The sequence below is a fragment of the Semicossyphus pulcher genome, unplaced genomic scaffold (assembly GCF_022749685.1).
Source record: "Semicossyphus pulcher isolate SPU_LCO1_2020_fin unplaced genomic scaffold, fSemPul1.0.p SCAF_23, whole genome shotgun sequence".
NCBI lineage: Eukaryota > Metazoa > Chordata > Actinopteri > Labriformes > Labridae > Semicossyphus > Semicossyphus pulcher.
The window spans coordinates 13,191,722-13,335,900 of NW_027211697.1; the positions used below are offsets into that span (position 1 = coordinate 13,191,722).

The following is a 144,179-nucleotide window of genomic DNA, read 5'->3' on the forward strand; positions in this document are numbered from 1 at the left end:
TTTCCTCTTTTCTCTCTCTGCCTATTAGTATGTGCCCTCACCTCATCTCCCTTCCCTCTGCATGAGCATCAAAGCCACAGACATCAAAAGTGTAACATGGACACTCATTTAAATGCAATTACCTCTTCGTCCATGCTAGCAAGACTACGTGACCTCATACACAAGCATGCATGCGCACATCTTCTACTGAGGACATTTGTTATATCACCAACCTATGGACTGATTAACTTGTAAGCTGTCATAAGATTACATCTGATCACACACAAACCATTCAGATTCACACTCTCTCTCTTTTGAAGATGAGACCTGAACAAATCTATTCCCAGTCAAACACAATTCATTATTATGTTATCAGCCGACCCGTCCCTGTTGCATAATTTAAACCTTATAAAAGAGGCAAACAGGCATTCAACAAACAGAAAACTGAATGAGTGCACTGTGCATTTAATTGAGTATAAATCATTGAGCAGTACTGACAGTTTAAGGGTTGTTATTCGGCTAAAATGATTTACTTTACCGATGACACGCTCGAGCTTGGTTAGAGTCAATTTTACAGGCTGCACAAATTTACTTTTTCAAACCCGGCTGAATATAAAAGTAGAGATTTGCAGTCTTTTAAGCACGTCTCAAAACAATATTCAGGTGCTATTAGCAACCAACAAAGAGGTTTTGCTTTTTGGGTCACCATTCGCCCTTTTCACACGGTTGCTGCAAAACTCACAAGGACAGGAAACATCCTTTCTCGTGGCAGCGTTTGGTCCGGTTGTTCAAGGATTCTGGAAACATGGCGGTAGACATGATGGACCCAGTCCCTCAGAGATAAAGGGCTCATTTTAAGGTAACAAAAACATGATTCTTCTTATTGAAAGTATGAAAGCGAAACTCTGATGTTGTTCTGCATAAAAATGCATGCAAAATTTACCATGAATCTTCAGCAGTTAGAGTTAGTCAAATGATCTGCCAAGGTTACTCTCTGCTTCTTTTAAAATTCTCTCTTTGTTTTTCCGCGCTGAGCTGCAGGGATGGGATGGCAACACAAAGACACATGATGATTTATGTATTGTGGAAATGTTAAGTCCATATGTAATTAGGCCTCAATGGTTTGTAACCTGCACTCTCTTCTAGCTATCTCTCATTTCTCCCTCCTAATTCTCTCCTCTGTGCCTGATTATATCTCTCACTGTGGCTCGGCTCTCGTCTCCTCTCGGCCTACACATATTTTCCTGCTCCGTTTCTCTCTCAGGTCTTCTCCTCTTTGCTTTCCTCCCCTCCCCCTTTCTTTACCCTCCACACCTCTAACTCTCACCCCTTTTTGGTCAGTGCAAGCAGGGCAGAGTGCTATTTCAATATGGTAACATCCTGTGCATGAAGTGGTGGCTTCACTTTCACTTCCTGAGCTCCTGTGGATGCAGAGCATATGCTCAAAGGCTAAATATGGATAGTTTTTCATCGTTGGAGTCTGTAGTATAGCAATGCGACACAGTTTTTCTTTTCCTGTCTCACTGATGTTTTCTTAAATGTTGTTGGCAACTTTCTCCTGTGCTTTCTCCATTTTGTTTTAACCTCATTCATCTTCTACCTGCTTTTCTGCATTCTTTGTTCGCAGAGTTGTCTCTCTGCCTCTGTCTCCCTCTGTCTCCCTACTTCCATGTCTTTCTCTTGCTCTCTGAGCTCAGTCTGTCTGTCAGTGATATTGTCACTGTATATGAGTACAGACACAGACACAGCAAGGACAAAAGGCAACATTTGCTACAAAGGAAGCCCTGGTGGCTTCTTGATACAGGCTGACACAAAAAGGCAGGGGCACTTGACAATCTACGGAAGCTCAATACTGCATTTGCTGCAAAGGAGGCAATATCGCCTTTTATTCCTGTCTCTCTCTCTCTCTCTCTCTCTCTCTCTCTCTCTTACACACACGTGCACACACACAGCAGGCTTTTAGGTAAACAGGGCAGACAGGCTCTCCAGTGGAGGAGAGATGCTTGCCCAGTGTGCCTACACGCTCAGCAGAGCGCCTAATTGCAGTGATAAATATGAGATTGTGGAGATAGGAGAGAAAAGCTCATAGGAACTCTCCTCGCATGAACCTTTGGGAGGGTGGTGGCTGGTTAATGGGCTTAACACAGAAACACATAAATGGGATGTATGCACACACACACTGGAGAATAAGTGCTGGAGTTATCCACAGAGGTACTGATGCACACAGGCTGGAAATACATAATATACTCTACTGCAGTATGATGCAAGGACCACTTTCATCTCAGTTAGTTCATAACATCCAAAGTCTGCATCTTTGCTTGAGCCGATGACAGTGAATGCAACAAAAGGAACATTGAATAGCTTGTTAGTTTGTTCATGTAGATCAGGTAGGAGAAAATTATGTCTCGCCGTTATCATATAAACCGTCTATAGGCCACTTTCTTTCCAAACTAATGGGCTTAATTTAAAACTGATACGCTCACAGTGACATGATTTCAGTAGTCAATGTAACATTGTTCTGGTTTTTATGTGTTTGTCTCTCTCTCTGTTACCTACTGAAGAGTGTAAAATTGCTGTATCACTGTAAAATGATCAGTTGAAGACCCATAAACAGGTTTTGCAACCTTAATGTGGAAGGAGGTAAACAGTCGACTGTCCAGTCCAGGCGTCTCAATTTCTTGTGATATATTTTTTAAAACTGGTTCTGACTGATTTTGGTGTTTGGAGAACGAAGACAAGACAGCCAAGAAGAGCTGATGCATTTGATGTGTCTGCAGTAGTGGAAGTATTCCAACTGCTTTAGTAAAGGTTAAAAAAAACATGGTGTGAAAATACACTATTTCAAGATAAAGTCCTGAATTGAAAATGTTTCTTTGGTATAAAAAAAAAACATCATAAAAAAAAAAACCCTTAAGAATAAAAGATCTCGGCAGAAAAATGTTCCCTGTGAATGTGTTACACAATTACTACTGATGTGTTAAAAAGGCAGAATTTTGTTGATGAAGTTTGTTGAGGTGGACTTTATTTTGAAGCATAAACGTTTGATGTCTAATTTCATTAATGATTTATTTTATTCCATTTTTGTTCTGTTCTGTTGTTCTGTTTTTTTAATCACTAATTGTTTTATTGTTGTTTTTATTCCTCAATAATTTAAAGTTGTAATCTCATAGATCTCAGTTTCGTCTCTTTGGCGACACCTATGGTGATAAATGGTAATTGCGGGTAATTGATTTTCCTGGCAGACGGTCGCTTTACTTTTCAGACTGTTTGCTTCATCTGAGCGTCGAGTTTGTTTCTTTTTCTTTGGATTTTCACTTATTGTTGAAGTTGTATCTGTAGTCATCCATCTTTTCTGTGTTTGTTCAGCCATAGTAGATTACTGTTTAGTCACAACACTTGCAGAGAGCGGAAAAGCAGCCGCTTAGCTCCGCCTACCCTCTCTGGCAGACCAACCACTGCTGGCTGATGGAAACGCGTCACTAACTGGGCGCCGCTTGTGATTTTATTCCTCGAAAGTCGCCACAAACACCCAGTCTGTAATACTGCAAATGCAAAGGCTTTCATCAGTGGGCCATAGGCTCAATCACCATTGTATTACCTCATTCGGATAGATAGATAGAGACTTAAAAGAAATGTATTTACGTGAAAATCTTCGAGATTATTACTTTAATCTTTGCCTAAGTAAAGTACTTTGATAGACTTACATGACCCAACATGCAAATCTGCAAAGCTGTCATCAAGTTAAGAGTTTAGCCTGTATATGTTCAACAGTTTGAGGGAACGATGGAAAAAAGCAGAATAGCATAGAGTAGATTAACTCCAGCAATGATACAGATATAACACATGAAAGTATAACAGTATTAGTATATTCTAATACATAATTGACCCTTCTTTAATTGGCCATGTGGCTAGAAGGTCAGTGTGAATACTGGTGATATTCAGTTAATGCCAAAGCTTCATAATTATCGTCATGAACCCTCTCTGTGGTCTAACAAGGATTTGAGGGCAAGTTAATTTCATGTTTTTGAACTGCAGCTCTGATTCTGATTAAATTTCTGACACATGAAGAAGAATTCATTCTATTAAAGATACGATACATTCAGGCATCTTTAAACTCTTTGAAATTCATGAGTGTCCTCGTAGTTTGCCCTTCCCTACAACCTTGTGCCATGCATAATGTGAATTTCAGCATGTTTCTGAGTTTGAGCTGATGTTGTGCCTCTTATCCTCACTCTCACCAGGCTCACAGCGCAGCATGCATCAGAGGCTATAGCCAAAAGCTCTTAACACCAAGACCCGTATGAGGATGCAGAGCTTTTCAAGATCCAACATGCACCAAAAGTTACCATTAAAATCCACTCAGCACCTCTGATATGTTTAATATATCTTGACTCAGTTTCACTAATTTTACCAGACAGGGTCATATTGATTCAACCCTCTCAGATAAATATACTCTTCGGTTTTAAATATTTTCAGCACCAACATGCTGAGGGAAGCAAGAGCCTGCAAAGCTGAAAACAAGACCTCCCTGTTTGTGCTGCACATTAACTTTCATGAACAATTGCTTTGAAGTGCATTGTGATTTTACAAGGTTACTATAATTAAAGGTCCAACTAAATATCACATAAATAAATTGCATGAATAAAAAACTGCTGCCGTTGTAGCTCTGGATGCTCTTTATTTGGAAGACCGAAGATAAACCTAATTCCATAATTTCACAGCAGAAAAAACTTTATTACAAATTCAGCAAAGTTGCAAAAGAGAGTGTCTGGTAACCCCATGTAACTTTTCCTTGGAGGGCAGGTTTGTTTCTTTCTTCTGCTACTTAAATTTCTGCTTTGTAAACAATAGTGAATATTTAGAGGTGCTGTGTTTCTGCGAGCTGTGCTGCGGCGGGGTAATTCAATCTGAGCTGTGTTCTGCACAATCATTAAGAGGCTTTATTCAGATGATTCAGATTGTTAGGCCCTGGTGGCAGGTTACTTTCTGACTTCCTCTCGCTTACGGAGAAGGTGTAAGTCAAGCATGGGAAGAGATAATGAACCACGTCAAAGCATTGCACCTAAAGAATGTAACGTTTAATTAACAAACTCATGAAAGAAAAGAATAATGCCTCAGTCAGCTGACCTGGGAGGAATCTTATCTCTCAAGCATCAAACCTGCAGTTCCTCCAGTGGTCAATTCAGGCTCTAAAAAAGAGACAATCCACCCAGAGCCCCAAAAAGAAAGAAAAAAAGTTTATAGTAGGGATGCACCATATTATCGGAACGTTATCGGTATCTGCAGATATGTAATTTTTCTGCCGATATTTTCCGTCGATAAAACAACGCTATAATTATGCCTAAATGCTCGACAAAATCAGCTATCGACAAAACAAGTTAAAAATAATATATCGGCATATCGGATATCTGCAAAAAATCCAATATCGTGCATTCGTAGTTTACAGCCAGGTACAAAACAAAAATGAGTTCTGTAGAGCTCGGCTTCACATGGCAGCTGTATGTGGATGAATTTATTAATGTTTTAGTTTGTTTTGTTGACCTCCCGCTCCCTCAAGCAAGCAGCTATAGCAAGCCAGGTTCCACACACACACACAGATATATATATTTGATATTTTGATCACTCCTTCTGCTCCATACTCTTTTCCATACATATGGATGTTTCAAAACATCGAGGTTGCTAAATCCATTCCCAGTCTATGATTTAAACTACAGTAACAGACTTTTCGGCCACTTAAAGACAGCAGAAACAAGTGTTAAACACAACACTGACATGTTATAAGCTTATATGGTGATGGTATGAGAGCGGTGAGAGTGAACCAAAGCAGTAAACTTGCTAAACAATCTGCTGACTAACTCACACTAACCCCACAAAGCCGAGGGGAGCTGCAGATTTGGGCAACATTTCTCAGTTGGTTCTTCACTACAAGCCCCCTTTCACATTATCACACTGTTTACAGATCGTCACTTGATGCTCTGATATTTAAAAAAAAAGGATCTTGGCTGCTTTGAGCTCTTGGTTTTTTATCGTTTTGCAGGTGAAGTAGAGGTCACCAGCTTGTTCCAGATGCTCTCAATCATTGACTGCTCTGCTGTAAATGTAATAAGAGGATTCCTTTGAATTACTGAAGCAGTTTTGCCAGCCTTCAAAATTTGTTTTCATGTTTGGGGAAAATGCAGAGTTTAAAATTCAAACAAGGCAGAGATGTGTCAGCTTGAACTGGGATTTCAAATCCGAGTTGAAAACACACAGCCCTGCATAAGTCTGAACCGCCGGAGCTCAAATAAATCTTTCACAGCATTAAGCGCTCGCTCAACATTGTTACTGTATTATTTCTCACTATTATCTTACAGAACAGCGGGCCAGGTGTTTGGAAAAACCAGTCAATCATCCACAGTGATGAAAAAGCAGCGGGCCTGAAACTAGCAGTGTCAGCACAGCTCCCAATCTCACGGTTTCAGCTGTCACAGCTTCTCTTTCTCCGCTAATGGCTTAATGTTGCAGAGGTAAAGCAGAAGAAACTCAAAGAAGAGGGAGAGAAGGGAAATGTAGTTTGTGACGGGATAAGCTTCAGCTATTAGCACTTATCCTCTGACACGCACCCTCCCTTGCAGACTCACGTTGGGTGCTAGAGGGAGATGGATGGGATATGTATGCCTTGGTGGGTATATGTCTACATATGTGCATTTACAACACTGATATGCAAATGATGTGAAAGTTCATGAAGGCCACACAGCTCCCCCTTTGAACTAGTGCAGAGAGAGAAGTGTGCATACTCTACTTTCCTAATTCATCCTCTGAAATGAGATAAAGTGGAGTTTCAGACGGGATAGAGAGAAAGAAAGGCTGCACCATGATGGCATGGTAATGGGATAAAGAAGAGAGAGACGGGGACACTCAACAAAGAGACACTTAAATGAGAAAAAATTCCTTTGTAGTAGTCGAGATTTCAGAGAGTTTTAATATCGTCTGGAGATTGACAGTCATTTCATCTGATCTTATACAGTCAGCTCATTTCACGGGGACCTCATTCATCCTTTTGTTGTGCCACCTTCACAACCTGCCTTTATCCGACTCCCTCCCTGGAGCCCGTGATACAATCAATAGGCCCGGACAACTCCCTGGGCAGTTACCCTTGACGGCTGACAGGAGCTGGTTTCCATACCTTGATGTATGCGTGTTGGTCAGGAAGGATTTGCAGAGTGATGTGATTAAATAAACGAGGCAGAGTGAGGGGAAACTGTTGCTCCCAGGCAAAATGTTAACACGTTCATTCTTTCAATTATAGTCCCATAAAACTGCATTAGCAAACAGAACACCACTCATTTATCTTCATTTTTCAACCCTTCAAAGTCAAGCAAAATCTCCCAGCAGTGTTTCTCCGTAGAATTGCCCATTACGCTCACCGGCCCTCCAGTTTGTCCTCTCTAAACGTGTTTTATTTAAATGATACAAGCTTGATATAACCGTTTCATGGCCCTGGTAACCTGCTTCAGGTAGCACTCAGGTCACCTCTCCGCACATCAAAGGCACTGTGCCTGCTTAAGCAACTCATTAGGTGCAACAAGGCACTAAAAAACCTCCTTATTTACTTACCGTTTGAATAAAAAGCTTCCCACCTCCCCTAGGAAATGAAAAAACGTGTGAAAAACGTGGTGGATGTTTCCAGTTCCTCCCTCTCGTGCCCAGGGACAAACGCATTAATGAGACACATCTGTTTGGACCTTGTTTATCACACTCATGTTTGACAACATTTTAGGGGTAGGGATTCATTTTCAAGTATTTCTCTTGATTTTCCAACTCTTCACCCAAAAGGAAAAGAAGGCTGTGTTGATCCACTTTAAGTTAATTCATGATTCTTGATTGATGCATTGGGATTGTTTGTTTCCAATTTCAGTTCTGTATAAAGTTAGGCTGAAATATGTGTTTGCAGCGATAAAACTGAATCCTTTGTCATGTTGTACAGAAGCACTATAAAGGTTACAGCTGAGACAAAACCAGTGTTTCCAGGTGAGATGAAAAATATTCTTGTACCCAAGGGACTTTGATCCCTCAGGGTTATTTGTGTGTTGCCATGGGAAGAAATCAATCAAATCAGCAGACAAATCCCAGGAGGCTTATTGGATGCTGACCTTTGAGATTTATGTTGCAAGAGGTCTGTTGTTCTCTTCAGGTGATTGAAGGAAAGCAGTCAACGCCCCAAATTTTAGAGGACAGGACACTTCATTCAAAGACCTTGCAGATAACTGAAGCAATGACATATTCAGTTTTTCCAAAAGCACTCACACTCTCAGCGAGATATGCAAACTTACTCACCACACACACACCCCCACCCAGCTGCAGTGACATTTGAAGGACAGGGGGCCTGCAGGGAGAGCTGGTTTTGAGAGGTTAGACGAGGTGGAGGGCTGGCTGGTTGGGGGTGTGAGGTAAACAACACCTCGGAGTTCAGCGTGCATGCCTAATGTGCTCTCTCGCACTGGCGGCTCCGCTGGGCAAGGCTGTCGATGACAAGCTGTCTAGAGAAGTCTCCTGGTCCTGCAGCATCTGCACTACCTCTGCGTCTCACACTGTTTGTACGCTTTACTCTGTCCAGATGTCAACGACAACACTTCCTGCTTTTGTGTCCCGGTCCTGTCACTGGCTTTCTCTCCTGCTTTGTCCTGACTCAACTTCTTTCCCCGTCCTTTTTCACTTAATAATTAACGAGTGTAAAGATGGAGACCGAACAGCAGCTTTTACTACGCAAAAATGTACTTTTTCTTTAATTTATCATGTGAACAATGTTATGAAATTATTTCATTTTCTGGCTCTGACTTATTTTTTAGTGGTTTCATAGCAGCAGTCAAAAAACAGTGGGGCATTCCCTTTAACTTTGTACAATTTTATGAAATGCATACTAATGATATAACCATGGTCACTGGCAGCAATGCACACATGCAGATCAAAATACAAAGATATGTACAAATGTGACTTGTACACTCTTAAGTTGTGTTTAGACTGAACGCAAAGCAAATTCTAGAGGCGGCGTGATTGCATACAAATTCAACATACCGAAGAGGACACAGGTTTGTTCAAGGCAGCATGAATTTAAGCAAAATTGTTTGCACAAGTGGAAAATGTACAAACTTTAGCGAGAAAATGTGTGCTTATCTCAAGCTACTGTACCTCACTTTATGAACAATAGGGAGACACGAGGAAAAATAACAGAGACCACTTGAGATCCGGTTTCAAAACCGGTCTGAGCCAGAGTTTTAGCAAACACAAACTGTACAAAGGCACACTCCGCTTACACACACAGGTGGTGAATTGTTAGGTAGTTACAGCTAACATCTGGACTGCAGGTGCATTGGCTGTTTAACCAGCAGTCAAATTTGTGCGAATAAAGCAAGCTGAAAATTTGCTCCGAGTTCAGTCTGTGCACAACTTTACAGCTATCTTTAAAATTTTACTAGTGGTTTTTACCCCCCGACCTGAGTTCAATAACCTCATTTGTACATGTCGTCCAATTGCAGCCCATCTCTCTACTGATTGGTCTCTGAGAGGGCAGAGGTGTGATCTGATTGGCTGTTGGTTCAGACAAGTAGATGCAAAAACTGACAGTAATGGATACTGTTGTATTTGAGGAGATAAAAATCACATTGACATCATTTACTCAGGGCATACACATAGAACATTTATTGCTGCGAAGTCAGGCTGTAACCTTTGATGCCATATTCATTGTTACAAGGATTTGTCTCAGAAAGATAGGAGGACATATCTTTGAAGCTAAAACAGCCCTTGGTTGCTTCTTGTTTTCTCTCTTCAACCTTTAATCTCAGGTATCCTCGCTGACGAACAGGACACTTCAGGAAAAGGCAATCACTTCACCTGAAGTCATAAACGCACACACACACACACACACACACACGCACACACGCTTTCTCACACACTCACACAACTGTCTTTGCTATCACTCATTAATACCCAACACCATGTGATTGGACATAGTCATCAAAGTGATTTTGCATGATAAAAAAGGTCAAACCCTCGGATGTTCGCTCATCACCTCATTCTTTTTGAGAAATTAAAAAAAGCAAGGTAATGATCAAAACACTGGGGATACAACAGTCTACCTCTAGAAATCAGGCTTAAGGATGAACATCTCCTTTGTGGAGGGAGGAATCAATCAAGTGGCACAAGCCAAAATGAGTTTGCATGAAAAATGCAAAAGTTTTATCATTGTGTCAACTTTTGATATCAAACCATGGTGTGAGAGGGTTGCTACAACAAACTGAATGTGTGAGGAGACGGGGAAGAGAAGATGAGTGCATTTCAAGAATAAGCATACTGTATTGCAATCCCAGAATCATGCTTGAGGAACACTAATGTGTCCGTAATCGATATGTTGTGGTAGAACTCTCAAATTAAAGCTTTCATAGAGATGGTTTACACTATTTGTGGTTTTAGCATAGGAGGCTAAAAGCAAACACATGTTCCTGTTTGCAGCCAGAAATGTCTGTGAGCTAGAACGATCCTCGTGTGCTGAGTGAATATGGCTGTTCCCATCTCTGGTCGTCCTCTGGGACTCCAACATTTGGAAAAAAATAAAATAAAATAAAATAAAAAAGGAACCAGTGTCCCCAAAGAGAAATGTGCTGGAGGGAACAAACACTTCAGCGCACAAAGTTCATTTGAAATTTTTTGCTTCTTTGTTTTATACAATGTCCACACCTTAAAAAATGTTATAAAACTGGAAGCCACTGGCAGACAAAAAGTCCTAGACAACAAGTCAAAGAGTCTGTGAGGGTTAAATGAAACAGGGACAAAGTAACGGCAACACTTGCACGTGCCTATTCTCTTTTCTACAAAAATAGTGGAATAGAAATCACATGGTTATCACCCAACATTGACATCTTGAGACACTTCTGTATATAGATAAAAATCTTGGTTAAATGCAATCCATCATGCAGTCAAGGTCCATCGCAACGTTTGTGGGTTTGTCCGTTCATCTCAAATCCTAAAGCTTTGTGAGAGGAAGGGGTGTCAAAAAGAGTGTGCTTAGAGTTCCACTTTATTAAGTAGCTGTGAAACATTTTTTGGTGCACACAAGGCTGCCCCAGACACGCATTATTGTTTCTTGTGATGGGGTTTGTTGAGTTCCATCCAACCAGGTTCTCTTTCATACTCATTTCTCCATTTTTGAGAGAGTGAGAGATGCTGGAGAAATAAAAATAACCAATTTCACGAATCACTCCATGCACGGTTGTACCTCTGCAATCTGTCATTTTCTTTTCATTTTCCTCTGCCACTCAAGAACAAGTTGACAGGGGCGCGCTGTTTTGATCAGTCAATACATTTCTCCTGTTCCACAAAGTACAGAGGTATGATGAAGTGGTGAGAATGACTTAATTCATGCCTTGGATACCTGAGGCAGTGCTCTCACACACAAAAAACACACAACGAGCACACACTCTTGAACTCTCCTCCACCTCACATTTCCCTCTGAACTCAGCAGAAGGTCCTGTGGCAGAGTGAGTGGGACCTGTTGTTTCCGTCTGCCAGAACAGATGGACATTAGATCCGCTTTCTGCCCGCCCAGCCAAACAAATCACCTGCCTTTTCCTTCCCCAGCCTTCCTTCCGCCTTGATATGTTCTGCCATCTCTGAACCTCCTCCCATTTGCTTTCTGCACTGCCTCTGAGTGAAAAACGCATCAAAACAGTCTCTGTTGGTATGAATAGCTATTTCAGTTTGGTACTTCTATTTTTGCACTTCAACCCGAGCCAACACAGAGCAAAGGAAACTACCGCTGAGCAACCTCTTTCTTGCTTCTTTGAGGTTAAGCTCTTTTGTTTCTGTTCCAATTGACTCCCTGATATGAATGGCGCTCATTCTCTTCTAATATGAGCAGAACCTTCCATTGCCTTCTCCTCAGGTACCGCCCCTAAGAGGGTATAAGGACCTTTTTTCAGCCCTTGGGCCTTAACTCTGCAGGCCACTTCCTCACCAGCAGGCTAAAACCGAAACCACTCCCCTAGGTAGCGCAAAATAGGACATGGGCTTGTCACAAATGTATAGAAAGGGGTTGAGGGGGCAAGATGAGGGTTTGGTTCTGGATTAGAGACATCATGTGTCATCAAGCCTCTCTCTCACGACGGGAGCAGAGAGAGTGAGAGGGACAGCAATGGGTTTAGATCCAAGGTATGGAGAGACAGAAATAGCAAATAGCAGGTTTCATCTGTTTTTTCGACAAGGCCCTACTGTTGTTTGGCTTGAGCTCTTTCCTTTCAGCCCTGGCTCACCATCTCCCAGTTCCCCTCTTCCTTCTCCTCTTCTTGTATCAACTAATACCCCTGTCCAGGGGTTGGCCAAGAAGCCTTGAGGGTCCATAAGCTCCAGGCCCAGAATCTCCCTGCGGCCCTCCCTGCATCGGGACGACAGCAGCATGCCCCCTTGGTCCAGGCTGCCTGTGCTGTTACACTTCTTAACTGCTCCTCCCGGGTACACCAGGGAGCTGGGAGATAGCAGTGATGTCAGTGACAAGCTGCTCAGTGTCTCTGACAAGTGTTCACTGTTCCCGGCTTGGCTGGAACCACAACCGCCAATTGACGAGCCAATTCCTATGCCCAGGTCCTCGTCTGAGGGGTCAATGGAGTCATCCCGGGTGTAGCCCGGGCTGGTGCTACCTCGCCCACTGCTCTGGCTCCGCTGGTGGCCCCTGGTGGCCTGAAGGGTGAGGGCTGATGAGGGGCTCGGCCTTGGTCTCAGGGTCTGGACCGGGGAGGAAATGTCGGTGCTGTCTTCAGGCAGCGGGAGGGGGCACACAAGTGGTAGCGGAGCCGTCGGCAAAGGCAACTCCAAGTTCTGTGGTGGCGAGATGCTGAAGCTCAGTCCTTCTTCGAGGGTGGTCTGAAGGCTGCCCTCAGAGCTGCCTGTAGCAAGGGATGAGTCACTGTGGGAGGGGTACTGGCGACAGAAGGAAGGGAGAGAAGGAAGTGGAGAGAGAAAATGAACCCAAATCTTTTTTTTGGATTAAGAATGTAACATGTAACTTTACGTAATATGTACGTTTCATCACTCAGACTACACACATATGCATTCACTGCTTCTCAAATGCGGATCTCAAACCAGTTTTAATAATGTCACTTATAAATCATCTGTTGTTCTGCTGTGACTAAAATTGAGGCTATTTCTCATCCAGATAAGCACTGAAATGATCTTTCTTTGCTCCACCATGAACATCAATCTAATGACTTGCTCAAGCTGTGCCTGAATAAAACCTCACAACCAGCTCCGTCTATTTGACTTGTGGTCTAAACTTCTTGACTGTGTTTTGCCCCTCTCCTCCCCTCTCCTTACCTGAGTACAGAGCATCTTGCTGTGGACTCCTGGGGAGCGGAGCGAAGCCCAGGAAGCTGGGGAGGTCAACCTCAGGCCCCTTGTCAACCGTAGGCTCCTACTGCGGGGAGGTGCTGGGATGGCTGCTGCTGCAGGGTGGAAGAACTCTGCAGGCAGATGGAAGAGAGGAGAAATGCCACTGGCACCTCTGTCTCCTTCTTTGTTTCTTCCCTTGTTGCTGCTGTTGGAAACGCCACCTTGAGGAGGGAATACACTCTTTCCATTTCTATCTTAGTGTCAATTCATGTATTGTTTCCATGAGAGGTAAATGTATATACATGTTTTTCTAAATTTTTAGGAAACATTAGCAATTTAATGAGTCAAGCACAAAACTCCAAATGCTTCCTTCTGATGGTGCTGTGCAGTTATGATGGGTTAAAGCACCAGCTGTTTGAGTGAGTCTGACAGATATATGTTTAATGTGGGCCTGGGTAAATGCTTTGTGATGCCACTTAGTGTCAAAGTTGAGACAAAGTTTAATCAACTGAATTAAACTAAACAAATCTTAATACTTTGCAGCAGCTTCACATCTACACGTTTATGATGCAAATCATTTTTGATGATTCATCTCAAAGGTTCTTTCTCATTGCTGAGAGTTACATGTCTGAGATCTTTATTCACGTATGCAAAACCTCTTTTTGTAAAAACAAGTTTTTGGTAAACCAGTTTTGTCTTGTCCATACTGTGTCAATATTAACACCATTATACTTATATATCGTGTATCAGTAAGACATGAAATCCTAATTTAACTTGTCTGCTGGTTCAGATACTCACCTGGGCTGCACTGCGGGGAGCACATATGTGGTTGATGTATTTGCATCTCCATCTCCTGTAGTGAAGTCTCCATCTCAATGCCGGCACTGAGGGCCAAGCAGGGATGGCCCAGCCCCTGCACCTGACTCTGCACCACGGTCTGCGTCTGGTAGCCTCCTGCATGACTTCCTCCACCTCCAGCCTCCTCAGAGCTGCGGGAATCACTGCTGCACCGCCCCTGGAAGAGACAGTTTTTTCTAATAAATATCCTGGATTGATTAATAAAGTGTTGATTCTTCCCAAACTCAATTTAAAAAAGCAGATGAATGAGACATGAAGGGATAGGTTGGATATAAAAAAGAGATCAATTATGTGCTGGAAATAGCGGGGGCTTATGTGCTGAAAAGGCTTATAATCATTTACATAGCTTTACAGCCTAAACCTCTTATTTCTTCTGCAAAGGGACAAATTAAGTTTAGGATTAGCATTATATTTTGTGACAATTCCTGGACGGAGCCCCATAAGGAAGTCACCACAGAAAAAAGCAGCCCCTCTGGGACATTGCATATATCAAACATGGCCTCTGATTCACATCGGCCCTCAGGCTTTTCATTGAAGTGCTAGTGAAGGGTCGAGAACTGATTATGAGCTGAGAGAGCCTGTTATTGTCATGTTAATGTTAAATATCGTAACAATAACCATTTGATTATACATTTGTGAGAGTACGTGATGACTGCAGCAGCTGGAAGCAGGAGTTCAACTTCGCAAGCTCTTACCTTGTATATTCTAATTACCTTCGTGTAGGGACTGCAGAATCATTTATGCGTGTTCGTGCACACGTGTGTGTATGTGTGGGTGTGTGGGTAAGCCTTTGTGATTCCATTAGTGTATTGTACCTCTGAGTCATTCAGTACTAGCCCCTGAACAGCCCCCTTTCAAACATGCAGCCACCCACATGCAAACTGCGCACAGCCTTGGCACACATACTTAATGCCACCCTCACACACAAACACACATTTCTTTTCCAAACAATGCTTGACAAATAATATCCCTAACCTTCGATCCATTCTCACCTTCTGTCTCTCCCTCTTTCTCTTTCCCCCCTCTATATTTCCCCTCCTCTAATGAGCTGTGGTTCACAGCCATGCTTGGTGGTTGCAGGCTTATCTCTGGCTATCCAGAAGCAAGGAGCATTACCCCATTACAGAGGAGGATATCTAGGAAGGACAGATGATAAGGGATGGAGATAGAGGGGCTAGAGGGAGGTGCAGAGAAGGTGTGCAATTACCAGAGGAGTAGCACTGAGAAAGGAGAATCATGAAAGATAAAGCCTAACAGGGGAGAGTGGGTGCAAGAGAGGGAAGAATGAGAGCCACCCAGGACAGCAGCAAGGGACTAGTTTTATTCATGAGAAGGTCAGTGGTGGATAGAGACGCTGGATTCTTCAAAGACAAGATAGTTACTACTGATACACAGAGAGAAAGGGGCCTTAAGAGCCTGGGGTTCATATCTGTAATTCACAAGAGCCTACTGCAAAGGCTCTTTTTATGATGGTCATTTGTTTTGAGCTTCCTGGAATGAATATAAAAAATCATCAGTGAGCCTCGGCCATTGTTTGTGCTTATTCTCTCCGGAGAGTTGGACAAATTACCACTTACTGTCCATGTCAAGTACAAATTAGTGGGCATACTAGAAGTTTTACCACTGTGAATTAGTGTTGCACTCGCTATTGTAGTGGTCAGTTCATTTATATCCTCCCTGTTCAAAGAAAGATTGTTATACTTGGATGAAGCTAGGTCTACTCAGGCTTTAAATTCTGTGTAAGGATGACGAGAGGTATTCAGCCCAACTAGTCTTACAAAATACGAATTTCCACTTTCATTTTAGCATCATAGAAACCAGTCCTGTTTGGGATACTGCATTGGTACAGGACAGCTGAAGAGAGACAGGAAATGTGGGAAGCAGAGAGTGGGGGATGACATGCACCAAATGGATCGGCAGACCGGGAGTCGAACCTGCGATCAGTGCGACGAGGACTGCAGCCTCTATACATGGGGCGCCTGCTCTACCAACCGAGCCAAACCAGCGCCCCTATATATTTAAAGACTTTTAAAGAGCTGTATTTCTACCCTTCCTTCTCTGTTCATACCCACCTTGCATTCACGAGTCAGCAGCTGGTAAGCAGTATGTTCGTCCAGGCTGAGGTCGTCTGGCAGGGCTGGTGATGAGGACTTGTCTGAAAGTTGCTCTGACTTCAGCGAAGCCTGCTCAATCTCTGCCATCCTGATCTGCTACAAAAATGTACCTCTGTTATTCATGCCTCACTATAGGAGGGGAGAGGGGACAGGATCAGTTAAAGACTTCTTAGAATGAATTAATACAGCAAGGTCTCATCAGTGCTTAATACTATGTGTGGTTTATTCTAGGATCTTACATCTTTGTGTACATAGATATAACATTTAAAGGATGAGCGACAATGTTCACGATGAATCTCTCACGACTCCTTCCTATCTCTTATAGGCCAATGAGAGCTAAACAGACATGATAGGCAAAACCTCCGCCTTGTTTCGATATGCTTCACCAGATGTTGACATTTCAAAGTGCAAATCCAAAATGCCGTGGCACCTGTCTGTGAAGAGAGCAGGGTGAGAGATTTCACAAAGTAATAACAGTGCTTTGTCATCATCAACGGAACAAATATTTCCCAGTGCTAGAATAAGATGTGACGAGAGAGGCGAGAGGCAGAAATCCAAGCAGTGCTTGATTGCATATGTGTGTGCACCTGCAGCGTCTGCGAGGATAAGCATGAGTGAGGCGACATTTTCTTTTTTTCATCAGGAGCGGCTCCAGAACCTCATAATTCTGCCCCACTGGCATGTTTTCAGGCATGACTGTACATTTAAGTGTTGCTGTATGTCTGGTAATCGTGTCTCTTTTTGTAATCTCACAACCTTCCTTCAACACCAAAGAGACAACATTACCAAGCACAGAATAATTGGGAGTTTATTCCAACTGTTACTACCACTCTCTCTCTCTCATTTGTTCCAACGTTGGCTCCAGTTTGTTTCATCAGGACTGCAGGTAACTCAGCCCGTATGGCTCTTGAATTGGTCTTAAATTATCCCTGCATGAGCCTCCTCTGTGAGCTCAATCCTCGAGGCTGACACTCTTCTTTATCCTTCCCCCTTGCAACACTTTTTGTGCACAGTTTCAAAACAGTGAGTTGGAGAGGAATTTCTGGGTTCTGGGGATGCTGCGATGCGCTCAAGCAGTGTTTCTTTAAAGAGATAGAGCAATAAATAGCCAACAAGAAGCATTAAAAAGGGTTCTCAAAAAAGGCCAAGTGAAATCCAATCGAATCGGGCCTGTTAGTCATATATGAACTTGTGCCCCTAGGTGAGAGAGACAAAGAGGTTCATAGAGAAAGATTCACAGCTGATATGCTCTGTAGTTCACCATTTCCCAAGCCACAAAGGAAAGAGAGAGAGAGAGAAGAGCACAGAGAAACAGAGAGGGAAAAAGGTGGGATGAGGCAAGGCAGAAGCACAGCAATGCAACTCATTAATTTAAGCAAATCTTTGTAGTGTTTCTGTTTTATCTCTGTAAAACAGCCGATACTAATGCTTCAATGTGACAACACCAGATTTGCAGACTTGCTCTGTGTCTCAGATTTGGACTGCAAATAGCTTCAAAAGGTCCCTGCAATTCACCAGTTGGTACATTTATTGGCAAGTATTGGAAACTACTGCCTTATCTCTTCCTGTATTCTGGGCTGTCCCTTCAGGGACAATGAAAAAGGCATAATGGGTACGAGAAGAGTTTCTACACAGTTGCTTCCAAGGTAACTGCAGATATATCGAAGGACTCACTAGCAAGATAAGGGACCCAGGCAAGAAGCAGCTGAGAGTGTGAACCGCAGCCTGAGTGCAGTGAGGCAAGGCATTGTTTTATTCAGCGCCGCTGAGAGGCATGGAGAGGAGAGGATTGTGTAACTGGGAAGGAAAATAAGCAGGACTAATATCTTATGGCAACATCAAATGACTCAGATCATGATACGCATATGTAATATCAAACAGGTGCAGAAGTATTCGGATGATCATTTTCCACAACAAATGTGCAGAAACAAGCTGCTTCTCCTCCTTCTTTTACTACAAATTGTTTAAAACCCCTTGGAGTCAAAAAAGCCAGAAAAATAGCACATAGGTGCTTTAGCTGATTACCACAGATACATCACTACTGCTCACTGACTTACACTGATTTAACAGTTTAAACTCTGCCTCTTCAAAACAGCTTCTAAAACTCTGGTGCACCATTTTAAAATTGTAGTCGGAGAAAGGATGCCATGGAAGACTTGTGTGCACTGGAGAAGTGCCTGTTTATGCTAGCAACTCAATAAATAGCAAAGGCCTTCCCTGCTTCACTGAACTGTTCCCTGCAGACTCAACTGCAGTCAGTCTCAAGCTGTGTTAGAACTCAAGTCTTTATTAGGCAGTTCCTTGATGAATATTTCTGCTGTCACGTACACTGCACCCATGTGTCCTGCTGTGCCTTCCTGTCCCCTTAAACACAATAACATTGTTCATAACTCTCAGCAGTGGAAGACTCATCTGTCTGAAAATGGCACACACCCACACTAGCACTCTCACACACAAACAAACAATATTCAACCCGATGTTTGAAGAATATGAGAACTGAAGGAGAGCAGTGCAGCATCAGATACAGTAGATAGAGGGATAGACGGAGACAGATGGAAATAGTAAAAATGTAAAAGAGGGAGGAAAAAATTGATGGTTTGACAGCATCTGCGGGCAGGCAGAAAGCAGGACTGACAGGTGGGAAGGTGTAGAGACCGGTTATTACTTCTTCTGAGCTGACCTGCTGCACTTTGTCATTGTGATGGACAACACTGGCACAGGACAGTACGTTTGTAAGTATGTGTTTTATGCAGGATCTACTGTGAACAAAATACCCCATGATGCAGGCAAAAGTAAAGGAGTGTTGTTGTGTGCATGCATGCATGCATATCAGGATGGTTGCATGTGTGTAAGCGTGCAATGGGCCTCATTAATCCACATTTCTGCACGTATGGAAATGTAATGTTATCTGGTGCTGACATAGTGTTTAATTAAGGGCTGAAATCCCCTGTTATACTGCACTATAATAGCACATGCAGTAGCTGACAGGCTTTATAAAGCATGAACTTTAACAACACTACCCATTAAAACTGCTTTGTGGGATGAATGAAGCCCAGGGTGTGTGTGTGTGTGTGTTGTGTGTGTGTGTGTGTGTGTGTGTGTGTGTGTGTGTGTGTGTGTGTGTGTGTGTGTGTGTGTGTATGTGTGTGTGTATATCTCCATGGACGTGCATGCAAATGCATTTTCCTGTGTGTGTCCCTGTTGCAAATCTGCATGCATCCTATCTAGTCCAAGACATGATGGTTTTGTATGTGTGTACCTGTGTGAATGAATGTCTGTCTCTTGTATTTGTTAATGTGTATTTGTAATTTATATGTGTGTGTAATCAGTTATGAAATGTAATAAGTAAGCAACACTAGTCACTAAAAGCCATCGTGTTTGTTGGAGTAAAGTGTCACCTGAATAGTTCTACATCTGTATGCTAAGGAAGGTAGATGTTTTTCAGTCTCATGTTTCTACCTTCAAACTATTCAGGGCATGGATCTAGTCCGAACTAATTTAAACTGTCTCTTGAGTTTATTTTCACACAACACCTGGGGCCCTATTTACCTGGTATTTCAGAGCAAGGAATCAGTCCTAACTGGCCCAGGCTTTTCAGTATTATCCTCATTTGGTCCTACTTTCTTGTGTAGGAGCAAAAGTATTTTAGAAATCAAGATCATCCTAACCCTCCAAGAATGATGAGAGATACAGAGCTACCCTGGACTGCTTTATAAAGCATACAGTAGATTTGTATAACTGCTATGCTTGCAAAATTGTGCACTTTACAGATAACAAATCTTTACATGTATTTACAACAAGAACCTGTGGGTTAACAGTAATGTAACGCATCTCACATCTGTCACTGCATTAAGGCAGATCCTGGCTTCAAAGCTGACCTTCTCCACAACTTAACATGATCATGAAACAAGACCAGGTCAGACCAGTTACAGATAGATATTGTAGATATTGTTAAGAGGTCCTGAATGACCACAGCAACAAAAGCATGACATTTTCAAATACACTTTGGATACCCTGCAATAAGTTTATATTTCAGTCAGGCTGCTGTGTGGTTGACTGAACGCCCTGTCGCCCCTTTTCTCACTCGCTGAACGCAACTGTCAAAGAACTCAGCAACAGGGATCAAAGATTATATTGTGACTTTTTTCAAGGAGAATTATGTTGTTCGGGAAAAATGTCACACGATTTTTTTCTGGGCTCATTATTTTTAAACAACAGGGGTCAAAAAATGACCGGATCTAGAAACATTTAGAGACACATTTAAATAATATGGACCTCCAGGTTGGCCCTGTAAAGCTCAGTGGGTTGGAGCCTTTAATGATGCACACAATGCTCATGTTGAAAGTGTATGCATCTAAGATGAGAGAACGTTACTGTGCAGTGGTTTGGATAGTTGTGTCTGCCAAATGTTGAATGTGGTTGTAGTCTGAGTTTGAGTGTTTGTGCGTGTGTTTGTTTATTTCATGCATCATTGCATTCATGCGTTTTGAGGGTGGTACCTCTTGTGGGTGGCCCTTGCAGTCTTTGCAGATGGGTGGAGGAGAGGAGTAGTGGTGGAAGACCGAACCGGAGAGGTTGTCGATCATCAGCATCTCCCCCTCCAACGTATCCTTGATGAGGAGAGATACACTGTCCAGCCACTGGCTCTCCTGGAACACATATACACATACACACACGAACACATACACACGGGACGCAGGCCGCAGACCAGTATTGCACGCAGGCGCAAACATGTGCACATGCGGACATGCGAGGACAAAGAACACGCAGGGAAATGCATACACCAGAGTAAGGTTATAAAAATGTCTGTGTGCACACGCAGGTATGCTTTTACACTTTCTTATGTACTGAAACACAAAGGCACACTATTACATATAGTCACCCTAACACAGATTTCACAGGCTGATCCTTCATTTCTAAACATCCTAAATACCTTCTCTGTCTCACAGATCAAGTACAAATAAACCACAACAGATCCCTCTCTCATGCTTTGTTGGCCTTTAGTGCCAAACACTATTCTCCTCTGGAATAAAGGCTTCTCAATATTATGACTCCAAACCCTCATTAGCCAAGTAACACATAATTTTACTATCAAAGCCTTGAGCACTGAGAGCGCTGCAATTACATTTGATATATCACCTCAATTAAGCTGTTCAATACCTTGTTGAAACAATTTAAGATTTAAGCATTTGCTTTGTGCTCTGGGTATTATTAGGTTTAAAGCAATTTAGACTGAATCAGTCAGGGCTGTTTCTGCGACTTAAATGATCCCTCCTTGCTTGACTCTCATCTGCCAGATTGGTTTTCCCTGAAACCAATCTGGCAGAAAAAACTACCGACAGAAAAAATAAAACTACTTTAAAGATGATTTCTGTGTTTGTGAGAGGGACGCTGTATTTCACAATGAATTGGATGCATTGTGCCTGTAGCAGTTTCACAACAACTAGAATAACTATTACATCAGCAGATGTATCCAAAAAGATACTGTGAAACAAGGTCACTCCTCTTCAATCCCCACACAAGCCTATTTTGATAACAAATTTCTACAACAGCGCTTATAGGACTATACTTAGGTCTGTTATGCAAACACATTTCTGACTCACGCTGTTATATTACGATCACTCATGGCTCATGTTTTGAAAATGAGGGGGCTACAAATTCAAGAGACAGGTTACTGTACTTCCAGAATTATAAATATCCCTACCTCATGTTGGTTTATGAAACGCTGCTGTGGTTCTACATTTTGGCTTAAAGACAAACAGGCTGCGAGGCCGACTCGGCCATATCGAGCCCTTTTAATGCATGTTTATAAAACCCATTCCTTCTTTTTCTCTCTCTCACAGACAGTCCCGAGATAGTTCATTCTGTGTAGGTGGGGAGCTTGATAAAATATAACGTTTGATTGACCGTGGTGGCCTATGTGCTGGCCTCCATTAATAACTGTATTAGTAGACAACAATAGTGCCCGTCTGCAGGGAATGAGAGTAGAGAGAGAGAGAGAGAGGAGCGAGCTGAAATTAATTACTGTGTCTATCTGACTGTCACTGGCTCAGCTATTATCTCTCCTCTCTTCTTCCCTTCTTCTCTCCTCTGTGTGTTGACTTCCTACAGTGCCCCCTCTAGTCCCTTTGCAATATATCAGCTGTGTTTCACCAAGGAGTCAAAAATGACATTTTCACTGTTTATTATGGAACATTATGGAATTCACACGAGTTGTAGCTGCGAATGTTTAAGCTAATGGAGCCCATTAAATCCTATCAAATCTATCTAGTCTTATTAAACCTATAGGTGTATATGCTGCACTGCATCAATCATTTGTATTTGTCAGAGAAGCTACTGTTAAAAAACACATGTGGAAATTCACCACAAAGCCAGATGCCACAAGTTTGTACACTTTCTCACATGAGCCTTTTTCAATTGCACATACACACACACACAAACGCACACACACTAACCCCAAGGACCTGTGCACTGAATAAATTGCATCGGTCTGCCAGATCCCTTATTGAATCACTTGAGAGACAGACAATGAGAGAGGGGGAAATCAAGATAGAGAGAGAGAGACAGGGAGAGAGGAAGGGGAGGATGCTGCCAGTGTGTTCTCCAAGGTCTGCATTAAACGCCTTTGTCAGCCAACGCTGTGCTAAAACACTGAGCTAAAAATGGCTCCACGCAGCCAACTTTAGCTCTGCAAAGGTGAGACACTTGATGGCCGATGATGAGTCATCTTCATGTGTGTTTCTGCGTGGATATCTCAGACTAAAAATAGCGGTTTCATAATGGAAACGTGAGGCTCTGCTGTCAGACTGTGATGCAGTAATGACATAAAATGATCATTTAAAAAATGCTACCAACGTGTCTGCAAACTCATGTGGTCTGATGTGAGTGCTAAAAGGTTATAAAGCTTAAATTACAAAGAGGAAAATTATTGAAATTGGTTTTCTCTCCTTGCTGACAACATGTGTCGCTATGACTTAAGTGAAGAAAGACAAAAACACACTTTCAAAGGGTGAAATGAAGATATAAGAGAAGGCCTGGATCCTTTTACATCCACGTTAATCGGCTTCTTTTGCACAATGCAACATGCTATCCAGGCAAAGCTCAGTGTCGCCCTTCTCCTTTCTTTATAAATGTTCAACCTTCTTTGCCCTTTAAAGGAAAAGGATCAAAGTACCACCAAATTTTACAAAGAGATGTTAAATAACTGAGTGTAATCATGCAATGTGGCTGTCACTTTCCTAATCTCTCCGATGTCAGCACCATTCAAACAATATACAGAAATTACTGCCATATTGTTTACCTCTTTATTCTTCCAGCTTGTGAACTGAATATGTAATTTTCTCTGCGTGACCTAATGCATCGATACTGTGTGAAGAGAAGCAAACTGACAGGCAGCCAGAGAAACAGAAAAGAATACTTAAAGTAGGGATGTCTCTATTATGCTTTTTGCCCCACACGCTGATCTGAATTGTTTATAATTGATGATAATGTGTCCCATCCAAAGTGCACATGTCCCTGCTGCCGGGGCACACTACGCTTACATTAACATTTTCATCCTAAAGCACCTTTAAGCAGAAACTGCTGGTCACTATTAATGTGACTACTTGCTTACAGTGTGTTACATAACACAATGGCTGCACTGTTTCAAAGGACCACAGTGAAGCATTAAATCAGAGCTACAGCGTGGTTATGTCTGGGAAAAAATACAAAGATCACAAATGATCAAAATCAATAAGTATTTTTATACAGTCGAAATGAATTCGTAATAAAACCTGGATATGCCAGATCCAGCAGAAGGGTTCGAGACATCCCTACTTACACACCTACACATAGAAAAAACATCTTTCACACTAGAAGGAAGCAAACATAAGAAAACTTGCAAACTCACACACGAACAGATAAACACACTCACTTGTGCTGGTGAGTACAGGGTCCGGCTGGAGTCCCGGGGGTTGTACGCTCCTGGGTGGGCAGTGGCTGCTGCATGTCGCATCTTCCTCACTCCTTCTCCCAAATCTCCTCTGGAACCTCCTCTCTCCTTCCCCCCTGTTGGTCCTCCAGGCCCTGATCCAGGAGCGACCAGTCCTTTCTCCATCTTCGCACCCCCGCATCCGGGGGCGCCCATGCAACAGAGGGTGCCCTGGGCCAGCTCCAGCTCAATTTCTGCATCCATCTCCGCCTCCTCTGCGGCCTCCTTGTTGGAGTCGTCCAGGTGCTTCATCAGCACGGCCACCACCACATTGATGAGCACGAACTGGGCGGTGAGCACGAAGGAGACAAAGTACATGGGCGAGATAAACTGAAGGCTAGGATTGCAGGCGTAGTCCACATCGGTGCCATGGTCTGGTGGGCACTCCCGCAATGTGTCCTGGTGTCACAGAGGCAGGAGAGGAGGGAAAAGGTCAGGGCAGGAAAAGAGGAAGGAGAGCAGTGTGAAACAAACACACAAAGTACAGCTGCACAACAAACACTAACTTTGTAACATTCAGCTTTTTGTAAAAAGTTAGAATCAGTGCAAGAGCTCTGAAACGCTAAAAGTACATTTTAGGTAATAACAGACTGCAGCTAGCTCATGTAAACAAGCCTCTTTGTATTCATGGTGACTTTCATAATCATCATTCATGTCATTATTTTCCTTTCACGCAAAACAACACAAGGAGTTTCTGTCTATTGGAGTTGTCTTCCACTCTGACAAACAGCAGACAGTGGAGTCAGTCGGAGCAGAACCGAAGTGACAAGTGTTTTCTGGAGGAAGTTCACATATCTCACCCGGGCTGCACACTGTTGTCCCTCACACATCTTCCCTTTTTCTGACTTTATTTCATTCATCTAAGGTCTTACATATTTGGGTTCCTCCCCTTTTCAAACTGCTCTCACCCTCGCTCAGGCTGCTCTACCTCCCTCTATTATCATTTTACTTTTTCCTCTGAAGGGGAGAAAGCATCATCCCTGCACAGTTTTTCTAACCCCCCTCCGATCCTCTCATCCTCCCTCTTATTACAGTTCACTGGTGCCTCCTTTTCCTCCCAGTGCCCCATCACCTATCTGCCTCTCCCTCATTATTTTCTCTCTTGCCTTGCCTACTGTATCGTCACGGCACGACTAATTACTACTCCGCCTCACCTGTGTCTTACTGATCCAAAGCAGGTCTACCTCCCTTACAGCCCAGGTACTAATTTGACGGCTAAAATGAGCTAGATTTACTTGGCGTGGTAGCATCTGTGGCCCGCTGCTTTACTTCATGGCCCGCTACGATCCACATTGCCTGTATCCAGTGTGTGTTTAATGGTCCACGCCCGACACGCTCCAGCATAATCTCTTTTCCCCTCGCAGCCTAGGTGTGCGGAGGAGTGGTGATAGCTGCTGCTGGCAGTAGATGTGCGTTCAGGGGAAATTGGTGTTTTGTGTGTCTGCATTTGTGCAATGAGGCACAGTCACTCCCTTGCCCATCAGCAGGGAAAACTGTGCTTCCAATGCTGAGCAAGCTTTTCCTTTCGTCAGGGAGCATGACAAGAGGAGAGGTAATGCTTTTTAATGTAACTTTGTACCTTCATAATGCCATTCCAGTTGTCGCCCGTGGAGACTTGAAACAAAGTGAGGAAGGCCATGCCAAAGTTTTCAAAGGTAGCGTGACGACTCATACCCTCACATGGGTAGTCTTCATTGCAAACTGAGGAATGAAAGCATGACGTATGGAGGTGGATGGAGGAGGAGAAGTTATCAGGTCACAGATAAAAAGGAGGTGAGAGGATAGACAGACAGAGAAAATGGAGCAGGGAGGAAGCAGGGGTAACAATAGAAAAAGAGACTTGAGAATTTGACTCAACACTTAACACGTCATCACTCCCCAAAACTGCAGAAGCTCCAACATTTCTGCCGCTAAGCTGGATGACTGTCCAAACAAGCTAACACAGTGTAGACACAGTCTGTTCTCAAATCAGTAGCAATGTGACCAAACACTATTTGTCTTTGAGCTTATATCCCAAGATAATCTCTGGAATGGCCTCAAGAAAGAGACACTTGCTTTTTTCCACTAATCCTTCCTCCTGCAAAGCTCCAATAGTAAGCAGTGTTGCCACTGGCTGCAGCAGCAGCACACAAGGGAAATGTGACAGTTTGGAAGATATATCTACCAACTTCAATGCGGATATTTTAGGACAGTGCTTATGTATCAGAATAGTGGCGAGTGGGCTGATTCCCTAATGGTTGTCTGACTGCAGCAGAGAGAACTGATGAAAAGGAATAAAGGATGCAGAGGAAATCAGGAGATTTTCATAATCAAGTCAATATATGTCCTTAAGCTTTATTTTGCACAAGCTAAGTTTACGATCAGGGCACGAAAACAGACACTGACATATGCTGGTATATAATCGCCTTACAGCAACAGTGAGAATCTGTGGACAATTTGCTCTTTTACAAGCTGGAATAATCACTTCATCTCAACTTTACTACACACACATGAGATCAAAGGATGAATCCAACTAGTGGAAGAGCATATTGTCCACACATCACAACTATAGGTGCCCATTTACAGTATATATAATGGTTCACATATCATAACGTTCTAAAAAAGTTAAGCATGCTCTCACCAAGTTCTCCAAAAAGCTCTACTCCTAAGGCGGCGTAGATGAAAAACAGCAGCATGAAGAGCAGGCCCAGGTTACCCACCTGCAACATGCACACAAAGATATGAACAGACTTTTGTTACACACTTTACATATAATGCATTTATGATTTGTTCTGTTTTACAGAAAATAAATACAATTCCTTAAATGTGTCCAAGTTTGAGAAAATGTCTTAAATCAAATAAAGGACTCATTGCAGATGAGACCCGACACTTTCAACTATAACTCGAACAGTCATTTTAAAACCTGAAGATCTGAAGCTAGAATGTCACTAGATTTAGAAAAAAAACACTGTATTGCTTTCAGGTTGTGAATGCATCGTGCATATTGTTCAACTCTGCTCCTGAACAAGGCAGCGTATCAAATACACGGTGTAAGCTGTGTGCGTCCAAATGTCAAGTAGGACTCTGACTTGTTTCTGGAAGCTGTTTGGGATTTTTGAGTTCGGGGGTTTTGGGACTTGGCTCAGTTCCACCACAACACGCCGCGTCTGCACTGAACTTAATGGTGATGATGATGTTGCACAGTAAACACTCAGGGCAAAATCTAATCCCATTAGAGGTTTACACAACCCAGTGTTATATCCACTGTCTTTAACACTCTGCTAACAAAACTGCTCTACCAGGAGTGAGGAAATGCTCTGACAACTTAAAATATACTGTTCACGCTCTATAGACAAAGGTTTAGATAACAAGGAAAAGATACTTGATGTTTGCTTTTCGCTGAGTTTATTCTAGGAAAGAAATCAGCAATAAGTCAATGCCAGACATTACACATAGCCTGTAAAGCAAATAAAGTTCATAAAACAGAGATGTGGAGATACTTGAGGCAGAGGCTTGTTGTCTGTTTACAGCAGGTTTTGGCTGGGTTATAATGATGCCTGGCTGTAGACGAAGAATCCTGTATGTTTTGTTGATATCGCCTCGTTTGGAGGAAAATCTCTCAGTAAATAGAAGCCGAGTCAAACAACTGTGATTGTGATTGAATTTAGGCACCGTAAGATTGGACTACAATGAGATTTCAGAGCAAAGCCATTTCTAGCAAAAGAAAAAATACATCCATTAGAACCAACTCTTTTATTCTCCAGATATGTTTGTCTGTGTCTTCTTATCTCCTTTAAAATCCACCATAATTATAACTGATAGGAGAAAGTCAGCAAAAACCCTGTACGAATATTCAATTATTAAATGTTAATGCTGCCAAAGGCTGCAACACAAATGGCTCGAGATGATTCGCCTGGTTAGTCTCCCTCATGTTAAGCAGGTCAACTGTACACACAATGAAAGAGCTGCAGGAGGTGGTGAAAAAGGTAGAAACTATCTAAGTGCAGGGCCAGCATTATAAAATATTAAAGTTTACTTTTCATGTAGATAAATACGCCTCATTACATCCAGAAAAGTCTGATGAGTCTCTTTCGTATGGAGTGCTGCAATAATTCTACATGTGACTGTCCCGGGGTTTGCTTCAAGTGCACGGCTACGTTAGTGCAACCCTGCCTGGTGTACTTAACAATCTGTGCTTCTTAATGGTCTGAGTCTTTGTGGGATCCAGGATGAGGATAAATGCACTTTTGAGAAATACAAATTTAATTAGGAACATGATATTGTACAGTACGCACATAACAAGAACTATCCTCTGTAAATGGATGAAAAGAAGCATGAGCTTGACTTTTAGTTTGGACTAGTTTTATTTTGTTCTCTTTTATTAATTCAATGATTTTATGAAAAAGCAATACAAGCAGCACCATTATACATTTTCTCAAAAGCTAAATACAGATAGTTACACAGGGGACGGCTGTGACACCTTACCAAGCAGAAATGGCGTTTCATGCAGTGTCCACATCTGCTTAATGTCATTTTGCAGGTTTCTTAGTCATTCCCAGGGAAGAGATTAAACAACTGGCTGGCCTTTAGTGCCAACATGAAATTGGCTATTAGTGTTAGTGAGCGGCATGTTGCACCCATTCTGTATCAGTCGGGGAGGAGAGGATAATGGAGGACGCTTGTAGGTATAATGACTTTGTCTTACGGCGTCAAGACAAGCTATGAAAATGCATTTCTCTTAACACATTATAAGCCTGTCGCCCATTTAATGTAAGTGCATAGATTATTATATCTATATATACAGCCTTTAAAGTATATACAATACTCTTGGAAAAGAACCCTAACCCTAACCCTTCTCATCATGTTTAAGCTTATGAATATTATTCAAGCAGACGTCCCTGTGTGCCATGATGGTATTATCCCGACTCCTTTTCTTCTTACAGTGTGTTCTTTGTTCATCTGTATCCTCAAGCCTTTGTTAAAATGTCAATACAGTCCTCAGTATCCTCTGTGATGTAATGAAGAAACGTCGGCAGCTTGCCATTTTATTTTCACAGTGAAATAAAGCGTAATATCACCTGAGGTTATTCTCTCGCCAGGTGTAAGACTTTCAGTCTAACTCTTTTCTGCAGTACGCTCACACACCCGTACACACGGAGAGTGAGACCTCCTGGAACTGTTTAATTAGCCCTGGTTTTAATTACCTCCCCTGGTGCCCTTGGGATAGTGCAAAGGGCTCAGTGTTAATGAGAGGGGGATCAATAGAAAAGAAAGACAAGGAATCTGTTCTCTCTCACCTCTGCTTGCCCTGCTCTCACCACACCAGCTGCTTCCATGTTTGCTTCATCTTACTGTTGATGGTCAATGGGTCAGACTGTGTGAAGGCTGCCTGTGTATCCATGAAGGAGGCTATATAACCTGACAGCTGTCTGTCTTTGATACCTTTTGGGAGACATATGTATTCTCTTTCTTGGTCTACATGGTATAACGTGTTAAGTAGTGAGTTTTATAGGTGTCACTGTTCACATTTTGTAACCTTTAGACAGAGCTAGTCTGACGGTGTTCTCCTTCTTTCCAGTCTTGATGCTAAGCTAGCTAGCCCACTGCTGGCTCCAGCTACATTACCGTTCGGATATGAGATTAGTATGAATCTTTGTGTTATGAAGCCAACAAAATAGTAAATGCTTCCAAAATTCTTTTAACAGGTAAAGTAATGAGGATGTCAAGCTATGTAAGACAGACATCAGGGTCCAGTAAAGAAAGCTTTAGGCAGTAGTCAGAGACACTGATGAAGACATGATTCTCAGGCAGCATATTTAAATATTACATACCCTTATCAAGACTTTTCCTGTGTGCCACTGCCTCCCATTTTATTCTTTATTTAGGATTATGCCAAGATGCATGCTGGGAATTTTGTAGGGCGTTGAACCTTCAGTGATCAGGAATGATATTGACATTGGGACGGCCTAGAAGCTGTCTGACTCTGTGGACATTTCATCTCCAAATGAACTATGGACTGGTTTAAGAATCCCCACCGTGTCTAGCACACTGTGGTCGCAGTGGGAGTCTGGGTGCTCTCCATGGTGCTGAAAGTGAAAACAAGACAAAGCCTGTTGTGCGTGTCTGTTTTGTGTGCACGTGTATGTGCCAGTCTACCAGTGTGTGGCATTAATGACTCATCTATTAGAGTTGCCCAGAGGCCAAAAGAGGAAGAAGGGGGGTGGGGTGGGGTGGGGTGGGGCACCATTCTGGCTTTTGACTGAGACTGGCCAACTCTTTCGATAGGTGAGTCGAGTAAGTGCCTATGAGGAAAAAAGATAGAGAGTGACAGTGTGTGTGTATATATATGTGTGTGTGTCCATGTGTGTGTGCATACCTGAGGCAGGGCTTGAACAACTGTATCCAACAGGGCTCTCATTCCTGTCGCCATCTTCAGCAGCTTCAGCACTGTGTGTGTGTTTGTGTGTGTGTGTGTGTGTGTGTGTGTGAGAGAGAGAGACAGAGAGAGATTTTAAGTGTGGACATTTAGGAGAAAATCCCTCAGGTTCAATTATACACTAAATGGGAAACATTAAACTGTGGAAAGGTCAGTTCTTATTTTAAAACCTGTGTAACACACGCATGTACACACCCACAAACACACACACACCCACACACACACACACACATGCATGTGTGTAAAGACAAACAGTCCTTGCACTTTAGCTACTATGCTACGGCTCACTGACCTGTAAAAGTTGTTACCAGTTTCAAGACTTGTTTTTTAAAACATCAGCAAGGAGGCTTAAAGGAAGTGCAGCTGGGACCTGTGTGTGTGTGTGTGTGTGTGTGTGTGTTACACATCTTGTATTCTGTCTGTACCTCGTGCTATCCGAAGTACTCTCATGATCCTGATGATAGTGGGGTTGATGGGCAGGGCAGCACTGATCTCAATCTCCTCCAGGATGATGCCCATCAGTGACAGAAGCACAATAGCCAGGTCCAACTGGTTCCACCTAGCGCAAGCATACACACACATACACACACACTTATGTGATGGAGGAAGGTGCACAAAGGCATTGCACCAGACACTCACACAGAGCAAATACAAATACAAATGTACTGGCAGGTCTGTTTGCAATCATGTTTAGAGAAAGATGAAGTTGTAAAATAAAGCTGTTCACATGTTGGCTCCTACCGCAAGTTGTACACTCATTGCTGTCTGAAAAGTTCTATATGTATCTGAATTTATGCACTGAGGTATACCTCATTAACTTAACTGTAATGAAACACATATATATGTGGTTTACTCTCCCTTCAGATCTTCATGTTCCTGCAGGCAAAGCTATTATACCTCAGCCCCCAAAACCCTTAATAAATCCATCTTTCACAGCAAAATGCCTGTCAGACATTTCTTTATAAGGCTTCGGGACAGATGGGAAACAGATGTTGCCAAATCAGAAGAATATTGTAGGGAATTAAAGCATTTACAGCTTCCATATTCATCATAACGTCACGCTTAAATACAGCTGTTTTAAGCTAATCTAAATGTATCACTGAGGTTTATCTTTATCACCTCATGTAGTTGCAAGAGGAGGTATTACAGTCGTTCTTCATCTTTGGAGGACAGTCAACAAATAAACATCTTTTGTGAAATCATCTAAGTGGTCTTAAAACTGTGAGTTTTTATTGCGGATGGTAAATCAGGTGCACATCCAGTCTACATAGCAAAGCACCCAGAGTGCTTAAACATTTGGCACTGCCTATTCATTTGTCATGCTTGCCAAACTCTCTCATTTAAAATTCCAATGACAACAGTGTATCAAGCGCCTCCACTGACTCATTATCATTATGCACATTATTATGTTTCCCTCTGTTCGGGGCCTGTCTGACTGTGCTACTACTTCTCTTCTTCACATTGATATTCTGCTCTTACCCACTGTTTCAAATTGGCAAATGTTAATGCATCAACCTCCCCTCCTTTGTTCAAATAAACAAAACAGTGTTCCTTCATCACTCAAACAAATCAACTCCATAAACACAAGTGAGCTCACCTGGTAAATCGTCTGCAGGTGTACAACATACACATTGCAAAAACATATCCCTGCAAACACACAGTATTCTGTAGCATATATGGCAGTGTGTTTGTGTGTTACTCACTACTCCATTGACCCAGTTCTGACGCTGGCCTGATATTCACCCCAGCTTATAAATCAAACTATGCACAATAACTGCTCCCGGCTGTTGCTGACTGTACATAAAAGAGACAAAGTGCCAGCTGATAACCGTGTGATAAATTCTCTCTACATCCGTCTTTCTCTTCCTCATTTCATCTCCTTTTTGTCTTTGATCAGCCCAACTTCCCCTCCTATTATCCATCCCTTCCCCATCCTCTCTCTCTCTCCTCTCTCTCTTCTAAAATAAAATAGGTCAGTGACATTAAACTACCACAAGTGCAATATAAGCCTCCACATCTGTTTCTGACTTGAACCACATATTCCTGAAAAGAATAAGACGTCTGAGCGTCGGGCACATTTGGGTGATTGACAAATCAATTAGTCTGGGCTCTGACTGAATGAATGTGGGAGTGAACGGAGCGGAGCTGAGGTGTGCTTCTCAGAAAGGTCAGGCAAAGGTGAGCACAGTGTGCTGGAGAAACCCAATAAATTCTTCCTCATTAAAGGATTATCACATTAATTTAAAAAGCTTTATCAATTGCACACAAAAGATAGTTTTTACTCACATAATGATGTAAACTGAGGAAATGAAATACAGATTTGATGGTGACAAAAGAAAACTGAATCGTGTAAAGACTGTACTGAAACACGTTCCAGCGGGTTGTGTTTGACAGAAGTGATCATGTGTGATTTTTGTCATTAAATCCTATTTGCTGCACTGTATGGATTAGTCAAGTTAATAACAGAATGCCTGAGAGCCAGCTCAAATATCTCATAATCCTCTATATCGTCAGAGCTGTGCTTCCCCTTTCCGTTTATAATGATCAAAGCAAACGGCAGATTTGTACAGCCATTACACTTTGAACTAAATAAGTGTTTATTGTTGCACTATTTTTATTATACGTTAACTCAGGGATTATGGCATATGCCTCCAGCCCAGATGGCTTTAATGTTTAATTTTCACATCAAATAAAGGATAAGTGGCTGTATGGACACTCGGTGACATTAAATCTACAGCTGTTTGAAACATGGAGCTCATTTAGCAGTTTCTAATCCTGAACTCATTTGTGTTTTCAGGCTCAACAATCGTCATGCTGCTTCCCTTCAGGTACAGTAAAGTCTTCCTTGTCAGCAGAATAAAAATTCCACAGTGGACAGATGAGATTTGCAATGACACGCTGTCTTTTTTGGGAGTTAGAATTCGCACATGGATATTACATGCAGGCAGAAAGGAAAACACTCTCCAGCATAATCACACTGCAAACACACAAAAGGAATGAACACACACCGTACCTCTCCTTGAAGAAGCGGCGAAAGCCGAAGGCGATGAGTTTGAGGACTGATTCCAGCACAAAAGTGGAGGTGAAGAAATAGTTGCAGTACTTCAGGGCGAGATCCAGGGACTGGAAAGAGAGAGTAAAAAAGGGGCATGTGTGTGCATGTGTGTGTGCGTGTGCATGTGCAATGGAGCGTCAGCGACATCGGCAGGGAGCGACTGCAGAACTGGAAGTGTTCCTGATGTTTGTAGAGCAAAATCAAGCATGCCAGAGGCAAACACGGAACGAATTCCCATTCACAGCAGCACAAACACTCATGCATACATTATGGCCCATAACAAACACACATTTTTAAGAGAAATTATAATTGCAGGGTATTCAAATATTCCAGAGGCAAGCATTTTCTTAGGTATCCAGTTCAGCTTCATGTGGCTGCAGAGACTGCAGAGTTTATTTTGCCGTTTTCTCCTCTCATAAATAAATAGAGTTGTAGCCTCTCAGAAGCAGACGGCTGCCAAATGTCAGAACCAACAGCTGACAAACACAGCCAGGACCTGTGATATTTATCTGATGCTCGGGCAGTTTGAGGAATCTTGCTCTATTTCAAAGGTCAAACAGGCATCTTATCTCAAGGATAATCATTTCTCTCCCTCACAAAAACACTATCAGGCTTTTGAACCTCCATTCATCACACATGAATGGACAGATACCCGTACTGTACAGTTCACACCGCTCTGACAGCAGCTCCCATCAAATCAGCAGTGCAATCACAGGTCCTTTGTGTGAACTAGAGCTCCGCACAACAAACGCTACAGAGCCTGGACACACTTTCATGGTGGTTGACCAGTCAGTGATTTCACTGTGTCTTTAAAGACGCTGCTGCTTGGAAAGAGAAAGAGCAGCAGGTATGACCGACACAACATAACTGCATGAAAATAACAGCAAAAGATATTTCCACTGAGATGGAAATTAAGAGGAAAAGGCCTTTTGAAGTCACAGCTAGGCAGCAAAAGTCTCTAATAATTTACATAAATGCAACAATGCCAGGTGCTTCCCTCATTCATCACCTATTTTGCAGCCACAGACACAGCAAAGCACTTTGCTCTCACACTCTTAAACAACCATCTAACACACGTCTGTACACACAAAGCTGAACATTTCTTCTTACGTGAGGTTGATTGTAGTGCTCTAAGGACATGGTGATGACGTTGATGCAGATGATGAAGGTGATGATGAGGTCCAGGTAGTGGTTTGTGCACAGTGTGTGGATCCACAGGCGCACTTGGCCATAGCTGGAATAGTAGGGCAGCTTTTGGGCTTCTGTTGGGAGAAAAATATATTAATGAAGAATACATTATATCAGCATTTGTGTCTGATGACGGGTAGTTGTGGTTAAGTCTGAAAAAAATGTCCCATAGTTAAAGAAGGAACGATGTGTTGTCATGATATACAGTGATCATCCCTCCATAAAACCAAATCGTGACAAAATTCTTCGGTTGCTACTTGAAACATACAACAGATCATCTTTTGTCTTCCAAAAACAAAAGACCTCCTGAGCTCTTCAATTTCTAAAATCTTTTGATCAAGTTGGAATCACTTTCAACAGAATAAAAGTTTCAAATTGCAGAGCAAATAAGCAATTGTGAGACTGACTGTGTTTGTGTCATGATTTTCAGTCTCTCTCTTTTTTCACCGCGCAGTGTGTCACAGTAACGCCCTTGTTGTCAGGCACTTTGTGTTTGCTTCCTGCTTTTGGCCTATTCCAGACTCCTTCTATTCAGCCAAATCAAAACAAAATGCTCCCCCAGGAGAGGGAGAGCAAAGAGGGCGTAGAAAAAGCCCCATCTCTGCTGTCATTCCATTCTCTTACTTCTCCTCTTCTTTTCCATGCGCCGCTGTCGCTTCTCCTCGCGCCGTTTGGCTTCCTCCACCTCCTGATGCTGACGGCACTTGTGGAAGTTCTCCACCACAACGCCAACAAACATGTTGAGGACGAAGAAGCTAACAATAAGGAGGAAGGAGATGAAATACAGCAACATCCATGGGTTGTTGTTGGTCACCGGCTGTGTGTTGAAAAGGTGTCAGTGTGAAAAAAGGGAGAAAAAGGTTTAGACAGATAGAAGATTTTGCCCAAAGGATTTTTCTTATGAAAGTGATTCTTTAGCTTGTACGCAGCTACCTGCTGGTCCACAGCCACAGCATCCAGGCCATGATACATGATGTTGACCCACCCGTCCTTGGAGGCGAGTACAAACAGGGACATCAGAGCCTGGAAAACAGAGCGAAGAGAAACTCCATTTAAATGTTAAATTATGCTCTGATTCACATTCACACAGAAACCACACCAGCAGACCAGATAATCCTGATAACGGACATGTGACACGTACCTGTCCCAGGTTGTCAAAGTTGTACTTATGGTGGACCCACTTGTAGTTGGCTTGCAGACAGTCAGACTTGTTGGTGATGTTTTTGACATCAGGCCCAAAGCAGTAGAAGAACTTGCCTTTAAACAGCTGTCAGTGAAGGAACAATTAGACCAAGCTTTTCATACTGTCTCACTACTTATATAAAATAAGCCTTTGTAGGCCCCTTTGAGTGGAATAATGAGGTGGTAAAGATCCCACCAGCTGAAATGTTGTGCAGCGATGACAGAAGACAATAAGAGTTTACTTAAAAAATGAATGTATACACACGTGTGCTTCAAAGTCATTTAAATAATCATTATAATGTGTACAAAACAAAAGCACACACATGTAGAAATGGTTAATTATAGACGTAGGTGCATGCAAGGCAATATGTAGCATTAAAACATCTGTTCCCTTCTTACCTGCACTCCAAGAATGCCAAAAATGATGAAGAATGCACAACAGATGAGGACAATGTTGCCAATAGGTTTGAGGGAGGTGATGAGGGTCTCCACGACCAGCTTCAGACCTGGAGCTCTGCTGATCACCCTGGAGGGAGGAGGAGGAGAAGGATTGGAAACATAATTAAGTGCAAAGGTGACAGAGAGAGTATAACGGCCAGACAGACAGAATGCGTTTTAGCAGCTGGGGGTTTTCAATGCGAGCTGCTCTTTTTTAAACCATAGGCTTCAACAAAAAAGCTCTGTCTGATCGGGCCCTAAAAGACGAGTTTTAAAGACTTGGCCGGAAGTCATGTTTAATACTGAATGTATTCCTTATAATGATCATTCACTGTCTGTGCATCATGTGCAACACCTTTCCTGTTCATCTTTGAACTCCACCCATCGGCTCAAAGACTGAATCATTCATGGATGTTTATTGTAGAGGATATGATCAATTATTAGGGTTACACTTTTGTAGGAGGTCATTTTGTTTACAACAAAACTTGTGAAGGAAAACTGTCGAGGTAAGGCACAGAGCTGCCGTACATATCATGAAAATCAGTACATGCAAATGACCTTAAATAACATTAAAATGAAAAAGAAGCAAAGCTTTGTCCGTACCTAAGAGGACGGAGTGTTCGGAGAAGCCTGAGAACTCTTAGCACGCCAAGGATCTTGGCTCCTCCCGCCATGGACACGACAATGTCAATTAAAGACACAAAAACCAGGAAGCCATCCAGGATGTTCCAGCTGCTCCGCAGATAAGCATGTTCACCAATATAAAAACCCATCGAGACCACCTGAAGATGAGAGGAAAGAGGAGCAGCAGCAGGTAAAAAAACTGACACGGAAACTTTACCACAGTCACAGGACATTTGTATACTGTCAGTTTTTGAGCCAGCACTGAAAAAAAATTGAAAATTACAAATGCACACAAAAAAGAAAAAACTGAATAAAAATAAGAGAGTAATACTGTCCCAATGACTTTATCTCTGCTTGCAAAGACTGTAGTGTGTAACCGTGTGACACATGATGCTACTTTACTCCTCTGTGACTTCAACAGTGAGAGATCGATGTTTTACAGGAATTATAAAACATGTGTACACAGCTGGATTCTGTGTTCAGCCGAGCAGCAGCAGCAGGAGCATCCCGCCTGCTCTGCAAAAAATTTGCAACTGACATTTGAAGCTGTTTGCCGAGTATTCCGTGAAGCTTCAGAGGGACTGTGGGGGTTAGCGTGCAAACATATCGTGATGGTTGAAAGATCAGCGCCTGGCAAACATCTTGGGTTTAAATGCCAAAATGTAAACTGACTGCAAAGCCAAAAAGTAAACAGGATGTACAAAACTTTTAAGTACAGATTGAGTTCTGAATATACACTTAATCTAAAACTTTATGTGAAAATATTAATACAACTAAAACCATTACGACTACTTTGGAGAGTGCAACATTGGGTTACAAGCTGCCTCATAACACTTAAAAAGTTAAGCAACATGCTGACCACTTCCTCAACCCCGCTGTGCAGTGCTGTTTGTGTAGTTGCATCTTGTAAAAGCACTACACTCAGTGGTGGAGTCCTACAGAGAGATTAATGCTACACAAGCAAACACACATTACAGAGACACACAAGGCTCGGATAGACAGAAACACGGGGGGAGACGTGTACGGCTCGGCCAGGGGGCTGACAAGTCTGCGGCTCCTTGACGGGCTGGGATTGGTTAATAATTGATTGTGGAAGTGCATAATTGATGGCCCACTTGTGCCAAAGCCTTTTGCAGAGAATACACAGACAGTGGCGAAAGGAGGAAGAGAAGAAAAGGAGGGGGAGAGCTCGAGAGTCTGAATAAACAGGCTGATGAAAACAAAGGGACCATAAGGAAGTAGGGACACAAAGTTAAAACAGGAGCAGTCTACATCAGAGGGGACAGGAGGAAGAAGAGAATGAGGGGGAGTGCTGAAGATGGATCATACCATAAAAGAAGTATAGCCACTAATTAATGACATTGCTTAATTGCTCTGTTCTTCAAAGGAACATGAGAATTGGCAAGAATGAAGGAGGAAGGAGTTGGGCTGTTGGTGCACCGAGGCAAAGTTTATTCAGGGAGAGAGATAGACACGGGAGGAGACAGACATAAAAGACGCCTTGGTGTAGTGCCTGCAAACACTACACTCAGGCACTCATTGGTGGTAATAGAGGGACGGGTCATAAAATGTTACCTTGAGTGTCATCTCGCCCACAAATATGGCAGTAAAGATGTAGTTGGAGATGGTGAGAAAGACTCTTTCCTGGTCAGACAAACAGGAGGAGGGAGAGAGAGGTTGACAGTTAGAAAGAGGGGCCAAGGCAATGAGGGGTAAAAACATAACTCAGTGTCTTTAGGATAATACCAGTGTTTCCCATTAATTACCTAGACTGAGGCAGCCATAGTCTAATTTGTCCCGCCGCAGTCAACCAAAATATTTTTACTCTTCAGTTCTGAAGTGCGCATGTGCAAGAGTCACATCGCAGGACGTGCGATTGTGAGGCAAATGAAGTGGAACGTGTAAAGCTGCTACTTTATTGCCAGTTTCTCATTTTCCATCACTAATCTACAACAAAAGTCCGTCTGATATCACATTAGTGCAGTTCTTCATCAGAGCACAGAGTGAACTGACCGCTGAGCTGCAGAGTCTGTGACGCTGCTGCCGATGATCAGGCTTGCTTTTGGGGCAGGCTTTTAGTTACGTGTGGCGGCTCTGGAGTGCGTGCCGTTATCAGCGGCACCTCGTACCGGTGCTCATTAAGACTGTGGCTATAGATACAGGCTGGTAACAGAGTGGATGTGCCGCAGAGTGTTTGCATTAGTGGCTACACCTGCAGCGCACATAAGGATGCGTGTGTCGACAGGAAGTCGGAGACGACATTAACGCAACTGCAGCCCACGAGTTGTTTGTATTTATTTTATAAAGGAACGTGTTGCTCCACCTGAACTCTCTCTACTTTTTATAAAGGTGGCTGAACCAAATGTGATAAAAGTAGGGGATGATTTAAAAGTCCCCATCACCATTCATATCAACCAATTTGTTTACAAGAGCATTAATAATTTTGCTCTCACAGTGCATCAGATTGTTGCTTTTAACTTAAAAATGTACAAAATATTCTCCCGGGAGATCATGCCCCCGGACCCCCCTAGAGGATTCGCAGTCAACCCGCCATAGTCTCACACAATCTTGTGGGAAACACTAAATACCAAGAGCTACCACAGGCTTCAGACACACACGTGCACATACAAAGATTGCAGAACGATTTACCAAGCTGCCCTGTAGTATCTTGGGCCTCTCCAGAGCTACTGTGATGCAGTTGGAGAAGATGAAAGCCAGAACCACATAGTCGAACAGTTTATGGGCAATGATGGACTGGCACATCTGTCGAAACCTGGAGGAGGAAAAGAAAAAATGAAGAAAGGAAGGCAGAAAGAACAAGAGAAGTTTTACAACAAGAGGCAACAAAACAGCAGAAATAACACATAAAGGTAAGGCCACACTCAGACCAAACACCTCCTCCATCCAATCAGAACGGGAGCCAAGTTTCCTGACAGTGCACGGGAGCTCCTTCACATCTTAGTGAGTAAATAGCCTCATTCAGCCCCTGTTTACATCACTCCTAATTCAACACAAATTACACCAACAACACTCTCAGAAGCGTAACACTCCTGAGTACAGTGCTCTGCTGGGAGAACAGATAGAGGGATAAGGAAGAGAGGAAGAAAGAGATGGGACATATAATTACTGAGCATGCATTTCAAAACTTAGCATGTGACACAGTGTACTGCCAAAAAGCAATTAAATATCGTTGCTGCAGTGTTTATTGGAACTCGTGAAAAGGAGCAGACTGAATTGAACAGGGTGGAAGAGGGGGGTTGTTGTGTTGATTCTGTGAGTATTTTGGAAGAAGCACGAGATTTAAATGCCTTCTATTAAAAAAAGAATCAACAGTGTCTATTCTAACTCTTCTTCTACAGATTGTAACACAACATTTACACCTGTTAATGCAGAATTCATTGAATTGCCGATGGTATTAAATGTACCCCCTGAGGCCTGCTCCTTGCCATCTTACAGGGGGGCAGAAAATATCCCTTTGTTTCTTGGAAGGTGGGCAATAATGGGTGCATGATGGGATGCTGGCTACAAAGGGCCCACAACTAATTAGGTAAACACACTTTTCATGAACACAATCACTCAATCACTAAATGCACTGTAAACAAAAGATTTGACTGAAAGGGGAAAAGAGGAAGCAGGGGATAAAGGTGACTCACTTGTTCTCGGGGGAGAACAGGAACACAGACCAGTCCTCTCTGCTCTCACACCAGTCTGGTTTGTACGCCTCTAACATCTTCTGGATGCGGAAGCACAAGCTCTGCAACACACACAGACACATATGATGGCACTCACACACACACACAGACAAGGCTCATAGAGAATGCACAATTCAATCTTGCAGCAAACACACAAAGACACACAGAATCTAAAATAGAAACTGCCTGTTTATACCCCCTATATAAATTATTTACTTCTATAGCAACAGCTCGGAGCATCTTCCAACATTACCATCTGTATAGCTCTCTGTCCCGCTGTCTAAATAGTCCTTTCTAATTAACCTTGTTTCTCTCGTACACAGACTTGTTTACAATGAAAACAATGGGACTCCCATGAGGCCCAGGTGATAGGGAGTGCAGGCTTTCTACAAAGAATCGGAAAATCCTACACAAGAGAGCAGATTATGATTATTGCTTGTGTAAAATCTTGCTGTTAAACACAAAAAGCTAATGGTTAGGTTATTAAGAATCACAAGGCTACATTCTGTTTCTTTGTTCTCTGAGGATGCTGTTAGATTCTGCCAAATGGATGCTTATCTGCAGCTGTGGAATTGGACTGCGTAAAGCAGGAAAGTCGTGTGATTGCATAAGCTTAATGCACCTACTCACCGGGCTTTTCCTAATGCTTTTAGGGTTTAATTCCCTCCCTCCCATGCACACTAGATGGTAACTTACATATTCAATGTCATCATCTAGGTCCTCCCTGTCCTTGCTACGGGTGTTCACTTGTGGGAAGACTTCGGCCATCAGCTGGCTCTGGGGGTTTGCCCCTCCAGCCTGCTCAGTCTGGTTTCTAGGAGGGGGCTGGAGAAGCGTAGACAAAGGAGTCTTCCCATTACAGTCTTGGTGCACCCCTGCTAAGCCACCCAGACTGTCGAGCCCACCACCTCCACTGATTACCAACCCCCCAGAGAAGCTCTTCTTCCTGTGAGGAGCATGGAGCGTCACAGGGGGCAGTGGGTGGTGTGGAGGCGGTGGAGGGTGCAGCGATCCTGGGACCTGCAGCAGGTGAGGCAGCTCTAGTGAAAGAGCTCTGCGGTCCCTCCTGGGTACGAAGGGACCTGGAAGCATAGGATGGGGAATGTGAAGAGAGCGAGGAGCCACAGCAGGAGGAGAGAGCAGAGACTCCTCCTCATCTGGGTCGACATGCCGGAGGTGGCGTCGTGGGGATGAAGAAGCACGGGGACCACGGATACGCAGACTTCCTCCAACCACGCCGCCAAGACCCCCCAGGCCGTAGCCATAGAAGGGCCTTGCAGGGGTGGGAGTAAAGGCCGGACTAGCTGTGGGAGATGAGGAGGAGCAGGGCCGGCATCCTCCCAGGCTGTTCCAGCTGGAACGACGGGCCCACAAGGCCTGAGGCTGGGGAGGCAGCGGGCGGCCCCAGTTGTGATAACCACGACCTGGAAACTGACAGAGAGAGAGAAAGGCTTCTTCTATCTACTGTGATTCCACAATTACAAACACAGTGCACAGAGCTGAAGCAATGACCAGGCATTAGTATCACACAGTTCCACTGTCTATATCTGCAGAATATTTCACAGACATGGAAACATTAAACATTTTTATCTCAAAACTTCCTGTATTAGTTTCAGATTTCTGTCCAAAGTAGGGGTTACGCAACAGCACTGCAGCCGAAAGGTTGCCTGTGTGGACACCGTTACATTGCGAGCCGCAGCAGTTCAGCGAGGCAGCCGTCACACGCTGCTTAGATGGGCATTGTGTCCCATGAGTCCTTTCTACTTACCACAGCCCGTTCCAGGTTGGCCCTGCCAAGAGAAATAACGCTGTTTTTCCTGGAACCAAGAGTATAGGTCATCCTTTCTCCTGAGAAGAGACTGGGCGGCAGTGGGGGAAGGTCCAGGTGTCCATTTGGGGTTAGAGTACAGATCTTTGGGTCTGTAGGACAGAGAGAGTGGTGAGAAAAGCATGGTAGAAAAGGAACAAGTGGTGAGGAGCAGAGAAATTATTTAATTATTCATTTATTTCCTCCTCTCGTAATGGTAAAAGACAGAAGTATCTGCCAGGGTTTTGTCCATTCTCATATCTTTTGGTGGAATAGGTCTCAAGGACCCATTAAAATTCCAAATGTGATTTCTCTTTCAGGTAAGCTGCCATTTAAAAGGCACATTTGGGCTCAGGAGAATGGTGATCAGACATCACAAAAGGCCTCCCTAATGTGCTGCTTGATGCTACTCTATGCTGCATGGTGCTTTGCCTGGTTCTAGTTGAGTTCACTTTTGCTGCCTGGAGGGAAAGAAGGGGTGAGGAGTGGAAGGAGAAGTGGCATCAGGCATGCATTATTGAACTTAGAGCAGCTTACATTGGAAAAAAAGATGCTTAGCAAGGTTTGTTGTGAAAATCGGACGTAAGGCAGTGACAATGTTGATGCCCATGGCAGAACAAAACACAAGGTATTTTAGAGGATGATTGCACTTCGACCTGACAGCACACATGTGATGGTGCATATTTTGCCACTCAGACTGAAGAAGGCAGAAGTGTGAGAATCATTCTGGGAGCAGTTTTGCATGTTTACAATTCAGTTATAATCCAGACAAACAAGCCAGACTGTTCAGAAATCAGAGAAGAACTGAAGTTAAATTCAGTTAAATATTGAAGCATCTCATTGTAAATGACTGTGATTGTAGATTTGTAAACACACATTAACAGTCTGCATGCACTAGCCTGCATTTAGGGGGGAAAATTCAGAAGTGAAAATCTTTAATTAACATAATGTGCTGTTAAGCTCCTGAGGGCATTTAATACCTGAGAGATGCAGAGAGTCTTTCTGCTTATCATTCTCCTCAAAATTACAGGAAGACCTGTCGTCGTCAGAGTAGGAGCGATTTGCATCACCCTGTATTAGGTACAGTGGGAGAGTGAGGGAAAATAAATTGGTAAGAGAGAAGGAAAGAAACGGGGAAAGGAGGAGGGGGAAGATGAGGGAGGAGGAGCAGAAAGAGGGAGAAATTGTAAAAACTGTAGAAATAACGATCAATCACAAGGTAATTTAGATAAGCCGCAAATCATTTGTCTTCCTCTTATTATCTGAGGTGTCATTTTGTCCCAAGCCAGCTCTTCTATAGCTAACACACCCATTTCTAATGTTCAGTTGCAAGAGATGTGGACTCATGGTGACTTGGACTTGAGTCGACTCGAGTCACTGTTTCGATGACTTGTGACTTGACAAAAAAGAAATGACTTGAGACTTGACTTGACTTGAGGCATGATGACTCGGATGACGTGTGTGTTCATAAGTTTGAATGTTAGCTGTTAAATGTAAAATGATATCATTCAATGTTTCTGTCTCACTATCAAGTCTATATGCAGCGCAAACCGGGAATCATGATTGGACGACTCAAAAAGCTCCCCGTATGTGATTGTCATGATTGCATTACTGGCTGTCAGTCAAACTCCTCGCTATGGAAACACGAAATATCAAAGCCCCCAAAGACAAGCCTCATCAGTCGTACTCGTTACTACTCAATACCGTCTCAGACCAGACCATCATCATGGCTGCGTCTGTGCCGAGATAATACAGACACACTTCATACTTTTTGAACAGGTTATATAAATTGGCCAATAATATCATTATTAGACGGGCTACTAGCACCTTGTCTTTTCTCTTTATAAAGACCGGATACTACAGGGCAAGGACTTGACTTGCCTTAACTAAGGACTCCTCAACTCGACTTGACTCTTGTTTTGATTTTCCCAAGAAAACATGACTCGAGACATGCTTGAGACTTGGAACAAATGACTTGAGACTTACTTGGGACTTCAGCAAAGATGACTTGGTCACAACACTGTTCAGTTGTAACTCTTTCACAGGCCATTGCTCAATAACTAGTGAAGTTCAATATTCAACCCATCTTATGTCTAATTTATTACCGTTGTTTAAAGATTCCTACAGTAGAAAGATTCTTTTTTAATTTAACGGACAAAGGTTTCTGTTTTCTAATACATAATATTGTATTTCTATGAATCATGCAAGACGACAGAAAGACATTTCATCTAAAAACTATTGAAAATCATAGGATTGATTGTGTCACACACATTTTCAGCTTATAGCTAAAAAAACAACAACAAACAAAAGGAACAAAAGACATGATTGGCTATCCTGCGGTCTCTAACATCTTGTTTTGTCTCTTTGTGCATAATTGTCTAAGACCGAAGCCATGAAGTCTTACCTCAGCTTGGAAACCCTCAACCAAGATGGCAACCAGTAAATTAAAGAGCACGTAGTTCCCAAATGTCATAAGAGCCACGAAGTAAAGAGCAGCAAAGGGCGAGGTGGATGCCATGCCGTTGTAAAGCACCATGTTCCAGTCCTCCTGAGTCAGAATCTACACAAAACATACACAGACAGCAGATACAAGTATAACCACATGTTAAACAGCACATATACTCATATAATATGTGTGTGTGTGTGTGTGTGTGTGTGTGTTTAAACATTGTGTACCTGAAAGACAGTGACGATGGCCCAGAGCAGGGAGTCAAAGTTCTTCCTGTCCGGCACCGTGTCTCCGGCCTCTGTCTTCAGACTGAACTTACAGCCAAAGATATGCATCCCCAGGATACTGCGACACAAGAGGGGACATGTCCAATAAGCAGCCACACAAACAGTCAGAGAATAAGACTGTATTGATGTTGTTCTACTGTAAAGTCGACAAAGTTGAGGATTTTATTGTGTCATGGGCGTTATGACACCTACATGTACTGTGAAGAAACATGCATTAGGCCTAACTTCATATGTTTACAACTAAAATACATAAAACAAAAGAATTATTATTAAAGAAATGCTTAAAATTTAACTTTAAAGAATTAAAGACCTGCTCCAGTCATGTTTTAAGACAAAATAAGTTTAATTACCTCCCAAGGCATCTTCATCCTTCTCCCTCATTAAAATTCCCTGAATCTGCATAGGCCCCGCCCACTATGCACATTTCCAACCGCCCCCTCCATCGTGAAAACAAAACACGTCTCTGCCATCGTTTAGTGGCAACTTGTTGAAACTTAGCTAGCTTGAAATGTCGTAATTAGTAGTAGTAACGTTAACGTCAGTAGTCAGTAGTGAGTTTGCAAAAATTACAATGACGGTTACAGCTGGCTCGCACATCGCTGAAATGGTTGCCGTAGGTTACATATAATGATATGCATAGTGTCAGCCCGTCCATTAACGGGATTGAAAACGTGTTGTTCAGCCTGTCCTTGGTACACTGCAGTTTAAAAGCAGACAGGCCCAGCCATGGAGGTGACTGCTGATGTTGTCCCTGATATGTCTTGTAGCACATGAAGAACACCACATGGAGATGTTTACAAGGTTAAACGCTGGATTTTCACCGGAGGGGGTCTTTAAATAAAACAAGCAACATGTTTTCTCATGCACCGCTATGTTCCTTACCTGAGACAAAGAACATGCACACACACTAAGACACACATAAGGCTTGTGACACATAAAACATAAACAACCATTATTATTAGTACTTCTGTTGGATTGAAAGCTTATTTTCTGTGTTTAACTCTCTTTCCTTCTACCTGCACCCATCAGTTGCTGAAATCACACGGCAATGCCATTCATATTGTCACTAGACAAAGCTTTCTTTAGAGCAAATTATGGAGAGGTTTGAAAAGTTGAAGTCTTAACTTCTCACTGAAAGATACAGAGGTTAGATGTGTAACCACATTTCTACTCCAGCTAGCATGGGCTGGCTAAAAGCTCTGATGCCATCTGTGTGTGCACACTTATGCTGGTTGCAAGAAAGAAGCTGTTTGGCAGGTACTCTGACACACACACAAGAGGTTGCACCCATGCACACGTTAAGGTACAGCAGGACTGATGTAATGTTATTGCTGAAGAACTAATTTATATCATATTAAAATTATGGCATTTGGAACAGTTATGATAAATTATTCAAATAACAATAATTCTGTTAATATGGTTTTCATTTTTGTTATCGCCCACCCGGGTGGATTTGCAGGGAAAAGAGAGTAGGGTGTGTGTGTGTGTGTGTGTGTGTGTGTGCGAGCCGGGGAGGTTAACAAGAGGACAGATTAGGCTAAATAATGCTGTTACAGTAAATTATGTTTTTATCTGCATCAAAATATTCATTTAGGTGGAATGCATAAGTATATGTGTTTGTGTATGTGTGTGTACATTTTAATGGAATTTATGTAAATGTGATTTATAGAATAGCTATATAAGGACACCTCACGCTCTGCATCAGTGAGATTTAACAGTTTATATAGTGGAATTGTTGGTCAATGCTAATAGTAAACTGGTCATTTATACTGTCGAAGCCACTGATATTCATGCCAATTCTAAATTAAAACAATTTTTTAATAGGTTACTCTTAATGCTCTTCTCTGACATAAGGCCTATCTGTCTTATTTAGTAAACCGCTGACTGACAGACAAACAAGTTAAGGTTCTTCTTACTTTCATAGCAGTCGTTATCCTGGAGAAGGAGCTACAGGTCAAAGAGAAAAGCCTCGACACAGCTCAGACGCGGTTTGGACAGAAAAAGTGTGGAAATCCAATAATTGGAATTTAATCCTATTATTTTGCACAAACTGCGCTCAGGCCCTTGGCTATGTCTGCCTGCACCACGCTCAACTAATCTATTCTCCTCTCAATCTGCAGATACTCATTCAGCTTTATTGTATTGAAAGCAGCAACAGAACAACAACCTGTTAATTATCAGACACAGTGCTGCACATATAGAAACACATAGAGTATGTGTGTCCACACAGGGACAGACCAGCTCTGTTCTCCCGCTCCACACATTCTTATCCGCTTGTGTCTTAATGTAATTTCTCTGAGCCCTATTCCACATAAATGCATGCCCCTGTGCACCTCCATTACCTGAAGATGAAGATGAAAAGCATGAGCAGCATACAGAAAGTGGCCACGTTGTCCATCGTCTTCATCAGCACCACCAGCTGTCGCCTCAGCGCCGGCATGAACCTCACCAGCTTAATGACCCTCAGCAGCCTGAAGGTCCTCAGCACTGACAGCCCGCCGTCTGCCTGGCCGATGATCTCACACACACTGGGCGGATGTGTACATGTGTGTTGAACACAGGGAAAAAGATACAGTAAGAGGCTGGATGATTTGGAAGAAAGAACTGGTAGAGAAGAAAGTGTTGTTATAATCAGGAAGGGTGCGAAAGAAGATTCAAATATGAATATTAATCAATAGAATGGAGGAAAACAGCAGATAAGAGAGGATCAGATAAGAGGATTAGTCTGTCCTTTATACTAAATAACAAGTCACATTTCTTATCATGATCGTTTCCTATCTGTGCTCGTGTGATAAGCAGTAATGCTGCAATTTAAACATTTTATCCCAACTTTTGTCACATATAATAAGAAGTGTTTGTAAATGCACGGCTGCACAGGGAATACAACAATAATTACAACAATCTACAATTAACTGGAATGCAGATTTGGCTTTTTTATGGAGATGAGGGAATGTCTTTAAACCCTGAATTATCTTCTTCTGGGACAGGATTTAAAAATATCAAACATCATTTATAATCTGCTAATTGTTTTACAGACGACAGACCTGATGATAACAATGATGCCATCAAAGATGTTGTAGGGGTTCCTCAGGTACTCGAAGAAGCCGAAAGCAGTCAGCTTCAGGATCATCTCCAGGGTGAACATGCTGGTGAAGACAATGTTGCAGATCTCCAGGACATTGGTCAGCTCCTCAGGCTGGTGGGAGGCAGGCGGGGAGTGGAGGAGACACAGAAACAGAATAACACGATGAAAAAAGCAAGTAGGAAATTGAAGTCGGTACAGAGAGATTGGCAAGAGAGTAGTGGGAAAAAGATTAGAGGGGTTCAGGTTTCCAGCCGTCCAAGTTAAAAAAAGAGCGGTGAAACAGAGAGGCAGCTACAGGCAAAGAGATAACATCATAGTTGATATTAAACCACTGCTTTGCAATCACTGCTGCTGCAATGGGAGATACCACAGCCACTGCAAAGAAAACAACTGTGTGTGATTCACATGTTTCTGTCTGTGTTGAAAAGGCTGTCACTCAAACTGTCAGTCACCGAAAAAGAGACTTCTCTCTTACCTGGTAAACAAAATTAATATAAACAGCGTATCTTAGAGAGGAAACAGACAGAGAGGACAGCGAGAGACGGATACACAGGGAGACAAATTGTGTTTTTTAGCACAGCAGTTCATATTAAACTGTGAAGGGAAACTCACGGACAAATAATGCACAGGAAAATGCCAAATTGAATGGAGAGTGTGCCACATGTCTGTGTAGCACATGGTGTCAAACACTGGCTGAATGGGAGAGCATGTTATCTGGAATTAGCACCAATACACACACTAACCACACACACACACACAAACAAAGACAAACACAGTCGATCCGGGGTTAATTTCCATTTTGATGTGTGTGTGCAGAAGCGGAGCTGCTTTATGCAAGCAGTCTTTGTGTATGTGTGAGTCAATGTGAGTTATGCACAATATGGATCAGATGCTTTCTCTGATACCCCCTGTGAATTTCACTTTCAAAGGCAGCAGAGAAATAGCCAGCTACCCTGCCAAAGTTAGCAAACCATGTCAGAGGAAAACACTCACAGCCCTCCCCTCCTCTAATCCGCCTTTCTCCCAATCTATCTCCATCCCCCTAGTTCTCCATCCCTTTTTCTTTCTCTTTCGACGTCTCATTATCAGGCAGACACATCTCTTCCCGATCGATATCCTCCTGTCGATCAGAGGAGGGTAGAACGGTAGAAATAGGACTTGGCTGAAGCAGAGGGATTGTTTAGGTGTAGAAGAAGACATGACAGAGAAGAGAAGAGAAGAGGAGAGGCGAGAGAAATACTCTATTAAAGCTGAGACAGAGTAAAAATGATAAAAGGGATGGGAGGTAAAGGAAATAAGCCCACAAAACCAGTCTAAAGCTCATGAGCTCAATTTTGACCACAATGCTTTGGAAATATATCTACTGCGACTCGAGCTCTGTGCTGTAGCTGGAAGATAGACCTAATAGGAGTCTATAGAGAGGTTAAGGTGATGGCTTTACCTCGCCATTGAAGTAATTTTGCAGATGCAAATTAGTCTAGCACCTCTTAAAGGGCCAGTTCGCCAATTTTCAACCTCAGTGTTATCATGCTATTATGGGGAGCTAATGCCATTATGGTGGGAAGAAAAGCTATTTGGCTCTGTGTCTTTGGAGGACACTATACGCTTCTCCAATGGGCCCTGGAAAACCTCCACCAGATGTCGCTTATTTTTACGTAGAGAGCTCGCTAAACTACACTTCCTCAATCTAGGACGCCCGCCTCTGATGTCATGTCTCCTTCACAATCGTCACGTTTGAAATGTAGACTGCAGATTTTTTGGACGATCCACCCGTATATTCTCGTCGTATTTCGGATTCTGTACCTCTCTGAGCCGCGTAGTATTTCACCGCAGCGTCTCTCGCTGGGCCGTTCCTTTCAGAGGGAGGGAGGCAATGCATGCTGGGTGTTGAAGGAATGTAGAATGGCCGAAACCACGAGCTGTTTGTACAACTTTCTCCACAGCTATGGCGCAAATTTCAAATATCATTGCTTCTATTGATTACAGAGAACACCAGCTCTGACTGATAGTGGCTGTTTCCAGGGGCGAACTGCTCCTTTAATTTCATTTTTGATTTCATACAGGCCAAAGTGCCTCCGGGCGCTTCATCAAATCAGAGCAACAAAACGTGTGATGAAGCAGGTGGGCTGCTTGGCCAGGTAGCTAGCACCAACATCCAGTTTATAACGCTTCTTTGCATGTTTGGCATGACATGTTATAAAAGTAATCACGTACTGTCTGTCCTGAACGTGAACTACTGTCGAGCTTGGTTAATATTGAATTCACAACACTCCACATCATCAGCAGCCATTTGGTTGAATTTGCAGCATATCGTATAAGCAGTTGTGATCGCCCTGACTTGAATCAGGTCGGATAGAAATCTCTCCAAACAGGAGGCAGACCAGACACATCTGCCAGAGCAAATAAAACATGAGCTGGCAGATTTGTCTGGTTCTCAGGCTAGACCTTACTCACCACTTTTAAAAATAGAACTTTGTGAAACACATAAAAAAATAGTTACTAACCAAACTACACGATGAGTGTCAGTAAAAACAGGGCATTTAGGGATTTATGTGTAAAGACTCATTGAACCAAACATGTTCTGCCCCTCAGCAGTTAGCTCTAACCTTGACCTATGTCCACAAGTACAAACACAGGATATGAGGTTTATTGCTATTGACAGAAGCATCACAGCTCTTGACACCACAGTTTAACTCAGATAAAATACTCTCATTCCTCCCTCTCTTCGCTTTCTCCTCCCCTCTGCTCTTCTTTCTCTTGACCCATTCACTGCGTTTACTCTTGTATCCTTTCACCTGTGCTCTCCGATTTTACTCCTGACCTTTGCCCTAATTTTCCACCTCCTGCATATTATTTTATAATGTATCCTCCCATACATATCTCCTCTCCCTGTGTGTCTCTTGAAAGTTCCCTCAGTCAGCAAGTGAATGTTGCCTGAATATAAATGTCTGAGTTACAGCTTCCAAGCCTGAATTTCAGCGTGCCAATTTCTGTCCACACAGACACGAACACATAACATGAATGCAAATGCAGCTCGTCTTCAAACTTCCTCATGCAACCTCATTTTGATGAATTAGTAAAGAATAATCCACTATAAATGTGAAGAAATGTCTTTACACAGGGTCAGATGCATTTTTCATTAGAAACCACACAGAGTGGAACATTTTCCTTAAACTGGGTGTGGTGCAAGTGAGGCGGTCTTGTGGTTAGTAGTTTTTGGAGGAGAAGCACATCAGCTTCAGAGTTCCTCTTTTAGAACAGACTTGCATGAGGTAAGACTTTTCCTACTGCAGAGAGAAAACACACTCCTGTATCACTTCTTCTGTGTCAGCCTATGGAGGGAGAAAGACTCAAGAGACAGACACGTCTGTGAGTGTTTGCATGCAAAGGTGCACGTGTATTTCTGCATACATGCCTACTTTGACACAGAGACAGCCACACACATACTCACTCACACACACAGAATCACACAGGGAATTGTGCTGAAAACTGCTGTGTAACCGTCGTCTGCCTCGCTCTTCCCCTCTCACTCGTCTCCTTCTCTTCCTTCCCCCCACAACCCTCGTTTATTTTTAGAGTCTTCAGAGATGAGAGAAAGCAACTACTCTGTACGCTGTCAAAGAGTGAGTGGGTGGTTGGAGAGAGAAAAGAGGGAGAGAGAAGTAGGCAGACGGAGGGTGAAACCGAGGGAGGTAAAAAGGAGTCAGAGTAGATGAGACACTTGGGGTAAGAAGGGAAGGACGGAAGGAAGGAAGACAGCAGGGGAACAAAGGAGCGAGGGGGGGAGCAACATGCACAGAGGAACTGATGGAGAAATGTAGCGGGAGGGAGGTGAATTAAAATTAACACGCAAGAAAGAAGGAGAGGAAAAAGTGCAGAGAGAAAACAGAAAGGCAATTATGGGCAAAGAGGAAAATGTAACAGCTTGTGTATGTTCCTGCATGTGTTTCAGCTGGTGCTTCCCCACAAATACCAAAAATAACATGTCTCCTGTGCACGCACACACTGGACACAAATGAATGTGTACTCTGTGTGCTCACTTCCGTGTGTCTGTGTTTGTTTGCATGTGCACATGTGTACTCTTGGCAGGCTTCTCCCACCCTCGCTCTCAGACACCTGCCTGCTCTGCCTCTGAGGAGCCGGGCCAATGTTAAAAGCCAGCTCGGATTCGTCTACCGCGAGGCTAAATGTTTACACCTCTGTCGGGAAACTGCATGGCACTGATGCTCCACTCCCACACTCATGCTTCTGAATGTCATCTGCTATTATTACATTTCTAGCTGCAATGCTTCATCAGCAGTCAGAGTGGTTTATCTGCTGAGGCTGTGATGATTTGTGGGAGTGAGAGGGGAGCGTGACATTATTACGCCACCACACTTTACAGTATGTCGTTGTTTAAAGGCAATAACAACTGTTTTTACTATCGTCCAAAATATTCACTAAATCCTCCTTTTTCCTCCTGTTCTTACTATTTGATTAATTGATACTTCGATTTTCTTTCGAGATATTCGCCTCCATCAATGAGCAACGAAGCTACGCTTACAAGCAAGTACAGGCAGTCAATGCTTATACGTGACCTGTCTAATTTTCCACAATCATCTGACAAACATACCCTCCCTATTTGGTGTTCTATTAAAGCTGCTTAAAGTGAACTTGTAGATCTCAGTGTCGTTCTCTTTAGCGGCACCTTATGGTGATAAACAGTAATTACAGGAGCACACTTCCCAGATATCCAGACAGTGCTGCATGTGTGACGTCCACGGTTGGAACTCTTGATTTTCCTGGCTGACGGTCGCTTTCCTTTTCAGACTGTTTGCTTCATCTGAGCGTCGAGTTTGTTTCTTTTTCTTTGGATTTTCACTTCTTGTTGAAGTTGTATCTGTAGTCATCCACCTTTTCTTTGTAAAAGAGGGACAACAAGCAGCCGCTTAGCTCCGCCTACCCTCTCTGGCAGACCAACCACTGCTGGCTGATGGAAAACGCGTCACTAACTGGGCGCTGCTTGAGATTTTTTCAGTGAAATTCGCCTCAGACACCCAGTCTGTAATAATACTATATCCTGCAAATGCAAAGGCTTTCATCAGTGGACCTTAGACTCAATCAACATTGTGTCACCTTATTCGGTGATAGATAGAGACTGAACAGACGTTTATTTACATGAAAAAAAAGATTTCAGTCCCACCACAACCGCAGCATCCACCTGCTGCTTCGGCTAGGGGATTTAAGATATTTTTTCTGCCGGGAATTGATGAAGAAGTGCTGTAATAAACATTTCAAATGTATGTTGTCTGACTGAGGTGCAGAAATTTCACAATAAAAGCGAGGAGATTATGGCCTCTAAATCTCTGGAATGCTTTGATGTGAAACACACAGAGGATGTGTTGAACTTACAGAGAAGTCTTCAGTTCAGTTTGTTAAAATGACACTGTGTTAGTAAAATGTTTATGTGACAGTACTGACTTTATCATCTTACCTGGTTGTGATGCTCGATGCCCATACTGATGGTGTTGATGAGAATAGCGATCATAATGCCTCTGCTGAAGTATTTGCTCTCCACGATGCCCCACAGTTTCCTCCTCATATCATTCCAAACGTCTATACAATGTCCAAAGCATGTCCTCTTCTTCTTCCTCTCTCCATCCCCCCTCTCCTCTAGATGGTTCTCCTCCTTGCCCGTCTCTTTCACCACATCCTCCTCATCTTCCTCCCCATTGGCGGAGTCCCCTTTGGCCCTCGCCCCCTCTTTCAGTGATAATGCACATATGGGGCAGTCGTCAGGACCCTGAGGGACGGCCAAACTAATCGAGTTGGCCAGCGGCTGAGAGCTGTGCTCTTGCTTGCTTTGGTGCGGACAGTGAGCTGATAGATGCAGAGAAAACAGTATGAGCTTTATCTGAGGGTAAACACTGCATCATTCCCAAAATCACAACCTTCAAATGCAGCCACGTTCGCAGTTACAGTAGTTTAACTTACAAACCAACACTGTGTGAGCATCCACTACTCAGGTCGTCAGTATGTTTTCTGATTCGAGTGTCAAATATTTCATATATAAGACCTATTCAGATGTCATTTGTTGCAGCCCTCCTACTCACATCTTGGATGCCTGGAATGATGACGCTCTCCGTTCACATTCCCCCCACCACGCCTGTTCCCCCTGCCGCCACCGGCTGGCGGGGGTTTGCCCCTCAGCGTGTAGTAGAGAGCTGCCGATCTCCTCTTAGCCTTGCGGAGGACGTGGCAGACCAGCTGGAAGAGCTCCTCGTAGCAATCTCCCGGCTCAGCCATGCTGGCCAGGGTGGAGGAGGACAGGCACTGCGCCCTTTGCTCCTGCATCAGCTGGTGTTCCCGCTGTTTGGTCTCCGAGAACTGGGTGGCGATGACCACTAGGCACAGGTTGATCATGAAGAATGAACCAATCTAGGATGATGTGGAACAATAACAGAAGGTTAGGCCATGATTGGATGTGCATACGGATGTGAGACTTGTTGGGTGAGTTAAGATATACAGCACATGAAGTGAGATAAAGCAAGTCATGGAAAATCACTGCAGGGAACCAGAGCTTATATCTAGCCTAAAGACAGAGCTGCTCTTTAGAAAAGAAAGACGGTAAAGAGAAATCAAGGTTTAACAAACTGAACCAAGAAACAGCCCTAACTAATACGATAAGAACAGTGTAGTGTCTTGTTTAAATCATCAGCCTGTGGCTAAAGCAGATTTAAGAACTGGGATCCTCAACTCATAAATTCAGTCCTGTTTTTGCCTCACACTCACACTCTGATTCTAATAGTGTGCCAATCCCCCTGTAGAAATGTTAGCACACGTGCTAAAGGTCTCTGATGGCTGGCTTCCCACCAAACCCAGGCTGATTGGAGCAGACAGACCGAGCCAACACATGCCCAAAGCAGAGTTCAGCGTCTGGATGTCTTTCTCTTCATCTTCATTTTATTCTCTGACTCTGTTTTGACTTCACTTTACTTTCCTGACTGCCCCTGCTACAACTCAGTATCTGCACTGTTTTCATGCTCTGGCTTGCTCCATGACGCTTTCCACAAACATTCCTTTACCTGTCTGTATATATTCATTATTTTCACAAAAAGCTTTCACCTTCTTATCATGAGTCAAAGTGAGGGTTTGAGGCCGCAGAAAGGAGATTGGGCCTACTGTGAACGGTATGTGTTAGCCAACCCTTTTAGTGGCAGTAATTGAAATCACTCCAGGACTGTGAAATGGCTTTTATTGGACTACTACAAGCTGGTTACGGAACAATGATTAGATCAATATAAGCTGATGCTGAACAACTCAAACACCAGACTGCCGGATTGATGGAGCAGCTTGTAGCAGAGTCTCAGTTTTGTTCATTACAAATCTGAACATGTTTCCCTGTTTCTCCTTCGGCGCAGCTCTCACACACACACTGATGTACACCTCCAAGGCCAAAACATTTGCAGCGGGTACACTCCATAAAACATGCACAGATAAAATCCACAGAGCCCAAACTTAATGACCTTCCACCTTTAGACTTTCATCCACAGTGATCAAAGATGCAGGGAAAGGTGGAAGGCGAGTCTGCAAAGGCTGGGAGGACTGAAAAGGAGGAGACTCGAGAGAAATTCACAGAGAGAGGAAACATAGAAGGAAGGTGTGTGTGTGTGTGTGTGTGTGTGTGTGTGTGTGTGTGTGTGTGTGTGCGTGCGTGCGTGGGGAGAGGGAGGAGAGAAGCCCATCTGTGGCCTGTGGGTCAAAGCAGGTCTGCAGGTGTGTGGGGCTTTGATTTCCCTCCAGGCTTGCATCTGTGTGTGTCTATTCTGTGATTCTGATCAGTGGACAGCTTTGCGCATAATCAGCGCGGGCAGTCCAATATCACGCGCTCAGATGATCACTGCATTATGCATGCATGAATGCAAACACACATTCACATAGACAAAAGCATGTGTGATCACACGGCTGGCTTAGCTCACAACCGATTGTGTCTATGTGCTTGCATGCAGCAGCTGTCATGTTTGTGTGGATATCTTTCTCTGAAACTCACACCTTCAAATACGCACACACTTACACAAACAGACGGACCCACAAAAGGCTCCCAATTATTGCCCTCTTTGTAGCACTTAGCTCGAAGTCACTTTCATGCATTTACTCACACTCTGCAATGTGACACCAATACAGACACTTATGTTGCACACTTGACAGTATATCAAGCAGACAGATGAGAATCTGTTTGACACTGTTGAGGTCAAACTTCATGTCTTCGAGTGTGTATCTGAGAACACCACCCTGCAGGATTTACTGACTTTAAAACAGAGGTACTGCAACTTCATTAAGACAAAGCACTCACACTGAGAATTAGAGAAGTACAAGAGGGTAAGAGAAAGAACTACTGAAGGAAAAGAGAGACTAAAGGTGACCCTCTCTCTCTGTGAACAAAACCTTCAGGGCTTATGGAGGCGCTCGACTGAAAACCTCTTACATTTTCAGCAACACTTTCAGGGCATTCCTGAAGACCTCAGACTGCAAGATGCAAAACAAACAGCAGCCAGAAAGAAGCTCAACACAGAGGCAGCACGTTTGTGTCAATCAATCATGTAACACAAAGGGAGCGGTGTGTTTGTCTGCTTGTTAGGAGTTCTTTATGTTCAACTTCAAATGAGCTGTTTGGTCACTTCTCAGGAAGTGTAGCAGGTTTTCTTATAAATGAAAAATGAATGAATAATCAGCTGTTGTGTGTCCTTGTGTCAGACGTTACTTTAGCTGCTGTGTGAGGCTATACAATCCACATGGCCGGAGATTGAGATAAGTGTGGCAGCAAAAAGCAGGCAAACTGTGACACGAGGTCTGCTATCTTTGGGTGTAATAAGGTGGCCCACACTGGCACGGCCGACCTCAGGTCGAATGTTGCAAAAGGAGGCAGAAATTTACAGCTGCAGTCACGATGCCAACAACCACCTCAGCCTGTAATGAGAGCAGCGCTGTGAGGAAGAAGCCGGCAGGTCTCACTCTGATTACCGTTTGTTCTGTTTTATGATAGTGTGTTGCAGAAATCACACATGTTGTGTGCTTGTGATTGGTGTGTTTGTTTTCTTCAAATTGTTTCCCTCCAATTATTCATTTACTCTCGCTTGTCTTTCTGACTGACTGAATGCCTTTTTACAGACAGGCATTTGAATGCAGCCGTCACCGCGCCTCCATCTGGCTCCGATCTAGCTTTGCACACTGAACTCATACAGTCTTCTGGATATGTTTACTGTCCTTCCTCCTCTTCTCTCCCTTTTTTACTACTCACCAGTCACCCAGATAAATTAACGTTACAGCCACCTCCTTCCCTCCTTCCCTCCCTCCCTCAGACATTGATTGTAGACAGTCCTTTATGCTACTATTGATTTCCACAAGTCTATTAACACTTAAACCCACCACTCAGGAAATATCCTCATCCGATATATTGATGGTTGGACCACTGATGTCCACATATATTGGAAATGTTATAAGGTATTCTTATCTTCTTTTTGTCTAACTACAGTTACACTTCATTATTTTTATGTTCATCATCAGACGACGTCAGCCAGACTGGCACGTTTAAAAAAAGGACTTTTACTTACGATGATGAGTAAAATGAAGTAGATGAAGTTGTAGAAGGAGTGGGCATCCATGACATAATACATGATCTCCACCCAGCCCTCCAGAGTAATCACCTAGGAGGAAACATTCTGCTGAGTGTTAAGAAATAAACAAGTTAAAACACTTAAAAATTGCATGCCAGAGTTTGCTCAGCAAAACATGATGTTCATATCACACGTTTAAATCACATGGATTGTTCTGGGTCTATTTTAACTGGATATAACTTACACACGAATAAATGACAAAGAAATATTTAATTGGTGTATAAAACCTTTAATCAAAATCAGTTTAGTTTTTTGAGAATAATTATTTAAATAGTTTAATTAGCCCAAAAAGATAAGTGCAGTTGAAAAGGAAGTATTGAAAAGTAGATCAAAGTAGTTGAAGCCTTTTAGGGCTGGGTAGGACATTATTTTTAAGTATTTTATTTAAGAAGTATTGTTTTGTAGTATTGGTTAAAATCCTCCTTTCATGCAGTCATCAATCAATGTGTTCAAGGAGCAGTTCGCCCCTGCGAAAAGCCACTGTCAGTCAAAGCTGGTGTTCTCTGTGATCAAAAGAAGCAATAATATTTGAAATTGGCACCATAGCTGTGGAGAAAGGTGGTGGCCCATTCTACATTCCTTCAACACCCAGCATGCATTGCGACCCTCCCTCTGAAAGGAACGGCCCAGCAAGAGATGCTGGAGTGAAGTACTACGTGGCTCAGAGCGGTACAGAATCCAAAATACGTCGAGAATATATCGGTGGATCGTTTAAAAAATAATGCGGTCTGCAGTCTACATTTCAAACCTGATGATTTTGAACGAGACATGACATCGGAGGCCGGCGTCCTACATTGAGGAAGTGTAGTTTAGCGAGCTCCCTGTATAAAAAAACGTGTCATCTGGTGGAGGTTTTCCTGGGCTCATTGGAGAAGCAGATAGCATCCTCCATAACGGCATTAGCTCCCTATAATAGCATGATAGGACTGAGGTTGAAAATCTACGAACTGGCCCTTTAAATGTAACTTGCTCTTGCTGCTTTCTCTGAGGTTACCTACCCCTGCTTTAAACAAACACTCTTGTTGAAATCAAGAAATATTTAATCATAATAACTTGAGAAGGCTCCTAAAAAAGACAAATTAGGTTTATGTTATTAAAGGTCAGTATCCTACAGTCCACCCTTCCCTTCACACTCACATTAAACGTACCTGAAAAATTACGATCCAGGCGTACACAATGTTGTCAAAGTTGATGGCACCTTTGTGGGGGTTACTACTCCCTGTGTGGCATCGAGTGTAATACTGGTTCCAGTTAATGCACAGACCCAGCGCTTCACCAGCTCCGCTTCCATTGGCCAATGGCTCAGGACTCAGGCCCAGAGCCTGTCTGTGGAGAGCGTCCTCCTTGTCCAGGCAGCATGTGCGTCCTCCTTCTCGCCTCGCCGGCACATCAGAACATGACATGATGCCATTGTCAGACGCCAGGGAGCAGATGAAGGGGCGTTCATCGTCCTCTTCTGGCTGGTAGTACGGCGCAGGCAGGGTCATACCTGAAGAGCTGGGGAAGCGACAAGGTGAGTTAGTTGGTTCAGGAATGGAATCTGTATTTAAATATAACACATTTGGGATCCTGATTCAGCAGCTCATTTGGGAAGTTTTATGAGATGATGAGGGGGGAGCAGAAGAGAGAGTGAGCAACGAGAGGCATCACTTTAGTAAATTCCCGGAAGTACTCCACCAAGCCTGTGGGATAAGTGCTTCATTGAAGGCAAGCTGGTGAATTAACAAATGCAAATGATCCTTCATGATTATGTAGTATGAACTCTCTGCTTCCGCTTTCACTCTCACATAAACACTCGCACATGTAGCCGTACAGTTTGCATCATAAACATATGGGAGGATATTCTTTTCTTTTTTACTATTTAGAGAAACAAGGGATCCAGAAGCTGGTACTTCACTAAACTATTATAAGATGTAAGAGACACAATATGTGAGAGAAAAACCTGACCCAGCAGTGAACTAGTGAGCACCGCCTAAAGCAGGTGCAGCGAACCAAAGGCATGCTGACAGGAGCGGTAAACAGGGGTGGGGTCAGGCTTTGGTCAGGGCATGACAAAATGAGTGGCCGGAGGAGACAGCACCTAAGATGTCACATTCAATTACATATGGTCCTTCACTTATCTGTGAGGAGGAGACACCTAGGTGTTAAATTGCCGCTCTGGATAGAGCTCCTAAAGTTCCACAGCAGACTTCTGAGTGTGTAAACTTTGTCATTTAACTTTGTTAGTCAGTGAACAGAGAATAAGAATCCATTTTGCATTCAATTTAGAGGCTGGCTTTGCCGTTAAACTCGAGGTCACTCGATTCCACTGCAGCACCTGTGTTCTTCCTTTGTTTGCTTTCTTTTTCTGTTTTACTTTTTCCACACAACAATCATTGCATTAAAGCTACAGTAGGCAACATTATTTTATAAGAACTTGATCCCTGTATTTCCCTAATGACATTAAATTGAGATGATGTTGATTGCTGATCTGAGACTGTGAGCGCCCGCCCCTTTGAAGTAACTTTGTTAGAAAATTTGTCCGGTCGGAATCAAACAACCAATCAGAATTTTCTTTCCACATAACTAGCCAATCACAGCGACTCTGTACAAACTAGCGTTGTCCGGCTTCTGCGTGACTTGTGTCAGCAGCACACACACAGAGGTTGTGTGAGTCAGGAGCTATGGCAACTTGCGGTAAATTTCCTGTACCTTCTTTGCCGACAAGGACATATACTGCTAAAGAAGCAGAAAGAAGGAAGAGCAGGGAGGAGAAAAAAGCTACAAAGAGAGCCCTAAATAAAAAGAGGGATCAGACGAGTGGGAGTGTGAGTGTTTCGTAATTGAACATGTATTTGTTCTTTCGTCTTTAATGTTTTCTCTAAACAAAGTAATTCAATTCTTTTGCAGATATTCCAGCAAATACTACCCGTGCTTTGATGTTTATTTCTCCCCAATCCTCTACAATAAATAAAATCACGTGTCTGGACTTGACAAAGAACAAGTGAGGTTTGAAACAGGGACGGGTCTGCTTCCCTGATTTTGATGATGCTGAACACATAGACCTCATTTGACTTGGACTGTTTTGGGTGGAGATAATCATACATCATTTTTTGAGATGCAATGTGTTCAGAAGTGTAGGATTGTAACTTGTGCAAACAGGTCACTGGAGTGGGGCTCTGTAATGAGCATGACCACATGGTTCTTTCTCTGAAAGAAATCCCGCCCCCTTAGAAAGTGAATTTTAGTAGATACTGAAGCAGCTATATTATTTGCAGTATAATACAGCTGTATTTGCAGTATGTTTGTTTCGGTGTGTTTAGCACCAGACGACAGATTGTAATCATGTAAAGTAAGTCATGTGGAAAGTGTGTGAGAGATTGTGTGTGCACTCGTGTGAAATCAGCAGAAAAACAGATTATATGGTGCTGCATTGACACCTATTACACACATACACACACGATGTAAATGAACTCATCCACCACCCATAAGTGCCCCTCATACGCGAGTGAGTGAGTGAGTCGTGTGCTTTCTGTATCCTGCCAAACTTCTCTAAATTGTGAGTCTCAGTGATTGCATCCATCTGAAGCACCTCATCATTTCCTGAGACGTTTCCTGAGACGTTTCCCGTACCTCAAAGTTTTAATGGAAGCGTGCTAAAGAGTGGCTGTCACACCGTGTCCACCTGGGAACTTATTTTTACTTTGGATCTATTTGAAGTCATTGTTGGCTGTGGTTGGTGCAGTTATGTGCTGATGAAGGCATTATGAATATATCCAAGTTTTTATTACTCAAACCAGTTAACAGATAAAATTCTTCCTTGAAAACAGGAAACAGGTTCCATCAAAGCAATCGATAGGAAGAGCAATGACCTGCTGCTGAAATAATGAAAGAGTGATAGTGATAAGAAAACACCATCACACACAGTTCAGGGACAACAAGGAGAAGAGTTTTGGAAAATAGAAAAGAAGACACTGCTGAGCCAGTTAGGTGTGAGTGTGTGTGATCTGACATGACTGAGGAGTAAATGAGGGCACGGTGTGGATGCTCATACAAAGGTCTGGGCCTGGGGAAGACAGAAATAGACCTTCTCCATCAGCAGGCCCATTACCGAACACACACATTCAGGGTCACTCGACCTGCAGTATTTACTCATTGCACTGTCTCTGTCTGTCACTTCAGCCCTCTTTTTGCAGTCTCTCAGCCCTTTTTCTCACATTGTATCCCTGCTGCTCTGTGCATATCAGTCTCCTTTCATGTTTTGTCTGCACGGGGAGACACTTATCAGGAAAGCTGCACAAACGTACACAAACACAGCTGCTGCACTTCGACACTTACCCTGTTATACTCACATATACCACAAGCACCTGAACTCCCTTTATGTGCCTTTGTGTTTTTCTCCTTTTACAGTTAATGTCCTCCATTTTCCTTCTTCCCATCCCTTTCTCTTTCTTCAATTTCAGATTCATTTGCTCCAATTGTCTAATCCCTCCCTGCCTCACCTGTCAGAAGCGAAGTATAGATGCTGCTGACATTCATAGGAGGAATATATTTCTATTTGCTTTGACCACAAACCACACATGTACACACTTACAGGGCATATGATTCCTCGATCGATGACATATCACATCATACCATTCACCACTAAGAGTAGCTTAGAAATCAGGCATCGATTTGGTGGCATGAAAAATTGCAGGTATGCACTAAGATAAACTAACTCAATGTGAGCTGCAATGCTGTTAAGTTTTCACAATTCAATGTAGGACACACGATCACACAGCAAAGATTGAGAAAGGTTGTGAGTGACCTTGAAATAGTTGATTTACTAATGTTTAGGTAGAGTAAGGGATAAAGACTTTCAAAGATAGAAAAAGACAGAAGAGAGAGAGGGGAGGCTGTCAGACTGGTGGAGCATGAATGAAGGCTGTTGCCCCCCTGCCAGTGACCTGGCATTGCACAGCATGGTACAGCAAAACTTGGCATCACACTGAGAACACACCTGCCGATGGAGAGCGAGAGAGGCAAAGATCAAAGCTGCAGAGTACGAGAGAAAAGAGAAAGTTTCCCACTGTATTAAGAGAGACTCTGGGACACTTGGGAAACAAAGTTTGAAAACTCCACATAAACACAGATGTATTATGTATTCAATAAGAATGGGAAACTAAGGAGGAGAAACAGAGACCAACATGTTAATCGTGCTCTGGAAGAGTATCGGACAAACTCCCCTTTACAACAGAAATGTCTTTTTAAGTGCGGTTGACCTGCTCTCTGCAGCCATTAGAGCAAAATATGTTTTATAATGAGGCAGCTCAGAGATGGATGTGTCTCTACAACAAATCTCCAAAGCTCTGTTTGTAGTTTTTTTTAAATTGGAGAAATAAATCAAGACCTAAACAGGCCGGCTAATAGGACTTGGTAAAAACATAAATGAATACGGCAGAAAGGCAAGAAGAACGCAGGAGAAGGCATGCAAAGACAAAGGTAGAGATCAAAAGAGGGAGGGTGTAAAATGCCAAAGTTAATGTTGCACTTGACTGCGACACTTAGCCCACTCCATTATAACCTCCCAGAGAGCTAATGTTAGCCCTTTACTTAGCATAATAGTCCTCAAGCGCTAACTCAAAACGCCCTTTCTAATTAGGCACACAAGCACCCTGACAAACCTGCAGAATATGCAAGTACAATGCTTTAAAATTATGTGCAAAATATGTCTTTGCTTAATAATAGGTAACACTCAATTGCACACACAATGACCCTTTAGCCCTGTGAAGGTAAAAGGTACAAAAATAGTTGTTGAAGGAACCTCATGAGGTGATTACTAGAAAGGTTGTTGCAGTTAATGTTGCCTCTCAACTGTAAGGTGACACGTGTCTCCTTTCATCCTGCCATTAGATCTGACATTAGTATACGCTGTGTCAGCAAAACCAGAGACCATGGCACAGAGAGGTATCAGTAGCTTATATACATATTAAATCAGGGGCATTCGTCTTTCCAGGGAGCCGATGCCAGCATATCAAATGAAGCTAAGAGAATTCCATGAAATGAAACACTCCTGAATGTCACTCACACACACGCACAGTAGGCGATGCTGTCATGTAGAGTCATGAATATGGAGGCATGCAGCTGGGGTCTAATCACGCTCTCAGTTGCAAGCTGAGAAAAGCTGTACTGTTAATGTTGCTTTGAAGCTTGAGAGTGAGATGGAGAGAGGAACAGGTAGAAAGGCTGGACAGTTAGAGTCATGCATGTTTTAAAGGACATACAAACATACAGCATACGTTCAGCCTTGTATGAAATCCATCTTAAAGTGCCACACACACACGTGCAGTGATCTGTGTAACTCACAGGGTGAAGTTCTCCTCGAGGTAGCAGCGGTTCCTCAGTAGCCCCGCCCACAGCTGCACACCGATGATGCCGAATATGAAGAAGACGAAGAAGCAGAGCAGCAGCACATTGCCCAGCATGGGTAGGGTGTCCAGCAGGAGGTTCACCAGGATACGCATACCTGTGTGTTTCAGCAGGAAAATCAATCAATAATTGATTATCACAGGACATACAAAAAGTAGGCATGCTTGGTTGCACCTCTACCTTGGGTATGTAAACTAATACAGTGCTGCAAGTGGCATTCCTTCTGTCCTTTATTTTAGCTTATGAATACTTTTCACCAATACTACCCTAAAAGCATGTTGACTCAAATGTTTTGCCAAATATGTTTTGAAGGAACGTTCGTCCCTGACTTTTTAAAGTAAAAGAGTTGCTTCAGTTTAACTTTTCACCGTGGATGAAGGACGCTGCCATGAATTATTCTAGTTTAGTTATGGTTTTGATTTGTATTTCGGTGTTCAGTTATTATTTCTTGTTAAACCTTGTCACTTTGTCTCTTGTTGTCTTGAGTTCTCATTGTTTTGTTTTGTTTATTCTGTGTTCTGGTCAGGATTTAGTTTAGTTAGTATTTAATTTGTGTTTCATTGGTTAGATATTTCCTGTTTTACTTTGTCACCTTGTCTCTCGTGTTGGTCCACATCCTGCCTTTGTGTGTTTCTCACTTGTTTGATTGTGTGCCCTGCCCCTTGATTGTCTCACCTGTGTCTGATTAGCCTCACCTGCTGGTTTATTTAGTCTTTGTGCTCCCCTGTCTCAGTGCTGGTTCATTGTCTTTGTCTTTGTGAAACCAACATACGTCTACCCTCATTATACCCGCTCCTAGTTTCCTCGTGGCTCCTCGTGTTACTCTTGTTTTTTCCCCTTGGATTATCTGTTACCTGGTTTTGTTTAAAGTAAGTTTCTGCTCAGCCTTTAGGTTTTCCTTTTTGTCTTTTGTTGTGTTTTAGATTTTGTTTTGGATCTTGCCTCAGTTTATTAAACTCTTTACTAAGTCTGCATCTGGGTCCTCAACCTTTATTTTAATCTCAAACCGTGACAGACACACAAAAAGCAGTGTTTTGATAGCAACGTTTGCTTCCTGAATCAAGCATATGGTAAATGTCAGGCTAGTAAAACATTTTGCTTAAGGTTTGGACAAATCCTTATTTTGGTTGGGAGTAAAAAGTAAGCTTTAAATCTTTTTTTCATTAAGTCCAGCAGCGTAACTACCATTGATGTAGGTAATGCAATTGTGTAGGAGCCCACGGCTGAGGAGGGCCCAGGATCGGATGTACGGGCTGTTTTTTAAAGCTGCATTTTTACACTTCTTTCTTTTGTTGTTGACATTACGTTATGTTACATCTCATAGTGATAATTTGAGATTGAGCAAGCTGCTAGTGAGCAGCACACAGAGCCACTGATGGCTAATCTATACATTAATCATGCTTTATTCACTTGTCATGATGGAAGCGCTTTCAGGCGCTGTCCGAGGTGCTGAAGTTGTAAACGTGCAGAAACAGGTATATGAAACAGTTACTAAAATTCATGATGTGTTTATGACGTCCTTTGAAATGCATTCAAACTAAATTTTATGTGAGAATGAGGCTGTTATTGTAACTGAGCAGTCTGTACTTAAGAGCGAGGGAGAGGCAAAGGGAGGCACATCGCAAACTGACGAGCAGGCAGATCAATATGATGCATTGTGACTGACAGGGCCTGCTTTTAGCCTTGCATTGTGGCCCAGAGCTGACACGTTACTCCACTGATTAAGTCATACCACAGTCTGTCGCCAACCTTGAGCAATTCTTTAATTATCCTTTACAAAACCAAACAGGATGTCAATTGTGCTTCAGTTGTGGATCTTAAAGGAAAACATGAAATATGTTTTCAGTGTTTCCAGGAACCTTTATTTAAACATAATAATTCCGTCTGTTTCACAGCCCTTTGCTGGGTGCTTGCTTTTACTTGAGGACAAAGTTGATTAACAGCTTCCCCTACATTTTTTGGCGTTCGTGTGAGGTGGCACAACAACAGATTATAATCTGTTTATGACAACGAACTGACTTGAATGCACATCTACTAATTACAGTCCACCGCATGAACAAAGCAGTGTAGTGAGGCCTCATGGAGTCTCATTCAGGATTAGATGAAACCTAATTGCAGAAATACAAGCGTGTCCCCCTGTCACATAATGATGACCTCATCCCCTGTGGATGGGCCCGTCCTGCAGTGATGAGAATAGTGGAACATAATGACAGCTGATTGGCTGACGAAGAGAGAGTGAGGTGAGACCCACTACCCCGTACTGACACCTGAGAGAAGTGTGTGTGTGTTTGGATTTTACCATGAGTCTGATTATATGTTTGTGTGTGTGATGTGTTTGTGTTTTTCAGTTGCATACTGGGATTCGTGAAAAACAACTCAACAGTAGGTTAATGTGTCGTAAACACAACAGTGCAGCTAAACTGCCAACAGACTGAATGACAGGAGGAAGCTGAGAGAGATGAAGAGGGCGACGGAAAGAGTGATGATGAGACTGTACACAATATTAAAACAAGATCTTAGACAATAAACCTGCAGTCGATGCAAACACACATAAAAACAGAAAACCATGTAAACGCTAGAAAAAGAAAGTTATCCCCATTCCCTAAGTGCAAATATGTAAGATGACTAAGTAAGATTATTCCTGATTATGTGCACGTTTAAAATGTGAGCTCTGGGCGTTGGTTGAGCTCAGAGGCCACAGTCCTCGATGCCCCCGTTTCCGACACTCCCAACATTATTCACTGTCCTCTCTCTCAATAACGGCATAATAAGGTCCAAAAAAAGATGTGTGCACTTACAGTGAGATGTTTATTTATGAAGTCAACATAGTGTTGCTGCTTTGGAATAGTTTTTTGTGTCAGCTGAGGTTAAGAGTGGCAAGTATAACAAACTTCTATAACAATGTATTTTATTAGATGATGCTCAGATCCTTAATTTGGCAAAGCTCTCTGTGAAGAAGCAAGTTATGAATGACATATTGATGTGACACTAACGCGTCGATTGTGGATGACAAATACTAAAGCAATAAAAGTGACTTTTATTATTTAAGATTTTATCTAATCCTAAAGAGACCGTCTTCCTCCTCTGGCTAATTTATCTCATCAAATGGTATTAAATGGAGAGCAACAGCGTTGCTGGTGTGTATGTGTCTCTGGTGGCGGCTGGAGGCGAGTCTAAATGTGTTTGTTCCCCAGGGTCCTTGTCATTAGGGCCACTGTCCCATTAGGCCTAATTGGGTGAAGAGAGGGAGAGACAAATGGAGGGGGAGATCAAGACTGAGACAAGGCCGGAGGCTGTGCCGGAAAATAGGGAGTGTCAAAATAAAAGGAAAGAAAAGGAAGAAGGAAAGAGGAAAAAACATGCGAACAAAAACCAAATACGAAAGTGAAAGAGTAAAACAAAAGTAAAGAAGGAACTGAATGTTTTCACACAAATAACTTTTTTTTCTTATCCTTTTTGGCTTTTCTACTTTTCCCCCTCATTCTCTTCTCCTTTACCTGCCTTCATCTATCTCTCTTCCTGGTAACTGTACCAGTTTGCCAGCTCCTGCTGCTCCCAGATAAAGATGGATCTCCCCCTTGCACCACAATAGAAACACATTTTCAACTATCTGTCAGTGGTATTCACAAAAGACCACAAGAGCTCTCTTCTCTTCTCTTTTCTCTTCTTCTATTCTCTCCACGTCTCTTCTTCCTGGGACTAGTTTTTATTGAGTTTGTTGTCCTTCCCACTCCTGTCCTGTCTAGCACTCCCTCTGTTTCACACCAATTTAATCGAAAAGGAAGTCGAACACAACAGTACACAAGCACATATTGCAGAACTATTATCTGCCGATTTGGTGGAAGGTTACAAATTGGGGTGTGTGAGGGGTCAGGATGTGCTCATGCTCCCTGTGTATCTGTGGGCACAGTAGCGATCCAACAAAACATGGAACAAATAGCTTTATCCCCATGCTTCCTCACCTGTAATGGGGTCACAGATAGGAGATGAAATGAGGCTACCACATACTCGTGCAGCTAACTGATAGCAACGTAACCAAAAAGACACACACACACACACACACACAGAGAAAACTAGGCTACAGTATGCACAAATATGAACAAGAAACACACTGAGACATAAAAACATACGACCACCTCGTAAGGTGCAAACGTATGTGATCCATAAAACAGCTCTGCCAGGAGGACTACTTTTACAAAGCTTGTGATTTTTTTTGTTGGCACTGTGAGCGAGGTAATAATTCATGATTATTGAGATCGAATCCTGTTAAATTTTACCACATAAAACAGCCTGAGAGTGTGTCTGCATGCGTCTGCTGCTAGAACTATATGCTAACTAACCCGTGTATCTGCAGATGCATGCTGTGAGGTACAATCCAGAAAAGCACATTTGTTAACAACTGTTCCTCTGTCCCTGAAACACTATCCACGCTGCACACAATAACTTCTAATCAAACCACTCGAAGCTGAGTCATTTCCTTGTTTTGGCTACAACTGAAAGCTAACTTGTCCTTCAGACTGTTTGAAAGCAACTAAGGCACAGGCTGCTTTTTCATGTAATTACATTAGATAGGAAGAATCTGCCATGATTTGACACTAATGTGGTTACCAAAAATCATTAAGAAGAAGAAAGAGTCTCAGTGGGAGTTGTTGAAAGCAGCAGAAAAGCAAAATAAAAGCATACACAAGCTAAAATGTTTATGGTTGAAAAAGAGTCCACACCTGCAGTCCTCTGGGCCTGTGGAGCATCAAACAATCTCTCTCTACTCTATCTGTGTATCTCCCCTCCTCATATGTAAAACGTTCTGCTCACAATTACTAGAAAGGTTTCTTTATCCTACAGTATCCGTCCCCAAGGCCCAAAGTGAATTAGGCATCAGGGCTTTCATGCAGTTGGCTCCATCTGCTGCAGACTCATTTCAAGTGGAGTAGCTTTATATCTCTCTCACTGACTTTAAGATACTGTGGAAAAGTTTGTTTTCTTTGTTTGGCCAATATGTTCTGCAGGGAGAGGGAATTCTGGGTAATTTGATAAGGAGATCAAAAGCAGAGCGGTCTGTTTATTTACCCTGATGAGTTGATGTGTGTAAAAACTTTCACTGACATTAGAAGAGGTGTCGATAAAGTTTATATAATCGCATAAGGAGGCTGTTTTAATTATATCGACTGAAAATTCATAAAATGTATTAATTTAGGAAACCAAACACAGGACTTTTCAGACTCTGAAACTTTATTACCCACAATTAGCATCAGCTGCTAATGCTTGGCTAACTGCTAAAGTGCTGGAGCTAAGTGATGACACCAGCTCTAACCTGGCTCGGGCAGGCTAATTGGTGCTTGGAATGATTAAGAGGTTCCTGTTAGGGCAGCAGGACAAAGAAATCAATAGGAATTTAAAAAGTTGGCCAAGAACGGAGTTTTAGATGAGAAGAACAAGGTTATGGTCACGGACTGATCATCGCAGCAGCATTAATGGATGGTTTGGAAATCTGATAAGGCTGGGATTCGGGCCCTGAGCGGCTGTGTGATTAAGCATAAGATGAATGTTTAATGATCCCCTCAGGGAAATGTGGCACGCGGGTGCCCAAAAGGCCGGAGATGGGATACATACACATGAACTCTAAGGCTGATTAATTTATGTTATCTGGATTGACACACACACACATCAACACAAAGAGACCCTACAGACACAAACAGACATAAAATGTTCTCACTTGGCACTCTGTTGATGGCTTTGAGGGGCCGAAGGACGCGCACTGTCCGAATAGCCGACAGGTTGATGTTCTGCAGGTCCAGAGAGTACTCTACCATCCTGAGTGAGGAGGAAAGAGAGAGGAAAACACAGAGAGAAAAGGGACATCACTTTAACTTTCTGTAGTCACCAGGATGGTTCAAAAATATGACAAAAGAGGATTACCACGGCTCCAGCTGGACCAGAGATGCATAGTCCAACATCAGTGGTCACTCTTTGATCTAGTCTCACAGGTCCGGCCCCTCCCGGAGCTGTGTGAGCCTCGACTGTATGGGAAATGTAATGCAACGAGCACTGCAACTCCCTCCAAAGAGATTGGCAGGGGGATAAAGTGACAAAGCATCAAAAGGGAAGAATAACATGAAAGGGAGGTGAAGAAGAAAGAACGAGGGAGCAGGAAAAGAGGGATTCATTCTATTCTAAGTGTTGCCTGCAGGATGTTGTGGCTCAGTCAGAGCCTGGCATCTGTTAGCAAGTCATTTCCACAGCATGGCTAAGTTGTTTGCGCCCCCAAACCCAGAGCACTTTCACAGGAGAGTGGCCACGGTTTGCCATGAGTGCATGAGTGTGAAGAAGTGTGTATCTTTGATCATACAACACTGAAACTACATGTGTCATAAACAGATATAGCTGAATAAGTAAATGAGCTTTCCATTATATGTGTTTTAAATGAGAGCTGAATAGTTGCAGTGCGCGTACATGTGTGCAGACCGGCGTACATTGTGCAGTAGCAGCTAACCGTGTGCACAGATTTGATGAGCCCGGGGCTACAGCAGTGTTGTGACAGCATGATACCAAACACCACAGGCTCAGAACACCCGCAGCACATCCACTGGCTTTATCAAAACAAGCCGGGCTCACTGTCTCTCACACAGACAGACTCACGAAGCATGTCATTTACAATAATGTATTTTATTAATCCCACAGTGAAGCTCTTTCCATGCACAATCACCAACACCCCGGCGCACACTTGAGTGGGATTAGTTTTTGTAACGAGGGTTTGAACTGCGGTGCGGCTGACAGGCAGTCGCTCTGACAAATAACAATGTATTCAGGTGGTAGTGAAAAAATCTAAAACCAGCATTTGCAGAGGCATGTGAGGAAGCTGGATCCAACTTTAATGCGTTATCATTTTTGGACTTTTAGCAACAGCCTGATTCTGTAACTCTTACTGTCAAGCCCAGGAGCATCACACATGAAAGATCTTCACGAGAACTAGAGGCATGTCGCAGTTTTCCAATTTTCTGTAACCAGTGCAGTCGAAAGGACAGAAATGCCACGAAGCAGCCTGATGGAAATGTCACAGTATAGAGAAGAGCACAAGAGTTGTTTTTGGGGCCAGGCTTCTCCAACTGGGAGAAGTGGTGTTATTACCACCCGCCTCAAACATTACAGTATCTGTGGTAGCTCTAATGATTCCATGCTGTCTGCAGAGAGACTGAACAGAAGGCCAAAATGTCACAAGAGGAGTTCTGAAACAATAAAAACAATCTGTGTCCTCACTTACCAAGCACACAGGCACAGAACCTGATTTTTAACACTGTTTTTATTAGCTAACAGATTCAGTAATAAAGTATTAAGTAAATGACACCCAAAAAAGATCAGAATTGCCTGGATAACATGTTTTGGTTTGTTAGTAATACAATTGCATTTGGAGGACAGGCAAGAACAGCGTATTCAATAAGAGAGAGAACAGAAGATCACAGATGTGCCTGCATGAGTGTGCGTCTTCAAACATGTGTCTTTGTACAGTAAGTGTGTGTGCACACGCACTGTGTGTATGCATGTGTGTGTAAGTGTGTAGGCTCTATAGAAGTGTGTCTTTCTGCGCACATCAATCAGGCCGCTGTGTTTGGGAGGGTAATTAGTGGACTGCCGGAAGCGTCCTTTTTATGATTGTTCTCTATTTTTCACATTCCTTTTTTGCTTGTGACGCCTTCATCTCATTCATGCTTTTATGTGACGACCGTGTGTGTGCGTGTGTGTGTGTGTGTGTGTGTGCATATTATTTATATCAATATGAAATGCAAAGCCTGAGGGGAAACCCACGGTAGACCTAGTGAGAAGAGTTCAGACACACTTTTAACATGACAGAAAAGCAAAATGAATGAAAATGAATCTCGACATGTAAAATCTGTTGTGTCTTTATTGTCAAATTAACAACATGCCTTCATCAAAGTTGAAGTTCTGCGTAAAGAGTGTCTCTGCATCGCTTACATAAAAAACATTCTCTCTTCAGACAGCTGAGTGAGAAACATTCTCGACTTTCAGGAAGTCAGAGGAAGATAATTAAAATCAAGAACCAGCGCTGCAGCGACGTCTTGTTTTTTGCTGTTTAATTACGTATAACAGCTGAGCTACTGAAGGCTGGATGGACAGGAACACAAAACGTAATCAGCGAAGTTACTTCTATCTATGAATATCTGAACAGAGCTGTTAAGGTAAAATAATAAAGCTACACAGCCACAGAGAGCATTCAATGTTCTCACTCTGACATCGGTTATCTATCGTGACAGGGAGAATAACGACCAGCAGGCATGAGAGTGATGTTTAAAAGCATTAAGACAGAGTAAACTAAATGAATGTGCACGGCAAGCTATGTAAGATTAACCGATTAAAAGTAGAAAACAGCAGACGATAACAACAAAACTCTTATCAGCGTATTTGCTAGCATTAGCAGTGTTAGCATGCAGTGTTGTGATGCCAAAAGGAAAGAGAAGATTCTACACATAACGTCACGGAAATGGTGACTTTGACATTGCTGCTTACAACGGCAAGTTACGAGGAAAGGTGGTGAACTTGAGGGTTGAACTGCAAAGTCCTGACAAGGTAAATAAATTTGCTCATTCATCAAGCCCCTGAATGTCTGTGAGGCCTAGATAAAAATGTAATAAATGTAGTTTCAGTGGACCTTTTTGATGCAAACTGCACAATTGTGCCGTTGCAGCCAGTGTTTTCCAAAGAAGCCCGTCTAATGGGGATGTCCCCTATCTTTGCAATCAATCCAATTATCAATGTTCTTTAATGTGAAGTATTTTGCTAATATTTGTCAAACACTGCAGCTGACTCTCTGCCCTCCACTTGTCAGGACACAAACTCTCAGCTTAACACACACACACATTTATATAAAGCACATGGGGGCGGGTTTGATACACACAGGTAAACATGTTTCTCTGCAATCATGCTCTAAATATTTTGAAGCGGAGGCTACTGATCTTAAAATGTACATGGACAGCTATTTGCAATGTCTTCTACAAAACTGTAGGATGTTATGCCCCCTCGTATCCCTCAAACTGCCTATTGGCTGAATGCAATAGTCACAAGGGATCTAATTCAGAGCTGTGGCAAGACCTCAGAACAGCTGCTCAAGAGTGGGGCATGTTGGAGAAACTTAGGGCTCTTAAAATGCATGATAAATACAAAACACCAGTCAGCCTTTCAACATTTCATTGACCTGGTAGATTTTTTTAACCTATCTTAGGCATACATAAGAATAAACATGGTGGAAAGACTGACTTCTGGTAAAAAAAAAAAAAGGGTTGTGCTTCATCCCTGGATCCAGAATCTCAGTGGACATAAGGAGGCATGCTGAGGAGACATATTTCTACCAGACTGGCAGGAAAAAATAAGTCTCACTGCAGTGGATTAGGCTAAAATAAAATATACAGTTTATAAAATAAAACAGGCTCAAGATGGCATTTTGTGTGTGGCAGGGTTTTGCAGGAAACTCAAGAAACTCCCTTCAGAGCATGTCCTTGTGAAAGCCTGCGCTGTACGGGGTCTGACTGTGGGGTGACAAGGGAAGATGTTCATCCGAGCATGTGAAAAAGAAAGAAAAGAGAGAGAGGGAGATAAGGGTGAGACGGAGAGAGAGAGAGGTGGTGCCCGTGGGTAACAGACACGCAGCTCGTAGCAGACTGTCAGCTGCGATTTGGCCTGGCAAGTTTGGCACTGCCCTCTGCAATTAGCCTCGACGCTAATCTAATGGAAGCTGCCAAGAGGAAAACGACAGCAGAGGCTTTCACATAAATGCATATACAAACAGAGACGCACACACACATACACAGATTAAACAAACTCAAAAGGCATTAACTGACAGACTGTTATCTGTGTGTGTGTGTCTAAGTTTGTGCAACACACACACACACACGCACACACACTTACCACACAAACTATGAGCATCCACTGGGGAAAAACTGATTCAGCTCAAATGAAGATAAATGTCCCTCCACCTACCTGCTAAGTCTGTTGCTCTACCTTTCTTAGTCGGCTATTATACCCTCCTCTCTTCCTATCTAACTCTCCCTCACACACACACACACACAGACACACACACACACTTGCTTTATCACCAATGCCTGAGCCTCTCCTTTAACTTCATAACAGGTGTGCTTGATTTAGTTTTGTGCACAGGCATCCTTCTAGCATCACAGACTTATGCAACAACTTACACAATATAACTCCATACAGTATGTTCTCGTTCCTTTTTAGAATCCTGGTCTCAACCTTTCATTCCTCCATCTCTGTCCTTCTTCCTGTCTGCCTACGTCCAAGATGAACATATGTGCAAGTCCAAAACACCAAAACAACACTCGTGCCATCTGCTCCCCAGATTACAGTCTTAAGAAATGTACTGGTGAAAATGAATGTGGGAGGAATCTAAAAATGACAGCATGTTTTTATATTTACCCCAGTGAATACCCCACACGTTAACACAGCAGCGTGCCCGTGTGTCTGTTATATTGTCGTTTCTGTTGGAGCGAAACAGAAATTGTTTCCTTATGTTTTGTTCTCCGAGGACACCCCACACATGTCAGCTGTTACAATGTTGAATGTACAATAAGTCTAACAGTAAGAGGTCTCTAGGGCTTTACGTGACAGAGAAATGCTTCAGTGCTTCTTGTACATTTTTGACTGTAGCTTAGCATGAAGGCCATATACAACTCCGGAAAACATTAAGAGACCCCTCCAAATGTTCCTTAAGTCAGCACCTCTCTCTTCATGTCATGGCCAGCCCAGTCCAGATCTGAACCCCACTGAAAACCTCCTGACTGGGATCAAGAGGAAGATGGATGGTCACAAGCCATCGAACAAAGCCGAGCTGCTCCAAGAGCGGCCTGCCGTCACCCAGCAGCTCTGTGACAGACTGGTGGAGTTAAAGAGGGTTGTATCTTTTGAATGGATATTCTCATATTTTCATGGGTTTCACATGTTTGGGTGTTTATTGTTCACAGTGAAAAAGTGAAGACTGCATAATTCCGTGTTTTTCCGTAATGACATGTTTAAAAAGGTCGCCTCTGAAATGGGTTGTTCAGAACAGCTGCAGGTTTCTACGTAGAACCTTGCTTTCACTGAAATCGACCAATCGTCATTCACCGTCATTCACCTCAGGCCGCCTTCTTGCACGAGCTTGTAGTCAAGTCGTTGTCAAGATTTCAACTTTCCATCTTGATACCTTCTGGCGATTCTGGCTCGTACATATAAGGCCAAATAACCGATCCCAGATAAGCCACGTTTTCTACAACTTTGGAGTGACAGAGCAGTGCCGCCGTTTGTTCACATCAATAGTTTGGTTCCCTGCACTCTCCGTCCGGTCTGTTTATCGTCACACTGACGTATTACACCAGGAGCTGTGAACATGCAGGAACAAGGACTAACAGGTTGTTCTTCAATGCCTTGTTTTGGTGACCTGTCCTCCTGCATCATCAGCGCTACACAGACTCACAAAGAGAAAATATGAAAATGTCTGGAGTAACTGAAAATCATGCTGCACTTGTCGGCACTTGACAGTTTTATTAATCTTCGTTCTGAATTTAATAAAGAGCTCCGAAAACTCATGAACAAACAGTTCTGCTGGAAGCACAGTCTGGTAACAGTGACAGTCTGAGCAGGGAAACACGTCCTGGAGCCAACAAGTCCTCAGATTCACACAACAAATATGTGGCTTGTCATCGCTCTGCAGAATGAATGTTTTCTGAATTGACCTCACAATCAGAAGAACAAGACTGTTTGTCAGTGAAAACAAATTAACTATTACAAATCACAAATTTCAGGATGAAAGCTCGTTCTAATCTGACACTGCTAGAGTTCAGGTTTGGTTTGGCCGAACTATGGGGAGTTTTGTGGCTCTATAATGATGTCACACTACTTCCTCCATTGTTCCTTTAGGAACGACAGTATGTAGAGCTACTGGGGGGGTATACTACGAAGCAGGACTTCGAGGTAACCTCAGGGTTAACTCCGGGTTTTCAGTATTACGAAGGTGGCTCACTTCTTAACAGGGTATATCACCATGGTAACTTATGCTGAACAACTAACCTGCTCCGGAGCAGGTTATGTTCGAGATAAGGGATCATCCTGAACTAAACACCACCCACGGACCAATCAGGTCTCTTGATTCAGGAGGACGGAGAGAGAGAGCGGTAAAACACTTCCACTTTACCGTCTGATTTTATGAAATTTATATTCATGAAAGACATTCATTGTGCTTTACTGATATGCATCTACAACAGAGAGTGATAAAAACACTGAAGCCTGAAGTACTTATAATATATAAAAGAAAGCATTCGTACTGCTTTAAATTGTGGTTTTATATTTATTTGTATTTGCTCTATAAGTGTGTTTGATACGGCCGGGCTGAGAGAATAAGTCTAAGTCTGTCAACGCCACAAAAATACATCTGTGCAACGTATTTATTTAATATAATACACGAGCATCATGATAGTCAGTGGGGCTCTAACGGTGGAGCAGTGATGTCATGGACTTGATTTGCACATTTACACAGCCTGTCGTCCTTCCTGCGTTCAGCAGCTGCAGCTGAGTTTAGTCATGATTAACGTCTTCATCTCTTGTTTGCTCTGAGTTTGTAAAATATGCTGATCAGCTGACGGCAGACGTGTCCCTATGTGTGATGGGTCATACACTGCAGACTCCGCCCCTTTTATATGAGCGTGTCATGTTTAGTATTTTATGTTTTACACATGTGACAGATTATCACACAATCCTGTAGCTGCTCTGTGTTGCAATTTTATTCTCGGCAGATGAAGACCATTTCAGCTGGTTTTAGTGTTATGTAGTCAGACAAGTTTTTTATTTGCTAAACCCTCACTAGTGACGATAAAAAAACTCTTTAACTTTAATACTTTAATACTACTTTAATTAAAACTTTGATGTTTATGAGAGCCGCAGAAACATGTTGAGGACTGTAATGCCTCGATTTCAAGAGTGAATGCTGCTGGAGCACTTTTCACTTATCAATCCTCCGTAAATAACATGAAATAAAAGCTTAACCAGAAGTGGGATTAATGCTAAAACTATAATTAAGTTGCTTACCCAGTCATGACTATAAAGAAGTCCAGCCTGTTCCAGGTGTCTCCCAGGTAACAGCGACTGCCAAATATCCCAAGAGCCACCATCTTTACCACCATCTCCAACGCAAAGAAGATGTAGATGAATGCATCGAAGGCCTGTGGGGAGACAGGGGGACAGAAAAATGGGGCAAAGTGAGAAGAAGATGCATATCATACATTTTACTTTTACCAGCAGGCTTCTCTTTCATATGGAGTGCTCAAAGAAAAAAGTAGGCTCAAGATGTTGTCGAAGCTTTTTCATTTCTTAGCGAATGAGGAGCACTCGTTATCTCTGGTGAGGACAAATTGTCTGGATGTTTTATGTTGTTGGACGATGGACGCCAAGGACACAAAAAGTGTTAAAAAACAGAGACACAAAATGAAACGGCTGAAGGACATGCAAACTTCTCAAGCCTTGATCAAATATTTGGATCTGATCCCCTCTCTCTCTTCAAACACCTCCGACTATTTTCCACATTTCAAAGGCCGTTCAAACACTGTTCGAGTGTGGCAAGTTCAAACTCGACAGCACACTCATCCCAAATCTCACAGGACATGTCAGATGAGTTATTTTCCACCTGACTGCCCTTTTAAACACCAGGAGTGATGATCTAATAGCACACAAAGAATAAGTGATGTTCCAGACTAATGTGTCTTAATGTGTTTGTGTGGCTCTCTAACAGGGGCTGCAAAAGCACTCTGCGCTACTGGTTGAGCTGTTTCGTGCTAACATTGTCATCTGATTGGCTTTAAAGAGATGAATATGCGTATGTGTGCACTGAGAACATTTATGCGTACTTATATTATACCATATAAAACACACAGTGCCCAATGAGAACCAACCCACTTGAACAATGATGAGAGGTAAGAAGTGAACAGGAAGAGGAAAGAGAGGGAGATCCAGGTCAAACAGAGAGAGAGAGCAATGAGCAAATATCTCTGCCATGTCCTGCTAACATTATTATGTTCAGATCACTAGCTAAACAGCCCATTGTATTTCTGGAACTAAACTCATTCCTAGTGATTTGCCCCGGGCTGTGTGACTGTGTTAGAGCCTTGTTGCATATTCCTACAACTGCTCGTCGTTTCAGAGAACACTCAGGCCTGAAAATTCAAATATGCAAAGATGATGCTAATGACTTATCGGGGATCATCTGGATTGTAGGACGGCACAAAATAAGCAACCCAACTTTGGAATAAAGACTTGGACCCAAAATGCAGGAATGTTCCCGCCCTGTAAATGCTCTTCAAACATCTGCAGATACAGTAGCAGCTTAAAGTAATAATCTCAAAGATTTTCATTTAAATAAATGTCTGTTAAGTTACTATCTATCGGCAGGAAAATCAAGAGTTACAGCCGGAGCCAACCGTGGACATCACACATGCAACATTGTCTGGATATCTGGGAAGTGTGCTCCCGCAATTACCGTTTATCACCATAGATGCCGTCCATCGACTGTATAAAAAGATGGACGACCTGATAGCTCCCTAAAAGTGAAGCCAAACCCTCTCTGTCGCCCCCTGCTGACTGGCTGCAGTATAGGTTAAAGGCCGCCTCCTCCATGTTAACAGATGGGACATGAGTCAAACTATAAAATCAAAATACACGTCAAATACATTTTTCTCAAACATGGTTTCTGTCATTATAGTTAGTTCTTATCAGGCTTATTTATGTCCAAGTGTTCTTTTTTCTTGCAAATTTACTTTAAATTACGGGGGCTATTTTGGCTTAAATTTTGTACAATGAGAGCAGGAGACGCGTCGTCCATCTATATATACAGTCATTGGTGCCGCCATAGAGAATGAAACTGAGATCTTTGAGATTACCACTTTAAATTACTGGGGGAAAAAACAAATAATCACAACAGCCTTCCGACTAAATGTTGCTCTAGGCTGAAAAAGTACAGTTAGCAAGTCCAGAGAACAGACTTGTGCTCTCAACAAATCAGAGCACAAACTGAACAAACGCTGCAATGGGAAAACAGTTATCACCAGGTTATCACCTTTTCTGTGTTCCAGGCAGAAGTTAAATGACAAACTAGAGCCTCAGCTATAACCCACATCAGTCTAGAGAACACTGATATGTGGTACATTTGGACAACCAGCGGTAATATGCTTCAATTGGAATTTTTTTTTTTCCATCAAGCATTGTTGAACAATTACAAGATAGTGTTTGTAGCTGTAGAGCAAATTAAATGAGATTAATGGTGTGTGAAATTTGGGGGATTTATTCATGAGGCAGCACTGGCAGAAGCAGAGGGTGTATTTTGGTCCAGTCAGATATAGCGGGAGTCAAGAGATTAGGTGAATATCTATTTATTCCCTTTTACTACAAGTGCAGAGACTGTTCGTACTGTTTGTGATTTATAACAGTCTTCCGCAGCTGGAGGGAGGGGCTACCAGGGCTAAGCTCCCCATCTCCTCCACTGTTATGGATTAAAAAGTGTATATACTTAGACACAGAGAAAATGCACTAGCTTATAAGTATAAAAAACAAGCAATAAGCATATTTTTCATTCACGTAATAAAGTACCAGCAACATAAGTGATGGTGACCTTTGACCTTTGCTGGTTGTGCAATTGGATTAAGTTGGATCGTATCATTGCAAGTCTAAATGCAGGATAATGTTCTGAAGTAAGTCTAACAGGTTCAAGCCTAGCAGTTCAAAGCAGGTGTTTGTGAACAAGAACAAGCTAATGAGCGAGTGAGGCATTTCATAGGCTGCTAATTCAAGCAACGACAATGCTAACGTGGTGGAGGGATGCCAAACATGGAGGATAATGAGGACAGGGAGAAGGATGAAGATAAAGACTGTCTGGACGAGTTGCATTTATATTGTAATTTAGCGTACAGACCGAAAGGAAGCTCTTTCTATCTTGTTCTGTGGGCCTTGGGCTAACGTTAGCTACAGCTGGCAGGCAGCTACTAGCTAGCAGGACTTGGATAGTGCTGTTTCCATAGTAACATAAGATGAATCAGCTTTACTGTCTCCATCTCCAGCCATCGCTACAGTCGTGTTTGCTTGAAGCTAAAATATATTCTCAATCCTGATGCTTTTTTTGGCTGCTTTGATTTGAATCGTCCGTGCTTATTCTTTTTGGATGCATTCGATTGGTTCGCTGCATGTATAGTATACGGGCATGACGGTGCCTTGTTATGCATATGAAGGCAACATGTGTTTTCCATCCCTGCTCATTCACGCACACACACACACAGCATACAGACAGAGCTGGCAACCTGCAATGGGAAAGATGAGAAGATCAGCCTCACATGCTGTTTAAATGATGTTTTGATAAATAATGCAGCCCGCACGCTTCACATGTAATCCGACATTGGCTGCACCAGCCGGATCCCTGTCGCGCTCCGCTCTGAATGAAAGGAGAATGAATTCATCATAGTTATTTGTCACTACCGCCGGCTTCCCCTTCAGTCAGCCTATCATGTTTTATCGTCAACATGATTTGTAAAGAGGTTCAGGCTGTCTTGTGATGGGGCCCTTTCATCATTTGAAATAGGAGCCTGTGTGGAAGCTACTTCATATGCTGTCATTGTGCTGCTTATTTGGCAGGAGGAGACGACGTGATAAGTAGGTCATCAGGATCGTAATAGACATTTAGAGTAAAATAACGTGTCGAATGAGAGTAACGAGTGTAATCAGTGCATGGATCCAAAGGTAACATGAGGACAAATGTTCATCTAACACTCACTGACAAATAGGAAAGGAAAAGGAATGCCTGACACAGTCGCTCTACAACGTGTCTGTTTAAGATCCATTAAAAAGGAGTTCCAGGTGCTGATTTAAAGCCAGAATGAGTCCTGTTCTTCAAAAACCCATTTTAGGTCGAATAATAACTTTCCATTTACGTGAGATGACTTTGCAAATGTAGACATGCAGCATGGAGAGGACCTCCACCGCCTTTCAGTTCAGTGTTGGACTGCAGCTCGTTTTTTACAGTTTTAAGCATCATAAATATTTCACTTTGGTTAATTTATTTATTGTCCCATTCACTCAAATGAAACGCTGTGATTGTAAAATTACCTGTTTACGAGATTTATACATTTTTAAAGGGTTTGACCACCCAACTTACACTTCCTATCCCCATGGCACTCCCAGTGCTTTCGACTAATAGGCCGTGTTTCTATGTGCAGAGGTTTCCCAGCGAGCACCAATTTTCTTATCTTTTATCTTGAATGTTTCATTTAGACAAATATAGTTTTACAGGTATGTGCCAGTAATTATTTTGATCAGGTGCAGTAACTTCCTATGAATTCCAGGCAACCAGAGGAGACACCAGGAATCTGTTATCTTAGGACAAAGCCAGTCCACCTGCTTTCCCCTATTTCTTGTCTTTGTGCCAGGCTAAGCTAAGCTAACCAGCTGCTGAATCCAGCTTCAAACTGACCTCACAGACACGAGGGAGGTCTCAATCATTTATGTCACTCTATGTAGAAAGCTAAAAGGTGTGTTTCCCAAACTGTTCCTTTAAGTATAATTGCATTTTAAGCTCAGGACCGAGGTGTACCACACACACCCCTTCCATCTGTCGCTGAGGTCCAAGGCTCTCAATCTCAATTTAACTCCATATACAGATAACAGAACAGTTCTCGTGGTAATGTTCAATTGTTTGTGGCTCCGACATTGTCTCGTTCCTGCAGGACGTGAGGTTACGGGTTCTGTATGTCACACAGAGGGCCAGAGAAGCATGTGAGGGCCACTCTAACAATCTGAGCTCCGTCAGCAAAATCCCTCCTGTTTCCATTAGCAACCACCAGAACAGGACCCCTCATGCTACCTGGGGAGACAATATGCTTGTTAGAGATGGAGGATGGAGGAAGGGGGAGGGAGCGAGTGTGTAGGATGGGGTAACAGGAACATAGGGGGGAGCAAAGATGGTATGGGAAGCAGGAGGAAGAGGGTGAAGCAGGTTTAAAACTGCACTGCAATGCTTATTTGAAATCTCTGTACAATGCCGAGAAAGATAAATAAACCTATTACAGTTTAGCCTGGGGGGTTTAATTTGATATTATAATCCACCCTAATGTGCTGCAGGCAAGAGAGATACGGACGTTTTATCGGTCAACATAGCAACAGCACATGGGACAAACAATGCATGTTACAGATTTCAACGTCAATGGAGATTAAAAATTACCAACAAAACGCTCGTGTGGCAGAATTAGGTCGTCCTTGTCACACCTGAAAATTGAGTCTGCCAAATTTACTTCCATGAAAAGCAATTACAATCCCAGAGGTAGACTCTAAGTCCTCCGCCAGCTGGCAGATTACAGAAGTAACACATAACTCACATCAGCCCGACACGGCTTACAACCAAAAACACAAGGAAATAATTAGCAGCTTTGCAAGACAAAAAGGCAATGCAATAATCTCTGACATAGAGGTAATAACTCCACCTGTAACTACCTCCCTTTTTCCAACAATGACCTGTGACCTGTGATACGGCAGGCATAGATTCTGCTTCACTGTTTGATCATTCACTCTCATCCTAGAGGGGAAACTGTATTTGCTAAAGGACCAATGAAATGAATCTAAACCCTGATCAGGAAAGAGTTAAAATTCAGACATTGATTCAAACAATAAACTGCAGCAGAAGTATCTGAGGCATCTGAGGTCATCCACAACCACAATTCCAACTCCTGTTATTTGTCTCCACAACTGTATTCTCATCACAAAGTGACATAATCACACGGAGCTATATTACAACAAGCTGAGTCCCAATTCCCCGTTCAGAGAGCAGAGAAAATACAAACCTTCAGGAGGGAAATATCGAAGCTGCAGTGTGAGTCTGCATCACAGCTTGAGGAAAAGTGACAAGAAGAGAGCTCTGAGATTGTGTCAAATAATTGATTATTTTGTTCAGTCTCTTCATCAGCACGCTGACGTGTTATTGTTTTCACACACACACACAGGGATCTATCTTACCTGCAGTATCTGGCAGCGGTCCGAGGTGCAGTCGATGTTCTCACAGGGCTGGTACATGCCCAGTGTCACACAGTTGAGCAGGATCACCATGATGCTAATCCTCTCGAACCACGTATTAACAGGTCTGAGGTTAAGGAGCATTGCAGCTGAGGAGAGATGTACAGCTACACACACACACACTGTATCAAACAAGACTGCTAGATAGACCAATCAGTCTCAAATCAGAAACAGACATGTTTTTATGATGTAACGTTAGATATATAACACAGTATTGATGCCATGATGTGGATTACATGTGGTCGAACTTGAAGTAGTTTGACTTTCAGTTACTCATCGCATCAAAAACAAACCCTTAATGTTTAAGTAAAAGAAACTATATAAGTCTTTTATTGGTAGTTTTAGTCCCCTTAACAGATCAAATGTCATTTTTCAGTACTTTTGAATCAGATTAAAGACATTTTAAAGCTCCCCTCCAGGTAAAATCCAATGTTTAACCTTCTTCATGTGCTACAAGACAGATCAGGGCCAACATGAGCAGTCATCTCCATGGCTGGGCCTGTCTGCTTTTAAACCGCAGTGTACCAAGGACAGGCTGAACAACACGTTTTCAGATTGGCAGGTTTGAGACGTCACAAACCTAAGGAGCCAATCCCATTGATGGACGGGGTGACGCTATGCATATCATTATGTGTAACCTATGGCAACCACTTTGGCGATGCTCGAGCCAGCTGTAACCGTCACCCTAATTTGTGCAACTACTAATTACTACATTTCAAGCTAGCTGAGTTTCAACAAGTTGCTACTAAACGACGGCAGAGGCGTGTTTTGTTTTCACGATGGAGGGGGCGGTTGGAAATTCTTAATAGGGCAGATGGAGGAGAAGCCTCGGGAGGATTTTTACAAGGTAATTAAACATATTTTGCAGAAATAACATATCAGATACTATTTATTATTTCAAGCAGAGCATTTTTTAAGTCTTAAAACATGACTGGAGCTGCTCTTTGAGTCTGAACATGTCTCTCCAACACCTGAGACCTGGCCTGTTCTAAACAACTTTGTTTCTCTTTTTGGTTTTTATCTTTGTCGCGCGACCAAGTGTGTCCACGCAGACACGTTGTGATGTTCAGACAGGATCCAGTCATTATAATTGTTATTTTGCCAGTTAAAACTATACTAATTTGTGAATTAGCAATCATTGCTCATGTTCATTCCACCTTATTATCATTACCAACTTGTATAATTAACCCGACTGGGATCCAATTAGATAAGAGAAAACATTTTTCATGTTAATATTTTGTTCCACAACATTCTGAATAATATTCAGCACACATCAGCCTTGAGAACACGTTGTTGCACCGCTGACTACTTTCAACATATTATATTTATACAGCTTGGCACCTTTTCTTCCATTCACAGAGGTACGAACAGGTAGAACCAGACAGATTGATACAACACATTTCAGTATTTGCATAACTGACTCATTCACAGCTCGTTCGCAGCACATCATGCGAGCTAAGAGGTCACACAGCCGCTGCTTTGCCAGTGAGCAATTCATCAATGGAAATGAAGATGAGAAGCATTTTTCCAGCCAACCTGTTTGTGCGATCTGACTGCATGAGTCATTAATCAGACGGCATAGAGTAAATACAGCTCCCTGCCACTAGACACCTTTTGTGAGATCTGTTTAAACGGGTGAAGGATGCAGCAGTAGGGCTCATTTTTATAAATGTCACTAACAATTTCAGGACACTGCTAATGTCAATAGAATAACAGATTTTGCCTCGCTATTGTTTTCCTTTAATATTAGTGTGATTCACAGCTGCTCACCTTCACTCTCGCTCTGCATCTCTCCTCTCTTCTCATCTTACAAGGCGACCTGCACAGAGCTCCTGGTTTACAATTACACCTTATCTACTGATGCACAAAACGCAGCATGAGTACAGCGCAGACCGTCTTAATGAGTTCATAAAGGATAATTATTGTAGCATTATAAACAAGCATGAAAAGGCAAATTCACATACGACATTTATACTATGCATATAATTAGTGTGTGTGTGTGTGTGTGTGTGTGCAGTTAAAAAGTCTTTTACAGCTTTTCCCATTTTCCTATCTTAAGCTGGCAGCTTATGTTCTTCTCGTTCTATCCTCTATCCTCTTAAGTCTTTCATTTTTGTCTCGTTTTTGTCTTCACACAATGAGCTTTGGCTCTTTTGTTCACATGAACTTTGCACTGACAGAACTTATGCTCCCTGGTAGTGCGATGAGGGGAGTGTGTCTGTGTGTGGCATGCAACACACACACACATGACTGCAGAAGCGAACATAATAATGCAACCAACTTAGTTTTTACATGGAGCGTTAGTTGTAAGTGTGTGAATTACATAAAAAGAAGGTCACACAACTCATAAGCAGAGACATGCCAGTTTCTCGTTTTCAATGACTAATCCACAGGAAAAGTCAGTTTGATATCACATTAGTGCAGCTCTGACCGCTAAGCTGCGGAGTCTGTGTGTCACCTGCCTGTAAACTAGCACGAAAACTCACGTCTCCTGCTTCGTGTCGGCACACACAACCTTGCGCCGTAACAGTAATCCTGTTAACAGCGTCACCTCGTCCTGGTGCTCGTTAATGCTGCGGCTACATACACGGACCGTTCACGGAGCGGACGTGCTGTTTACTTTTAGCAGCTACACCTGCAGCACACACACCGCCTCAGGTTGTGTGTGCTGACAGGTCTCTGGTTTGATCGCGCTGATTAAACATACATTTGATCATCATTAGCAATGGTTGATGACATACCGTATTCATAACACAACTGCAGCCCACAAGTGTATTTGCATTTGTTTTATAAAGAACTAGTTGCGCCAACTGTGCTCTCTACTTTTTCATGCAGGTGTCAGAGTCTGAACCAAGAGTGGCAAAAGTACGATGGGTTTTGTTTTGTTAGAAGCAAATAAACTAAAAAGAATAAAAGTGTAATTGTTGATTGTTCATATAATCATGAAAACACTTTGCGTCTGTCTAATTTACAGTCTTCTTTAAAATCGCAGAACAAAAAGATATCACAATGTAAACTTTCCAATATCATGCAGCCCTAATATCCACTGATCTTACCCATGACTCTGCCTTAATTGTACCAAAAGATGCATTTATAATGACTTACACCAAAACAAGAAAAGCACAATCAAACATGCGGCGAAAAGGTTGGTGATTGTTTAAAGAATCTCGAGAACAAAAAAAAGGAAAAACAGGAAGTCACGATATTTGTTATCTTCTGACTTCTTCTTGTGAGAGATGGTAAACGTGTATGCATCAACACGTGCAGAGTATTTTTCTTATTTAACACTTAAAACTGATGACGTGTGCACACTGAGCCCATGAAATAATCACACTGAAGGAAGAGTGAACAAACAATCGCGTCTCATCTTATTGCAGCGGATAACCTCTCCCTGAACCTGCCGTGCTCAGGGACAGACTTCATTTTTAATTCAACTGAATTTCTAAGCACATAAAAGAGAAAAATAAAGTGATCTGAAGCTCACTCTTCTGGAAATACTGAGTGCACTTTTAAGAAAATCTTGACTGTAGAGTCCTGGTGCAACACTCACACTTTATATTTACACTTCCTTTCCTTTTGTCAGGAGATTTTATTGCTTTAAACATCTTTGTTATCCGTTTTCACAATATGCCTGCCTCCTCCGCAGACAAAGACACACTCACACACACCATCCTTTCCATTAATCTGTGTATCCCTCTATATCTGTCCAGCTCCTCTCTGCAGTCTCGCCTATCTCTGTTCTCTGGGGGTAACGCAGTGAAATGGGGAGAAATAATATCAGAACAGTGTGTGGAAAGTCTTCCTCGTTTTCTGCTCTGAAATAAGGATCGTAACCCTCTTTAGGTCAGGGTGTTCTTTCTTTGCATTTCTGTAACCCTGCTCTCTAAATATCACATCAATTTCCCGGCTGTCGCCCCCACCTTCGCCTTCTTTCTCTCCTTTTTCTTATTTTCATTCCCGTGTGTGACAGAGCAAACGATGGCCAATTTTGCCCTCGCAGCAAAAACAAACGCAAACACTTTGGGACACATAATACCTCGACAGGCAATGAAAAATCAATCAGGCCTGTGTGTGTATAAATGTGTGTGTATGTCGGTGTGTATAATACTCCCATAGCACAACTAAAGAACCTGCCCCGAGGTTCTGAGCTAGCAAAGCGAAAGCCAAGAACAGAAGCTTGGTATGAACTCGCAGAGAAAGCAGTGAGACAGCACAGTCAGAGCGAAAATAAACAAACACAGACACAAAAAGCATGGGAGAGGACTTGTTTGGGACTTAGCTCTGAACAAACAGGAGACAGGAGAGAAAGGACAAAGGATGCTGCTGCACAGTGCCTGGTTTGAACTCTCTCACCATCTCTGCACGGCTCAGAGCAGAGAACACAAGCCTTAGCAGAGCAGCTCGAAAAACACAAAGCCTCCTTCAGTCTCCATCGTTACATTCTCACACGTTTGGACTCTTCACCCTAAACCCATCAAAGCAATCAGGCTCCGCATCATCTGCTCTGACATGTGACGTGACTCAGCGCTGGTTTGGGTTCAGCTTCTCTGTCAGACCGACCCGAGACCTTTTCCTCCCCCGGGAAATGAAGCAGCAGGCGTCTCACTCAAACCCAGCTGATTCCAGAGCGCTAGCTGATGGCTGGTCCTGTCACTGCCTAATCGTGTTGGGAGGGCGCTAACTGAGTCTGACACCACAACCGTTTGAGCAGAAAGGAAAGACGGCATGCTGTTAGTGAGCCTCAGCATTAATTTGATTGTTCTTTAAAGCTGTTACTTGCAGGCTATTTACCCTTAAAATGTTCAAGCATCCACTGAGAGACCATCGACGTGTTGCTGAGGAGGTTCAGCCTGCATTTCTCTCTCTGTGTCTGTCTCTCTCTTCAGCATCCTGCCTTCTTTCCCTCTCTCCTGTGTGTCTAATCTTCTTAGGATACGGTCAGGTCCTCCTCTCTGTCTTTACTCTTCTCTCATCTTTTCCCTCCTCTTCTTCTCCATGCCTCTACCTATTTCTACGCCTGTCCCTCTGTGTCAATACAGCTTTCGTCACACTTGCCCTCCTCTTTAATCCTTCTTTCCCCTATTAGGAGCTTTCCAGCTTTATCAAGCTCTCTGTCTCTCTTTTTGACGAGACATTTTAGGATCTTTACTTCGTGTTGCTGATTCTCTTTGTCTCTCTGTGCATCTCTCTGCATCTGAGATGCATTCAAGTGACAAACAGGTAGAGCTAAAGGGCCCCATTTCAGCGTTATTTTCCACACCTGTAGCGGGGAAACATCTTTAGAAAAAACAAATTATTCAAATCATCGAAAGTAGAAATGGGGGGCGCTGGTGCATGCTTAAAACCAATTTATTACCTGAGTGCATTTCTTATTTATTTTGTCCCTGTGAAAACTCTGACTTCCCTCCCTGCTGACTGCAGCTACTAAACATTTTACAGATTGACCATAATGTGCAGCTTATTTAACCTTTGCACCCTATTTTATCTGCCCATCACCTACTTATTTATAGGCTCATGTGCAGGCACGCCAAATATATCATCTATACTCTTTACATCTTTGTGCTAAACAAGCAGCGACTTCAGCCTGTCCTCAGATACTAGACAACAAATACAGACAGATTTTCAGAGCCTTCAGTGTCTGCACGAGACGCACCGGGCTTTTAACTTAATGTAATCTAAACCCTCCCACAGCGATATTAAACACTCACAGAAACTCTTATAAGTAAATGTTAAATGGACTGTGCTTATATAGCGCTTTTCCAGTCTTGCGACCACTTGAAGCTGCTTTTACACTACAGGTCACATTCACACACTGATGGCACAGGCTGCTACGTAAAGTGCCCAACTGTCAATCCGTAATCATTCACATACCGGGAGCAATTTGGGGTTCCTGCCCAGGGACACTTCGACATGTGGAGTGAGGGAGCTGGGGATCGAACCGCAACTGGATGTTATATAAGCATGTATCTATGGGTTAAAATAAAACAACTGAATGTTATTTGTTCCACGTATCAAAAACCAGTCCGTGCTGCCGGGAATCAGCACGCCAAAGCCCCAGCCTTTGCCTGCCGCCTGGTTTGCAACGCACCCAACGCCAATGCCTATCCCTGCAGTTGGTTGGCCCACAAGGCGGCAGCTCCACGTCACTCATCCCCCCCAGGTCTCCCTGATCCAGGCTAGGTAGCTGTCATATGTGTTTGCCTCTTCATAACGGTCTTTGAACCGCTCTTCGTCTGGTCCCTCCCCTGGGACCAATTTGCCTTGGGAGACCCGACCAATATAGAGCCCCGAACAACACAGCTCCCAGGTTCACAGGGACATGCAAACCCCTCCAACACATTAAGGTGGTGATTCATGGAGGGGCATGGAGGGTAGTGACCGACAGAATGAGATCCTGGATACAAGCGGCCAAAATTAGTTTCCTCCGGAGGGTGTCTGGGCTCAGCCTTAGAGATAGGGTAAGGAGCACGGACATCCGGAGGCTACTCCTTCGCATCAAAAGGAGCCAGCTGAGGTGGTTCGGGCATCTGATTAGGATGCCTCCTGGGCGCCTCCCTTTGGAGGTTTTTTCCGCGCACGTTGAACTAGGAGGAGACGCCGTTGCAGACCCAGAGCTCGCTGGAGGGATTATGTGTCCTTTCTGGCCTGGGAACGCCTCGGAATCCCCCAGGAGGAGCTGGAAAACGTTGCTGGAGAGAGGGACGCCGTGACCCGGCCCCGGATAAGCGGAAGATAATGGATGGATGTTATTTGTGTTTCACATCTGTTATTAAGGTAGTTGTAAATGTCCTGTGACAGACAAAATGGCCAGCTGTGTATGACATAACTTCAGTATCGAGGAGTAACAACTGTTTCAAAAAGTAACCCTTAAATATGCAGAATGTAGAAAGCATTGGTGAGAGCATCATGAAGCATGTATAGAGAACAGGGAAAAACGATATTTTTTAGTTGCAAATCAACAGATTGATCCTTGTAACGGGTGAGTTGAACGGTTTACAATCGTGTGTTTAATATCTTCCACACGTTCGCTCTTCTGTCTTATGTAATGAAGGCTGCAGCTCTGAGACTGAGCAGGAGAAAGACATTCACTAGTTTGCTGCATGGTAATAATTTGGCTTCCTATTCGTGTAAATAATTTAAGAACCAAATTCTATTTCTGTATGATTTTTTTTTTCTGTGCTGTAAAACAGTACAAGTGTGTGTTTGCGTGTATGTGTGTAATACACGTGTGTTTCAGTGCGGGCATTTATATAATCCATGGAAAATATAGGAATGACTCTATTAAATGGATGCACCAAATCAACAGCTGCGGGTGTGTGTGTGTGTGTGTGTGTGTGTGTGTGTGTGCGCGTGTGTGTGTGTGTGTGTATGCTTGTTAAGAACAGGATGACTCATGTCTGAATGAGATCTCTGTGATTTACAATGAGGCTTTTCGACAGAGCTCCCCTCCTTTGTGCCAGCGTGTGTGTGTGTGTGTGCGTGTGCGTGTGTGTGTGTGTTCCTGTGAAAAACCCTCAGGATCAGTCTCATTCGGAGTGAATCAAAATGACATTCTGCTTCTCACTGTGGCACTGAAGCCTGTGCCTGTCTCTTCTCCCAAAGAGAACGCAGCATGATAGGTCACTATCTCACACACACACACACACACACACACACACACACATGTGTAGTTCCTGTAAACTAGTACTTGCAGGATTCCTGCCTTGAACAAATCATGCACAAAAACAGACACACTCACATCCTCCTCCAACATCATTTTTGTGACGTCCACTGTCCCCTCTCGTTGGTCGTGTTTTCAAATTCACCGACTTCAAAATAATGGCATCACATCAGCTACAGTGTGTGGCACAGTGAGGGGGGGTCTCAGCTCCTGGAGGACATCAGTATGGTTGAGTGATGCCGAGGGTCAAACCGTGTGATACTGAGGGAGTCGGCCCGCTGTCCTCTGCATCACACGTTGGTTGTTTTGTTTTGACACAGTCCTGTGCCCGTGCTCTCTCTCTCTCTCTTACTGTAAATAATAAAGTATTGAGGCGGACTGAGAGGGGTTCCCTCACCTGCCTCACTCTGCTCTCATCCCTCCTTTTACCCACCTTCATTTCCTAGTTTCTTATTGGTCAATGGGTCTATCTATCAAAGTCTTCTCTGTCTATGATATAGAGCCAACTCTCATATTTGTACTCGCTGACTCCTCACTGTGCCTGATCTCTATCTTTGTATACACAGGCTTTTACCTCTTCATTAAGGATGAGAAGTCATTTTTCACTGAGATACAAGAGCCGGTGGTCCAGCTTCAATTTGCATAACCCTCCTTATCTATGCAAACAGCTGTGAAAACACACAAGTTTAACCTTCAGAGATGACAGAAGGCGAAAGCAGAGAGTTTGTGATGTTCTCAACAGAGCTCTACCTTCTGCACACCCGAGGGCCAAACGCTCTGCAGCCAAACGAGCAGATGTACAGCTGAGCACCTATGGAATAACAGGGACATCTTAACAGCCCAACAAACTGCAGTTCTGCATGTTACCTTCACTTTGGGTGTAGAAGCCTATAGGCAAACTTTTCCTGATTTGTAACGTATTATCTGCCTTTTCTCAAATTGCAGTCTTTCACACACAAGCACATAGAGGATTAGATTTCAGAGCACCTGACTTGGTATTTGCTCAGCAGTATGGTGACATGTAGGTTCTATTTTTGGTCAATTTAAAGTAATAATCTCGAAGATTTTCATTTAAATAAATGTCTGTTCAGTCTCTATCTATCGCCGAATGAGGTAACACAATGCTGATTGAGCCTTTGGCCCACTGATGAAAGCCTTTGCATTTGCAGTATTACAGACTGGGTGTCTCTGTGGAAAAAAATCACAAGCGGCGCCCAGTTAGTGACGCGTTTTCCATCAGCCAGCAGTGGTTGGTCTGCCAGAGAGGGTAGGCGGAGCTAAGCGGCTGCTTCTCCGCTCTCTGCAAGTGTTGCTAGTGAACAGTAATCTACTATGGCTGAACAAACAAAGAAAAGATGGATGACTACAGATACAACTTCAACAAGAAGTGAAAATCCAAAGAAAAAGAAACAAACTCGACGCTCAGATGAAGCAAACAGTCTGAAAAGGAAAGCGACCGTCAGCCAGGAAAATCAAGAGTTACAACCGGAGCCAACCGTGGACGTCACACATGCAGCACTGTCTGGATATCTGGGAAGTGTGCTGCCGCAGTTACCGTTTATCACCATAGGTGGCGCCAAAGAGAACGAAACTGAGATCTTTCAGATTACAACTTTAATGTGAAGGTGAACTACACAGATTAATAAGGCAGTTGTGCAGTTAGCAGGAGTCAGTGTAGAGAATCCACATAATCTATAATGCGTGCTCCACTGACAGTTGAAAAGCAGCAAAAAGCTGGTATATGAAATGAAAACAACAGTGGTAGGAATGAGCACACTCATTTAAACTGTGCAGTAATGACCCTCCTCTTAAACCTCTCTCACGAATGATAAACACTTTGTGTGCCATCTTTGTCTCTGAGGCTGCTTCATTATCCTCTTGAAAGTTTTTTTGACAGGAAAAGAAGCTTTTATGAAACAGGAACATAAGGGAGTGGACTCATTACTGGATCCAAGAATGCAATCTAATGTGATAATTGCACTCGTGATCCGTTTATCACAGGATAAATTGCTTCATAATGTGTTGCGCTCTCTCTTGCTGCAGGATGCATGCAAACACACATAAACAGCAGCCACCACCCGAAACACAAACACACTGATGTACATTACACACATATGATGAAGACAGACTGACAGACAGACAGACAGACACAGAGACAGACAGACAGACCCACAGTAGCAGCCACACAGCCGGATATAGGAAGCAGAGACCTGGAGCACCTCTCAAGACCAGCCTATGGCCTGTAACCAAGGCAACGGGAGCAGACGGGTTGCCTTCAGCCACAGAGACAACACAAACTGTGTGTGTCAATATTCATGTACGTGTGTGTCTTTAGTGTGCCGTTTGTACGCACACTTTAGGCCTCTGAGCAAATGTAACACATGTAATTGTGTACAAGTTAAGTGTCCGCGTATACAGACAGAGGAACGGTGCATTTTCCACCATATGTGAGTTTATGAATGCCCATGGCCTGTTTGTGTGTGTGTCTGCATTCGTACGACTGTGTATCTGTCTTTCTCCTCATATCAGCTCCACACAGCAGGTGCCTTGCTCCAGTACATTGCTGCCGCTAGTGAAGCTGAATGTATTGCAGACACCATGGGAAATATAAGCCAATACTTTCAGTGCTTGTGTGAGTGTGTGTGAGGGGGAGACAGACAGAGGGAGACCAATATAAACTGAGAGTATAGAGGCCAGTCAGGGGTGAAAGAGATGTTTGTGAAAGAGGCGAGAAAGGATTTGAAAGAGGCATGCATAGGGAAAAAAGAAAGGCAGGAGGAGAAGGGGGGATAGATAAAGACTAGACGCTGGATAGTGGTGCATGCAGTTTTACTTACAAGCCGTTAGTTTGAATTCGACACAGGGTCAGAGGAGGGAAAACAGGAGGCAGCAGAAAGAGGGGGAAAAAAGGAATGACAGGACTATGTTGCTGACATCTGCAGGGACTATTCAGACTCTGATATGACAAGCGACCATCCAAACCAGCCCTCAACCGCCCTCCAGCATCTGCCTGTAAGCCATTGCAGACAAACAGTGAATGCATTTAGACATTTTTCTATCCTCATCAATAAATAACAATCAAGTGTGCCACCTAAAATCAACTGCCCTGGTCACATTCGGGGTTTTGCTCTGCCATCTTTCCTCCAGATTCCTTAATACGACATCAAGTGAAGCGACATTTTCTGCTCCTCTCTGGTATCCAGAGACCAACGCACCTGTTTGCACTTTGAGCACTCAGAGCAAAGACAAACAGGAAGAGCCTTTACAATGGGTTCATTAGCATCTAACGATGTTGGTATGAAATGGAAAGACTGTCGTGTTCGAACCCTGCATGCGTGTTCATCTGTGTGTTTGATGCCTGTTGGTCTGAAGGAAACACTCTAAGACAGGAGGACGCCTATGAAACGGGAGCAGCTGACAAATCAAACCTGAATCTAGTGTTACTTGTGGTACTTGAGATCGGTCTCGGTCGTGTCTCAGTCTCTGACAAAGCGGCCCCCGAACTATAGATCGAGACCGGTGGAGACCACCACTGATTTTTTTGTCCAAACCATTACTGTGATTAGCAGGAAAACATCCCTCTCTAAAAGCAACTGATAAATTAAATTAATTCAGCCTATAGTTTGTTTGTTTTTTCCCGGTAACAGACGCAGCCTTCCCGACGACCCTTAACACAAGTGGGAGCGGATGGAGACGGCACGAGGAGTGGCTGTGTGTATGTGTCGGACCAGAGATCGTCAGTCATTTAATTTGGTTTCCAAAACCATCAGGAATTTAAACTTTAAACTATTTTGTTCTCGCCATTATCAGGGTTTTATGGCCATCGTGGAGGCAACAAACTTCACACATAAACTGTGTGAACTTGTCTTGCAGAAAGTCCATCTTGTACCCCTCTCCCACCAGAATTAGCAAGTTGACGTGGATTTTTCAGACCCGGGAAGACCCCCTGATAAATGCAGTTTGTCTCTTTTCGTGTTGCCAGTGATGTAACCTCCTTTTGGTCTGTTTTCTGCTGCATCACAAAATGCGCCAGAGACGGGTCGCCTTATTTCTTCCCCTTGGAGCAGAAGAAGCTTTCTCACTTCGCTGTCTTTCCAGTGTTGCTGCATCTTGCATGAAACAAAGAACAAATTTGGCGTTGTATGTTGTTCTTCTGTATTTACGCGACAGCGTGCGGAACTTCGATGCGTGTCATAGCATCGCACCGGAAAGGGGGCGGAGATTGACGTGTTGACCTGGGCTTTGTGTTCCCATCATTGGCAAAAACGGGTGTTAGCGGTTTTTTTGACCAGTGGGAAAGCAGCTTTGGAGCGTGTGGCTCACAGAGCTCTTCAGGGGCCACATGATGCTTCACAATCAGTGCAGAAATCTGTCCATATGGTCTCATTATCTGTGTTCTCTGTTTTGAAAGCTGTGATGAATTTAATCGTCTTTGTTCTTTCAGTAAACGCCTGCAGATGGACTTGGCTGAGAACTACAATACTGTGAGTGAATAACCCCGAACCAGAATAATACTGTGTGCTGGCTCTCCTGTTTATACTGATGCCTAAACATCAGATGGATTAAAAGGCAATGTTCTGTTGTTCGGAATCTGATGGGAGATAATTAAGGTGCAGACATGCACATTGACTGTCAGCACACTGTCAAATTAATGAGATTATTTCTTGGGAGGGAGCGTGTGATGTGTGGACTATATTGAATTTCAGGTTTTACTCTGAGTAACGCACAAACAATATCTCCATCACTCTGTTATCCTCACGCTCTTCTATCGTTTCTGACAGGGATCGGGAGGAGGAGATGGGGATGAAGAGGATCTGGCGGAGAAGAGAACTGTGAGCCCTCATCGCTCTCTTCCCCTCATCCATATTTCAGCAGAGGTCTAATGGGCTGACATGATCCCTCGCTACAAACGGAGAGAGAAAAACGACTGAGGGCTCCGTCAGAGAGGGAAACAACACTGAAGAGATGGGCTGTGGCAGCGACTGAAGGAGAACTCCTCTGTGAGCGAGGTTTACTTTACAGTTTTCATCCATTTACTGTTAATTGTGACATCTGAGGATACAGCTGAGGATAATTTCAAAGCAGTACGCAGCATTAATCTGAAGTGTATACAGAGCATGACATACAGTATGAGAAATCTCTCATTCGTACACAAGCTTGATTGCCTGCTCTTCAGACGTATACGGCCTAAACTTTTAGATTCTCTCTTCACTTTCTGAGTGTCTTTTCTTTCTGGCAATCGATCTCCTTGTCACTGCTAATGGTCTCCTGAATATACGCCGCTAATTGCAGGCATGGCGAGTGGATCCCCGAGCTTCACAGGTGTTTCATGAAAGGAGAACAAACAAGCCGAGAGGAGCGAGGTAGATGAATGAAGTGACTTAGAGTGGGAGCGAGAGGAAGAATTTTTAAAAGGTTGCGAGTCGTTTTTTTGTGATGCTAATTTTTTAAACGGAAAGGTGAAAGTTTCTTCGCCTTTCCTTCTCACTGTTCTTTATCTTGTACTGTATGCTAACACTGGAAGCACACCAGAACAACATCTATGAATGCCTTGATCTCTTCCATCAAAGAAATGAGCAGAACTGTGTGTTTAATGTGTCCTTTAAACAACTTTAAATAGACTCTGACTTCATTTGTATACTTATTTTCATGATGTCACAGTTCTAAGTACCAATTTGATTATCTGTTATTTTTATTACAGTCAAGCCGTCATTAAAAAGTGAACAAGTAAAAAGTACTGAACTTTTGCTGGTTGCAGATTTCTAGAACGAAGCCAAGCTGATATTTCCTGCATGAGTTTAAAATTCAAATGTATCCTGGGATCAATAAGACAGCACCATCTGCTCACCTCACCAAGACCCTGGCAGTACAAAAATGTAGCGCATGAACATGATCCAGGCGGCAATAAGGTTTCTTTCCACAACATAGTACAAACCACAGACTGTAGAAAAAGATGGCCGACATGACAGCTCCCTAAAAGTGCAGCCAAACCCTCTCTATCGCCCCCTGCTGACTGGCTGCAGTATAGGTCATAAAGCCTGCCTCCTCCATGTTAACAGATGGGACATGAGTCAAACTATAAAATCAAAATACACGTCAAATAAATTTTTCTCAAACATGGTTTCTGTCATTATAGCTAGTTATTATCATGCTGATTTTTGTCCAAGTGTTCATTTTTCTGACAAGTTTACTTTTAGTTATTTAATGCTGTCAAAGGGATGATTGACAGCTCTGTTGACAAATATGGCTTGTGCATCCTGTCGTGTTCTGTTCCTGAGTAGCAGAGTAGAGGAAGAACGGCGAGAGGAGAAGTAACTAACACTAACACTACAGTCAGTGAAGTTTCCATATCTGTGAACGTTAACCTCAGAGCCAACACAGGGAGCTGTTCTGCTGTTAAACACGCCGGCATGCGAGATCCTTTTTTCTGTAATTCTAGTGTGTGTTTTGGTTTGTGGAAGTGGCTACGGTGGCTCCACCCACCGATCTTTACTGCGCAGCTCTGGCTTCAAGTGACATCACCAACACAAGATGGCAGCGCCCGACGCGGGGGCTATTTTGGCTTCAATTTTGTACAATGAGAGCAGATGGAGACGCGTCGTCCATCTATATATACAGTCATTGGTACAGACAGGCAAACTTATCAGGAGCAGATACATTTCACAAAGAAGACAGGTTTGTATGAACATGCTGAGTTTAACCAACACTTGGTGCATACAACAACAAACACGCCCCCAGTCTGCATCTCAGAAACAAATCATGTCACAAACAATGGATGTGTGATAATGGAAGATTAAAATGCATACTGCCTGCACCTGCAGCTCATTCAATGACCCGTTTTTCACTTGAATCTTACACTGATGTTTCCTCTATGAGGCTGACTTGTAAATGCTGCACTGTGCTGCAGAGTCTGAGAACAGCTATGTGGCATTTACTGTATCCCACAAATGCTTTATTGTGACTCTTAGCCGATGCCAGAGGAAAGAAGTGCTATTGTGGCCTGAATTTTACCCCAGGCTCAGTAGAGCTGCTGTGACAGCTCCCACTCTGCTCCTGCTCTCTCACAACAGTCTCTCTAACAGCCCCAAAACTCCAAAGCAGTCAGTTCAACCTCCCCAAGTATCAGCCACACGCTAGCTAAAAGGATGCAGAGTGACTGACGAGTGACACGACTGACAGACTGAACCACTTCTTTAAGAGTCGTGTGAGGACTTAAACTCCTGAATCCAGAGAAAATATTACACTCTTACTATCAAGCTGCACAAGTGAAACGTAACCATGTTGTTCCACATGCTCCGATAAGAAATACCAGCTTTTAGGGGCGAGATGAAATTCTGTCCTACGTCAGTTTCAGTTTGAAAGCAATGTGCTTTTTTAGTTTTATAGTTAAAAGTGACTTTAGTCCATAAAAATGTTTAAAATTCAAATTAAACATTCAAAACTAAAGTGACAGCAGAAAGAAATTACATGCACACACACACACACACACACACACACCCTGTCCTTATTTTCTTTGACCTTGCTTTCCTCCCCACCTTCCCTTCATTTCTTATTTCTCTCTCCTTTAACATTAGTTCCTTATCGATGGAAGACAGAGCCATGAATCATTTCCCTGTACAAAACTGATGTGTGCATGTGTGTTTAATTTCACAGATTTCAGTGATAATATACACTGAGTGAGTATAGATTATAACACGGTGATATATTTACTCTGTTTCATTTTATTGAAAGCCTTTAAAGTGATAATCTCGAAGATTTTCATGAAAATAAATGTTAATGTGTTAGCAGCTCTTATCACTCGTGACACCATAAACATCATTTTTTAAAATCACTTCAGGAGATCCTGATTGCGTCTGCAGCAGCGAGCGTAAAACAAACAGTGCAGGTTGAGTGGTGAGTTCGCAGGCTGTGCTGAACCCTGCAGCGTCCCACGTCACGCCACGTTGTATGCAGGCTCACAGTTAGGACTCGGGGTGAACGAGGTTCTGAGTCTACACAACATATTCTCTCACTGTCTGCTGCAGTCCTTCATTTTGTGCCCTTATCAGACTACTACAATATTAATCCACATGTGCTCCAAGACCGAAATGAACTAAGAAGGGACTCAATAATGCATAGAGCACCCTCCGCTGTATCGCTACCTGCAGGTGGAGCTTGTTTAAAATTAGGACGTTTAAATTAACAGCAAGCTCGGTTCACTAAATGTAACTTTACTTTTTAACTGGATGAGAAAGTTTCAGCGAAGTGCATTTAGTTGGAATGAGTTTGTCTTTATCTGCAGTGTGTGTGTGTGTGTGTGTGTGTGCGCGAGTGAGTGTTTGCACTGCTGGCAAGTCTCTTGTAGGCCTGTGAGCACAGCAGGAGAGCCAATGTTCCTGTCTTTATTAATTACTACCTGACACACACACACACACAGACACACTCTAGCTTTCACACACACAGACAAGCTCACACACACACACACACTCTCTTTCCCATACATACCTCCGTTAAAGTTCTCACCACATTGCACACAATTACACTTCAAACACACACCACTCTCCAAGTGCATTGTCTCCTTTACTTTTGCAGCACACACACATGCACACACACACACACGCACGCACACACACAGCAGCAACAGGAAGCTGGTAACTTGTCCCCATATCCCCTCTGCACTTCTTCCTCATGCTTGGTTAGGTCGGACAGGGCATTGAAGTAGCAGATGAAGCAGAATGACTAGCCGAGCTGCTAGCATCAACCAGAGGCTGCTAGCATCAACCAGAGGCTGCTAGCATGAGCTGGCAAAAAACACTTGACGTGACAAACTGTATTTATGAAGTACAGATGTTCGTTTCCTCTTTGGGGCCACACGACAACATCTTCCTGAAAAGCACCAAAACAAGTCAAACAGTTTTAGCTTTGCATTATTCATTTTTGCAGCTTAGCAACGGCGTTGGCTACCGTGCAGTGCATCGCTCCCAACTCTCATAACTAGCATTTGTTACACTTCCAAGCTTCTCCGCTGCTTCGACCCTTATTCTCATTTTCATTACAATGATGATAAAAGTCAAATGGCCATTTCCTCATTTTAATGTGCCTCATAATCAGCCCACTCCTGAAGGGCAGAATGAGAGCACAGCTGCCAAGCCTCCCTGCCAGAACGCCATCGAAAACAGAATGATAAAAAGAGGGGCAGGACACTCGCCAATGGGTTTACCTATCAAACATGAAGACTAAACATTATGCAGTGAGAAAATTACAGTGGAGTTGGTTTTACATCAGCAGCTAGAGAGCGAGTCCTTGGAGCAGGTAGGGAACTTGAGCCGGGAAGGTGGAAGCAGGATGCTCCCCTGTCTCTGAGCCATCAAGGTGCCCTTGTACAAGCTGGTAAACCTCAACGGCTCCACTGGTGCTGTTCAGTGCTTATCGGTACAAGAGTCTGCCTGTGCCGAGGAGCCCCCAACTGTGAGCACGCAGCTGTCAATTTATAAAGCATAGAAATATATAAAAATGTCTCATAAAAGCACCTCTGACTATAACGTTGTAAAATACATGATTGGAGCACATGGAAAAACAATGAAAAAATTACACTCCTCTAATTATCAATCCACTGATGTCATTATTGACCTGTCTGACTTGAGACCAACGGGAAAAAAACAATGAACTTGGCAGATTTCTTTTGCATAAACGTGTGCCGCCCTCAGTGAAAATAACAGGGTTCCTCTTTCAGCTCATTTTAAAACTTCAAAAATAGCAGCATTTGTAAAAAAGCCCATTGAAACTCGAATCCCAGTGACACTAAATTGGAGATGAATGCACAAAAGGAAATTCTCTGATCATTCAATTTGTCTAAATAGCAGCAATTTCAGTCATGGAGCAGCTTTGTGTATCTTTTTTTCTCTTCCTCTCTCAGGCAGTTTCATCCCTCTTCAGCTGTGCCGGGGCTAAACCCTCCCTTGAGGCGATGTAAGAGTTTCTGAGGGGACAGTAGAAAGACAAGCTGGTGTGTGTGTGTGTGCGTGTGTGTGTGTGTGTGTGTGTGTGTGTGTGTGTTAGTATCTACAAAATTCTCAACCAAATTTGGAAAAGCAGTGTTTCATGAGCATCATTTTTAACCGTCTCATTAGGCAAATGATCCGGTGCGGTGGCAAAGCTGGAATCACGGTCCTGCTCTCCAGTACTTTAAGGGATTAATGTCAGTTAAATATTGAATATACATGCACATAATGTAAAGTGATTAATGACATGAAAATTGCAATGCCTACAGGCCACAGAAAAGATAGCATGGCATTACATGAGCTCACTGGTTAGCTAAAGCATAACCAAGGTCAGTCATCGCAGTTCAACCGGTTCCATTGATATTAATCGGCTCTGGCAGTGACTGCACCCTGTGGGATCACAACTCTGCAGGACGGTGAGCTCAGGTACAGGCAAGCGCAATATGCACGCGCACACAAACACATACAGGCACAGAGGGAGCAGACATGCATGGACTTAAAGGCAAGAGCACACACCCGTTCACACATGAACACACAGGAACACACAGGAGCACGGAGGAGGGAGTTACAAAGAATCTATTCTATCTTTTTTCTATTTGTTTTCAGGCACAAATAGCTTGAAATTTTGCAGCAAATTCCCCGACTTTACCCCAGTCTGTTGTCATTTCCTTTACTTTAGAAGCATTACACACACTATGCAATCATCCGGACTTCTCTTTGTGTCACTAATGAGCCTAAATCAGTTAGTAAAAATTGGCAAAGGATGTGCAAATCATGTGACCGTTCTAAATTAAAATTCTGTTACAATTAGAGGTGCATTGATTAGCTGACCATGTCTGCAAAAATCAATGACAAAGTTAGTTGCCAACCAAATTAATTGTCGATAATTAGTCGGTTATGTTGTCACGCATGTTTTTTCCGGAGCTGAGTTGCTGAGGGATGAGCCATCTCGCATCCTTACTATCTCTGCTGAGAGTTGTTGCAACTGTTGCAAAACAACGACAGGCAAGCAAAACATAGCAACATTGCGGCGGCCGATGCAACCCCATCGCGTCCTAAAACTTCTAAAGTCTGGGAGAGTTTTACCCTCAACGCTGCAAAGAAAAGGATCGCCTGCAGGGTTTGTAAAGCGGACCTTGTTTATCGCGGGAGCACGTCGGTAATGCACGAACATTTGAAGAGAGAGAGCGAGAGAGAGAGAGAGAGAGGCATGATGGACTTGTGGACTTGATTTGAGAGCCAGCAGGAGCCAAATCAGCAGCTAAAGTTTATTAAAAGACACGTAGCTCAGCGTAAGTTCAAGAAGGAACTCATTCATTCATCCATTAGCCATCGTTCATCATGTCTGGTTCTCTCTCTCCCTCTCCTTCCTGCCTGGTGATCAGCTGATTATGGGCGTATACTATTCAAGTATTAAACCAACTAGAGTTAGCCTCGACGTCTGTCGACCAATCATCCCTCTGCTGTCAAACTTTAAAGCTGCTCTCCTCTCTTCCGCAGACAGTTTGTTGTTTCAGCTCGATCATTGCGACCCTCCTCCACCCCGTTCACCTCCAGTCCATCTTATCAGTGTTCACATCCAGCTCCTCAGCTCATCCTGTCTTCACCATCATCACCACCTCCAGTGTCTAGACTCCATCGGGGGTATCCTATCCTGAGGTCAGCATTGTGCAATCATTTTCAATGATCGGCTATGATCGCATCGGGATGCTTTATTACAACTTGTAACAGGCCAGCAGTCATATTGAACACATGCTGCCGTTTGTTTATATTGAGGGCCATGCAAAGCCTCACTTTGTAATGTGAACACAACTTTGGTCATGTTAAGAACATTACCAGATAAGTCCTCAAACTGCCTTTTATAATATGATTGGCACTAATGGCAATTAAACCCATTAAACACCAATAACATCCCTGATACTGACCTGCCAACACTTCAGTGAGTGATGTCTTTCTCGCTGACACTCACTTTCTGTTCTACGCCCTCTTTCATCTGACTTTGCCTTAAAGTTGTGTGAGGTAACTGTAGCTCAAAGACACGGAGGAAGACAGGACAAAAGAGAAGAGTGACGAAACTGGGCAAGCGATGAGGAGAGAGAGACGGGGCCGCTGCTAATCACACGTGGCACGGCAGCAAATTCAGCACATTTACACGTCAGCAGCTACTCTGTCCTCTCATTAATGTCAGACTTAAGAAATATCTCACTGAATCCTTTGTGTTTATTTTAAATTAATTTACTGATTTAGAGATGTTGTTGGGCTTAAATGAATTACGCCAAGCTGTTGATTCTTTTACCTCATTGACAAGATTAACTCTGTATCTGGATATATTATGTGAACGGGGAAGAAGGCGTGTTAATGAAAACTGTGAAAGCAAACAAAAATGCATTACAATTAATCAAAATGCTATCAGATCAGCCAGACTACATCCAGAGGTCCTCTGGCTCACATTGCGATTGGATACAAGCCAGGCAGTAATACAATCTGTACAGTGACTATATTTTTAGGAGGAATATTGGCTCAAGATGCTGAAAGATTACCTAACGCCACCTTTCCTGCTATCTCTGTTCGCCCATGAAACTGCTCCAGACAAACCCTTCTCGTCCGCACAGAATCGCTTCTTCTGCTTATGAAAGACTGAGATCGCATGCAGACTTAATCCAGACAACTAGAAAACTAATAATATTCTGTGAAAACGGCCTTTTATCAGGTGTCAAAACTCAGGAAACAAATCCAGTTAGTAATTACAGACCTCATGTTATTACCAGCTGGAAATGGGTGTTTCTGTGAAGAGATGGAGGGATCACCTGAACTCCTGAAGACTAGTGTGAGTGATGTTTGACGGAGAGGAGACTAATTTATTATTAAACGTTTAATCAGCTGAAGATGAATGTCTAAAAAATGTCTAGAAACAATGCACTAACCCATAATCTGCACCATCGGTGCGGCGCTGTCCACAGTGCTGAAACGTAGCTTATTAAGGGGCCCCCACTGGCAGCCACACCTTCTGCCCCTGCAGTTGGTCCACTATAGGTTATCATGTTATATAAAAAATGTTCGACAAAGAATTCAAACCATTTCAAAGGTTCATTTATTTGTTTTACTTCAATCGATCTCTACAAATGGCATGGTCTTTTACCCCATTTCCTAGGTTATACCGCTTGTTATATAAAGTCTGTGGGCTATACACAGAAAAAGCTGGCATACACTGTGACACAGCAAGAATATATAAGACCCAACTACAGCAAGTGTGAAGGTATTGAATAGGAAACTCAATGCAGTTTGCACAGATTCACAAAAAACAGCAGAATCAGTGAATTAGCACTCACACATTACTGGCCTTAGGACTGCACAAGGTCCCGAAGAACTGTAGGCATGTTCTGATCAATAAGTTATTGAAGCGCTAAATGATGTGTGGACATGGCCAGAAGGGTGTTAGGTAGGACTGAGGTGTGTGTGTGCGTGTGTCTGTTGTTAATGCGAGAAAGACAGTATGCCACATGTTCCTGCACACACGTGGCAGCATAACATTAAGCTGTCACTTCAATGTTAATTGTGACATGCAGAGGCAAAAACAATGATGAAAGAGGATGAGGGATGAGGAGCGGCAGAGAGTGGATGTGTAAGTGAAACAGATGGAGTGGAATCAAATGTATTGTGATAACATCATTTAAACAGTGCTGGGCTCTCGGAGGGCCCGGGCTGCCTGTGCACTCCCTCTCACACGTCTGACTGGGAAAGTGGCCAAAAGGATGGGCCAAAAGGACACGCACTCACCCTGTCTTTCACGCTCTCTCTTCCTCTCTCTCCCTCTCTCTCTCCCTGCACTGCCAAGAGACTAAATTGTACAGAATTGTGCTGTCAAGTCTCATTTGTGAGAGAAATAGCACAGCGGTTATTACTTGAAGACAGCAGGTTGTTTGGTGAGTTTTGATAAATCATCTTATATCTGTGGCTGCAGCGGTGGATCATAATGTATGTAGACTTACTGAAGGACAAAGAAAATGTGTGCCAGAGATGTAGCCACAGAGTCATTTAAGTTCCTCGAATTTACAGCACAAATTTCAGCTGCACACAACTCACCCTAATAGCACCCGTAATTGAGGTTATCAGTAGTCTTTAGTAGAGTCGTTTGCAATAACAAGAGGTAATGTGTCAGCCATTTTGTCCAGCAAATGTCAGGGCAGAGGTCAGCCCACTGAACCAAATTATGGGTCTTTTCCTACATAATATAGGGTCAGCCTAAAGGCCACAGCGGGATCAGCACGCCTGGTGTAACATGGCTGACATAAAGAAAATAAAGGATGGAGGGTGCTGAGTGGCACTTTTCATTTAGTTTTAGCTGCATGCACCAACAAATTCTGTCTGTCAAAAAGCCTGTGTTTATTTTCCTTTCTTCTTCCTGGAGGGACGTTTGCAGCTCCTCCTCATTTATGTCAGCGTCTCTGTCATTGCCAACTCTTCTGTTGTAAAATGCCATGTGCCTGCTCCCACACATGGAGTCACCAGACAAGGAGGATATTCACCCACCAGGAGATCAGTGCTGGGTAACTCGTTGCGTTACTGCGTTACCTCCTGAGAGAAGTAACGCGTCAGATTTCTTTTGCGTTAACACAAATTAAACCCCTACGCGACTCGTTACACACGTGGGCAGGGGCGTCATCACAATCTCCCCCCACCATTACCGCACCAGCTAACCCTGCAGAGTTGGTATAACCACACATCTAAAACTCATCTGAGGTGAATCCCTGAGGGGCCTTAGAGAGAGACGCCACATTTATTCTAAATAAAGAAGTCACTAACTTCAAACTGTTTTGATGTATTTATGACAGTAATAAAAAACTATCTTCTCACTCATCGAGGATGCATGTGGGTTATATTGTCAAGACGGCCTGTATCCTACTGTACGTCTACCTTTGAATGTCTTGACTGTACCGTCATAGCAGAGCTAGTTTACGGCCCATAATCTGTATTTCTGCAGCCTAATAACAAGAATGACAGATGCAATGAGACAAGAAGTCGAGTGACAGTAAAATGGATTGCGAGATTGACAGGCGGCTCGGTGCAGCATCAGCAGTAATGCGGGCGTTGCACCGGACCGTCGTGGTGAAAAGGGAGCTGAGCCCGAGGGCAAAGCTTTCGATTTATCAGTCGATCTACATTCCAGCCCTCACCTGAGGTCATGAGCTTTGGGTAGTGACCAAAAGAATGAGATCGCGGATACAAGCGGCTGAAATTAGTTTCCTCCAGAGGGTGTCCGGGCTCAGAGAGAGCTCGGACACCTGGAGGGGGCTCGGAGTAGAGTCGCTACTCCTTCGAAAGAAGCCAGTTCAGGTGGTTCTCCAGAGGTTTTCCAGGCACGTCCAACTGGGAGGAGACCCCGGGGTAGACCCAGCTCGCTGGAGGGATTATATATCCCGTCTGGCCTGGGAACGCCCGGAATCCCCAGGAGGAACTGGAAAACGTTGCTGGGGAGAGGGACGCCTGGGTCACCTTGTTTAGCCTGGTGCCACCGCGGCCCGGCCCGGGATAAGCAGAGGATACTGGATGGATGGATGGACACGTTACGTTATTTGTTACAACATAAAGTAATCTGAGTACTCTAACGGATTACTTTGTAACCAAACACGGCAGGAGAACAGAACATGCGTGGGGATTTACTCTACATCTCTGTTTCCCTAAAGAGTCGCCCTGGCAGCAGAAGTCTCTGGAATAGAGACAAAGACAAAATCCCCAGTTGGCTTCCCACATGAACTCGACTTCACAAGCTTCGTCTTGTGTAACAACCGTTTCACATGAGAATGACTCTTTTCCTTTCTGCTTGAGGCACCGTTTACTTATAGGACATTCCTCATTAATTCCTCCTCTATGCAGCCTTTCATTCTCACTTTATTTCACTCTTTCCTCCCTCTCTCTCCCTCTCTCTCTCTCTCTCTCTCTCTCTCTCCCAGTGAACAGTTTGTCCCTCTCTGAGCTGATATCACTTTAGCTTGTTGCATTACTTCACTGACTCAGGCGCGGATTCAAATACATGACAGAGTTTTTGATGAAACTTACCAACTCAGCTACTTGGGGAGTGTGTGTGTGTGTGTGTGTGTAAGTGTGTGTGTATTAGTAAGTCTAAAGCTGCTCTTTAATGACCTAAGCCTCAAGGCTCATTTGAGCTGCAGATACCAGCAGTCAACTAATGTCCAAACATCTGGGTGGTCTCACACACACACACACACACACACACACACACACACACACACACACACACACTCTCTCGCTAGGGTTGAGCTTTTATCATTGGCCAGAGGAAGGGTTTTAGCATCCTCCCTGACAGCTGCCGCCCACACAACAACACACACACACACACACACACACACACACACACCACACCACATCACAGTGGAAAAACACCGGAGAAGGATTTAGACTGAGTGTGATCCATATACGTGTAACATATATCTGACAGCTCGGATTATGTGTATATATGAGTGCGAGAAAAGCGAGAGAGAGTCGTGTTAGTGTGTTTGTGTGTGTTTGTGAGTGTGTGAGAGCAAGACAGTGACAAAGCAGGGCCATTCCAGCAGGTCCCCAGCGGTCAGTTGTCTCTCTTTCTCACCTCTCTCTCTCTCTCTCTCTCTCTCTTCAGGTTTTTTGATACTCCCTCTATTTAAAGCTACACTCTCTTTGTTTCTCTCTCTTCTCCCCCTCTTTCTGTCTCTCTCTCCTTCCAGAGCTGACAGAGCAGTACGTGAATACGCCCAGGAGAGAGCAAGGGTCACTGGACAGAGGTCAGAGAATGGTGTGGGTCAATGTTGAAAGTGTAGGTTGTGGAATCATCTTCTGTCCGGCAGGTCAAGGTGTGCAGATAAATCACCAAATCACTCAGGCATGAAGAAGCGCTTCCCTTTAAATCTGAATTCCCTGTACGATGAGGTAGATCCACCGGAAGAGCCAAACACACGTCTCTGTTCACTCCAGTAACACAGAGGAGGATTTAAGGTTTACATTCACAAATATAAATGTGCAAGTATTTGAGTTAGCAGGCATCGTTTTGTTGTTATTGCACAGCACTCCCACAGTCAACATTCTTCTCTAATACAGCAATACCATTGCAACAAAGTAATATTGTAGCAAAAAGATATATTGCAGATTCTCGCATATTTATAATGTTTATTTTATTCAATTTAATTTCTCGACAGTAGAAGAGCTGCTGGTTTTCTTTGGCTTCCTATTTTTTATTCTATTTCTCTGTTTATGGTCTTTACGCCAAAACACCAAAAACAAATGCCTCTTGTTTTGTTTGTTTGTTTGTTAGAAGTACTTGGCAAAAAAACTACTGGTTCTAAGTGGACTTTTTCTTGTTTTGAGAAGACAATGGCAAAACAGGTAAAAATTTAAACATCCAGCCCTATTTAAAAGCTATAAAAGACCTGGCAATTATTTCTGCTTTGTGCTATAAGTTCAGCAGCTAGCTGCTTACTGTGTCTGTCCGCCGTTTTTGTTGCTATGCAGGTTGCATACAGTGTTATTAAAGCAGGTAGCAAACAGTGTTATTAAAGCGTATTAGGTGAAAACAACTGTCTGCTGCTGCAACACGTGACGAAAGCGACGGGAGAGAACAAAGAGAGAAAAGTTGCAGGCTGGACAAATAAACAAGGAGTTCATCGTTCATCAAGCACAGGCTCAGCGTATCGTCCGCTCTGCAGAGAGGGTGAGTGGCTGCAATCTGTCATCTCTCCAGGACCTGTACACCTCCAGGACCCCGAGGCCACGGTCCGTCAGGACCCAAACCTCACGCCGCAAGAACAGTTTCTTCCCCTCTGCTGCAGCCTCATCAACAAGGCCCCCGACCCCCCCACTTGACATGGACTCTCATCCAGCCCGTCAGTCACTCAACTTTTCACTAATGTTAAGACTCTAGATCAGACTCTGTGTTACATGAATGCACACTGGACTTGTATATTGTCTGCACACTGCACTCTTTTGAATTTGATACTGTAAACTTTTTGCACTGTTCAATATCCTGCACACCTGTACAGTTTCAATCACACCTGTTGTAGATATTTTGTGTTATACGTATTGTTTTTATATTTTTATTCTTACTGCCTATTTTTATCTTGTTCTATCGAAGTTTCCTAACAGGAGGAGGTTCGTCACTTCAAAGAACCCCTTTCACATAGTCATTTAATAAATTGTTATCATGAAAATATCAATTACATTGGAGCTTTTAAGCTTGGCAGAATGCATTTTTTGCATCTGTAATACATTTAAATAACATTTCTCCAAGTGGGGTTAATAAAGTTCATCTTGTTTTTCTTTTACTAAAATCTTTGTGTGCAGTTAAAGTCGCTGCCTTTCATTGTCACTCTGAACTTTGTTATCGTCTGTGTGCTAAGCTTTCATGTTAGGGCACAAGTCGTTTTAAAGAGGAACATTATTATACAATTCACATCTTTTACATTGCCGTTCTTTATTCATGCATAGCAGGATGTGCGTTTAAAACTATAAATCCATCAAAATTAATGAGACATATTTTTAGCTGCATTAAATCCCTGCTGCACACAGTTCTTACTCTCTTAATATTGCATGCACACATATGTAAGACGTTAGTAAGGCACATTCTCTCAGCCTCACCCTATAACGCTGTGTGATATATGTTTGTGTGCTGCTCTTTTTATAACTTCATTTAGTCCCTCTTCCTGTTACGCAGACCTTTTGTCTTTTTTCGTCCTGACGGCTGTGTTACTCTGCCCTCCCTCCCACTCTCTGTCGCTCTCCCTCTCACACTGGAAGAGGTCTGAAGTTGCAGTCACCAGAGCAATTAGAGACTTCATGTTCCTCCTCACTGTCAAGAGGAGGCAGATACACACATACACACATAATACAGACGTCCAAACGCGCGCGCACACATGCACACGCTCTGTCCTCTGCAATGACAGGCACTGGGCAAAAGTTCACTCTGCCACTGTGCTAACTATCTCCCCTTTTCTTCCTCTCTCTCTCCTCCACTCTGTCTCCCTCTCACGCTCTGCCTTTTCAAGAAAAGTGCTAACTAGCAATCTCTCACTTCTTCCTCTTCTCCCTCTCTCCAAGGGCTATCATCCGTCTTCTTCGTCTCCGTCTTTTCTCCATCTCTTTTATCCGTCTTTCAGAGAGAAGTTTCAAGCTTGTCCTTCACTCAGTGTCTTGCTTTTGTGCCGCTCGCTAACTCTGTGTCCCTCCCTGTGTAACTGTGCAATAATTACCCCGTCTCATCCACCAGCTCCATCTTTCCCTCCCCTCCTTTTTCCCTCTCTTTTATCTTTCCCCGCTCATCTCACACTCATTTCCTTCGTTTTCAGTGTCACGTGTGTTTGCAGTAAATGTACATTTGCACTGCACTGCTCATCTTATCAGTTGAGTCAGCTTACATATGAAGTGCTGCAAATACGCAGACTGCATCAACAAATCACCTCTAAATAAATATTGCAGAGCTTCATTTAAGAACTGCAGTGTCTTTTTCTTGGTCCTGCTTTTCTTAAAGGAGAAGTTAGCTATTTTTAATCCTGGGCCCTATTTTTACAAATGTGTGTGTCGAAATGACTCATAGGAACAAAAACTTTTGGAATCGGTCCAGTAGATGTCCTCCGCCGTAGCTGCGATACGGCCGCAATGGCTGCAAAATAATCCAGCCTGCCGCTGACAGGCTCAGATTGTTGCTCCATGTGTCTGACAACATTACGGAAATGATCCCTACAAAGATCGCCCTTTTTTTAAAGAGTAAGATCCTTTTTGTGTAACCAGAAACTGAAGTCTCGCTCAAGGAGAGTTCTCGCTCTGAAATCACGCGGGTGGTGAGATGTTACCTGAACAGGACGGTGGCAACATGAGTTGGAGTTAGAGAGAGGATTTGTTCACATAGAGGACTGCCAGAAAGAATATATTTCAAAAGCCATGACTGAATATTTACCTGATGGACAATGAAGATGAGGCATTTGAATACAATGGCCAGCAGCCGTATCGCAGCTACGGCGGAAGCTACCCACTGGACCGATTCCAAAAGTTTTTGTTCCTACGACTCATTTCGACACTCAAATTTGTAAAAAAAAAAATTAATTATTAAAAATACCGAACTTCTCCTTTAATCCTGAATTAAATGAACTGGAAAGAGCATCAACCTGAAAGGGAAGGTGTTGAATTCTAAGAGAAATTCCCAATAAGCTTCTTTATCATGTCTTACTATGACAACACAACGGGCTTCCCTTACTTACATACTCATATCAGACATGCATGCAGTCTTAAAAAGAGTCCTCATTCAAATATCAGAGTGCCTGGAAGAAATGAAATTCCTCCATCTGTCTGAACCTCACTTTGATCTCTCGCAGGTGAACACCAGCTCGTCCGTAAGCCTCCTGCTCTCTCTCCATCAGAGGAAATACGACACCTCCACTGACAATCTTACATCACTACCATTGTGTTCTTGTGGGCAGTCGTATGTCATTCATCCTCTGCGTCGCGCACTACTTTATGCAAAATGCATGCTGGGGTTTGTGCGCTCTGATGCGGTGTTTGTCCATCACTGACTGAAGCTCTTGTGAGGGAAACTGACCCGTTTGTGTGGGACTCCTCTGAGCTCGGCGTAATTGTGACCCATGAATCGGTAACATGACGCTCGTGCCGCATATATCCGGCACACAATGACAGACTCTCCACTCAAAGGCACTAAAAGGGCATGTGATCTACTGGTCTCCTTGATATTGTAATGAGTCCTCTTGGTCTGCTAATGCGCTCATAAGTAATCATTACAGAAGGGGAGACCTCAAAGCCGGCGCAGCAAGTGGGCAAATGGTTCACGCTCAAACATGCTGATGATCAATCAAAAGGCAGAATATTCATAAAGATCCCTCAGTGACTCACGCGGACCGCACACTTCCTGGAATCACTGCAGGGTTTAACACAGCTGTTTAAGTATTGTGAACGTCTACAGAAGCTAACAACGCACTTTTTATAATGTGTTCAAACATCCTGATTCATTTTATACGCCCCTGAATATCTTCTTGTGGAATTAATCCGCACATCTTTGTAATTTAAAATGTAAATATACAGTATTCCTTTTTGTGTGAACATGTTTGAGTATGCAACCAGAATTTGCCTTTTATTATTTTCAGAGCGGTTTAGCTGCAGGCACACACGGCAGAATTTACTCTGAAAAGACTAAATGTATTCTACAAAGTGAGGACAGACTGTGCTCTGTCACATTTGATTTATTAGTAATTCTGTCTGCTGGCACTTTAGCTTCCGAGTGTAACAAGACAAGAATACTTGCAGTAGAATAATTATTGCTTCGCTTATCTGTATCTGTCTTTACAGCCGCCTCTGGTAATAACCAAAGAATTCATATTCACACTTACAACATGTTGGCTTTTGTTGCTTTTGTTGAAAAGCCTCTGATTCAAGGACACTCTGTTCTGAAGGAGCAAAAGAAGCAAAAGTACAAGTCAGATAGTTACATGTCTTAAAGTCACAGTTGTATGATTATTTAGTCAAAGCTATGCACTTCATCTGGACCAGAGAGGCCAAACCCTCTCTATCGCCCCCTGCTGACTGGCTGCAGTACAGCTCATAAAGCCCGCCTCCTCCATGTTAACAGATGGGACATGAGTCAAACTATAAAATCGAAATACACGTCAAATACATTTTTCTCAAACATGGTTTCTGTCATTATAGTTAGTTCTTATCATGCTGATTTATGTCCAAGTGTTCATTTTTCAGACAAGTTTACTTTTAAGTAGTTATTTGAAGGCACACTGTAAAACTTGAGTTTACTTAAACGTCACTGTGTCCTCGGTAGAGCCCGTGGTTAATGCTTTCAGCAACAATCATAAAACGCAGGTTACGTCAAATTGCTTTGAGGATTGAGTTAACTTAACCTACTTATTTTATTAAGATAGACTGTCTCATTATTCTATATATCTATAACTTTCCTATATCATGCAGCACTACACATATTCTTTTCAATAAGACCATTTAAATGTTTCAGATGTGTTCATGGGAGTTTCTTGAAGGTTGGAAGCCAAGAACAGACTCAGTGCAGAGTGACTCATACAATTTATATCGCACTTTGTGGATAATAGATGAGAAAAAGCAAACTACAAAGCACTCACTTGGATAAAATGTACCCTGCAGTTAGTGGTGATGGAGCCATTAAATGACTTATTAAATTCTCTCAAGGGTCCCAGTTTGTGTAAAGCAATACATGAAAATTGACCTGACATAAAAAGGAAGACATGATTCTTTTATAAGTTAAAAAATAAGGCGCAAAGAATGTGAAGACGGCAGGCGGGAGACACACAGAGGAAAAATAGCATGTTTGTATGTGCGTGCAGGCTTTTACCTGTGTGTGTGCGTGTGTGTGTGTGTGTGTGTGTGTGCTTTCTGTTTGTGCACCTCTGACATTTATCTGTGTGGTTTCTCCAAAAGCAATCTGCCCCGCTGTTACTGAGTCCTGACAAATAGGCTCTGCTTTCTAAAGTACTGCTGCAGTACACATTACAGCATATAGCACAACGCGGTGATGCAACTGTAGGTGGATAATGTCAGCCAGCCGTCTGAATGTGACATTGAACTAACCCATAACCCAATTATGGCTGCAGTGCAAGAGCAGAGTCTATATAATCCATAATCCAACCGCGGTGGATCATGATCGAACACACACACACACACGGAGGCATGGTTGTACGCTAACATCGACACACACAGACACATATTAGAAACAATCATAAACATGATTTATTGCTACACAAGCAGCAAGAAATTACAATAAGAAATAGGACACACGCAGGACCACCGAGGCCAACGGTTCAGGGGAACATCAACTCACTTCCTAAATAGCATCCAAAGCTAATTTGAATAGTCAGTAAGCGTACCTAAGCCACAGATAGAGTGGTTCCTAATTTACTATGTGCAGGATGGGCTGCGTGCAGAGCTGCAGATGGCTGTGAGACTGCTCACAGACACACTGCATCTCAGTGATGGTGGTAAATTCACGTGGCACCGTATCAGTTGTGCAAAAAAAATCTTCAGAGGAAGGCTTGTTGGGAAAATTTCACTCTAGATGCCCAATCATCTTACCCTGGAAACATTTTCAAAGAGAGTGAAAACAACTGCATTCGACGGGTGAAATTCTGGTGTCCTTCAGAGGACGAGGAAATAAACAAAATGAGCAGAGTGAGAGAAATAATCCTGCTCGAGTATTCCTCTTTATCTTTTAGTGTCTTCAAACTGCCAAAGTATAAAAGCACATGTTCGACCCAACACCCGTGAAAGAGGTCAGACAGTGTGTATGCACTGAGGCTCGCTACTACAGTCATTAGAGTCACTTTAAGCTCTTCATCTCTTCTCCTCTGTTCCTCTCACGGCTCGTCTTCCTCTCTCACACTGAACAGGCACTAATGGAGTTTGGACTGGACCGGAGGGAGAGGAGAGAGAGGGAGGGCGGACAGAGGAGGTGACGAGAAAGTGGGGAATTAGCATTGATATTAGTATTAACATTAGTTTTTGAATCATAAGCATCAGTATTCTAATAATTTGTATGTGTCCTTTGTCTCATTAATGTGTGCACCTCTCAAAGAGGCGGCTTTCCCCGAGGTAAGAGGACAGCAGTTCAAGCTTGAGGAAGAGGCTCATTAAAATAAGTGGAACAGTCACATTATTGCACAAGGTGAAGAGATACATGGACATTTGAGACAGCATCTGAAGGGGGGAGGGGGAGAGACGGAAGAAAGGAGTGATTCAGAACAGAAAGAAAAAAGACGAAATGACAGAAAACAGACAGGAGAACAAGCAAAGGATGAAAGAAAGACACAGAGCGTCGCTGTGATTTAAAGACCTTTGATGTTTTTTAATAGAACATCTGTCAAAACAAGTGGAACAACCATTCAGCATCCACACACACGCACACACACACTCACAGTCTCACACACACTCTCACACTCACAGACATCCATCAAGTAGCACACCTCACAGCAAGTGTCACTGCAAAAGAAAAGACATAAATCTACGGTGTAGCCCGGCAGCAACTTCTGCAACTGGAACCAAAGAAATGAGAAGGACAGAAAAGTTAAGAGAACGAGGAAGAATAAAAAAGCAGCGGGAAGAGAGCGAGAAGGTGAGGGAGCGTCGGTGATGTGTCCCAGGTGTGAGCTCAATCCTCAGCAGTAGTTAAGAGCAAGGCACGGCAACGCCTCAGCCATCAGTCACCATGGAGATAACAAGCTGTCAGAGCCAGAGAGGATCATGGGCCACAGAGGCCGGTCACTCTGCTTGAACACCACAGGAGCCAATCAGGGGAGGAAGAGGAAAGGGCGAGATAATGTGGAGAGAGGGAGGGAGGGAGGGAAGCATCAAGATCTTCAGTGGAGAGAGGGGAGGCAAAAAAAGAAGAGGATGACAAGAGAGGTGAAAACATGATGAAAATTTGAGAGAAAGAAAAAAGGAATGAGTAATTACATGAGCTGGAGTGATGTTTGGACGGGAAAGACAAAGGATGGAGCCCAGAGCCATTCATCAGCCAGTGCTCTGTCCATCCAAACAACCCAGACACACATGCCAGGATATTTCCTCTCTGAAACGCTGCAGACTGAAAGTATTTAACCTGCATTCCCACTTTGAGAATAAAGCTCCAAAAAGCCCCCGTACAGTGTGCGCACTTTGCAATTACTACTGTAATTTAGGAGTCGAAAAAGGTTGCGGACGGAAAAGAAACCCCTGAAAAATCCACAATGTTCCGCAGACCGCAACACAATGGATCTCATTTCACAAGGAGAGGTTATTGCTCTCTCAGATGTAGCCTTTATTAAATCTAAAATATTCAACAGGGGACATCACATAAAACTCCACAGAAGATATTGAACCTTCAAACAAGCCAGCACATCTTTCTTACAATAAGCAGATGAAAACGGTCCGTCTGTCTCGGAGCTCGCAGCATGAGTAACTGTTGACAGGTCGGCTTTCACTCAATGCAGATAATTGCGCTATCTGCGGTATAATGGAGTGTGAGTGACCTGACATGTTCTCGTCTTGATCCCTAGAATAAAGCCGTGATAAGAGATAATCTCCGCCATGAAACTGAGGCACAATGCAACAAAAGGGCTGCAGTCATGTGAGTCTTTTCTTTCCTTTTAATTGACTGAGCAGGAGACATCCATCAACACTTACTGATTCTATGTGTTCCTGCAGAGGGAGTGAGGACACTGCTGTTCCTTCCCTTTCTTTAAACACTAAAGCATGAGTAGAGAAGTGTTAGTATCACTATATTTAAGTACTTGATGTGCAGAATGTCAGAAGTCTGATATCAGTTATATTATTGATTATAAATGTTCTCTAATCAATGAGTAAGTGTTGTAACAATGTTGCAAATATGGAGCAAATATTAAAGCTTGATTTATGGCTGCAAGTTTCAAACATCATAATTCATCTGCTAATAAATTATGTATTAATAACCTAATGATGATTAATGATTGACTTCATCTGTCAGATAAATGCAGTGCTGTGAAAGGAACGATATCGCCCTCGACAAAGTGCTGTCGCAGAGGTAAAGTTAACACGTCATGAAACACAGGACTTACAAAATGTAGTGAGACACACATGACGGAGCAGATATCTGACTATTACAACAAGTGAGTGGGGGAGAAGGATGGAGGGGGGTAAGGGATGGAGAAGAGGAGACGGAGCAGTGAGACACGGGAAGTGAATGAAAAGAGAGAGAGAATTGAGAGAGGAGGAACACGGAGGAAAGAACAAAGACGGGAGACAGATGCAATTAGCTAAACTTTGTCAAACATGAGCGAAATGTTTTAATCAGATGAGTGAGAGAGGAATGAGAGAGGAGGATCAGGGTGTATCTCTGCTGTATGCCACGTATAGAGTGAGAGCGTGCACTCTGAAGAGCAGGAACAATAGGGAGAGGGAGAAGAAGTGTGTGGGGTGCAATATGGAGAGGTGCTCCAGGTGCTCTGCTGCAGGCAAGCGTGGGAGAGCATCAGTGTGTGTGTGTGTGTGTGTGTGTGTGTGTGTGTGTGTGTGTGTGTGTGTGTGTGTGTGTGTGTCACTGAAGGCCTCTCACAGCTACTGTGTGGTGCACAGAAGTATCGATCTGCCAAGAGATGGTGAAACAGCCACTTATTGCCCCCTACACACACACACACACACACATATAGACACAAGGCGATCCCTGCAATGAGCACAAGCAAAACACTATCTGCTGACAGTGAAATGATGCTCATGCTCTCATCACATCATTACTGTAACATGCTGCAATACAGTCAAAGTCTTCAGAGCAAAACAAAAATGTGCACTTCTCATATTTGGTCAGTAACACATCTATAAATACTGAACTGTCTGCTTTAGTGCGATCGATACACACACTCAAAGGGTACAAACGGTTGTTCCAGTGCACCAAACATCAGACTGCAAACTCTTGCTCCAGTAAAAGACCCACACACAAACATCCTGCTAGTCCTACACAAGTACAGGCACAAAGCCTGAGAATATAATGCCATCCCACACACACAGAGGCACACACACACACACACACGCGCGCGCGCACACACACAGCAGGACTCAAAACTAACGCAGTCACAGCAGGTAAAAGTAACACTTCACCATACAGCGTAATGACCAAAGACTTTTTTGTGTTTCTGTTGTATTTTTTTTGGCTCCAGTTGAATCCAAGAGGAAAAAATCGCCTTAACTACAGCAGCAACAAAAGCTTCCCTCAAACCACCAAACATACTCGATCTTTTTAAGCTCACTTTGTATTGTCCTCACACGTTCTCTCTCTCTCTCACACACACACGGTCCTCTGTGTTTTAACATGCTTACAGTTTCAGTCACCTCGGGTGTCCAGCAACCAATGAGCTGCGGAAGAAGCTCAGGCGATGTGAAATAAGATTTGGAGTGTGTGTGTGCAGCGTGTGTGTATGCACAGTGTGTATTTGTACCCTGTGGCGTGGGGCCAAGTGAGAGCAGCAGAGCTCAACCATTAGCAAGCAGTGTAAAATCCTTCTGAAACCTCTTTTCCTGCAAACATCAAAGATGGAGTCTGAAAGGCAAACAGAAAGTCTGCCTGTCCCGGCTTGTCTGTCTGACTGCCGACACTCTCCCGTCTCCCGATTTTATGGCCACCCATTCATTTGTCTGTAAGGCAGCCGTTCCTCACTGTCTGCCTCTAAATGCACAGGATGAATAAAGTCAAACTCCTAAGGTCAGAGATATACCGTACTTGCTGTTTACTACATGTTCGCATATGCATGATGGCTGCCACACATTCCCTGCGTCTGTTTGGAGCTTCGGTTGTGCACGTCCTCAAAACTTAACACTACGCGGACGTGAGATGCAGTCTGAAGATGAACAGTAGGAGGAGTGTGGAGGCACAGAGGATGTGGTCAACACAGCAGCAGAAAGTTGACAAGCTGACGGACCAAGTATGCAATCATCAACATCTCTACGATGTGTCATTGCCACTGCACAGAGACAAACACGCCTGTCAAACAGCTGCAGACAGATAAGTTCTGTTTTAGAAGTCGACGTGGAAACCTGCTAAACTAAATGGAAATAAGGAACATGTTGGAGAGACGGAGTGGAGGCGGTGCAGGCGGTGTGTTCTGTCCACCAAACACATGAACATAACGATAACCTCCTCGAGTGTTGCCATTTCTGTTGTTTACATCCCGCACATCCAGTAGTTGCATTCGGCCTGAGCTCTCTGGTGTGCCCTCTAGAGGTATCCTCCAGTAACACGTGTAGTGCAGAGACAAGCTGTAAGAGTGACCTTTCTTACAGTAATTTAATGGGACTAGCCAAACACATGCATGTAGTTTTTAATGTCCTCACATACTCACTACTATGTACTCACGTACTGCAGATGAAGGACGGGTGGAAAGTCTTTGCTGATTAGTTGAACTATTTCAGAAATAAAATGACTGCCAAGCAAAGAAGTTTCAGGCTGTTATTAGAGGAGAGAGAGATGCATCCAAGACGATCCAACTCTGTCTGGCACAAAACACTTTGGATAAACATCACATCAAATATTACAGCCTGAAATCCGTCTTTAGTTCCTGGAATTAAGTCCTGATCGGTTTTTCTGTTGCTGCTATTTTGCCAATTCACAGTCCTCACTGTATACCTTATATTGGCAAAATCCCACCCCAATAATACGCTTCAACAATAGTTTGCAAAGATGGTTTTCTGTTTAGAACAGATGGATGGATGTTCTCATTTAGAGTTATTGCTGCTCTAAGCTCCAAAGTTTTGCACGAACGTTTCATGCAGCAAAAGACGAGTTGTTGCAATGTGATACATAAACTTATTACAAGAGTTCAACGTGCGTTTGACATGCCAAACAGAGAAGAAGAGAACCCCACTCATTGCCCTTTAGTTACTTTAATGTTTCTGTTACAGGCATAGCAGACTAACATTTGAAAGTATCTCTCTAGTTACTGAGATGTACTGGAATTCAGGGACAACGACGAGGTTTTGCAGAGAAAATAGCCAAAGTTGGTTTGTGATAAACGACCTGAGGCCAACAATGAATCACTCAGTTTTAACAGAAACAGTTTTCATAGCACAGCAACATTTTCAAGTGGCTGTGTACTGTAGAAAACAAACAGCTCCACAATATCTTTTGGAATATTTCAAGTAAATGTTGAAAAACTCTGAATGAGCTCAAAAGCAGTGAGAAGAAAGGCGCAGAGTTTAGTTGCCGTTAAAGATTCTGCTAGGCCTTTCACATTACAAACATTTGAAAGAGAAGATTGAACTGACCGACTGACCAACGTACAGCCCTGAGAGCGCCGCACTGGTGGGAGTAAATAAGACCACATATTGCGCTGATGTACACACACACTCTCACACAGTCTGCAGCAGTGCGGCAGCCAGCACAGAGTGGTCCTCTGTGTCCCTTATGTGAAAGGATCATCCTTAGTCCCACCGCCACTGTCAGTGCAGTCAGCAAACAGACAACACACCCACACACACACACACACACACACACACACACACACACACACACACACACATCTACACTTCCATTGTTCAGGCAGTGGAGCACTGATTACTGCAGTTGTAGCTGCAAAAGCGCGTAAAACACACTTACTTTGAGAAGATGTCGGGGTGTCTGCTTTGCTGTGGTGGCAAATCCACAATTTAAAAAGGAGTGAGGGTGGATGGGAGGAGATGGATGAAAATGTTAGAGAACAAAAACAGGGACAGAAAATATTACAGAGGAGAGAGGTTGTGATTTTCTGACTAAGTAGAAAAAAGGCTCTAAATAGGAGGGAATGGTTACAGCGTTTGATGAGGAGAGAGTGGAAGAAAGCGAGGGACCAAATGCTGCATGAAAGGTGTTCCAATAAACAGCAGAGTGGTGTGAAAAATGATGATTTTTTAAGTGCATTGCATGAGGACAGCTTTGTCTTTCTGACTGCACTTGGAGATGATGCAGAAGTATGTGGTATCATGGTTAGAGAATGATGAAGGCTAACTGATAAAGGTTAAAGGGGCCTGTTCCAGCAGTGGATTAAAGGATATGGGCTGGAGACCATGCGGATGCACCAGTTGCGAGGACAGGTGGTCTGCTTGAGGCAGAAGAAGACCACAGGTGCCAGCTCAGGGTAGGGCACCACAATAGCGCTGATGTCACTGCCGATGCTGACATCATCACCTGGACCCACTTCCTCGATGATGTCATCAGCGTGCGTCGAGCCGTATTCCTCGCTCTGCCCTGGCCCTGCCGAGGAAAGGCTCCCCAGCGGCACAGGACACTCCTCGCTCGTCATGGCAGCCCAGCCGAAGTCTGGAAGATAATGTGAGGCGACACATTTAGAGCAAATAAATTATCATCACGTTGTTTGACAAACTACAGATCAAAGGAAAAAATATGCTTCTACTTCATCAACATGCAGTGTTTTTACTGCAGCCAATAAATATAAATCAATGTGTTTATTTGTGGACAAACAGTCTTTTGGTGAAGCCGTCTCTCCTGCAGACCACTAAATAACCTCCGTGTCATAACACATCCTCACAACTCACAGATATTCAATGCCTGTTGTTTTGCAGCCCCAAAGGCCCATTAGTCTCCGGCTGTCTCTTCGCCTCACGAAAGCAAATGCTCTTATCGTAAACTCACTTGTCTGCATAACAGAAGGCAATGCTTACTGATAACAATCACCTCTGACAATCAAACAAACACAGAGGGGAACGCCAGCGGAGAGTAAATCAATGTCAACAGTCATTGCACATTCATTGACGATTCATTTAGCCCAATCACAGTGTTGTGGTGGAGGAAATAGCTTTCCAACTCTTACCACTTAGCTAATGAATGGGTTCACTTTAATATGTGATATAAGCACACCGTCCTCCTCTGTCCTGCGAAAGTTCAGTTTAGAAATGAGTGTTAATATAAGTTATTGCTGACAAAGAAGTCCTCGTTGGTTTGAGGATTTAAAGCAAAGGGAGAAAAAAGAAGAAAAACAAGCTAACAAAGACAGGATGACAGACACTTTGCTCTCCTTTGGCTCAGGCAGCCTTCACATGCAAACCTGTGAGCCAGCCAACAAGTCAACCATTGGCAGCCGGACGCTAAGCTAATGCATAAAACATACTGGACTTCTAGCTTTTAACTGGCAGCCAGAGGAGGCAGCCAGCCAGAGGCGAGGAGCCAAGTGAAGGCTGGACATGAGCATAGGTTGACATATGCAAAAGCAAAAACACACACTCTTAAAGCTGCATGTGTGAATGTTCATCTATAGTATCACTGTAAATGTGGCATTCACACACGGGCGTTTGTGCTACAAACACAAGCAGATAACATGCATGCGTAGGTGTGATTTCCTTTATGTGCATGTGTGTGCGTCCCTGAATGTGTTTGTTTGCGCTAAACCCTGCAGCAGGATTAAGTGCCAGTGGGAGAGCAGACTTTGTGTTTATAGGATAATGATATTAAAGGCTATTCATTACAAGCTAAGAAAATAGGGCAGGAGCTGGAATCTCTCACAGCTGCAGAGCTAATCCTCTGATGAGATATCAAAACATTAGAAAGGTGGAAGTCACACACCACCAGCAGCAGTAACACACTCATATGCTGACTGTACATTAATTATAACCTATTACTGTGTATCCAAATATACTATCTTTAAAAAGAGGATACTCTTTTGCCTTTCCAAAAATGGCCCTTAAATTAGCTGTACCATGGCAACAGCTGCTTCCTGTGGAGGCAGGAAGTTTATTCTTGCTCTGCTGTGTTTTATTTCCCATGACAAAGCTTCTTAGAGACACCCTGCAGCTATTACCGGCGACTACAATTAAGCAGGAGACAGCTTTGCAGAAATGGCTGGACGGAGCGTGTTGTGTATTTCGTGTAAGACTTGTCTGGGCATGTGTGCGTTTGTGCTTCAATCAGTAAAAAATAGTTTGCATGTTAAAAATCTGTTTTTGCCTGCATCATAATGTCGCTGGCTCCTTTCCTCTGACGGTTTTATCACAATATTCCTGCCTGCTGAGAAAGCTTCCTCTTGTTTTTCTGTGTACGACGATGACGACTGTGCGACACAGATACACACGAGGCCCTCACTGCTGCGTTAGCACTGACACACAAACAAATTCACGCTTCCTCAACAAACACACTCTCACACATTAACACCCTTAATTGGGGAAGCGGATATACAGTCACTCATTCAGCTGCACCATGAGCTAAAGGCTGCGATGAGCCACAGAGAAACTTGCTTTCCCCCTCCCACACACACTCACTGCGACAGTCTGAGACACACACAGGAAGAGGCTGCGTGGAAAAAAACTGCGAAAACATACTGTGGATCCGTGAGAGGTGCGGGAAATCATTCATTTCAATTATTTCATTTTGCCAATTTGGTTGTTTAGACTCGGATAAAAAATCTGATGTTTATTGCACATGGGATAAAAGAAACGTCTCGATAAGGAATTCAGGGCTTGAAAAGAATTAGTGCTCTTAAATCTGTGAGCTGCACTTGTTCACAATTACAGATAACACTTGTAATGTGCTCTCACAGAGGGATGTTCTGTCTGTGCTTAAAACCAATTAATTTAGCATGATTCAGCACGAGGAGAGACGACATCACAGCCCTTAGAAGTTGTGTCATCCAAATGTCACTGTCTCTATTTTCCATATTTCAAAATAAAGCAACTTTTGGGAAACCAGTGCGAGTCCTGTTGAGGTGTCTTTTGTAAATGTTAAACTCAATTAACTTTAATCACACACACCCTTTTGATAGATTCCTGTTGGCTCTTGTTACTGTAGCGAACATGACACAATCCAGAGAGAAGTAGGCGCTGTAACACTTCCACATTTTAGCTCTTCAGTTGTGTGTAAATGAACTGTGCAAGCAGGGGTTAGAAAGAAGTCCCCAATGTTCATATAAATAAAGTAACATTAGCAGAAAAGGAATCTTCAGCTGTTTGCATTCAGGTGAAATTAAAAGCACAAAACCTGCAAAATATTCTGCAAAATACAGAAGCAGATGGAAGTCCTGCAGTTTCCTTAAAATACACACGATATAAGACATGATTGAACACGTTTTATGCATCACAAAATGACTCTGTACACGACGTGCTGTAATGAAACTATTTGATGCATGTGCTAAAACCATCCAATCACTGTGTTAGCCTCACAAACACAACTCATTCATTCTTTCAACAGCCATAAACACTCTGCAGCAGTGTGAGCTGTCTTACCATGAATCCAGATTTCTGCTGACCAGCTTTAAGTACTTTGTATCGAACATTTAACATGCGCTTTAAAGCACAAAGCATCATTTGATTCTGATTTGTTTTAAATGGGTATCCTTGCTGGTGCACACACCTCATCTTTGGGACACAAAGACACAGGAGAGAAATGTTAAATCAGACAGGAATGAAAGGTGAGCGATCTCCCCGGATGTACGTGATCGTTACCATGGATACGAGGAGAGTGGGGGGTGCTTTATGTGGCCCAGGACACATGTGCGTGCACTCCGCCAGAGGCGTCCCAGACCTGTGGCCTGAGTGATCGCATCGCATCGGAATGCGTCCTCATTCGTCCTCGGAGAGTTCACACCTGTAGTTCAGACCGTCCGCGTTTGATCAGATCATAAAAACCACATGTTGGTACGGGTCTGACCGGGGGCTTAGTTACTTAAACAGAACCATTGTTAGCATTATTAGTAACACCTGAGCTTCAGTCAAAATGTCTGCAGGGAAAAAGGCCTGAAGGTGTCTAAAGTCCGCTCTGTGGACAAACCAATCAACATCTCTGCAAGGTATAAGATGCATCTTTGCTCGGTTTCATTATTCCAAGTATTTAAAGACTGTACACTGCTCAGCTGTGCTCAGTGTGCTCTATATTATAGTCTGTACAGTGATCCTTTCCTTAAGTAGGACAAGATTATTGAATAATTGCATAATTTCATATAACAGGGCAATAAAACAGCTGAATCTTGCATCCCATTTCACGATGCATTTGAATAGAGCAAGTTTTGTTGCCTTGGAAGGCGGCCTAAATCTACTGCTCGAAAAAATCAGGACATCAGGGAAAGAAGTGATAGCATATTTGACACTTTGTAGAACATAATCCTCCGTTTCTGCAGGGAGATGTTATTAAAAAGTGCCTCCCTTTAATGTTGCATTAGGAGTTTCACAAGTTGAACTGATTGGTGCAGAAAGTTTCTCCAAGATTTTTTTCTTCAGCAAAAATATGGCTGGGTTGAGAATGCATGCGATGTGTACTGCATGCATGTGTGTATGTGCGTGTGTGTGTGCGTGTGTCAGGTGAGTTTGGGACAATGCTGAGCACAGCACAGCGCTCACAGACAGCCAGGGATCTCACTGTCAGAGCAACTTTGCACAGCAACCGTGTTTTTATTCTTTCTGTCTCTGTTTGAAAACACAGTGAAGGAAACACAATAGTGTCACCTGAGAACACAAACACAACAGCGCACACACAGGTGTGTGCGACTGTGCTGTATAATGAGAGAACACCGAGCATAAGAGGAAACACTGCGCAGACCCCTGATGGCTGATCCTGTCCCAGGTGTGTGTGCACCATTGGGACCACTGAGACACAGACAGTGGCTAATGCTATTAGCATCACATCAGGGCAGGTAAAACTTCAGAACACAACTCAGGCTACACACACACACACACACACACACACACACAGCATGCACAATCCCTGCAAACACACACTTCCTGTCTCGCCAGCTGTGTCAGGCAGTGCTTCATCCAGTGACCTGAGACAAACTGTTTTTGACACCTCTCGCTGAGTGATCAAAACATCACATTACTTTGTTACCGAGAACATCAATATATAAAATGAGAGGCTTTAATGTGTTTATAAACCGCTGACAGGAAGCCAGCGCTGAGAAAGGCGGCTGACTTTTTGACAGCACTCTTAAAAAGCGTTCTATCAGGTGATAAATGCGACTCTCGCATTATGGAGAAGAACATAATTCCCACTTGATAACTTCACCTCGCCAAGTCAACCTTTGTATTTCTAGTTTAGAGCCATTGTTATGTTTCAGTATGTCAGCATTAATGGCCTTCTGAGCATGATGAGAAACCTTTAATGCACCTTTTAAATAGACTTTGATAAACTTTACAGGACAGCTGAAAATAAGAAGCTCATTGTTCTGCATTATTGTGCATCATTGCTTTGTTTTCACGTCTGGTGCTCAATCACTGTGTGCATTACAGCAGACTGGGTCCATGTCCCACATTACCACAGAACAGGAAGCTATCGGCTTTACTTAGAAGAGAGAGAGATCTAAAGAGAGGGAAGGAAAGAAACGCTAAACTAAATCAGTGTAACTGTGGCTCAGACATTCATGCTGCAGCAGGGCACCTGGAATATTTCTCCTCAGAAAGTAAACACGGTGGAGAAAACACTGCATCAACACTATCTGTGACAGGCTGTCACCGGGCAGCATGCAGGGGCTCCAGTCACCTAACAGCTGCAGTCAGTGTGACAGGCATCAGTCTGCTGGTGAAGCTGAGCAACAAATGAATGGTAATTATGAAAAGAAAAAAAACAGCTGAACTGTCGAAAGAAGTGTGTTAATGCCAAATGTTTTTGGGTAATTCTAAAATCCACTGTATTTAGCACTACACTGTGTTTAAGACTACAATAAGACTCTGAGCTAAGCTGAGCCCTTGAAAATCCCCTTATTAACCGCGCTGTTCTTCATGGGAATAAAGATGAAGGAAACTTCTGGGGCAAGTTGTTCTGAAATGAACATCGAAAGAGTCTTTTTGCTTCATATAACAAGAAAGTGGAAGAAAAACTTTTTCTCCTTGAAATATCTGTGCCTGTGAGGTCTTCAGACTTGTTGTAAGCTATGCAATCAATTTTCTATTATTCTGTGTTTGTGAATCACGTTGGTTTCGTTTTGAAAGTTGTATACATGTGTTAATTATTTTTCGGAGCCTCTCCGTCCTCCTGAAACGAACAAGCCGTTTTGCCAGTCAAAGCTCAGACCTTAGCCACGACTAACAGTATTTGGAGTGACCCCGTAGGCGATCCCACGTGGGGGAGCGGCCGCACTGCACTGTTACTGCAAAGTTGTAGAAAACATGGCTGCTCTCTGATCGGTTATTTGGCCTTATATGTACGAGCCAGACTTGGACCCTGAGTGGGAGGATGATACACCGGAGCAAGTGTAGCAACCCAGGAGTTCCCAGGAGGTATTGGAATGATAAGCTGGCAGTCTGAGGTGAATGACAGTGAATGACGATCGGTCGATTTCAGCCAAAGCAAGGTTCTACGTAGAAACCTGCAGCTGTTCTGAACGGCTCATTTCAGAGGCAACCTTTTTCTGGAAAACATGTAATTATGACATTTTCACTTTTTCACTGTGAACAATAATAAACACCCAGAAATGTGAAACCCATGAAGATATGAGAATATCCATTTCAAAGATATGGCCTCTTTTATTTTGGACTTTGTGCTGCATTAACAGCATTAAAGAAGTTCGACACAAAGACAGGAAATATTGCATCACCACGATGAGACTGTGGACGATATATTTTCATTTTTTCAGCTCAGTGTGCCGTAGTGTCACATTTGGTGAAAGACTTCGAATGTCCGCACACAGCGCAGTGTGAGCAGTCGTTAACCTGCAGCCACAGCCAGACACTCGGAGGTATTTCAGTTTGTAGGTGACATATGGGTGTCAGACCCATCTCCTGCTTCCAGCAGAGTTATCCTGACTCTGCAGAAAAGCCAGATTGGCCCAGACATTTGTTGTGGATCACAGACCAGCCGAGTGGGCAGATTTAGTCCAAGCAGCCATATGGTCCATGAAAATAACACAGGTCGACACATATGTGAAGTAAACAAAAGTCATTATATGCGAGTTATTTAAAATGTGTGATAAATCTGAACCATCAAAACCAGGCCGGAAGTCATATTTTATACTATCATTGAATCAGATGAGTCTGATTGGATGTTGATCGTCTGTGCGGCAAACAGTCGCTTTCAGCTAAAAACACAAACACAAGCTGAAGCTGCTCAGCGCTGACGTAGGGGACTGACACAAAGAGCTGAAGCATTTGTAGAGAGAAAAGGTTGTACAGAGTAAGAATGCTCCGTCTATCCGATGTGGCCTCATGCTGCCATGTGTCAACAGTACATAAACATCCCTTCAGTCAAAACAAGGTTGACTTTTCTTTAAAGATTTGAGCGGAGACGACGGCTCCTCCAGAGCTGTGTCTGCTGTCAGACGTAGAGTTCCTGGTCTCCACTGCACTAACGTTTTGATCTGAGAGCCGGATGAAAGATCAGCTTTGATTCGTCTTTAATCTCACATCTTCCCTTTTGGAATTTTAAATTTCCAGTTTCTGTTTCAGTTCCTTAATCGGTCTTGATTTCCTCCCCTGTATCTCCTTTTCTCATCCCTCTGATTCCTCCTTCCCTCGCTCTCTCGGTTTCCCTCTGCAGTTCTAACCCTATACCTCTCTCTCTTTGACTCTCTCTCAATCACTCTGTCTCTTCCTGTCTATGATGAAGATGAGACTGAGCTCTGTGTCAGAAATCATCTTTAGAGCGTGGCTGCCAGCGGCCCCATCAGCCTAATCTGTTCTAACAGCATTAGCTTTAGCCGAGCAGCCGGGACACTCCTCCAGCATGTACAGTTTGTCAGCACGACTGCTCTGTTGTCTAAATCCTGATCCACACTGTGACATGCTATCAATGATGCTAATACAACACTTTACACTGTGAGGGGGCCCAAAACGATTAGCATTAGCCCCGTGCTATCAGCTTGTGGAGTTTGGGCCTCGCTAAAGTTATACAGTGTAATAAAGATATCAGCTGACGGGGTGGCAGGAGGACAGACAGGCTGGAAATGAGCTGCAGAGAAGCGAGTGCCGGCTGAGACCTACGAACTGGGTCACGGCTCACTGTACAGAGAGAACGGAGGCTAGACGTTAAAGACCACAAACGTAGCTCCATTAAGAAGGAGACTTTACAGGACAAGCGAAACAACAATGCTCTAACTTTCTTTATTTCCCCACTTCACTTTTATCACATTATCGATTTCACTTGAGCTTAAAAGTCTCCACGAAACCGTTGAGTGCTGTTTGATCCCACATATTTACATGGTTCCTGACGGTACCGGGTTTGGATATTGATTGGCATTTACCACCCCCACCTCGCCATCCCCCGCCAACATTCAAACAAAAACACAGTGACAACCCCAACAATCAATCTGATGTCACTGCTCGCTCAGTGCATCACAGAGCAATGTGAGCGTGCCCCGGACGCTAACTAACAGCAATCACAGTCACGGGGAGGGACGTAAAAACTGAGGAGAGTGCATCATTGGACACAAAGAAAAGTCTTTCATTGGACGCTGAATGAGTATCACTGCTGGTTTAGCTGTGTTGGTAGAGCAGGCGCCCCATGAACGAGGCGACAGTCCTCGACGCACAGATCGCAGGCTCGACTCCCGTCTCCTGATCATTTGATGCACGTCATCCCCCACTCTCTCCTCCCCTCATATCCTGTCTCTCTTCAGCTGTCCTATAAAAAATAAAGGCAAAAAGCCAAATATATAATCTTTAAAAAAATGTTTTTTAAAAAGTAACACTCGAGTGAAGGATGAGTCATCAACATGTTTTGATGTTTTCCAGGAAATAGCAAGAAGAGTGCATCGGAAATGACTTAAGAAACTGGTATAAGTGACAGTAATGAAACGAATATGTGTTTTAAAATCCTTCAGCCTATTCGGATTTTGTGGAAACTTTAAAGTTGTAATCTCAAAGGTTTCAGTTTCGTTCCCTTTGGCGGCACCTGTGGCGATAAATGGTAATTACGGGAGCACACTTCCCAGATATCCAGACAGTGCTGCACGTGTGACGTCCACGGTTGGCTCCGGTTGTAACTCTTGATTTTCCTGGCCGACGATCGCTTTCCTTTTCAGACTGTTTGCTTCATCTGAGCGTCGAGTTTGTTTCTTCTTCTATGGATTTTCACTTATTGTTGAAGTTGTATCTGTAGTCATCCATCTTTTCTTTGTTTGTTCAGCCATCGTAGATTACTGTTTACTCGCAACACTTGCAGAGAGCGGAAAAGCAGCCGCTTAGCTCCGCCTACCCTCTCTGGCAGACCAACCACTGCTGGCTGATGGAAAACGCGTCACTAACTGGGCGCCGCTTGTTTTTTCCCGTTAACGTCGCCACTTCTTCTGCTCTCCACCTCGCTCATTTTAGACTCATTTTTAGCCTCTTTTTTGACTCTGATGCCGAGACACCAGATATTATTGGCTCCCAGTTAAGAGCATTTCAGGACACAAGGATGCAATTTCACAATGTCATCCTGCTGTCAGTTCCCTCTGATGAACATAACTGCAGAGGACAGGAAGCAGAATTGACTCTGCGGTTGATCCACAGAAGAAAACTCAACTCCTGCCACAAGCTGCTTATTGGCACATTTATTATCTGCGATGTGTTGGTGGCGTGTGTGAGTGTGTGTGTGTGTACATGTGTCAGTGTGAGTGAGGTGGGGAGGGGGCTTTGTGGATCCACGCTTTGAGGAAGTTTACGTGCACACGCCCCTCCCTGACTGTTATTGAGTGATTTATAACAGGCTCCCCCAGCTTCGCCGACACAGATCCATACTGGTGAGAGAGGGGGAGGTCCAATAATGCTGCCAATGATTTACTATTAGAGCCCTCGCTGTCATTCTTTCACCCTGATAGATGACACACATTCCCCTCGGGCCTGTGTGTGTGTGTGTGTGTGTGTGTGTGTGTGTGTGTGTGAGAGAGAGAGAGAGAGAGAGAGAGAGAGAGAGTGAGAGACTTGTCGGGGTGCCAAATAAAACAAACGCTCTTGCAGACGTGTGAGTGTATGAACTGCAGCATGTCAGCTTCGAGGAGTGTGTGGGCGTGTGTGTGTGTGTGTGTGTGTGTGCGTGTGTGTTTTCAGCCCCAAACCAGATCAAGCAGTTGTCTGCACTCTGCTGACGACACTGACAGTGGCAGAAGGACTGAGGGGGACGATCAATTCACATTAGGGACATACTGCTGCACGGCTGCAGGTGGACGTATAATATGCCTGCAGTATGTGTGTGTGTGAGAGCGCGTGTGTGTGTGTGTGTGTGTGTGTGTGTGTGTGTGTGTGTGTGTGTGTTTGTGTGTACCTTCCATCAGATTTTGTGCTTTTCCTACAGTGTCCTCTCCTCCCCTGCTTCACACACACACACACACACACACACACACACACACTCAGACTAGGTGGCCAGTAAGTAACAGTAATGAGGACAGTGGGTGCTATCATTGTCTCAGGTGTTCCTTAATTGGCTAGAAGCACTATTATCCTCCCCATTTAAAACCCAGGAGAGGCTGTGTGAGTGTGTTTGAGAGGAGTGTGATTTAGTTTAAGTACAAAGCCTTCAGCTTCCCTCAATTTAAGCCGAACTTTGTTGTCAAGCACGAAGCTGGATTCTGCAACTGTCTGTTAATCTACGCGCTGATTTTCTGCTCTTTTTTATTTAAATGTACCTAAAAGCATCGCTGCCTCAAGATCAAAGGAATTAAGTCAATTCTGTTTGTCGTGGGCTTTACGAGAGAACACAAGAAGGGGAGGAGAGGAACAGAGAGCGGAGGGAAGAGGAAGTGATGGAGGAGGAGGAGAAGTAACGACAGATCCATTCCTCTTTTTCTCCTCTGCAGGGCAAAAAAAAAAGCGTCGAGTTGAACATCTGTCAGCACTCCTTAACTCCTCTCCCCCCGTCTCTTCACCGTCTCTTCCTCTCCTTTTAGAAATCTCTTTCCCGTTGCTTTCATGCGCTGACAGGAAACTGCCATCCGAAGTTTGAAAACTCGGGGAGGAGTGGCGTGAGGCAACGTGCGCGTGAGCAGGCATGTGCTTCGTGTGGAACTTTGTGTCTGTTGGCGAGAGAGTGAGCATGAGACAAAGAGAGCGCCGTGAGAAGAGAGAGAGAGCAGACAAAGCCATGATATGAAGCCTGAGGAGGCGAAGCCGGGATGTGAGAGCGGCCCTGACAGTGCACATATGTGAGGGCATGACCATGTGCATGCATGTGAGCCCTCATTATGCATGTTGTCTTCTCATACAGTTTGTAGATGTCTGAGTGTGTTTATGCAGTTTGTGTTCCTGTGCGAGCGTTCTCCGCAGAGCATCTCTGATTACTGATAACTCGAGTCAAATCTGAGGCAAGAGGCAGGAACAGGAAAACAAGAGAAGCACACAGGCTATCTTTTCATGATCACAGATTTGAAAGGCTATCACTGACTCACACAACAGATTTAAGGTTAAGGACAACAGATGGAGAAGAGTGATTAAAACAGAAGGAGGGAAAAATGGACACAAACCAGAGTGGAAAAATAGAATCGGGAGTGTAACGAGACAAATAAGAGAGGATCAGGTCAGCGAGGGTGAGCCGCGAGCAAAATGCATAGCAGAGAAAATGTGCACGATAGAATAGAATAAGTCGTGAGGCTGGGCCGTAAGAGGCAAGCAAGACAGAAGAGACGGAAACAGAGAAAGACAACACAGCAAGAGGAAAGGCTGTAAGCAAAGGAGACAGTAGAAGTAGAAAATGAGAGGAGATGAGAGAGCCGAGGAGGAGGAGGAGGAGGAGGAGGAGGAGGAGAAATAAAACATACAGCCGAGGCAGGAAAGGAAAAGAGAAACACGGAGAGAGCTGAAGTGTTTCGGGCCAGCTGTGGCTGCGTCTCCTGCATAAAGAGAGGAAGCATCAGTGATGGAAACATAGGGAAGCATATTAAACTGCACTCTCACACAGAGAGAGATGCATACACTACTTTAAAGGGAATATGTGATAATATATGGATTTGTAACACTGACGCTCACACACACACACACACACACTGACATAGCATTCTTTCAAACAAACACCAAAGCCTGAATCCTCGTCCGTCCACTTCTCCACTCTTTTCTCTCCACACCTCTCAAACTGTAGAGCTCCCAGGAAGCCGAGCTGCTTCCTAATTACCTCATTTGCATAAACATGCACACTGTGCAGGAGGAGTGGAAGAGGAGGAGAGGGACGGAGCCTCACCTGGAGGAGAAAAGGATGGAGTGAGGTAGATAGATGTTGTTTTGGAAATAGAAAAGAGCTTGCTGACAAAACAGTCCGAACTTGTCCCACTTCCCAACTCTGATGATGCTCTTTTTTGTCCTCCCTCCTTTCTCCATCCACCTCTTTTTCCGTCCTCAGAATTGGCTGTGTGCTTTCCATTCTTTCCTCCCTGCCTCCCTCTCTCTGCGTTGCTCCTTTTGCCATACTGTAGGTAGCTGAATGCCAACAGCCATTATTCTCTTCCTCTCCCACGTTGTGTCCCTCGCTCTCCTCCTCCTCTGCGCTGTCTCCACCATCATCTCTCTCCCATCCCTCACATTCCTTCCTCCACTGCTCCTCTCATTCTTGCCCTCTCTTTCTATTCTTCTTCCTCCCTTTTCCTCACAGAGTGCTGTGTCAGGTCTTTTCACCCTCAGCAGTGTGAAATGAGATTTGAATATGGCTCTTGGAGCATTCGCAGCTCGCCTGCACCACAACCCCCCATCCACACACACACACAAACAAACTCACACACACACAAAGAGGAGGCCACTCGTAAAGATAAAGGATTGTGACGCTAGTTGAGTGCATACTCACATGTCAAAGGATAGGAGGAGGAGGAGGAGGAAGCTGGAGGAGACAGGGAGGATGGTGAAGGTGCAGAGTGGAAAGGAGAGGAGAGGAGAGGAGGGAAAGCAGAATGAACATCCATGAATATAATTAAAGAAAGGCTCAGTTAGAGGAAAAAAAACCTGTGATGATGAAAATGAAACACAGATCGGGGATCAAGTGGAGAAAGGGACAGAACAGAGAGAGTGAGAGACTTTCATTAAAATGCGCCAACCTTCTCGCTCGCCCGTTTCTTTGCATTTTGAGTGGAAGCCCTCAGCCGAGAGAGCGAGAGAGGGAAGAGAGCCAAACTGAGCTGCAGAAAATGGCCATGAAGTGTCAAGTGCTGGCCTCCTCTCCAGGGAACAACAAGGGGGAGATCAGTCCCAGCATGTGTTTTGTGTCTGCGGGCTCCTGCGTGTATGAATTTACATGAATGTTTGTGTAATGGTATATATTTCTTTATAAAAAAAGATAACGCCGTAAGCAGACAGAATATAAAACATCAGCTGCTGTGATAGTTTGCCAAACGATACGTCACATTCAAGTGTTTAATGTCTGGTAATTGCTCTCCACCCACCTTGTAATTACATAATCCTAAAATTGTGAGATTCACAAAAGGATCTTATTTCATTGCAGACATTAAACCTTTTAATGCGTCTCACATTAACGTTACAAATGCATATGTCACAGACGCACTGACGACGTAGGATTCCCTCAGCCGCCGGTCAAATTCAAAATTCACTTTCTCAGAGACTTCAGCAGCCCAGGGACTTCACTGTGTTATGCTTTTGTTGGTGTGCACATCAAGGCCACGCAACAACAGATAAAACCCTGTAAACCGAGCGTTAGAGTCATAGGCACGCACACAAAGAGTGGGTAAGTGGTCTGCAAGCAGCCGCACAAGAAAAGGTATAATGGGATAATGTTGCACTACAGAAACAGGCAGGTGGCGTCGGCCTCTGAACTAAAAGCTCTGCTGATGGAGGACGGACCGAGTAATAGAGAAAAATTGTCCGAAAAAAGAGAGCGGTAAGAGGGACAGAGTAGCCGACAGCGGAACGGGAAGAAGGGAACTTTTGCTTCTCCTCTCTCCTGTTACTATTGTGTTCCTCTGCTTCTGCTGGTCTGCATGATGTTAGCTGCTGTAACACAGGAGTGGCATGTGATTGAACACACATGAACAGCACACTGCAGGGCCTTTTGCACAGTAAACATACATGCAAACTCAGACACATGGCTGCAAAAGGTTCATGTTTGACATGTTGCAAAAAATTATCCATTAAAGACCCCCTCCAGTGAAAATCCAGTGTTTAACCTTGTAAACATCCATGTGGTGTTCTTCATGTGCTACAAGACATATCAGGGACAACATCAGCAGTCACCTCCATGGCTGGGCCTGTCTGCTTTTAAACTGCAGTGTACCAAGGACAGGCTGAACAACACGTTTTCAGATTGGCAGTTTTGAGACGTCACAAACCTAAGGAACCAATCCCGTTAATGGATGGGGTGACGCAATGTGTATCATTATGTGTAACCTATGGCAACCGCTTCGGCAATGTGAAGCCAGCTGTAACCGTCATTGTAATTTTTGCAAACTCACTACTGACTGCTAACGTTAACGTTACTACTACTAATTACTACATTTCAAGCTCGCTACGTTTCAAACAAGTCTAAATGATGGCAGAGACGTGTTTTGTTTCGTGATGGAGGGGGCAGTTGGAAATGCGCATAGTGGGCGGGGCCTATGCAGATTGGTGAATATTTTTTTTTAAAGATTTTTTTGGGGGCTTTTTGCCTTTATTCGGCTGAAGAGAGACAGAAAGTGAGGGGAGGAGAGAATGCAGGCTGACATGCACCAAATGGATCAGCAGATCGGGAGTCGAACCTGCGATCAGAGCGAAGAGGACTGTAGCCTCTGTACATGGGACGTCTGCTTTACCAACTGAGCTAAATCAGTGCCAGATTGGTGAATTTTTAATGAGGGAGAAGGAGGAGATGCCGTGGGAGAACAGATTTAGCAGAAAAAACATTTAAGACACAATTTATTATTCCAAGCAGAGCATTTTATTTGTCTTAAAACGTGACTGGAGCTGGGCTTTAAGCTGAATCTATTAAAGGGATAAAAAAGAAACTTGCATCGGACTTGGTTGATGCATTGACCTTTTGAGAATTCAGATTCTCTGTTGATCTTTTAAATTATAAACATTTAACAAACCTGGTTTGTTAGTTTGTGTGCCTGCACACGTCTGCACGCAAGCACTACTACATATAATCCTCCCTCTCTTTACAAATAACTGCTGCAACTTTTTTGTTGCCACTTAAAGTGTGAAATGTTTACTCTTTAGATCCATCCATCCATCCATTACATGTACCGCTTATCCTGTTCAGGGTCGCAGGGAGATGGAGCCTATCGCAGCTGTTTTTGGGTGAGAGGCGGCGTTACACCTGGACTGATCACCAGTCAATCACAGGGCTGACACATAGTGACAGACGACCTTTGACGCTCACATTCACACTTATGGTCAATTTTAGAGTCACTAGTGAACCTAACAAGCATGTCTTTGGACTGTGGGAGGAAGCCAGAGTACCCGGAGGGGACCCACACATGCACGGGGAGAACATGCAAACTCCACACAGAAAGGCCCGCTACGTCCAAGTAGACTGCAGCCACCGTGTTCAGACAGATCTCACAGATCCAGTCTCACTGTGGAAAAATGCTAACACTGAAAGATGTTGTGTTGAGGGAGCAGGAAGTTCACGACATCTGTACGGTGTGTTTGGATGCATGTGGAAATGTGAGCACATACGGCTGAGTAGGAAAGATATGACCAAGTGCGTGTGTGTGTGTGTGTGTGTGTGTGTGTGTATGTGCGTAGATAGATGGATGAATAGGCTATTTGTGGTGTAAGGGTTAAGTGCAGAGCTCTGCTGAGGGAATGCAGAGGTTAAGCCAACTTTTTCATTTCATTTATCATTAAATATTTAATTTCCTCCCAAACTCGTTTCTCTTCTCTTTCACTCTCAAGGTTATCTTTCAGGATTTTTCTCATAACCACTTTTTGAATAATCCAGCTGCGAGCCTTCAGATACTCAGACAGGGCGAGAAAATGTTAGAAAATCAAAACATCAGATCATTTCCTTTTAATATTCACATGTTGAGAGTCCTGACCCAATTAGTGAAAGAGAAATCCCTGCTTTAATAAGTCAGCCTTCTGAAGGACATTAATTAGCACCGTGTGATTACTCACGCTCCGATAATCTGAATCATTCGTACATCTGATGTTAAAATCTCCTACCTAAATGTTCCTGCCATGGGAAGAGGGCTCTGGATCTGCTCTAACAGTTTTTAATTTGACTCGGAGTGATGTGGCGGATGTGTGAGGTCATATAGGTGTAACGGTGGAGCGCAGGTGGGATGGAAGAGGGCGGTCCTGTGAGTGAGCAGCAAACTGACTCTAATTCTCCCATCGGTGCCTGAATCTCCACCCAACATTAAGACTCATATTTACATGCTCTGAATGATTTACATTCCCCTCTCTCCGTCTGTCACATGATCGCTGTAGGCCTGCCTGCTTTCTTCTCCTCAGCTCTTGGCAGTGTCTACCTCTCACATCATTTTACTCTCCTTCTACATCGCCCTCCCACTTAAAGCTCTTTTTTAGGAAAGGTAATAAGTGTCCTGGAATCAGCTCTCAGTCGGAGTCTATCCGTTCCAGCCTCGTTGCTAGAATATTGCCCAATTTATCACAATTAATACCGTTATTGATTTATAAAGTAAAAATCTTTATATTGTCGGAGTGAAGTAGTGTCACAAACGATTTCCTCCAATGACTCACAGACCAAAGTGCTTCTTTATGAGCGGCACTTAATACTGATACAAGACAGCTAATGAGGAAGTCAAAAAAACACCTCAAACTGATGCTGTCACGATGGTAAACTCTGCTGCACGGTCAAAAGGCTCGGAAAGACTGCGACGACACAGAACACAACAGAGGCTGAATGAATCTGAGATTTTGAATCGTATTCCACAAACGCTGTTTAGGCAGCTGTAAGGAGGTTAGCATATTAGCTGAAGCGTTAGCTCTCAAATAGAGACTTTGTTCCATAAAACGTCAGGGCAATATTTTAGTTTAGTAAAGATATCTTAATAATAAAACACCAACTTTTACTTTAGTGAAGAGACTCCAGAGGAAAATGCATCTTCACTCACTTTCAACATTAGAGAAGCTACGGCTGATTCTGTCCCTCAGACGTCTCAGACATTTAAATGGTTGAATAGTCGGGGCGTGAATCTTTCAATATCTCCTTCAAACCGATTCCCGATTCACAATCAATGCCCTATTTGTTACAAAGGGGTGCTTATTTACTCCAGTCTGCTGTGTGCAAAGAAAAACGCAGTGGCGAGTTATTATATGTCCTTAGAGTAAAGTAAAATGGGCTCAAGTTTATGCAGCTTTTATATTTGATACAAACATGTAAATAAACAAACCTCAGACAAAAGATGTATTTGTGATTAACTTGCAAAACCAAACACTGTTTAGTGCTCCACTTCAGCTCTAACATTTTAAGAACAAGTTCAAGTTAAACAAAATAAAAAATACTTCAATAAAATTGGTGCAGCGACCTCCATAATATTTATAAATCATATCTGAGACGCTGTGTGGCTTTCGTGCATCAGTCGCGTTTGTAATAAACGAGACTCGAGCTGCCAGGCGTCCGTGATGTAGTGAGCTGGGAATGTCACGAATGACTGGGTGGCTCGAGAGGTCCACACTTCGAGAGCTATTCTGTAGGTGTTGGGAAAAGTTTCCACCGTACATTACCGACGCTGGGAGCTAGCTAACGTTAGCAGTGCTACTGACTAGCCAGGACCGACACACCTCGAACCTTGCTGGAACTGTGCACAACGGAAGCCGGAAAGGGCGCTCGGCGGACAATGAATGCAGCAGGTCTGCAGTTTGCAAACTGGCTGCTGGTGAAAATTTACTTTGAAAAAAAAGGTTTTTAAAAATACATTTTTGGAAGTTTTAAATCGCTTCAGAGTTGTAGAAATTAAGAATTGCGATTCTGACATGAATCGTTTTTTTCCAGCACCCCCTAATGAAGACAGTTTTCTAGACTGAGTAGTATCAGTTGCATGTAATTCTCTGAATCTGAATATAATCAGCCTCCTCTTCGAGTTCGCTCTCTCGCCACACAGCTTTGATAAAGCAGAACAAAACATCTCCATCTCTTCCTGCGGACAAAAGTCAGATTGCCGTGCTAATTAGCGAAAGCAGATAATGAAGCTAAAATGCTAATCCTAGTAAATCCACAGTGTTGTCTTCTCTCGCAGCTTCCTTCAGAGGCAGGAAGCAGGCAGCTGAAGCCTTCCAGGAAGAGACTGAAGGTCAAACTGAGGTGGAGAGAGAGAGAGAGAGAGAGAGAGAGAGAAATAAAGAAGAGCAGAGCAGAGATGGAGAAGGAGGATCCCGGGGGTCTCACGAGAGAGAGCGATCAAAGGCAGCGGGCCACGTCGTAGAGTGAAAAAATACTCGAGGTTTAAGAGACGGGGGATTGTGAGAACTCAAAGACGGACGGAAGCTTGAAGGACTCGGCCGCCATGTTTGAGGCTTCAGAAACAGTTACTGATGAAGGCCTCTCGATAAGCTTTGTGTCACTGACTCTCGCTCTGTGAACAGAGTCTCTCTGCTGCAGGCTGACAATTCAGACGGAGTCATGTGTTCTCAGGAAACCATTTGGAGTTTTCACAAATTATTCCTCTGATGGAGTCCCACCAACACTGGCAATAAAACAAATAGTGAAAAAAAAGGAGCTCGTTATCTTTTAAGAAGAAAACCTTTATAGTTGGAGTTTGCTCAGTCTCACACAGCATGCGACAGAAGACTCAAAACGATGGTAGTTCCTTCCTCAGTTGTGAGTTGTCAGGTACGACTCCATTGTTCATTTACACTGCAGAGCACATGAAACTGTGATGCAAATTTTCACTCCTTCAAACTAATTACGCGGTATTTATTATGAATTCTATCATTTTCCTCCAACTTCCTATCGCGCCATCTTTCTTCCGTCTAACCAGCCAGTGGCCTCGATGTAAGGGATGGTGTTTCATGCTCAGGTGCTTATTGAGATGAATCATCCCTTTCCCACTTGCTGTGTGTGTCCGTGTGTGTGCTCTACATAACGTCAGCAACAGAGAGGCTGCTGTGGATGTTCAGGAAGAAGGACTCAACGTCAGAAAGAGAAACATCCACGAGCTAAACATTCTGGGTCTCAATGATTCCAGCTCATATTTTCTTACATATTCACCCTCGTTGTTTGCACTGATACAATTCTGTTAGCACTTTGCACCTCTTCTTAATGATGCCTTTTTTGTCACTTACGTTCTATATTGCCAGTTTTAATCTAGTTTTTTATTGTATCATTTAATTTGTCCTCCATAACCTGACTGCAGCATCCTAAACCGTCTGCACAAGTCCCAGACACACCCCATCACCTGTGGGTTCCCTTAAGGGTCGACCCTTTTCACCCTCTATGTGCCCCCTCGGCCACGTCATCAGTCGGCATAATATAACGTTCCACTGCTATGCCGATGACACACAACTATACCTAAAAACTGACCTAACCCCCTCTGCAGCCATGACATCATCACATACACTGACCACCTGCCTTGAGGAGATAAAGGTGTGGTTGAAAAATTGTAAAAATTGACCCTCAATAGATTTTTCCACCTCAGAAACATGTGGGTTTTATTCCTTGTTGTTTTACGCTCATGTCACTTTGAGATCTGCTTCAAATGTAAAGTGTGTTATAAATAAAATGTATCATTATTACATTCATCCTTTCAAACGTCCTGTATCTGTCTTTGCTGAAATGACCACATTTCCCCTCAGGATGATTCAGATTCAAACTTAAAGGGTCAGAGACAGCAGAGGAGAGAGAGTGAGGCAGAGCGAGTGACAGGAACACGTAAAAGAAGACGGGCGAGTAAAAAAGGAGATTTTATAGAAATCAAGAAAGAAGAAAGAAAAGTAAAATAGCGAGTTGGAAAGAGAGAAAATGTCGAAAGAGGCAGAGATATTGTGACAGCTGGGCAGAGAGGCCGTTCTACACGGTCAGGCCTCAGCTCCCTCAGGAGTGGTTAGATGCATTAGGCCTGTCCGCTGGGGAGCACTGAAGTGATTAGCTGTACTTCAGCTGAGAGACAGAAACTAGGCGAGATTCGGGACACACACAAACACCTTAAAACACACACACACTCAGATTAGAGTAGTCCATAAACTGACGACAGCCGCACACGTTGAAACTTTGGATTTAACTTTGTAAAAGTAACCAAATACCCCTTTCCCACCAAAATGAGCGCATTGACGCAGTGTTGTCAAACCCGGGAAGACCCGCGTATAGATGCCGATTGTCTCTTTTCCCATTGCCAGTGAAGTATACTCCTGAAGTAGTGGCGGAGATTAGCGTGTCAACCCGGGTTTTGTGTTCCCATCAATTCCGATCGGAGCCGAGGTGATAATTACTCGGTTCTACTGCAGAGTCATGTGACCTGGGTCTGAATGCCGATTGTAACCTTTCCCACTAAGCAAAAAAGCCGCATAGTGGGGTTTTGACCAGTGGGAAAACGGCTTTATATACAAAATAAACACATTTGGTGCCCTAAAACATGTAGTTCAGACAGTTTTTGCAAGATTGTTTCCTTACTGGGGAGTTTTGAAAGAGAAAGTAAAAGTGTTACACATCGAGGGGTTGGGGGAAAAACATGTTGTGTATCCACGACCATCATCCTGCTCAACATTGGAAGACACAAACATGTTCTTTCATCCAGCAGAGGCAGTCAGATAAGTTATTCCAACACAGCGTGGACACACAGATTTATGCGTCTGGCAGAAAAGGTCAATAGAAATATCGATATTAAGAACATGGAGTTGCTTCAAAGTGATAAAATAAAGTCAGGAGTAAAAAATATTCACAGAGTTCACAGCTTTGCAACCACATTATCATAAAGACACATGTCATTTATTATTAATAATCAGCGTACAGTCTCAGCGAGCACTCGGGGCCGTGCTTGTCTGGGCCACGTGGGCGAGAGCTCTGCGTGGCCTGTAAGTAATCCATGGATGGCTGAAGGCAAAACAGCACCCGAAATTCAATTAGCCCAGACTTGGCAGAGAAAACTGTTGAGAAATGACCTTAAATAAATGTCAGGCTGAATGTATTCAGTGTAATTTTACATATTATTGAAATCTCGCAGAAGACCAAAACCATCATGGAGCCTGTTGGTCAAAGAGCGAGTGCACGCTGCACATGTCATCTACATGCAACTGACAGATACGCACGGCAGAAATGCTTTGTGGCTTTTGTGATCAAATCTCTTATTTGAACAATTTATGTTAAAATAGTTGTTGTGGTGTTTGCACCTCCACATCATCCATACATGTTACATACATGTTTCTTTACAGTGTACCCTGCAGTGTCTGCAGATTTCACACTGCAGGGTGCAAGCTCTGTCATTCCTATTCAGGATATTTAGAAGTATATTTTGTACGTATGATATGACTTGTGTTGTTTATAAATGAAAGAAATGCAGAAGTTTCAGAGGAGTTTCGGCGTGTCGATACGCTGCGACCACAAGCTATCGACTCTGTCAGCCGTCAGTGATGTCTGCGTCGTCTGCTCGACTGATTGATTACTGACGGTGTTTCACCTTTCAAAGAGCTCCCACTTCAAAGCAGATTAGAACAAGTACTCACCTATAAATGAGCGCTAACACACACAGGACAGGATGGACATACATGTCAGAGAAACACACTCACACACACACACTTAATCCGGTGTGACTGTGTCAAATCATCCACAAACAGCGGGCTGGAATTACCCTTTGAAGTTTCCCAGAGGTGCACATTAGAGCGCTATATGTCACGCTGCTCTCTGACATATGAAACATCATGGTGGCAGCAGCACACGCAAAGAAAGCCTGACATACGCTGATGCATTATACTATAAATATGTACACAACACGGTTAACATGCGACTGTTGTGTCATTCATGACACACCGTGTTAAACCTGACGTGTGGTTGAATGTCATGTCACTGTTTCAGGGAAATATTGTGTATGAATTCATGTATGTATCAGTCTTAGGTTTTTATTCTGTAGTAGACGCAGACTTTTTACACCGTGTGCACATGAAACCAAACACTAACCGTTCTGCTGAGCACACCAAAGACAAGCCGACAGAGTTCAAAGGTTTGATTCACCTGCTGATCTTCAAAGGTCTCCTCTCATTTCAATACATCTCTCATTTCTCTCCCTCTGAATCTCAACCTCTCACTTCTTCTGTCATTTTGATGTTTCTTTCCTTTTCTGTCTCACAATCTATCCCATCTTTTTCTTCCTCATTTGTCTCTCGCTTGCCACTCTCAGCGTGATGGCTTTTGCACCTCGGGAGGATGGCTTTTTAATAAGCAGCAGACTGATGACATTAATAATGTTGCCAGCGATTTCTTACTCAGAAAAGAGGCTGCTGTATCTGTCCATGCAGGTGTCTTTAGTTAGGGTTCGAGCACCTTCTTGCTGCAGCATTGTGTACCACATGTCGTCTCTCGCCTTTAGCCTGACAGTTTTTTCTCATCTGTACTTCACTTTTAGAAAGGACTCCCAGGTTTCACACGTCACCAAATCTGCTATTAACTATGGGAAAGCCCCTCAGAAAAGTCTGCAGATTTGCAGATTCACAAAAAGGGCGTAATCACAACCGTCATGCACTTGGCGATTGCACACTTAAAGGGCCAGTTCGCCAATTCTCAGCCTCAGTCCAATTATGCTATTATGAGGAGCAAATGCCAAAAAATAAATATATAAATATATATATAAAAAATATAAATGCAATTTTGCTCTGTGCCTTTGAAGGACGCTATCCGCTTCTCCAATGGGGCCTGGAAAACCGCCAGGGAGCTCGCTAAACTACACTTCCTCAAGCCAGGACGCCCGCCTCCGATGTCATGTCTCGTTCAAAATCGTCAGGTTTGAAATGTCGACTGCAGACCTGAAGATTTGTTAGTCGATCCACAGGTATATTTTCGTTGTATTTCAGATTCTGTCCCGCTCTGAGCCGATGCCTGCAGCAAAACGGTATTTCACTCCAGCGTCTCTCACTGGGCCGTTCCTTTCAGAGGGAGGTGCGCAATGCATGCTGGGTGTTGTAGGAATGTAGAATAGGCAAAACCACGAGCTGTTTGTACAACTTTCTCCACAGCTATGGCGCCAATTTAAAATATTATTGCTTCTATCAATTACAGAGAACACCAGCTTTGACTGACAGTGGCTTTTTCCAGAGGCGAACTGCTCCTTTAACGAGAACGCGCCTCAAAGTCTGCGAAGTTTGACTGTGGAGATCAGGACTGAGCAGTTATTTGCATCACTGTTGGCTATATTTTCTTTTTCAACTGCGGGTACCAAAGTTGAACATTTCAAATTTTACACAGCGACTTCAAGTCATCTGGTGGAGGCGAGAGCTGGGGTGCTAAAGCCTGTTAGATAAGTAACACGGACAGAGAGGGACAGGGTTAGTTAATGCATGAGAGGCCTGAATGTAAGCCCGGGCAGGTGAGAGGAGCTGCAGGAGGAGAGAGAAGGAGCTCGACTCTGGATGATGGAATGTAACCTTGGCTCTGATTCAGCTGTCTTGAGGTAAATTACATAAGAAATAGAAACT

General features: G+C 43.3%; 1 protein-coding gene across 1 annotated transcript; it reads right to left on the minus strand.

Moving 5' to 3' along the window:
- Nucleotides 1-6,927: 6,927 nt before the first annotated feature.
- LOC138602487 (voltage-dependent T-type calcium channel subunit alpha-1I-like) lies at nucleotides 6,928-121,078 on the minus strand. The gene is made up of 37 exons (XM_069673949.1): nucleotides 120,831-121,078; nucleotides 83,577-83,688; nucleotides 77,622-77,755; nucleotides 70,252-70,349; nucleotides 64,476-64,635; nucleotides 59,300-59,648; nucleotides 58,089-58,181; nucleotides 54,591-54,915; nucleotides 53,972-54,357; nucleotides 48,458-48,609; nucleotides 47,756-47,941; nucleotides 45,354-45,471; nucleotides 45,082-45,237; nucleotides 43,658-43,748; nucleotides 42,639-42,790; nucleotides 42,207-42,301; nucleotides 41,567-42,152; nucleotides 40,832-40,932; nucleotides 39,828-39,951; nucleotides 38,754-38,822; nucleotides 37,158-37,336; nucleotides 36,516-36,642; nucleotides 36,076-36,201; nucleotides 35,868-35,957; nucleotides 35,559-35,751; nucleotides 34,857-35,008; nucleotides 33,705-33,814; nucleotides 31,117-31,250; nucleotides 30,632-30,702; nucleotides 26,897-26,975; nucleotides 25,856-25,977; nucleotides 24,220-24,675; nucleotides 20,807-20,956; nucleotides 16,266-16,403; nucleotides 14,134-14,350; nucleotides 13,321-13,466; nucleotides 6,928-12,927 (listed from the first exon to the last, which is right to left on the minus strand). The coding sequence occupies exons 1-37, from the start codon at nucleotides 121,076-121,078 to the stop codon at nucleotides 12,196-12,198; spliced, it is 6,957 nt and encodes a 2,318-aa protein (XP_069530050.1). The 3' UTR covers nucleotides 6,928-12,195.
- Nucleotides 121,079-144,179: the final 23,101 nt, after the last annotated feature.

Bases quoted from the DNA above. Each gene is read 5' to 3' on its own strand.
- LOC138602487 (XM_069673949.1), bottom strand. From the start codon at position 121,078: ATGACGAGCGAGGAGTGTCCTGTGCCGCTGGGGAGCCTTTCCTCGGCA. The intron at 77,756-83,576 runs GTAAGATAGATC...GTCTCCCCACAG, and splicing joins ACCGCTGCCAGATACTGCAG to GCCTTCGATGCATTCATCTA. The intron at 36,202-36,515 runs GTAAGAAGGGAA...CTTCACTGACAG, and splicing joins TTGGCATTCTTGGAGTGCAG to CTGTTTAAAGGCAAGTTCTT.